The sequence below is a fragment of the Serinus canaria genome, chromosome 17 (assembly GCF_022539315.1).
Source record: "Serinus canaria isolate serCan28SL12 chromosome 17, serCan2020, whole genome shotgun sequence".
NCBI classification, from domain to species: Eukaryota; Metazoa; Chordata; class Aves; order Passeriformes; family Fringillidae; genus Serinus; species Serinus canaria.
The window spans coordinates 2,699,550-2,830,128 of NC_066330.1; the positions used below are offsets into that span (position 1 = coordinate 2,699,550).

Genomic DNA, 130,579 nt, shown 5'->3' on the forward strand with positions numbered 1-130,579 from the left:
TCCCCTGAGCCTGCGCAGGAGCTGCCGGCACGAGCTGGGGACACAGGGGACACCAGGTGCCACGTGGCTGGCCCTAAATCCACTAAATCCATGCCAGGCAGAACCCACAGGCTGCTGTGGGGGTCTGGAGATTAGAGAAATTATTGCCACTGCCACAGCCCCTGTGCTCCAAAACACCTCTGTTTTTAGTCTGGATGGAAGTTCCAAAATCCTGTTCCCAACTGAATTGTTGCTCCTTTGGCTGCCCAGAGCTGAGGTCCCACATACACCCACCCACACAGAGATTAAATTTGGAATGCAGTCAGTTTTGCACACGAATGGGCTTGAAATTTAGGGCATCAGGGCAGCTGTGTCCACACTTCTCTGCAGCCTGGCCCTGAAGAGAACAGGCCTGTCAGGTGATGTCCTGCAGGTTTGGTGGCCCAAGCCACGCACCTCTCTCTTTCCCAAGCCAGGCACAGTGTGGCAGGGTGACAATAACCCGAGCACAGCTTGTACCCCAGATTTCAGGGGGTCACAAATACCCCAGAAGGTGCTCCAATGGCAGTCAACACTGACATGGCCCCTCTTGAGGAGGTGGCCACCAACCCTGCCATGCTTGGCACAGGTCCCTGGTGCTGTGGGGGTCCCCTTGGAGGGAGAATGGGAGTGGGAGCTGCCAAAATGTGCCCTGGAGGGGTGGGGTGGGGTGGGATGGGTCCCACCCATCTCAGGCCTGGTGTGAGGCTCAGGAGGCAGCCTGGGCCAGCAGCCCTGTCCCTCCCCGTGTCCCCAGGGACTCGTGGCTGCCTCCCCTCCGTGGTGGGCTCGGCGTGGGGGTCCCGCCCCGTGCCCCTCTCCCCCTCGGGGCGGCCGTGTTTGTTCTCCTCGCGGCGCCGTTATCAGCTCACAACACACACAGGAAGTCCTGTCTGGGATTGTCCATCCCCGGCCTGATTTATACAGGAAGAAAAGCATAAAAAGCCGCCCTTCCACCTCAGCAGCCACCTCCTGCCTGTGCACAGCCAGCAGCTGGCCATGCTGGGGACACCGGGGACAGCAGGACGGGGCTGCTGGACCCAGGGTGGCCGGGCAGGGATGGCCACCAGGAGCCACCAGGAGCCACCGGGGGACAGGGGGGCACCCAAGGTACCAGAGAGCCACAGGGGGAATGGAGGGATGGGATGGCATGGGGTGGCATGGGGTGGCATGGGGAGCTGGCACTGCAGGCAGCAGGAGCCTGAGCTCCTTGGGAGCGTGTCCTTGTGAGCTCTGAGTGGGTTCTGGCCCTGCTCGTGATGCTGGGAGCCTTGGGGATGGTTGAACAGCCAGCACGGAGTGAGCAGGTGTGCAAAGCATCCCTTGGAGCACACAGGTGTGCAAAGCATCCCTTGGAGCACACGGGTGTGCAAAGCATCCCTTGGAGCACACGGGTGTGCAAAGCATCCCTTGGAGCACACGGGTGTGTGAGGCAGCCTCCACCTGCCCCTGGCGAGGCTGGATCTGCTGGCAGCCACGAGCTGAGCAGGGCTTTGCCCTGAGCACAGCCTCCAGCACTGTTGTTTTAAGTCACCCCACTGGCATTCAGGCTGTTTTCACAGGGTGGGGAAGCCAGTGGGGAAATCTTACCTGGTGTGCATGTAGAGGCTGCAAATACTTGCACAAATTCCTGAGAGATAGCTGGAAATTCTTAGCTAATCTCTTTTCTTTCTGTGACTCCCTCCCTTTTCCCTCTGCCTGCTCTCTGGATACCTCTGGTACATCCCCAGGCTGTCCATCCTCCCTGCTCTGCCCTCTGCTCTCCTCTGAGTGCTGCTGAATTCACCCCAGACCCGGGTGGGATGTGGGGCAGGCCAGGGATGTGGGCAGGACTGTCCTGGCTCTCCCACCAAGGCTTGTCCTGAGGAACAGCCGAGCCTGGATCATGCTGGGTGTGCCCACCAGGAGCTCAGCAAAGCCTCCCAGATTGATAACCAGGCAGCTGGGTGCTTTCCATGCTGTCTGCAGCTACCTGTGGGTCCTGCTGTCCCCACCTGTGCCATTGCACAGTGCAGGCAGGAGGCTTCCAGCGAGGCACCCAGGGGATTTTGGGATGAAGGAGCACCTGGGATACCCAGGCACTGTCTGGCTGTGCAGGAATACGGAGCAGAACCACGCCAGTGAAGGGCTCTTGGTAGAAATAACCCAGCCTATTCTTCCCCAGGGTCCAACATTCGTGGAACCAACTCCCTGAGCAGAGAACCAAACACAGAAAGAGACAACGGGGCTTTGCCAGCGATTCCATTAATTCCAAGCTGGATTGGGAAGGCCTGGCAGTGCTTGGGAGGCTGTGGAAAGCCGTTGTGGCTGGAGCTGGAGCATCCTCAAAACTCCTCCTGACCTCTGGGCAGCAGTGGGAGCACGGATCTGCCCCGGCAGATTCCCCCTGGATGTGCCGATGGAGCTGCCTCCTCTCTGCTGTTCCAGCTCTCCCAAGTTCCCCTGGAGGTAAGGACGAGAAATTGAATCCGGTCCGGAGGCTCGTTGAGCCTTTTCCCAGGCTCTGCTGCTGCAGATGGGGCTGGCCCCGGGGAGGCAGATTTACAAACTGCGACAAATTGGGGTAAAGGAGCCCGCCCCACTGCCCCAGCAGCAGGAGGGCTGGGAGAAACACCGGGAAAGAGGTCCCAGACCCGGCAGGGAAACAAAAATGTCTCTGCAAACAGAAGGGGGGATCAGATCTGTTCTCTCCTCTCTCCCAAAGTGAGCTCCAGGATCCCTGTCCTGCCTTTCTTCAGGTTCCTGCAGCTGGAAACTTTCTCCTGGAAGAGAAAGATAATCAGGGCAAGAATTTCTTGTGGGAAAGGCTCTCTGCTGAGCTGGGATGGTGAAGGGGCTGAGCCACCCTGCAGCTCCCAGCTATCCCACCACACATGTGCTGATTCACTGGGAAAGTGGGGCAGGAGATCACTGCCAGGTTTTGCCAGGGAAATCTTACAGAAAGCCGCAAAATTCAGTTTATTCTTGGGTGGGATGAATCATTTCCCAGTTTTTACACTGCAGACATCGCTGCCTCCTGTAAATGTAAATAAAAATTCAAGTGTGCATGTGAGGGAAAATAAAGCTGGCTATGGATGGTGCCCTGTTCCTGCATTTGTTTTTGCACAGCTCCAGCTCAGCTGCTGGTTGTCCCCATGGGCACCTTAAGTTATAACAATTGGTCCTGAGACAACTAATGCTTGTGAATCCTTCCTCAGGCCAAAAATAAATCTCTTTGTGGGGCTCAGGTCTCAGTTTTAATATGCAGAATCCTGAGCCACTGGTGACAAGAGTGGGAGTTATGGGTCAAGTCCTCTGCTTGGTTTGACCTGGTTTTATCCCACTGGACTCCCAGATTTCCACTGAGATAGCTGGAGTGCAGCTGACACAGCTGAGAACAAAATGGGCCAGAAGAGAATAGTGGGGGAGTCGTTTTCCTCACAAAGCCCTGCAGAACAGAGGCTGCTCCAAAGATTAAACCACAGGGTAAAGTTTACAAACAGCCTCATGAAGTCCTGGGCAGAAGAATTTGTCCTAGAACAGCAAAAGCCATTCCTCCTTTTTGAGAAGCACCAAAAATTCCCTTTTGCTTTAGCAAGTGCCTCCAGTTCTGTGCCAGACCCCCGTGGAGACCAGTGAGAGCTCATTGTGCACTGCAGGTATGGGGTCAGCCATGGCTTGTGGGGCTGAAAGGTTTTGCATCTGTATGTGTGTCACTCTCCTGCCCGTGTCCCCATCCATCTGTCACTCCAACTCTCCAGTCTGGGGAGAGCTCGTGTGCCTGGGCACGTCCCATCTTCTGTGAGGGGCTGGAAGTGCTCCTCTGCAAAGAGCAGGTTCCTGGTGTGGGACTGTAGTGCTGATCCATTAATTCTCCACTGTTAATCCTTCCTTCTCCATGCCCCAGATACCTCCCACCCTCCAAGCTCTCCTACCAAACAGGGAAGCGCTTCCAGCTCTCAGCTCCAGCCCTCAGTCCCCACGGATGCTCTCAGGGGGATGTTGGATGCCCAGGCAGGTGCAGAGGGCTTGGCAGGCTCTAAGAAATTGGGAGGTGGTGAAAATCTCAGCTGCACAGCCAGGCTGGTGCTCAGCCTGAGATCTGCTCAGCACTCGCCGTGCCTCCCAGCTGATGCTGGTGGTAAAACCAGTGGGAGACAAGGAGGTTTTGAATCCAAGAGGGAGGCTGGGCAGAAACATTTCTTGGCTGGCCTGGAGACAAGCATTAATATTAGATGTCGTGGGAGTACACTTCTGGTGTGCAGGGGAGAAAGCTGTGGGGGAAAAATGTAAAACATGGGGCAAGGGAGGACTTTGAATTCGGGCAGCCACGCAGGCAGGAGCCAAAATCTCCTGCTGCCTTTGTCAGGAGCTCATCACACTGACATTAACAGCGCCAACAGATCTGATCTTCCCCCACTCTGCACTGGCATAACTCCTCTGCTTCCAAGGGAGCTTTGCCAGGCCTTGTCCTGGGGGATTTCCCTCCCAGCATCATGAATATTAGCACAGAAGACACAGAGCCCTCCCTGAGAGCGGAGGATTAAATGCTTTTTTAATGGGCTGTGTTGCAGTTCTTTAGCAGCTGACACGGGCACTTTGCTTGAGCAAAGATTTGACCCAATAAATGGAACTGGAAAGGAAACTTTCTGCAGTTTAAATACTGGCAGAATTTTAAAATGCTCAGTGCACTTAGGAAGTGGCTGCCTGTGGCTGAGAAGGCTCCAGTGGGGTCCCTGGAAGGAGTGTGCTGGGTCCTGAGAGGAGCTGAAGGATGAGTCCATCCTCTTCCTTACCATCAAATTTACATTTGGAATCCCAGGGATTCATGCAAAGGTTTCCTGGGCACTGAGGGGTGCTTGTCCTTAAATGGGGGTAAATGGTAAAATAGAGTGTAATGGTAAAATAGAGTGTTGGGGAACAGCAGGTGGGATCACAAATCAGGGAGGTGAGCTGGGATACACCTGGGAGTGTGTGCCAGGAGCACTCCTGTTCTCCTGGGTCCTTGGAAAATCCCAGCCTTGAGCAGTGCAGGGGATGGATCCTGCTCAGCAAATCCCTTCTGCTCATCAGCCCCTGCTCATCCCCAGCCTGCTCAGCCCTCAAAGGTGCAAAGGCACCGTGGCTCTGCCTGGATTCCCACTGGGATCACAGCAAGGTGAGGGAGGATCAGGGCCATGGGATGCTCCTAAACTCTCCCTGTGGGATGGGGATGGATTTCCTCGTGCCCTGCCATGGGTGTGACAGTGCCTGTGCCTCTCTGGCACTCCAGCAGTGTGAGCTCAGTGCCACAGGGGCTCTGTGGCCACCACCCTGCAGGGGTTTTGGGAGTGTCCAGGGAACACCAGGTCCATGGTGGGTGAGGGCTGGGTCATTGCTCTCTGTCTGCCTGCCAAGGGGAGTGTAACACTGGGCTTTTTCTGTCCTCACAGAAAGAAACCAAGATGCTCCATAAACAAAGGATCCCTGCCCAGGACTCGTGATGGAGCACCGTGGGTGAGGTGAGTTGTCTCAGCTGCAAAATGAGATCCTGTGTTTTCAGCATGGCCACACAGAGAAGCTCTGGCTTCCACGTGCATTTTGCAATTATTAGACAATAATTCAGGCTCTGTTCATCTCCCCTGTACACCAGAAAAAAAACCAATAATGCTCTCTGTGTAACAAGATAATTACTGTGCTTCCAAAGCTCTTGGGAGAAGTTGCCTGTGCTGATGAAATTAAGGGAGCTGAAATCATTTCCCAGAGGTAGGATGTCTCCAGAGGGTGAACAAACCCATGTGAGATGCTTTACAACACAGAGCTGCACTTCTACCAGCACTTTCCCTGCTGCTGGGAGGGATCTCCATCTCCACCAGCACTTCCAGAGAGGATTCCCCTCTGTTCCCTTCCCAGGGAGGATCCCACCAAAGCTCCTTTGACATGGAGAGCCCCAAGCACCCATCAGCTTCCCCAGAGGGTGCAGCACAGCCCGAGGCAGCTCCAGTTCCACCAGCAGCCCCAGCATATCCCTAAGGAAACAGAGGGGATGGGCCAGTGATCCCAGTTGTTCTCTTGGAGCCATTCTTGTTGAACTGGTAAATATTTCCTTTAAATGCTTACATGCTTTTAAAAAATGTACAGGGCTTAATGGGAACAAATATTCCCAGGGGGCTGTATCCTGCCATTCATTTGCACATCAGATCCCTGCTATCTCTAAGAATGGTTCTGTGCATGGGCAGGCGCCTAAGTCATTTGAGAAACAATAACCCTCTGTGCTCTAATTTTCCAGGCAAAAATGTAGACAAAACAAGTGGCATTTTGGCACAAATCGAGCCTCTTTGATAAAAAACTGGGCGTTTAAGAGGAGAAGCCTGTAGGCAGCTGGGCTCGGGCTGTTCCGGGGCAGGTGTTGGGCAGCCGGGGCTGAGCCCTGGGTGTCACCCTGGAGCGTCCCTCTGCAGCTGGGGGGCTTCCGAGGAATTCCCTAAGCATCCTTTATGGTTTGCTGGAAACCTGGAGGTTCACCACCGGCTCCTCAGGACTTTGGGATGAGCTCAGGGGGATTAGCGGGCACGGCGGGAGGGTCTGGAGCAGGTCTCTAACCCAGGGAGAGGCGATGTCTCCTCTGAAAATCCTCTGTGCTCGTGGTGGCGAGTGCGGAGCAGGACAGTCATTTTTAGTAAAGAGAATTCAATTTGCCCTGGGCACTGCGCTGGTGATGGACCATCCCCCGGGGAGTCCGCGGGGCCGCGATCTCTCGCTGTTCATCCCCTGCCCACCCAGCCGGGCTGGGGGGGCTCAGGGACCGCGTGTCCCCGCAGCGTGGGGTTCATGGGGCCGGGCTGTGGGGCCGGGAGCTCCTCCTGCCCTGGGGTCACAGGTAAGGCTCCACATCCCCCCGGCGCAGGGGTCCCCGCAGTCCTGTCCCCATCAGCGACAGCATTTGGGACGCTACAGCAGCGTGTCCCCTCACCCCGGGCGGGGCTGCTGCGGGGTCCTTCCCTGTCCCCGCATGACTCCCCCGCGGGTCCCGGTGGCTCCGGCGGCGCTGCCGTGTCCCGGGGAACCGGGGGCAGGTGGCGGCCGGCGGGGCGGGGGCAGGCGGAGATCCCCGGGCCCCGGCGCTTCCCCCCGGCCGGGAGGCTCCGCTTTCCTCCCCGCCGGGAGCTCATTGGGCCGGGGCGGAGGGACCGGCTCGGGCCGGGGGAGGAAATGCGCGGGGGGCCGCGGCGCGGCGGCGACTCCGCGGCTCCGCCACGGGCACCGGTGAGTCCCGGCGGGCGCCGCCCGGGGCTCGGCACGGCCCAGGGGGCTCGGCACGGCCGCATGCCCGGCGGGGACGGGCGGGGGACGGGGGTGCCGGCGGAGCGGGGCTCGGGACGGCAGCGCGGGGGCGGCCGGGGGGGCCGGGGCCGGCGGGAGGGCTCAGGGCTCGGGCGACTGCGGCCGCGGGAGCATCCCCGGGACAGTCGCCTCCCCCCGGGACACCCGTGTCCCCGCAGCCCCCCGGGACACTCGTGTCCCTACGGCCCTCCGGGACACCCGTGTCCCCGCAGCCCCCCGGGACACCCGTGTCCCTACGGCTCCCCGGGACACCCGTGTCCCCGCAGCCCCCCGGGACACTCGTGTCCCTACGGCTCCCCGGGACACCCGTGTCCCCGCAGCCCCCGCGGTACCGGCTCCCTGCATGGTGACGCTGTCCCCGTGTCCCTGTGCCCCGCCGGACAGTGTCACAGCCCCCTCGGCGGTGTCACCATGCCCGTGTCCCGCTCCATCCCGCAGTGCCCCATCCCAGCCAGCGCAGGGAGCGGCCGGAGGGATCTGCGGGGGAGAATCCATCCCTGCGGCTGGCGCTGACCCTCCCCGGCAGGGTTCGGCTCTGAGGGCACAGGCCAGGGCTGGAGCCGCGGGTTCACCTGCAGAACCAGGCCGGGCTGTCTGCAAAAGTGCAGCTTCGGGTCCCGGGAGAGCCATCGCATCCTCGCCAGGGGCTGGATTTTCTCATCCCTCTGCAGCCAGGGCGCGATTCCTCCTGCTGCCCTCAGCTGGAGTTTTGGTCGTGGTTCCGTGGGCAGAGCTGGAGAAAGGGCTGCTCCCCTGCACCGTGGGTTGTGTGTCCCCTCGGTTGCTGTGGCAGGTGAGGCAAGAAAAGAATCCTGGGAATTTAGGAGAATTTTGGGATTGGTTCTGGCCGGTGGGACAGGGACCCCCCAGACTCGCAGGAGCACGTGGTCAGCCAAGGAGGGTTTGCTGACCCCAAGGCATAATTTCACTTGTCAGACCACAGGGCTTCACCTCTTCATTTGAGAGGCTTAAAAGGCAGAGACAAAAAAATGTATTTTTTCTTGAGCATAATTTGTTTCTTCCTCAAGTTCTGTGCTTTTAAAAAGCATGGAATAGATGGTGGCAACAGGTTGGAGGATCCTCAGCAGCTTTAAAGTGTTTGACTTTTGTAAACCCATAAAAAATACAAGTCTAGACTATCGTATTTTCTATTTTTACAGCTTTTCCTGGTACGAAGCAACCATAGTTTTATGACCCAGAGGGATCCTCGAGGAAGGGCAGTGCTGCTCCAGTTCAAAGTGAAAAAACAAACTCTGCATTTTAGGCTCGTGCCCTGTGTTTCCTGCCATCCCCACAAGGAAAAATCCCATGGCAGCCACGGGAATCCTGTGGGAGGATGGAGATGGTTGGCAGAGTTTGAGTTCCAGACTTCAGGATCTGGGATTGTAGGGAAGTTTTGTGTCCCAGGATAGCCCTGGGAAAGGCTGGCTGGGGGAGCAGAGGGGAGTTGGTGTGTGTCTGTGCACCAGTGTCCTTGGAATGCCTCCAGGAGGACTGGGGAGAGGGAAAGCTCTTTCACTATTTTTAACAAAAACTTTCCTGCAGGACAAGTGAGATTTGCTTTCCTGATGGTGGAGGTACCATAAATTCTTCATTAGGAAATTAAACTAATTGCTGTGTTTGAGGAAGAATGGAGGACTACAGGCTTTAAAGCACCAAAATCCTCCTTCCATCCTCAGGGCTGGGCTTGCATGGAAATCTGCTGGGATATTTGACATTTGACATTTGATATTAAGGGGCAGGAAGGCACCAGGCTGGTTTCTCTCCAGATGTGAATCTCCTTTTCTCCCTGCCTCAGATTCTTCTCCTGCACCAAGGAAAGGATGATCCTGAGTGCCTTGGAGAAGGGCTTGGAGACCTGCAGCTCTGCAGATTTGCCATGGTTATTTGTAACAACATGTCTCAGAGTTGGGATTTCCCAGTGGAGTTTGGGGATCAAACTGCAATTTTCCGGTCCAATCCTGCCCCACAGCATGTGGGGATTGTAGAAAGTTGATTTGCAGCTCGCCATATCTGCAATCTCAGAAGGAGGTTTCTTGTTGTGTAGTCTCCCCTTTCAGAAAGCTTAATCAAAAGATTTTTTCTTTAATTGGTGCATATTTAAGGTGGGTTTCTTTATTTCTTCCTCCTTCAGCTGCTGCCATCCGGAGGCCAAGTGGTTTGTTTAAATGAGATATTGTTTCAATTGGATATTTTTACCGACCCTCTTCAGCCTTGTTTTGTATTTGTCCTCTGCTAGAAAATCAAAACCTCTGGGTTTGTGCCTCAGAGCCGACTCTGCAGATGGTACATATGGCCCTTACAGCACTTTTCTCTGTCACGAATTTGTGTTTTAAAGAGAAGATCAGATTTCAGTGTTTTATGTGGTGGGAAAACACAGCTTTACAATGCTGTGTGCATTAAGAAATGAAAGGCCATTGTTTTGCCCTCGCTGCCTGGAACTGGCAGTGAGTTGGAGGCAAAACACATCCCTTCCCTGCCCCTCAGCACACAGCTGGGCAGCCCCTGGTGCCCTGAGGGCATCTCCAGGCATCCCCCGGGGTAAATCAAGGGTAATTCCTGAATTAATATTGTGCACAGTGATGAGATGGGCAGCACAGGGTGGGTTTGTGCCTGGAGCAGCTCCCACCCTGCCAGGGTTGGTCCCCAGGGCTCTGTTGGGTGTCACCAGCTGGGCAGGGACACCTCACAGAATCACAGAATGACCTAGGCTGGAAAAGACCTTTGAGATCCAGTCCTTTGACCTGACACCTCCTTATCATCTACACCACGGCACTGAGTGCCACGTCCAGCCTTTTTTTAAACACATCCAGGGATGGTGACTCCCCTGCCTCCCTGGGCAGCCCATCCCAGTGCCCAATCTCTCTTTCAGTGAAGAATTTTCTCCTGAAACGCCCTCCCACTCACAGTGGTGCCCTCCTGCCTGCAGGGATCCCCACTGAAGGACGAGCCATGCAGTAGGAGCCAGCACATCCCACGGAAGAGCAGGACCCAGGGCTGCAGGAGGGACGGGACATGTGGAGCCTCAGCTGCCTCCTCTGGGGACTCCTCCTCATCCTCAGCACCACCAGCACCGAGGGCTTTGCCCAGGCAGGGTAAGGCCCTGTTTTGTCTGCACCTCTCAGGTGTGTTCTCCACCCATCAGGGTGAGGCAGGTCCTGTCTGGGGGGAACAGCCCTGTGTGGCTCTCTGGGCTGGTGAGGAGGTGGAAAAAGCTCTCCCAGGGCTCAGCAGCCTGTTGCTGGTTGTTTGCTTTCTCACTGGAGCTAAAACATCTCTCAGAGGAAATGTCCCAGGCAGGGACACAAAGACACTCTGGGCTTTTTGTCCAGGAGAGTCAAAAGCTCATCAGGCCCTGAGCTGTTCAGGAATTATCACAGTCTCTTTCAAGCACTTATAAAAATACGTGTGAAATCCTGCCAGCACACAAATCGAGCCTTGTGAACAGGCTGTCACTGAAGGATGCAGCTCCCAGCTCTGATGGACACCCAGGGACACAGGTGTGGAAAACCCCAGGCTGGGCATTGTGCCCCCCAGGATGCCTCTGCCCAGCAGGGGCAGCTCCAGCAATTCCCCTTCCCTTTCTGGGAAATGGGTCTGGGAGAACTCCCTTGCTCCCAGGCACAGCTCAGCTCCTGCTGGGTCTGAGGAAGCCCAGAGCTCAGTGCCCCAGTTTCTTCCTGAGCTGAGAGGAGCTGGAGCCCAAAACCCTCCCCCAGACACAGCTCACATTTTCTACAAAGTTTGTTTTTACACTGAAATGCTCCTCCAGTGTCAAACCTTTCACATTCTGTCCAGGACTGAAACCACAGCTGAATTCCTCGCTCACACGCACAGGCTGCAGCTAAAACTTTGTTCTGAATTTCACAAAGCAAACAATTGCCATTTAAAAATTGCATTTTCTATAACATTAATCACGAGGCTGAGAGGAGTTTTCTGGAGTTAATGGAAACCATCTGATGTCCATGCTAATTCCCAGGCTTTTTATTTTAGTTTCTAATTGAACTGGGAGGCTGAGACAAGTAGATGGGTTCCTCAGTGGGACTGACCTGCTTGGGCTGGAAATTGTTGAAAAAAAGGATGTTTAACCAAGACCACTTTGGCTGTTAACCTTGGGAAAGTTTTTGCCTGGATATCACTTATCTTAGGAAGGCTGGGGAGTGCCTTTTATCCAACCTCTCATTTTTTTGCGGTGAGCCTGACCCTTCCTGTGAAATCATTAATTTCTTGGTGACCACAGGGGCATCCGTTTCAGGAATGCAAAAGTCTCAGAAAGGAAAACTCTGCCCAGAAAGTGAGTGATTTTAGGGGCAGGGAGACAATGAATGTAGTGAGTAAATCATTCCTAAATCTGGGTCCCAACTGCTCCCCTGGGAGGGGGTAGAGGAAGCGCCCGCGCCGCTCAGAGTTGTGTCACTGACCCCAAACAGCTTGAAGTGGCTTCCCAGGTCACTGAGGCAACCAGCCCACTATCCCAGTGCAGAGAGGGGAGCTGAGGCCGTGTCCTGGCTGTGGGACTGACCCAGCTCTCTGTGCCCAGGCGCAGGGTGTGCTCAGCCGCGGGGACAGCGAGCCGCCTGAGCGCCCACGCCGAGTCCCACGTGCAGCCCGTGTACCAGCCCTACCTCACCACCTGCCAGGGCCAGCGCCTCTGCAGCACCTACAGGTGAGCCCTCCTGCCTGTGCCACGGGCAGCGCAGATCCTGCTCCACCCACGGGCATGGGGATCCCAGATCTGGGAGCGCCCTGAGCCGCTGTGGGAGCAGGAGGGGGATTTGGGGCACCCTGCTCAGCCCAGCCTTGCCTTGCAGGACCATCTACAGGGTTGCCTACAGACAGAGGTACAGGCAGGTGCCCCAGCCCATGGCCTCGTGCTGTCCTGGATGGAGCAGGGCAAACGGCCACACGCTGGGCTGTAACAGAGGTAAGGAGCTGCTGGGTCACCCCGGTGCCACTGCCCGTCCCCAGACCCCTCGTGTCCCTGGAGGGGGCCCCAGGACCACATCTCTCATTTACCAACCCTCTGCCTGTCAGTAGATTCTCCCTGAATTAAATTTTCAGCATCACAGCCAAATGTGGTTCAATATCTGATTAATTCCCAGCTTTTCTCTGCTGCCTCTTGGGCCTTTTTCCTTTGGGATCACTTATTACCTTTATAGTTACCAGAGGATAAATAAAACAATTCCTTCCCATCTAAATCAGCAGAAATGGATGAGAAACGCTTTCAGGAGGCAACAAATACAAACCACAGCAGCAGCCAGTCTATCCCCAGTGGGCTGCTGCTGTCTGCTGCCCTCCTCCTTCCCACCTCTGCTGCCTGCAGAGCCTTCAGCTTCTTTCCAGCTCCTCTTCCTCCCACCCACCCTAAGTCCTGTTCCTGGGCAGCTCAACCCCGCTGGGTGCTGCTGGTGTGTTTTGGGGTGTGCACAGCTCCAGGGGGGAGGGATGGAGCTGGGGACCCCTGGAGCAGCTGGGTGATGCTGTGCTGTCTTCCCTCTCACAGCTGTGTGCTGGGAGCCGTGCCAGAATGGAGGGAGCTGTGCCTTCCCTGGGAGATGCTCCTGCCCCCCCGGCTGGACGGGGCGAGCCTGCCAGACAGGTACTGGCCATGTCCCCCTGTCCCTGCTCCTGTGTCACACCTGCCCTGCTGCTGGGAGAGCTTCTCCTGGGAGTGTGCCAGCTGCCACGGGGCTCTGGGTGTTCTTTGTCCCACATCAACCCCTCAGGGGGGACAGGGACCTTGTCACACCTTATCCCTTATCAGACCTTGGGCCATGTGTGATTCTGTCCCTCTGCACACACATGAACACTTGCACCAGGGAAGGGTGGGAAGTGTGGCTCCCAGGGGAGGTCTGGCCTCCCTTTGGCTGCCTCAGCTCTCCCTCCTGTGCAGCTCTGGCACCCCATTTTCTCTCCCTGATGGCTCAGTGTGAGCAGAGCTGTGAGCCTCTCTGCACACAGAGCCCTTGTGGGGCTGGTCTGAGATCGTGTGTTCATGATCATCCCTCCCAGGCTTTGTAAACTCTTGCTGTAAACTAAAATGCCCTTTTACTGCAGGGATTAAAAATCCATAAACCAAAAATATCTGGGGGTGGAGGAGAAGCCTGGTGATGTCCAGGCTCCTCTGCAGCACAGGAACATCCCCAGTATTCCTCACGTGGAGAAATCAGGCAGTGTGGTGCACACCACTGCTGCAAACCCTGGCCACGGCATTTCCCAGCTTTTCCCAGCTTTGCAGCCTCCTGTAAGGCAGAGGAGGAGCGTGTGGCATTGACCCATGCTGGGCCAGGCAAGGCTGAGCCCATTGCTGACAGCTCCTGCTCCGAGGGAAAGGATTTTCCCACTGCCTAAAACAGATTTGCCCGGGCGTGGGAAGAGCTTCAGCTCTTTCTGCTTTGTGGGAACAGCTTTAATAACTCCCCCGTGTGAGGAGAGGTTACTGGGTTCTGTACACACTTGAAAGGCTGATAGCTCCTCGCCACAGCTGGCTGGAACCAAAATCCCGGCCGTAAATCCGGGATGAGAGCCGAGGGCTGCCTGCGCCCGCCTGGCCAGAGCTGGGACATTTCTGACCACAGCTTCTCCTTCTGGCTGTGTTGTAGGGGGAGCAGGAGGAGGGGAGGAGGCCAGACCCCCTCTAGCTTAGCCCAGGTTTATTCAGGGCTGTCCCAGGCACTGGTGGTGCTGAGCACCCAGAGCTGTGCCCGGCCCAAACACCAGCTCACTTGGGAGGCACTCCCTGGGGTTCCATTGCAGCCCCCCTGTGCCTCAGCCACCTGTGCCTGAGCTGTTCCTCACTGAGCTGTTCCTGTGTTCCAGATGTGGATGAATGTGCCAGCCAGAGCCACGGGTGCAGCCAGCTCTGCATCAACACAGCCGGGAGCTTCCACTGCGCCTGCCGGGACGGCTTCAGCCTGGCTGCTGATGCCAAGGGCTGCCAGCCCCTGGTGCCAGCCCCTGGGACAGACACCTCCAGCCAAGCAGGTATCCTGTCCCCACATTGAGCCCCAGCTGCTGTGGGCCTGCAGTGACAGCTGAGGGAACACTCAGCATTGCAGGAGATGGGAGAGGGGACAACAGCAGAGCCCCTCAGCTTTATTCTCGCTGAGCCAGGAGTGCTTCTTCCACCTAACAACTTCCCCTGAGCACAAATCCATCTGTGAGGATGACAGGGCCTGGCTGTGGCTGGAGGTGTCTGGGATGTGTCTGTTCTCTCCCTCATCATCCTCGTTCCTGCAGGGCAGGTCTGGAGCCACGAGGAGCGGCGCTGGTGACGGCCCATTATTACTTTTGGTACGCGCTGTGACACTTCAAACTCGTACCGTGAGTAATAATGCGCTGTGGCCAGCACGGGCATCACGCAGCAAACATCTGGGACAGCCTGCACGTGCCCCACCTGCCTCTGCCCCTGTGCAGGGCCCTCAGCAGGGACAATCCCTTGTGCCCATCAAGCACAGGGCAGAGCTGGGTGCTTTGTGGCAACACGGGCACAAAAGGCCAGGATCCACCATATCTCTTGTCCTTTAAGCATCGCCCCACTGCCTGAAACCCTCCCCACTTTGTTGCAGGTGCTGCAGCAGCAGGAGCAGCCTGTGCCTTTAGCAGCTGCACTAGATGCCAGCAGGTCCAGCTGATGCTCTGGGGGATGATCCCAGCGGGGCAGACCCTGGGGTGGGAAGCAGCAGGGCTTGGCCAGAGCCCTGCAGCTGTGTCTTTCTCCCCAGCAGCTTCCACCTCACCTCGGCAGCGGGCTTTTACTCACTGACATTCCCTTGGTCACTTTTTCAGGTGCCTCCAGTGAAATGAAGGAAGAAATGAAGGACCTGAGGAGCAGAGTGGAAGCGCTGGAGCAGGCGAGTTGCAGCCCATCCCTCTGCCCTGTTCCCGCTTGGCCAGCTCCCACCCGGGGCTGTTTGCAGCCAGGGTTTCCCTCCTCCCCGGCTCTATTTTTAACATCCCAGCAGCAATCCCAGCTGTGCTCCCCGCAGCCGCCGGCAGCGCCCACACCACGGCTTTTCCAGCCCTTTGAACAAAACCGCAGCCCCCTGAGCCCTCCCTGGTGGGTGCTGCATCCCCCCGGGTGGTCCTGCTGGCCGGGGGGGATGCACTCACAGCTCCCCTTCTCCCTGCAGAAGCTCCAGCTAGTGCTGGCCCCCTTCCACAACCTGATGCCGCCAGAGGATGTCGGTGCAGACCCCATCAGCCGCCTGTCCCACTCCCTCCAGCAGCTGGACAGGATTGACTCCCTGAGCGAGCAGATCTCTTTCCTGGAGGAGAGGCTGGAGACCTGTAAGTGCCTGGAAAAAGCAGCAGGGGAAGATCCCCCTGCAGCCACGCTGGCCACGGGGAGCAGATGTGGGCCAGCGAGATCAGTAACACATATGCCACTGTTAATCTGGATCTGCCTCAAGCTCAGCAGCCTGTAATTAATAAAGGATGAACACAAACAGCCCATTAGCTTCATTTCAAAGCTGTTTCTATGGCTGCACCATCTGACTGCCCTTGTAGCAGCCAGAAGTTGTAGGATTGGCACATGGAAACGTGGCTGAGGGAGGCACTGGGAGCAGGGGGGTACCTGTGGCAGGCAGCACCTCACAACTGCTGTCCCTGATAACTCAGCCCTTAGGAAAGAACCCCCAACTCTTAGGAAATCAACAGTCCAAAAAGTCAATCAGGGAAGTTTAGGGAGCGTGCAGAAGTTGGCAGATTTATGAGCCTGGGAAGTTTTTAGGCATTTCTTTTGGAAGTTTACAGAGCAGTAAGGGCACCAGAGAGGGTCTCTGAGGCAGCAAACTGAGGAAGGGACCCCAGTGAGAGCTGTCGTGTGTGAAATGGCTGGAGGTGGGGGGTCCTGCCTCTGGTGTCCCCACCACGCAGAGGGACAGCAGCCCCTTGGGTCCCTGTGGGGCTCACCTGGACTCCAAGCAGAACACAACCATCTGAACTCTTTTATTTTGATAGGCAGCTCATTTTCCCATTAAATAATTCCAGAAACTAGGCATGGCTGGGGTGTGCAACAGCAGCTTGCTGAGTCTTGGAAAGACTCAGGAGAAACTGGTTCAGAGCATATTCAGTCCCAGTTCAGTGCTTGCAGTAATGGCTGAGAGAGAAAAAGAATTCAAAGAACTTGTCTGAAGACAAAGTAGCTGCAAATAGACACTTAAAAACCATCTCAGAAAGGGGTAATTACCAGAACCACTGAGTGTTCCAGCAGGCTGAGTTTTCTAGTAGTGCCCTGCACATATTATTAGTGACAGCACAGAGGAATGTGAGCAGTATCACAAGGTAACATGGATTCATTCCAAGGGATGACTCCAAAGTCCTGAAATTAATTTCTGCCAAGTCTGTTTCAGCAAGCAGAACCTGTTTTTGTCTCTTTTCATGGTCCCTGTAGGACACAAAGCTATCCTGTCATACCCCAGCAAGCTCTGGGGCTCACAGGGCATCCCATGGAGTTACTCAGCCATCCCTGTTCCATGCCTGGTGGAGCATTTCCCAACTAAATGCTACCCTACAACTGCACTCCCCAGTTTACTGCTCACTGGGGATATGTGCAATGACCAAAAAACCCATTTTCTCTTCTTTAAACCACCAGCAGAGGCACCAGGTCAGAGCTCTGTGAGCCATCAAGATTTTAGCCCCTGATCCAGCACAGGCTGTTACTGTCACTGGATTTGGGGACATTGTGCACAGGGCCCAGGCAAGGACTGTGACATGCCAGGGAGGTGAGAGCGACACTGCTGAGTGGGGGGGGATGAAGCCAGCCTGGGGTTGTTTGCCAAAAGGAAAGCAGCAAGTGTGGGTGACATTCCCAGAGGTTCAGGTCAGTCTCAGTCATTAGCCTGGCAGATTAAATTTATCTGGCTGAATTTGTTTTTTTTTTTTTCCCATCTTCCCAGGTTCCTGCAAGAATGAACTCTAGCAGAGTGCCTGGGGACCTGGAGCAAGCTGAGTGCATCCACAGCTCTGATCTCTTATGCCAGACTGGGGATGAAGCCACACCATCACAGGAAGGCACAGGGTGGCAGGAGAAGGCAGGAGAAGGCTGGGCTCCCATCAGCATCTCCATCATTCTCTCTTCCAGCTCACCCCACCAAAGGCCATGCAGTTCCTTCCAAACTGGACTCTGAGCCCTCTCCCTGCTGGAGAGGCAGCAAATAAATGCCTTACCTCGTGCCATGAGTGCCTGGCTGTGTGTCACCTGGGGGGTGTTTAGGTTTTTCCTCTGCATTATCCTGGGGTAACAGCTTCCAGGGCTGGCTGTGGAGCACAGAGCTGGCCCAGGCAGGGCAGCTGCCTCCCCACACTCCCTGTGCTCGCTGTCACAGGGAGAAGGTGGGGACAAGTCCCTGCAGCCCCAAACCAGGTGTCACAGCATGGGACAGGTGCCCCTGGTGCCTGCAAAGCCAGGTACAGGAGTGGGTGCCCATCCCTGCAGTTCCCATTGTGCTCTCCAGGAGCTCTGGAGGTGGGATGGTGCCTCACCAGTGAGGCTGGGTGAAGCACAGCCCTCCTGCCTGGGGGGCACAGGGTGGGAACAAGGATCCCCCCTGCCCCTCCACCACCAAATCCACCCCCTGCAAGAGCTCAGGGCTCAGCACCCCACATCCTCCTCCCTCAGCCCCTACACAAGACAAGGAGGCTCCTTTATTTAAATAACCAAAGGTGTAATTTCTTTTTTTCTTTTTTTTTTTGGTTGACTTTTTTTTTGTAAAGCAGATAACATTCTCAACCCAATTAAAAGTGAACAGCAGACAACTGCACATAGAGGCACTGCTCCCTCCTCCCAGGAGGAGTCAGACATGGTTCCCCTCCCCAGAGCCCTCCTGGGTTGTCCCTCCATGACAGCCCTTTATCTGCCACTCTCACAAAGTGCTGGTTTGGTTCCCATCCTCCCACCCCGACCTTTCCCATCCCCTGAGTCTGTACTGTAAGGCCCCTCCAATGAAGCCCCTGGCAGCACCAGCTTGGCCCAAGGGCTCCTTCCACGGAGCTCCCTGCCCGTCCCAGCTGAGGCCAGATAAACACAACTCCCCCAGCACAGGCTGCAGGAGCTGGGTGTGCTGGTTACCTGAGTAGCCCCAGCTGGCTCATCCCAAGGTCCCCTGTGTCATGAACAGGAGAGCTAAAGCTAAGGAACCATGGACCTGACCCAGCCCCCAAGGGCATCAACATTCCACAGCTCCCGGTGAGGTTTCCAGGAGCTATTGGTCCATCACCCCAAGGCACAGGGGAACCCCTTGTATCTGACTGGAAAAGCGGTTTGTATCCCCTACAGGGGGAGCTGAAGCCTTCGGAGCCTCCCCAGCCCCGTTCCCGCTGCAGCTCACCCACCCTGTGGCTCTGCAGGGGTTTTACAGGCCCTGGAGAGCAGCAGCTCCGCCCGCAGATCAGCAGAGACGCGGGACAGGCACCATCTTTCGGCCAGCGCTGCCCATGACAAGTGACAAACCGAGCGCGACAGAGCCCTTTGCCTCCATAAGGGGCATTGCAGGGATGTGACCAGGCTGAGCCACCACCACGGCAGGGAGCTGGCAGCAGTTCCCAACGTGATGCTGTTGTGACACAAGGGCATCTCAAGGGGACAGGCCTGTGCGTCCCACTGGTGGGTGGAAGTGCTCTGGGGTGTCCAGGGAGGACACCACACTCCTAGCACTGCTGAAAAGCCAAAATTGGGATTTTCACCCCAGTTCTCAGCCCTGTTTGAGCATCAAGGTTGTGCTGATACAAACTGCTGCCTGGTGGTTTCCACCTGGGACATCACAGGGCCACCTCACGAGCTGAGCCTGCAGGAACACAGGTGCAGGGAGTCACACGAGGCACGGCTCAGGCTCAGGCAGGCTTTTGCTGTCACCCCAAGCTAGCTGCAAGAGCTGGGGGAACTCACCTCTCTAGTCATTGAGCCCTTTGGTAGCACAAGTTTGATGCCTGAGAAATTCAGAAAAAGGAGATATATCAAAGTGAGAAAATGAACCCATAAGAGAAATCCACTCAGAGGGGAACCTTAGCGCTGGCTTGACACCCTGTGTGTGCCAGTCCATGGTGCTCCCAAGAGTTAGAAATCACTGCAGAGAAGAAGATCCTTCAGTATTTGGCAAGAACAGACAGGTCCCTTCAGCCACCACCACACGGTGACACCACTGGAGAAGGCTCTAGGATGAGTCCTTTGCCTCGCCTGGATGGCCTGACAGCCTGAAGAGAGTCTCCCTCATGGTGTTGAAGCATCTGTCAGAGAGGTCGGTGACATCGTCTGATGTCAGCCCTTTGGTCTCTATTGGAGGCAGAACCTCAACCTTGATTTTCCCTGGGGACAAGAGAGGAGCCTGTGAGAAACCCACACACCACAGGAGCTCTGTTCTCTGCCCTGTTTCCCACCCTGGACAGCCCCAGCACAGCCCTCAATCCCTCCCAGGGCTTCAGGCATCCACCCCTGGAGTACAGGCAGAGTTAGATCCCAGCTCCAACAGCTGTGCCACCCAGAATAATCCCCCTGTGCCCCAAACTGCCATGCCAGCCAGAGCCTGCCCAGAGCAGGAGGTGGCAACCAATTTTTAATGAAAACATCCCTCGGTGTATTTAATTACAGCCCTTCCTGAGTTAACCCAGCCCAGGCTCTGGTGCCAAGTGCTTTGAACTGCCTCCAAACATCTCCCAGTAGGGTTCCTCCGGTTCACCCCAGCTCTGCTTCCCTCCCACACCCTTGTGAGCCAGATCTCCACACAGGACAACAGCAACCCTGTCTCCAAGTGACTCTGTTACCTGATGTAAACAGTTTCGTCTTTGGGTTGTAGAAGGTGGTGAAGGAGGAATACACCACAGGTATCACTGGGACCTTGGGGAAGGGAAGAAAAAGAGGAGTTACTGGCACTTCAGCAGCTCAGGGCAGGCCAGAGACAGGCAGCAAATCCCACGCTGCAGAGCTGACCTGGCCTGGCTCTCAGACACACGAGGCACACACAGGCCCACAAGCAGCACCCACTTCCAAAGGGTAGAACAATTGGAATCAAAACCACTCCCCAAAGACTCAAGGCACAGGGACACTCAAGGAACCAGGGCCAAGTTCCAGCCCATCCTTAGCTCAGCAGAGGCTTTTAGGGCTCCTCATCCCAAGTGAGGCTCCAAACCCCAGGTCCTGCAATCAAACACTGCAGGCTGCCTGTTGTGACAGGCCTTGCCTGCTGTACAGGCACGTGTCTGGGGCAGGGTGGCTGCTCTGCTTTCAGTTTCTAAGAAAGGAGTCACCAGTTGTTATCAATTGCTCCCGGGGAAGCTTCAGACAGACACAGGGCCAGGAGGGCAGGCAGAGCTGTTGTTCCAGTGCTGGTAACAAAGCCAGGATCTACAGCTGGTGACTCAGGGGGGTGTAGCAGAGGCGGGGACCAGTTCCATGTCATCCTTTCCTCCAGCAGCTGCCAGGCTCTGCCTTGGCTGCATCACCCAGGCAGGAATGGGTACAACACAGGCTACACCCTGGGCTCGGCCAAACGAACCCAGTCAGAGAACTGGCATCTCTTCCCTTTCCCAAAATCCCTGCTGTAACACCTCTCCCAAGGAAACCAGCTTCCCCTGAGGCCTTGAGTCATCCCAGTCTCTGGCACACTGCCCCAGACTGTGCCCAGGCAAACACCCTGAGCTCCTGAGACAGCTCCGGCTGGCTGAAGCTGCTTGCCTGCTCCCCCACTAACTGCTCATGGATGCTGTCATTTGGGAGAGAAAAGACATATCAAGAGCTGCCATATGGCTGCCAGGGAGGCAGCAGCTATTTTCACACAAAGCAAGCCCAGATGTTGCACTAAAGCACAAGAATTAACAATCCTGAATCATCACTACACGATTGTGACCTGGGAGATTGAGAAATGAAGCTTCCCCAGGAAAGAACCCACTGGGCTCCCTGACAGGAGTGAGCTCTGGGCTGCAGCCATGCCGCCAGGAATCCCTGGGCACTGGCATTGCCCTGCCATGCTGCCAGGACAGCCTGGAGGTTGGGATCAAGTGTGCCTGTCCCTCACAGTCCTCCCTCCAGAGGGGACACCAGGACTGAGGCAGGCAGGAGAGAGGACAGGGCAATTCTCCACTGTCTACAGCCACTCATGCCCAGGGTCAGCTCCTTCCCAGAGGGGATAGAAAAGGCCCTTGGCTGCTGCAGGGCAGCACTTCTGACACCAGTGGTTTACCTGAGTAGGTGTTACCTGGGAGCACAGCTCATCTGAGAGCAAACGAACCACACACTGCATGACCAGTGTGCAGTGCCACTGCAAAAGCACTCAGGGTTCCCATGCAGGGCCAAAGCACTGTTACCTGTGCCTGGACAGCGAGGTGAAACGCTCCTTTCTTGAAGGGCAGCAAATCCCCAGTGCAGTTCCTCGTGCCCTCTGGATATACCCACACCTTCACCTGCACATGGAGAGACAAGGCTCTACTGCAGAAACCCACTTGCTGTGGTGGGAGACACCAGCCTGCTCTGCCAAGCTGAGCCAGGAGCAGGAATGCCACAATGAGCCCATGCCACCCCACCCAGCTCCACAGTGACACTCACATTCTCAGCCACCATAGTCTTGGCCACCTCTGACATCACCATCTTGGCACTGCTGGTGCTCTTCCTGTTGATGAAGATGACGCCACCGAGGTACATGATGAGCCCCACGCTGCCCATGTACATCAGCTCCTTCTTGCCCACCTGGACACAGTTGTCGGGCAGGACCTCCATCAGCCCTAATGGGATGGCAGAGGGCAAGACCCAGCAGTCACCCCTGGGACAAGGACAGGACAAGGACAGGGGTACCAGGGACAGGCTGGCGCCTTGCTTCTCTCCTGGCTTCTGAGAGCAGGAGGCTTGGCACACAGCAGAGTTAGTGGGGCAGGGTGGCTGCAGGTGACAGCAGGACACCCCTCAGAGGCAGCTGATTCCCCAGCTCCAGGGAGTCCAGCAGGGCCACTGGCACACGTGCTGGGCCAGCACCTCAAGGACAGCAGAACCTGGGGTGCTGCACAGGTGTGGGATTGCTCAGAGTGACAGGAGACCCTTCCCACAACCAGCACTGATGGGGAAGCTGCACCAGGGCCTGCTTATCCAGGAGGCACAAGCAGGACTTCTCCCAATGGTGAGAAGGAGAAATGTTCTCTTTGCTCCCACCAGCTCCTCACCCATCATGTCGAGGACGCTCTGATGGTTGGACACAACGACAGCAGGGCCCTCCACCTTGAAGTTCTCCAGTCCCTTCACTTCAAACCTCAGATTGAAGAAATACTTGAAGGTCTTGACAACAGCTTTGATGATTCTGCAGAAGGAAAAATAAAAAGCAGTCAGCAGCAGAGCAGAGAGGCCACGGCCTGCTATACCCAGTGAGGGTGGAAGGAGACAAGAAGAGATCTAAGACAGAGAACCTCCAGTCTTTATTTGTGCTGTGGTCCACCCAGGTGTCTGCCCTGCATGGTCCCACGTGCTGCTGGAGTGCTGCTCACTTGCCCTGTTCAGTGTCATGGTTCTGGGCTACCCTGGTGCTACCAGGCTCTTCTCCTGCAAGCAGCAGGGTCCCACAAGTTGTTCTAACAATTCTCCCAGGAGCTGCCACTCCCCAGCACACCCAACAGCCAAGGAAGGCTCTGCCAGGTCTGCTCCTTGCAGTGCTGGAAGATGGGGCTCAGTGATATAAACAAACCCGGGGTGCCCAAGGAAGGAGGGGAACGAAAGTGAGAAACACTTCCCTGCACAAGGCAAGGGTGCAGGCAGCAAACAGGATGCTCCCCACATGGCTTGGCAGAGGCTGGGTGCCCCCAAGCAAACACATGCTGAAGCTTTTGCCCTTCCCCAGTGGATCTACAGGTCTGACAGAGTTCCCAGCTTTTCCCAGCTGGGACACTCCAGCCATGCCAGCACTGGAGCACATTTCCTTGTCAGCCGACAAGAGCAGGGCCCATCTATGCCACCCCCTGACCGGGGGACTTGGGGACACTCCAGCTAGGCCAAAGGACACAGGCAGAAGCTGGCAGAACACAGGGGCTATTTTGAGCAAGGGAACAGCCATTTACCAGGACAGGTGGCAGAGGAGCCTGCACGTGAACAAGGCTCCCAAGAACAGCCACCAGCTTGGATCTGCTCTCCCCTAGAGCTGATTCAAGCTGACTTGACTTCCACCAAGCACCTGGATGTCCTGCCTCAGGGCCACCTTCTCCCTGGCACACAGGGGACAGAGCTTTCCTTCCTGCAGCAGGAGATTGAGGGACAGGCAGCTTTGTCCCCACCACAGAGTCCAGTTTGGGAACTGTGCAGCATCATCCTGCTGAGAAGCATCCTTGTCACTCAGGTGGGAGGTGAGCACCTGGACAACATCTCATGCTGGCTTGGCAGCAGCTCCCAGCATCTGTTCTCTGAAAGTCTCCCTAAACTCTTGAGCCACAGCACCTCCCCCAGCTTGCTCCTACCCAAAGCAGGGTTCACATTTCCGTGGGGTGTCCCCCCATGCAGACCACCCGAGCTGGCTGTGACACTGGAGTTCAGGCCAGGCCAATGCCCTGAGGTGACACACTGCTATCAGTCCTCATCTCAACATGTTGCAAAGAGCCACACCCAGGGAAAGGACACAGGGAGGAATGCAGAGCTCCCGAGCTCCTCAGCCCGCTCCAAGGTTACGGGGTGCAGTCTGCTCCAAGGTTACGGTGCAGTCCAGGTGAAGAGATGGGGTTACAGGTGAGATGAGGCAGGGTGACACGAACCAGAGAGGTCATGGGGGATGCCAGGCCACCAGGGTGACCTAAATCACACTTCTCCTCCCTTCTGACTGCCAACCAAAAAAGAGGTCACCGCTCTGGAAGTCACAGTGCTCAGTGGCTGCTGGGAGAGGCTGGTTACACATTACTCAAGAACAACCATCCAGCTTCCTCCTGCCAGCCTGGGGATAGACTTTCCTTGCACAAGATGTGGCGTGAGCCACTGAAAGAGGCAAAGGGGCAGAGCTCAGAGCAGGCAAAGAGCAGGGGTGACCTACCGGGCTGGCCACGTCACCCACAGGGTTAAAGGATGGATCTGAGTCTCCTACAACCCCACAAGTGACTCCTCTGCCAAAATCATGGACTCAGACATGGTGCAGCCACAGCTGCAGAGAGCTGTAAAACCAGGGCACTTATTGCCAGAGACAAGGAGCACAAAAATTACAGGGAATGGACTTTTCAGTGCATCCCTAACAGTCTGAGTATGAAAGCCAGCAGCCCCCAGATTCACGTGCTCTGCTCCACAGCCAGTCACAGAGGCTTGTTTAGGATACTCTGATTTTCAAGGACTGCTGAAATCTGCTTACCAGATTGGAAGCTCGTGCAAGATGTTTTACCACAGATAAACAGTTCTATCTCTATCAGACACCCTGGGTAACCTCTTCCAAGTCACACCAGCTTGACACTGGAGCCAGCAGCACAGCAAGAACGGGGTGTTCTGCGCCAGGCAACAACACCATTATCACTCTCTGTCCACCAGCACATGCTCTGCTCCAGCCCCCTTTCCCAAGCTGGAATAAGCAGCCTGGGATGTTGGAGAAATAAGGAACTCACTGGATCACCTCAGCTATGGACCTCCCAGGGGTTGAGACACATCACTGGGATCTTCAGCCAGTGCCACTACAAGGAAACAACAGGCTTAAGTAACTGGAAAAGGGTGGTTCTGGCCAAAATTCAGCCCTGGGTTTCAACACGAGGAGTTATCCAATGCAAGTTCTTGTTCCCAAATAATTTCTTGAAGTTTACAGAAAGTTTAGAGGGTTTATTTTTGGGGGAAAATAAAAGGATGCTGTCTCCATCATTGACATCATAAATTCTCCCAGCTGCAGAGCTAGCCGAGCATTGGAAAGCTGCTCCTGAGTGAGCCAAGGCAACCAAAGCTGGAGAGAGAGCCAGGCTGGAGCAGACTGCCTGGGGCCATGGCACCAGCTGGGACTGGCAGGGCACAGCCCTCAAGGCAGCACAGCAGCTCCCTCTGCCCTGAGTCCTACATGTGAAAGCCATGCTGCAAAGCAAAGTCCAGCTCCACCTGCTCAGATGCTGCCAACCTTTGATCCTAAAGGATGTTAAGGCTCTCCTTTCCGTTGCATCCACATGACATGCTCAGCAGAGGTAAAAAGCTGCCTAGGGGAGAGCAAAACCAGGAAATAAGCTGTCCTGTGCTGCCAGCAGAAGCGCCAGCTCTGCCTGTAGAATGTACCTTGGCATGGAGAGGAGGTGCTGGATGACAGCAGCCCCTTGGCCCTTGTCACAGGTGTCCTGTCAGGGGACACAGGGCCGGACAACAGCTGCAGGAGAGCTGTGCCCCTGCAGCACATGGCACACAGCCTGCCAGCCTCTGCTCCCGGGGGAGGAAACACCCCAAACACAACCACCCAACTGTTAGGATCAAAAGGAACCTTCTAGAGATCGGCTCCATCTGCCATGGCAGGGTCACCCAGTGACACAGGTGTGTTTGGAATGTCTCCAGACAGGTAAATTCCTCACACTCCCTGGACAGCCTGCTCCAGTGCTCTACCACTCTCCACAAACACTGCTCTCCTGCAGCTTTGCCTAAAAAAGCCACCACCACCACCTTCCAGGCACTTCATCCCCAGCGTGCCTTGCCGAGGGCTCTGCCACGGGCCAGGACAGCCACCCCAGAGCCTAGAGGGGACCCCCGGGGCTGCGCTGCCACCGACGGGACAGAGGCCGCCACCCCCGCAGGGGCTCCGGGCAGCGGCGGGGCGGTGACACCGCTGTCCCCAGCCCCCGTTCCCCTCTCACCTCATGTTCTTGACGGTGCGGCCGCCGTTCACCAGCAGGCAGGCTACGGCCGCCAGCGCCGAGGCCAGCAGGCATAGCACGCAGTAGAAGCCCATGCGCAGCGCGAAGTTGACGGTGGGGCTGAGCTCCATGAGGACGTGGAGCAACAGCAGCACGGCCGTACCCCATAGCAGCCACCCCATCTCCATGACGGCTCCACCCGGACCAGCCGCCACTGCTGCCGCCTCCTTCCCGGGCAGCCCGCGCTGAGCCCGCCTTATGTGGGCGGCCCTGCCCGCCCCGCCGCTCCCTCGGCAGGGCGGGACGGGCCAGGCGAGCCGGGAGCGTTCCCTGTGGAGCGGGCATTCCTCAGGCTGCTGGGCGGGCCGCGGTAGCCATGGCGAGGGGAGGAGGGCGGTTGGTTCCCTCACGGAGCGCTGTGGGGGTTTGGTCCTCGGAACTTCATGGAATGGAACCATGAGGAGTTTCGAGACACCCCCCCCTCCCCGCCATGGATTTCTGTGGGAGTTTTGTCTCCTCATGAAGCCCTGTGGGGGGTTTTGTCTCCTCATGAAGCCCTGTGGGGGGTTTTGCCTCCTGATGGAGCCCTGTGGGGGTTGGTCATGGGAGTCTTGGACCCTGATGGAATCATGTGGAGTTTTGGGACCCCCATAGAGCCCTGGGGATGTTTTGTTTCCTCATGAAACCCTGTGGAGGGTGTTTGGTCCCCTCAGGAAACCCTCATGGAGCCATGTGGGGGATTTTTACTGCCTGTGTGGTGCCATGGAAAGGCTTTGGGGTTCTCCGTGGTGTGAGGGAGTTTGTGTCCCTCAGGCCACTGTGTGAGATCCTTGCCCACCTTCTCTGCTGGTGCTTGATGCTGGTTTTCCAGCGGCACAAATGTGCTGGGCAGAATGGAGCTTTTCCTGCTGGCACTGGGGTTAGGATAGGATCAGGCCCTGAAGCTCTGTGGGTACAAAGCTGAGATGGGAGATGAAAGTGTCTGCTGGAACCGACACAAACCATTCATTGAGCTTGGCTGGTTTTGCAACACTTTTATAGCAAGTCTCTGCGGAGACTCCACTGGGGCAAGATGTGACGCTGTGGTTCTGAGCATCCCCTTGGCATTCACAGCTTTGCATCTTCTGGAAAAATCAAGGAAAAGTGTTAGCCCTGTTAAAATAGCCATTGTTCCCTCAGCTGTCCTTGGATTCACCAACAGAGGTTGCATGCTGTTCCCAAACGAGCTGTCACCAGAAAAAGGAGAGCTCTCTGCACTTTCCCTACCCCACAGCAGCTTTAGAGCTGGGAGCAGGAGACGGGCTGGAAGCTCCTTCTCTACAGAGAGCTCCTGGCTGGCACTCCCTACGGCTGCCAGGCAATGACATCTCAGAGCTGGTCTCATGATTCCAGCTAATGCCACAAAGAACCCTTATTGTATTAGCATCTCCACACAGCATGAGATTAATCCCCTCTGCCTGTGTTGTGTGGGCTGTTCAGGGAGTCTTGCTCCAGCGCTGTGCCAGCCAACATATGTCTGAGAAGTCACCGAGACCTTTGCAGCTGAGCACACGCTGGGCCCGGAGCAATTCTGTGTTATCCTCGTGACTTTTTTGCTTTTGATGACACAGGAAGAAAGTCCCTGGTGATCTGTCACTGGGGCTGATCCGTGGAGCTCATGAACGCTGGCTGATGTTGGGAATCTGAAATGCAAATTCTGGCAGGGCCGCGGTGCCGGTGGCAAGCGCAGTGAGCAGATCCGGCGTGGCGGGGTTGGTGCAACGCTCCACGTGTGGGCTCCTGGAGGAGCTTGGCTGCCATCCCCTTCTCCCCACGCTCTCCAGCACGTTATCTGGAGTAATGCAAATGAAACATTTAGTATTAGTCTGCAGCTCAAGGAAGGGGAGCGCTTTCTGATGCCAGATTAGAAGCCAGACACGGGCCTGCCTGCGAGCAAGCAGAGCTGTCACACTGAGTTATTTCATAAGGCAGGCGGTGGTGCTGCCAGATGACGACAGCCTGTGTGTTAACATTTTCAGAACAAGCTGCCTGATGGAGGAGGCCCGAGAGCCTCTGCCCGCTGTGCAACACAAGCATCACCCCATCACCCTGAAACATGGCCTTTCTGGGGCAGAGGCAAAGGTGACCCCATCCCTGTCCTCCCAAGCTGCAGCAGCCAGGATGAAGCAGTTCCAAATGCTGAAAAAACTCTGATTTTTAGATTGTGTAGTGTGTTTTGCATATTTAAACTACTGACAGGATTATTAAAACATGGTAGAAGGGTGGTAGGTTGTGTAGCTGAGCAGGGCCTGGAATCCTTGGCAGGAGCAAGAACACATCAAGTGCCAAGCAGAAGGGTCCATGCAGCATCACTACTGGTGGGATTTCTGTGCCATGAAGCTCAAAGCATTGCCCTTGTCTTACAATAATCTGGCTGTGTTCTTTATCTTTTATTTGCCTAAATTTATTGCTTCCCTGGCAACAGCATGTGACCTCCCTGTGGATGACTAGCTTCTGGCTGGAAAAGAAACAGAGCCAGGGAGAACGTCTCCCACATATGGAGAAGAGAAGAGAGGGAAAGCACTCAGAGGGGTAGGAAGGAGGGATGTGTCCATCTGAGCAGGTTGTAGAGCAGCAGGAGGCTTGAGGCTGGGTGGGTGCTCAGCAGGACCCTCTGGAGATGCCGGCTGTGCTGAAGGAAGGCTGGATTTGTGCAGAATCTCACTCGTGCTGCCTTGCCTTGCCTCTGCCCTTGGCTTCCCACAGCGTCTCTGGCAGCTCTACTCATCGGCCTGATTCCCTTTGCCTCCTGCCAAGGGCCGTGTGTTGAAAGCAGCAGCTGGGTTTGGTGACATTAAAGTGGGGGGAGGAGGCAGCAACCAGCCAAACATCCTCGTTTGTGGCCTTTTCGTGGCATGCATGTGTGAGGCTGGGGGCCCTCACAGGAAGGGCTGACAGCACAAAGCTGTGCAAACTCCTTGGCACCTCGTGCTGCACAGCAGCCTCCATTGTCAGGGGCTTGGGGACAGTGAGGTGATCCACACATCTGCTATAACTCCTTCCAGACCTCTGTCAGTCCATGCATCCATGCATCCATCCATCCATCCACTGATCTGTCCTCTTCCCTCTTCACCTGTCTGAATTAGCAGCTGGCTTTGGGAGATGTGTCAGGGCCTGGTGTCACTGTGTGTCACCTCTGTGTAGCTCAGGGTACACAGGACAGTCCAGCATCACAGCGCTGATGTGTTTACCCTATGTAACACTCTCAGACGGGCAGGGCTGCAGGCTGGGAACCTGGACCTTGTTTGCATCCATAAGCAAGGCTGCCCCAAGGGGTGACATCACTGGCTGGCATCAATTTTTCCGGAAGTGTTGCCCTGGCAAAGACAGAGAAGAGGTTTCCCCTGGTTGGGAACACCACAGTCTGCTTGGCGAGGGTGGTGCTAAGAGCAGTTTGTGCAAAGGATGTGGGTGAATCTCATTTCCCTGTCACCTAAAAGGGCACATGGGAGGTGAAATTTTCCTGCTGCTCCTGTGTGGGAGCTCACGGTGAGCCCACAGTCGCAGGGACAGAGCTTCAGCCTGACCCTCAGCCTCCACGCTGGCTCCTGCTGCTCCATGGCCACACTCCCTGTGCTTGCTGGGCTCCTCGGTAATCACACGTCAGCACTCTGGTGACAACAGAGTAAACACTGGGGAGGAACCGGCTGGTGACTCAGCGTGGCTTAACTGTGAGCGCTGCAGTTCCCTGCTCACCACAGAGCCTTGCACAAGAACCAGAAGCATGAGATTGCTAAACTGCCCGGCAGGCACAGCCTCCCCTGGCCTCTGGAAAGGCAAAGAGCCCAAAGGACTTTGACTCTGGTAACATGCAATTAAGAGAGAAACGTGTTTTAAAAGGCTATTAAATAATCAGAACCTTACTTCCTTCCTGTAACCTTTACTCACCTACGAGTAACTCTATTGGAAAAGTAAGACATCACCTGCTGGGATGTTCACACCAGGCAGGTATGGATTTGAATCCATGTGGGACACCAGGCAGGATGCTGATCCACAGAGGAACGCCCTACCAGCACGCCACAGAGTGCCAGGGCTGTCAGTGAGGCTGAAAATTGGAGTTTGAAGAGCCAGTGTGCATCAGGCAAGGATTGCAAGTCGGGTTAACACACCACCAAGCCCCTCAGCACTGACTTTAGTGTTTTTGCTCCTGGTAGACTTTGCCAAAAACAGGAGGTAGCAAAAGCATGAGACTACCAGATCTGACTGTTGCATTTACGTTTGAAACCACAGGCTGGAAATCCCCCTGCACCTCACAATCTCTGCACCATGCTCGTAAATGAGGGTGTGCCCAGTACAGGACATCTTGTCTGGCTGCAGCTCTTGAGCTCTTTCAGGCTCAAGGATGTAAAATTGGAATAACTTCTTTTTTTTTTTTCCAAGTTGCGATATGATTAAGCTTTTTCCCAAATGTCATGTGTAAATAAAGGAAATCAAATTGTTTCTGATGGATTTTATGCCAGTGGAAGGGACTGGGTGGTTGACCTGGAGACTGATGGACTGAGCAGGCAAGGCAGAGCTGTGAGCCAAGGGCTTCTCTTGGTGGACAGCCTGGGACTGGAGAGGGGTTTGTTGCTTCTCCCACATCAGGTGTTCTCAGCTCAAGGAGCCCCTGCTCATCACCAGCATCATGTGTCCCACCTGAGCTGGATTCCCATAACAAGGCACACCTGGTCTGGATTCCCATAAAAAAGGCACACCTGGTCTGGATTCAGTTGGTGGTGCTGAGCTCTGGGTGTGTCTCCAGAGTTGGACTGCCAGGTGTTTATGGGCTGTGTGTGCCCCACCTGTGCAACCTGAGCCAGCAATCTCATGCCCTCCTCTCCTGCAGCCCTGGATCCCTGTCCCGCGGATGTGTGGCTGTAATTACAGGAACAAGGGAGATCCTGTTTCCCAGGGGATCTGCAGTACTGACCACTGCAAAGTGGGACACTGGGGCTTGGGAAGTTGAGGCAAGGTGGGCCCAGAAAGGGACACTGATCTCCACTGGAATCTCCATCCCTGCTTCCCAAAGGACATTTCCATTACTCTGAAGCTTCCCATGGCATCTTCTGTGTGCCGGCCCTTTTGGCTGGGCCATGCTCTCTCCAGAGGCTGAGTGTGGCATTCCTGGGTTGCCAGACCTGCCAGCACTGTGCTGCAGGGTGTGCCAGCTCTGTGGCAGGGGCAGGACTCAGGGGCCTTTGGGTGAAGTCCAGGTGTGTCATTGGGGTGAGTCACGGGGCTGCTCCTGGAGCTGAGCTCAGCCATGGGCAGCACCAGCACCTCCCCAGCCCAGATCACCCCGAGGCCACTGGTTGCTCTGCTGGTGCCAGAACCACCACCTTTGAAGATGATCCCAACCTCCTGCTCCTGAGCAGGTTGCCTGCCCCTTTCTCTGCCTCCAGCACCTGCACAGGCACTTGCTGGGGCTGAGCACAGGAGCTGCTGGAGAAGAAAAAGGCGTGTTCCCATCATGGAGCAGTGGAAATGTACTGACACCGCTGGGCAGGGCGGGAGGGAGCGGAGCAGCCCGGGGTGCTTTCAGCACAAAGACCGTTTTTCTTGTGAACAGCTCCAGTCTTGCCACAGGAGTGAATTTGGGCTGAGGCTGAGCTCACACAGGGCTGGATCCTGGAACAGGCTGCTGGGATTGGCTACACCACGGCCAGGCAGCAGCTTTGATTAGTAGAAGCACAACTTGAAACCAGCACCCAGGTCTTTGGGTGTGTGAAATCAGTGCCCATCTCTTCCTGGGGTGCCTGCGTGGGAACAAAGGGGCTGGGCAATTGCTGGGTAGGAAATTAGGGTACCTGGAATTGGATGCCACAAGCTCCCTAGGTGCTGCCCTCTCATTGCACAGCTCTGCTGGAGCTGCCAGTGTGCTACAACTGGCTCAGGATCTCCTCCAAGTGCCAGAGTCCAGCACAAGGTGAATCCTTTTCCTGGCAGACCTCCCTGGAAATAAACCACGCACACCTCAGCGGGCTAAAATCCACACAGGGAATATGTCTGCATGAAACAAACAGTTGCTCTGTTTCCTCTGTTATTGATTAATGCCTCTTAATGACTCTGACCTCAAAAAATCTTGTAGTTGCCGCCTGTCACAGGAGATCAATGGAGCAGCATTAGCAGGAGATAGAGGCAAACTGTCCCAGGTGAGCTCTCTGCCGAGGCCAATCTGGGAGCAGCACAATCAATAGTTCAGCATGACCTCTCCCTCTTGCTTGCTTTTTTTCTCCTTGAGCTGGTTGGGCAATAAAGTCTGCTCTGAGCTTTCACCAGGACTAGATTATAACTATCCAAATTGATCTGATCTGTAAAGGATAAAAGGGCCTCTTAAGCCAGCTGTCTGCACTGGCAAAACTCAAGTGGCTGAGCAGACAGGGTCAGACCCTCATTAATTCCTGGATGCTTGGGACCCTGCTCATGCCATGCGTGAAGGCTGGACCACAGTGCTGGAGGGAGTCAATTAGTCATGACAAATCCAATCTGACTTCTCCCCCAGAGCTTTCCCAGTCACTTGGCTGTGCTGCTGGTGCCTTTTCATGAGTGCATCGTCATTGAAGCCACCATGCCCTGTCCCTCCTGTGCTCTTTTTGTGATACCTCCTTGTTTCTCTTATTATCCTTTCTCCAGGGAGAAATTGTGCTGAGGAGGGAGAGCCCTTTGTTGATTCACACACTGGGAGATGCTGCAGCGAGCAGATGTGTCCCAGGTGAAGTGTGAGGTCCCTGGGCAGAGGAGGGGAGGGGGAATTCTCCTTTGCTCACACAGCCACCGCCTTCTTGAAAACCTTCTGCACATCAACCCTCCAAACTGCAGCCTCTCTTCTCACTGAAACTGATACACGGGGAGTGCCTGGAAGATGAATGTTGACTTTAAACCGTGTCCAGAGCTGCTCATCCCACCTGTGCATCTCTGTCTCTTCTGAGGCCAGCTGAGCCCCGTGCCTGCTCCAAGGAATGTCTCCCTGGCCAAGCCTGACTTTGGGAGCCAAATGCCCGGGGTGAAAGCTGTGCCCTGGCTCTCATGTGGAGGGGCTGGGGGCTGGCAGGGGCTGTCCATGGGCACTGGTAAGGAAGGAATCCCTGGGCTCTGTCTCCCAGTGCATGACCTGATGATGAATATCTCAATAATCTAAGCCAGTGCAGGGATCTGCTTGCTCAGCCCCCTTCTCCGAGTTCCTTTGCAAACTCCCTTTCCTCCTTGGCTGGGAAGCGCCCACGGTTGGCACATGGTGGAAATCCCAATGAGAGAAGCTTCCCTTCCAGAGCCAGCTCCGCAGGGCTCCCAGCCACAGCCACCACCCTTTGCCTTTAACCCCAGCACTGCCTGCAGAGCCCTTGAGCTTCTTCTCTTCAGGGCCAGGGACATCCCTGGGGTGTCCCCAGCCCAAGGGGATGGTGGTGAATGAAGGGTGAGACTCCCAGCAAGCCGAGAGCACTGTGGGGGCTGCAATCCTGGCCCAAAGCATCCAGCGAGCCCCAGCACCCCCATTCAACCCCCCTTAACTTCGTAGTGCTTAATTACAAGTAGCAGGGATTCAGAGAGGAAGCAGAGGGGGCGAGCACAGGACAGATTGGAGGGAAGCTTGTGCTGGGGGTGGCAGGGCTGTCAAGCCAGCAACACAAGAGCTGATTAGCATTTCTAATTATAACCGCTGCGCTGAGCCCGGCAGGCCCGGCAGGCAGCAGAGGCAGCTGACGGGCTGTGCGGAGCCAGCTGTGGATGCCACGCAGGAAGCGCGGGCGATCAGCTCAAATCCTTCAAAGATGCACAGAAAAGAGCATTAAAGCCTGGATCCATCATCCCCGGAGCTGCGACGCTGCCTGGGAATGCCGGGTGCCATCGCAGCCTGCCCAGGGCAAAGATCCCTCTGGTTTGTGGTCACGGGGCTGATCCTGATGGCAGAGAGGGGGGAGAGCATGTGCCCTGAATTTGGGTTGGGTCCTGCACCCTCCTGCTGGCAGCAGCACTGCGGGTGATGGCTTTGGGCTGTCCCCAGCTGTCACCCAACTCTGACATCCCACCCAGAGGAAGCTGGGCGGCTCAAGGTGCTCTGGAGTGGACATGGAAATGGATGGCTTGGTGTCCCTGCTCTCGAGTCAGGGCTTGCCTACACTGCTGTTAGCTCTGGCTGGAGATCATTTACTCATTATCATTTAGTCAGGCAAACATTACGGGCCAGCAAATGACCGCTGCAGGGCTGTGCCTGCCCGCGAGCTGCCATGTCCCGAGGGCACGGTGCTCTTGGGGACGTGCCCGCAGAGCCACCGCCTGGCAGGGAAGTGATCAGAGGCCAGCGTGCGGCACGCTGCGGGCTTAGCTGGGATTAGCAGGGCTTTGACCAGGAGAAACTGAAGCGACTTAATCAAGGCAGCGAGCGGAAGAATTCGCAGGGAGGAGCTGAGCATTGGCTGATCCCGGCATCTTCTGGATGCTGACAGCGCCTGCGGGAGCATTTTCCCCACCTTCGAGCTACACAGCTCTGGGTGCCTGCCTGATGCTGGAGCCCATCCTGGCAGTGCCAGGGGAATTTTGGGGAGGGGAGAGATCCCTTGCACAGGGACAGCAGCACAGGTAGTGCATCCCTGGTGCCAGGTGCCTGGGATAGAACCCAGAGATGGGCACCATGGGGAGAGATCTCACTTCCCTTCTGTGTTGAATATAAGGTATCATCACACCTGCAAAATTTTTATTACTCTTTTGATTGGATTAATTAATCATTCAGTGATAACTGCTCATTAGGCATTCTAACAATCAATACTAATCACTTAATTACTTGGCGTATTGCAGCCTGGGATGGTCTGCTCATTCCTAATTAGATTCACTGGACAATCCACCCCTGAATTTTGCAGAGCCCCACAGCAGAATTCTGTGGATTTCAAGCCACCCTCAGCCCTGGCCCTGGTGTGTCATTTCCCATCTCCATCGAGGATCCTTCTCCCACTCTTGGCCTCTAAAATCAGGGTTCAAGTCAGAAGGAGCTGCAGGAGCAGGGTGAGCAGGGAGTGTGGAATGCATCCAGCAATGCACCTTCCTGTCCCTGCTGTTTCCCAAATTACCAACCCCACCATCAAAAATAAATCTCAGAGGCTCTTCTTTTTTCCTGTCTTAATTAACACTAAAAATAAGAACCTGCTGCAGAACCATCCTGGCTTCAGTGGGATGGTAAAGCCATCCTTGACAGGGGCTGTGGGTGGCCGAGGTGACGTTCACTGTCCTGTCCCTGTCGCCGCTGCGGGCAATGTCAGCCCAGCCCACACAGAGGTCAGGGCACAGCACTGGAGCAGCAGGGACCTCCTCAGGGTTAAAAGCAGGCAGCAAACACGCTGCAGGAGTTGGGAAGTTTCAGGCAGTTTTGTGTGATGCTCCTTATTCATCACCATTATTTGGATTAGTCCAGCAAAGGCTTTTGCTCATTAGACCCTGATTACTCGGTGCTTGGCACTCACACTGAGCAGGGATCTGGGCCCGCAGTGACCAGCTTGTTTTCAAAGGTCATTTTGAGCCAAATTCAAACGGAATGAGCAACCTGAGCCATGAAAAGGGGGCAAACGGATAATCTAAAGATTTGCTGATAGCAGGCAAGGAATTATCTTAGCAATGCCCTCGTGTCTGAGTCTCCCAGATCATTTCCCATCATTATCTGCTCTCTGTCACCTTTGCTCTAACTTGCCTGTGCACACAGGATCACCCTGGATGGGGCTGTCCCTGGTCTGTCGGACAGAAAGTCTTGCTGTAGGTTACCTGCTATGGGTAACAAGGAGGGAATCTGGCCCTCTGCCACCCAAAATGGTTTTGAATAAACCCGAAACTGCTGTGAGTGCTGGGGGCCAGGTGGGATCAGCATCTCCACAGACCCCTCCCTGCTCTGCTAAGGATCATCAGCCAGGGCTGGGAGAGCCCCTGTGTGGTGGGGTGAGCCTGGGGATGGGATCCCCGAGTGGGTGGAACCCCGGAATATGGGATGGGCGCGGGGATAAGACCCTCAAGTGGGACGCACGGGTGGATGGGGCATGCAACCCCCGGGTGGGATGTCCAGATGCGGAGCGCTGGATTGGGCTTGACCCGGGCGGTGCCGTGCCGGGCAGCAGCCCCCCGGCTCCCCGGGCTGCGGCGGAGCTGCGAGCGCCGCCCCCACCTCCCGCACCGCCCCGCGCCGGGCGGAGCCGCCGAGCCCCGCGGGCCGGGCCGGGCGCTGCGGCGGAGCGAGCGGGCGGGCGGCGCGGCTGGGCCCCCCTTCCCCGGGACCCCGGCCCCCCCCGGCCCCGGCTGCGGTGCGGGGGCCGCGGCCGCCCCGGCCATGCCCCCCGGAGCCTGAGGTCCGCGGCCGCGGGGCGCCCGCAGCATGCGGAGGATCCGGCGGCTGGTGCATCTGGTGCTGTTCTGCCCCTTCTCCAAGGGCCTGCAGGTACCGGCAGAGGGAGGATGCGCCGGGATGGAGGATGAGGGCTCGGGGATGCGCCGGGACGGGGGGATGCGCTGGGATGCGGGATGCGGGCTCGGGGATGCCCGTCTCCGCATGCTGGCACCGGCCGTGCACAAAGGGACGCTCCGCCTCGGTTCCCCCGACGCCGGTGCAAGGAGCTGGGGGCCGGCACCGGCACCGCGGGGGTCTGGAGCGGCACCGGGGGTCGGGAGCAACAGCCGGGGCCGCAGCGGTTGCATAACCCGCGCCGCGCTCCGCCGTGCCGGAGCCGGGGAGCACCGGGGCAGCCCAGGCGGCAGCCCACAGCGCTGGGTGAAGCCGCCCATGCAGAAAGGCAGGGATGGCTCCTTCCTTCTCTTTCTTTATTTTCCCTCCTCTTCCCATCCCTGAGCTTCCGAGGGCCGGGCACCTCCCTCCGATCTCCAGGGATGCTAGGGCCAGGGATGTCAGGGATGCTGGAATGGGGATTTTCTCTGCAGCCATGGGATGGAGAAGGCCTGACTGGCAAAGATCCTGGACCAGAGGGGTTATCCCGGAGGGGATACGGGAGGGGATACTGGGTGCTGGCAGGAGATGGGTGCAGAGCTGGGAGCGCTGTGAAACAACCCCCATGTTCCCAGGGGAGCCACAGGGATGGAGCAGGATTTTGTTGATGCTGCATCCATTTTGCCTTTGAAGTCAGCCCCAGCCCAAAGTCACTTTCATATCCTCCAGAGGCACTCCAAAACTAAACACAGCAACTCTCACAGGGTAACACCCTTCTGTGCAGGGAAGGCAATGGGGAGAGAAACCCCCGTGCCTTAAGACTGAGGCCCTCAAAATCCAAGCAAATCTCAGGGGAACCTCTCATTGAAATGCATCCCCCACTCCCATGTTTCTTTCCAGCATTTAGGCGATGATGAAGCCAGAGCTCCCCAGGCTCAGGCAGCAGTCCTGACTCCTGTTCTGCCACAGGAACATCATGGATTCTAAGTCAGAATAAGTAAAAAGTGACATTTTGGCAATTCCAGAGTTCTCCAAGACATATCCCTAGTGGGAAGTCCCTGGAAAAGCCCTTTGCTGAGGGCAGGGAGCCTCACACACCCACCCTGGGCAGTTTTGGGGGGCTGCTGTGCTGGGGGGTATCTCAGGGTCTCAGTGTGCCTGACTTCAAGGCCATGAGCTGGTTCTCAGCTTACAGGAGCAGCCACCTACACTTTGTCTTTGCCAAGTCCTGGCTGTGCTTGGCTTCTCTTTAATTTAATTTCATGTTAATTAGTGGTGCCATTGCTTCACAGGCAAGCTGGGCACCCTGGCCCTCTTCACACTTTAGGGTTTCCAATTAGTTGGAGACATGTCATGATCTCGAGGCAGACCTGCCTGCTCTCACCCTCACTGCCCCTTGTGGTGGCTCCCAGAGCCCTGACAGCTCCTGGAAAGGGGCTGAGAGGAGCATTTTGGAGGTGGGGAGTGGCTTTGGGCTACAAGACCCAAGTGAGGATCCCTGGCAGGTTTTATAGGTGCTGCACCCACTCAGATCCAGCCCTATCCCAGCAGCAGGATGTGAGTAGGGAGGAGGGTTTGGAGGTGGTCAAAGGCTGAGGGTTCTATAGAATTACCTATAGAAAAGGGATGGAAGGGTTTGTTTAGTGCAAAGATTCATTCCCTGCCCTTTGAAACTGCTGGGATCTGCTCTGTTACATGAGCCAGGTGAGCAGCCTCTCTTGCAGGAGGCCAGATGGCAGCAGTGCTGCTGTGCCAGGGTCAGGGGGGAGGAAACAGAGCCAAAAACCCAAAACCCTGCTGAGAGCCTCCGAGTTGTTTGCACAGAGCATCACCTGTGAGCTCCCAGGTTTGTTGCTCACCCACTCCCACATGGGAACTGCAGTTGGGAGCTTCCCCTGCCCGTGGGGCTTTGTAAGGGGGGGGGGTCTGCTGAGAGGGGTCCCCCCAAACAGGAGCAGAGCTCCTGCAGCCCCACTGGGATACCCCAGGCTTGCACAGGGCAGGAGAGTGGGAGGATGTGGCCACAGCTCCCAGGGATGCACAGCATCCAGCTCCTCGCAGCCCAGCCTGCTAATCCCCCTGCTTTTAGGGAATTTTAAGTGACCTACTTGCAGCAGGAGTTGCATAAGAGACTGATGAATATATATAAAAAAGGCTGAAGATTTCTCCAGCACTCAGGTCAGTTTGTGTGGCAGAAGCCATCCTTGGCCAGCTGCCGCTGCCCTGGGCAAAGCCCTGCCCTTCCAAAAGGGTTTCAACAGCATTTCCTTTCCCTTGCAGGGCCGCCTCCCGGGCATCAAGGTGAAGTACCTGCTGGTGGTGTGGCTGGGCATCTTCGTGGGCAGCTGGGTGGCCTACATGCACTACTCGTCCTACTCGGAGCTGTGCCGTGGCCACGTCTGCCGGATGATCATCGTGAGTGGCAGCACAGCCCCGTGGCTGCTCTTCGGGGGGCTGGGCTGGGTGGGGCTGTGGGAGCCCCAAGGATGGGAGGAGGAGCCCTCCTGGCAGCTGCTGCCCTGGTGCTGTCCCTGACCTGGCATGGAGCTCGGAGCAGGAGGGGTGACCTTACGCTGGCAGGGTGACGGTGAAACAATTCCATGAGACGGCAGAGGGAAGCAGCCAGGGCAGACGTGGGCAGATCCATGTCTGTGCAGATGAAGCTGGAATGTCAGGGCAGGGAGCAGCATCTGTGGGCAGGGACAGCATCACACCAGTGCCCTCTGGGCTCTGCAGAGCAGGAGGAAAAAGGCAGCACTCAGTCCATCGTACCTGTCTGTGACTGCTGCTGAGCCCTAAGGAAAGCAGCAGAGCTCTGCGTGGCTGCCTGGCTCTGTGTGTTTTGTCCTGCTTGGGGTTTGCAGTATGGTGCATGTTCCATGTTCCCCATGGGATGTTCCCAGGAGTGCTGTGTGTGCCCCTGGCATGGGAATGGGTCTCAGCCCAGCCTGGGTGAGGATGGGGAGCTGGGCTCTGTCAGAACAGGCCTCGTTGATCAATCCCTCAGCAGAGAAGGGAAGCAGGAATTGCCATAACAACAGCGACGATCGTTTAATTTGATTTTCTGCTTGACTCCGACCGTGGGGTCTTGGGCGCTAATTCCTGCTCGGAGCTGGGGCTTCCAGGCACCGTGTCTGGCTGTGTCCCCTGTGAGCAGGTCCAGGGGTTAATTCCCATCCACAGCAGAAAAAAAAGGGAAAAGATGCAGTGAATGTCTGCAGCTCCAGCTTCCAGCCCTGAGGCTGCTGTGCCCTCACTGAGGAGCTGCAGAGCTGCAGCCTCTCCTGCCCAGGGATGTCTCCAGCTCCAGCCTGGCCGCGGATCAGAGCCACTGTCTGTCCCTGTCTCTGCCCACCCCCTAGACTGGGGCCAGCCTGGTTTACAGCAGGGACTGCTGCTCTGCTGAGCAGCCTGAGCTTGTGCTTCCTCACCCAACTCCACGCTGCCCTCTCCTCCAGCCCAGGAAGTTCTCCCAAGCCCCTGGATTTGCAGCAGCAGCATCCAGCAGCACAGGGGTCCCTGCCAGCCCAGCCCCAACATGCCCAAGGCACTGAGCCATCCCTAAGGGCCAGTAGAAATCTGTCCCTGCTGAGCTCCTCTCTCTCTCCTTGCCCTACCCAGTGTGACCAGTACAAGAAAGGGATCATTTCTGGCTCCACGTGCAAGGACCTGTGTGAGGAGCGCGGCCTCCTGTTCCAGCACTGCCTCTCCTCCTCCCCCAGCCAGCAGGTAGGTCTGTGCCCCCCACCCATGCCAGGGCTGGGCACCAGCACCAAACCCTGCACATCTCCCCCTGTGCCCATCCCGAACCAGAACCCAGCTCCTTCCACCTGCTGTCCCCCTCCCTGTGCTCCAGGTTTACAGAGGGCTCTGGAGGGACAGGGAGGTGATCATCAAATGTGGCATCGGGGAAGCCCTGAGGGCCGACAGCCGCCCGGACTCTGTGCCCAGGAGGGACGTGGTGCTCTTCGACAAACCCACCCGGGGAACCTCCATGGACGAGTTCAAGGAAATGCTCCTCAACTTCCTGAAGGTCAGTGCAGGGCCCTGTGGGGTCGCACAGCCTGGCATGGCTCCTGTGAGTCAGAAACACCAACTGTGTTTTTCCTTCCCTTTGAACGAGAGCTCCTCCTTCCTGTGCCCCCTACCCACTGCTGGGTGCCAGTGCCATGCACTGATTAGTTGAGGAAATGAGTTCTTATCTGTGAGATTTCAGTAGCAGCATCCCTGGAGGTGGCTGTGCCACAGCTGTGGGTGGCATCTGTGCTGGGCAGAGCTGATCTGGTGGCCCTGGTAGTTACATCTGTTGGGGCTTCTGCAGCAGTGGTGGGGTAGCAGCTCTGGCAGGAGGCTTTAGAGCAGCCCTGAGGTTGGGAAAATTCTTCTGGAGTTGGATACCCACACATGCCCACACATGGTATGGCATTTTCTGGAGTGTCACCATTTCCTCCTCTCCCCAGCTCAGTTCTTTGCTCCCCCGGTTCTGTTTTGTGATGTGACACCCAAACATGGAGAGCTGTGAGGGTCTGATGCTACTTCCTGTGCTGTTTGCAGTCCAAGCTGGGGGATCAGCCATCTCTTCCTGCCTTGGTGAGCCGGATCATCACCATGGCAGACGTGAACCGTGACGGGAAGGTGTCCCTGGCAGAGGCCAAATCCATCTGGGCGCTGCTTCAGCTCAACGAGTTCCTCCTCATGTTCTCCTTGCACGAGAAGGAGCACACGGCCAAGCTGCTGGGGCACTGCGGGGACCTGTATGTCACCGAGAAGATTCCCCACACCTCCCTCTACGGGGTGGATGTCCCCCCTTTCCTGCAGTCCCTGCTGCCTTCCCTCGCCCACCAACTCATCCACCAGTGGTTTGCGCCGGCCTGGCCCCGGCGCGCCAAGATCGCCATCGGCCTCCTGGAGTTCGTGGAGGAAATCTTCCACGGGACCTACGGGAGCTTCTACATCTGCGAGAGCAGCCTCAGGAACGTGGGCTACAACGACAAGTACGACTTCAAAATGGTCAACCTGCACAAGGTGGCCACGGAGATGACAATCAGAGGCTTCCTCAAGGGCCGGCACTGTGAGCAGAACGGGGACTGCACCTACGGGCGGGACTGCACGGCCACGTGTGACAAGCTCCTGAAGCAGTGCAAGAGTGACGTGGTGCAGCCCAACCTGGCCAAGGTGTGTGGGCTGCTGCAGGACTATCTGCTCTATGGAGCACCCCTGGAGCTGAAGGAAGAGCTGCAGAAACAGCTCCGAACTTGCATGACCCTCAGCGGCCTGGCCAGCCAGATGGAAGTGCACCATTCCCTTGTGCTCAACAACCTCAAGACCTTGCTCTGGAAGAAGATTTCCAACACCAAATATTCCTAACTGGGGAAGCACGGCCCTGGAGTTTCCAATCTGTGAGCTTGGAGTGAGGTCCAAGGGCTGAAGGCCTGTTTCTCCATCCTCTCCTCCCCAGGAAAAACACGCCCTGCACAGGGAGTTCAGCAGAGCTGCAGCCCCTTCTCCTCCATGGAAAACCAAGCATCATGACTTGCACCATCCAGCAGGATCAGGGATGGGTCGGCAGGAGCGAAGCTGGGACACGGAGCTGGGCTGAGCAGGCTTGGGGGAGGAAGGAGACACGGAAAGGGATAAGGAAGCAGAGCCCAGCTGGATGCATCAAACTGTTCCTTGATGAGCAGGAAAGCAGAGCAAAGCGATGGGAATGAATCATTCATGCTGTGCTTGTCACATCTCCTTTTGAGGAACGGCTCTGATGTAAATAAACAGCTTTTACGTGAATCACACCCGTCCATCAATAGCCAAACAGCAGCCTGTTAAGTACCAGCTTGTTTGTGATCTAAAAAGGAGGAAAAGGTAGATTTGCCCTTTCAAAAGTCTCTCCTTAAGTGTCTGAGTCATCTGCCACCAGCTCCAGCTGTCACACAGGAAGCAGATCAGCTGTCTGTTGCACCGTGGAGAATCGTGGCAGTTCTTTGGTTCCGTTTTTAAGTGCCTGACCCTGACGGTGATGCCGTGGCTTGTGAGAGGCTCCCCCCAGCTGCTCCTGCCCCAGTCTGGAATTGGCAGCACAAGCCATTCCCTCACGTGTCCGCTCTGGAAGCGGCCGAGGCCAAGGATGGCTTAAAGGCAAAGGGCTAAACACGAACCGTTGTGACCCCTCCGTGTGCTCGGGTGTCACTGCCCACCACACTCAGAGCAGGGATAAGCCAACCCCTCCGTTTAATTCTCCAAAAACTAAGCTGGGCTTGCCCTGCAGAGGTTGAAGGTTAATACCAGAATAATCCAGTGCTTCTCTCATTATTAAAATGAATTTCCAGGCAAAGCTTTTAGCAGGTCTCCAGATATTTTTTTTGGCTGTGTCTGTGCTCCCAGGGCTCTAACTACGGCTGTTTCCTTGAAATGCTCAATTATAGCAATCTTACAGCTCTGGGCAGGGAGGAAGAGCTGGATCAACTCCCCCAAGGTTGCTCTGTTCCCAGCACAGCCATATTCCTGCTGCTGGAGCATGTGCTGCTTCTCCTGCCAACAATTCCTTAGGGAAGCGAGCGTGCAGCTGATGTGCAATCAGAAAATAAAAATACACCTGACACTGCAGCACCAGGGCTGCAAATTTAGGAGCCCTTTGGGAAGAAAGATCAGGATTTTCCTTCTGTTGGCTCTTCAGGCTCCTCGTCACCTCTCACTGGGCACGTTTTGGTGTCAGGAGTGCTCTGTATCCAGCAGAGCCACCAGAGCTCAGTCCCTGCTGAGGAGTGGCCTGTGAAATGTGATTTATCCATGAAGGTGAGCACTCCCAAGGATTCTGGGTTTGAAGGGCTCCTCGGCCTGGATTGGGTATGGGCACCACCAGGGTCCAGCCTGCAGGTGCAGGTTCAGCTGCAGGGGAGGGAAAGGCAGGGCTGGAATTCCCTGGAATTCAGTAAGGAGGCTCCAGGCTCCTCATCCCTTGTCCTGCATCCCCATGGCAACAGCTCCCCTGACAAATCCATCTCCTCCTGCCATTAGCAGAGGAATCCAAGCCCCTGCCAAAATCCCCTCCTCAGGGTGGCAGAAAAGCAATTTTCCATCCTTCCTTCCATTGTTTACTCCCACTAAATCCCTGCTGTTCCCTTCCCAAGCAGTGTTAAAGCACCTGGAGAAGCAGAGGAAAACAATTTCTCCAACATCAGAACCTCTCTCAATATTTATGAAGAGGTGGCTCCGTAGCTGAGAGACCGGGCCCTGTCAGTTTAATTGAAATAAAGACAGCAATTGTTCCATTAATGCATGCCCCCATGGCCCTGGACACTCCCAGGAATTCTGCTCATCACTAATAAAAAGCACAAAGTAAGTGCAGTTTACAAACCACTCTGGGATACAGGAGAAAAATGAGTCAAGGCAAGGCTGTTTTACACTTAAATTCCTCCAGATTCCCCACAAGAGATGGAAAAAAAGCCAGGACACTCCAAGACTCATAATCTGATCTCACTAGATCCGTTCTGTCACCATGGGGATGGAGGTAAAATTTAAAATTGCTTTAAAACAATCCTAAATTCTCATCCACAAAGTCTTACATCCTAGAATGGTTAAAAAATAGCATTACTTGGGGTGCTACAAACACACAGCATAATCCTTTCAGTCTTGTAGGTGGCATCTTTATTTAGGGTTTTTTTTATTTAAATCCTTCTTAACCATGTAGAGAAAACACAGATGATCAAGTTTTAGGAATCTCCAAGCCATCAGACATGGAAGCTGCCAACCAGTTCTCAGTTTGTCAGACGTTCTGAAGCTCAAGGCATAATCTGCAAATAAAAAAATAAGGCCCAGGACATCAGAAAAGTTGAAAAACAGGCAAGAAATGGGAGCAACAAAGTCAGTACTAATGAGCTAATTAACCCTTGCCATCCAGACTCTGCTGCCCTCATTGTCTTGGGATTGTCCCGAGGTTTTTCACATCTCAGAGGAAATAAAAATGAAATATAAAATGAAACCACATTTCAAGGCTCTGTTATCAGGGTTCACAAGGAAACTTTGACACAGGGATTCCCTTCAGTCCAGGAGGACATGGCACAAATTTAGGAGAAGCTCTTTGGCACGACATCAGAAAGGTTTTGGAAAATTATCTGGCTAGGGGAGATTAGGGAAGGGATAATTTAAGAGGAGGATAGCTGGAGCCTGCTCTGGGTTATTCCATCACTCCCTAAAAATCCAAGGTGAGTTTGCCAACCTTGGTGCAGAGCCAAGCTATTAATAGTGCAGGGGAAAAAAAAAATCTGAGCTTATTCCAGCCTTTAAAGCCATGACATAAACCAGTCCTTGATGATGAAGGGCTGTGCTATGTGCAGAGAGATTTTTAATTTCTCTCTAAACCACTTTCATGTAAAACATTCACGTTTTCCACAGCTGAGAGCCAGTTTTTCCTTCAGCAAAGCAACACCCATGGCCCAGGAGCGCTGCTTGGGGAAGGGCAGTTCCAGTAAATGCCATCAGGAAAAGGGTCATGGTTCTGCTGTGCCTCACACAGGAGTTCTAAAGAGACACTCATTAGCAATCAGTGCCCACGCAGGACCCCTGGAGTGAGGAAAGCCTGATGAAAAACCCTAAACACGGATTGCAGGGTTAAAAGAAGTCAAGAAATTTAAATAAAAGAGCCACATCCTCAAGCATAACCACATCCCCACAACCTCATCAACATTCTGTTCCAAAGCCAGTGACTTTGACCAATTAAAGGGCTCACTTGGCACCGCTGAGGCCCCTCTGGCCCTGTAATGGCCATTTAATGAGGTTTCCCATTTAGCAGTGCCAGAGTCACTCACTGAAAGCTCAGGGTCACAATCTCTGTGTGCCCAGAGCTGCTCTCACTCGGTTTCTGGTGTCCCTCAAGAAGGGACAGTGACACACAGCACCATTTGGGTACAGGGAGGGTTTGAGCAAGCTGGCATTGCAAAAGGTGTCCCTGATTAAGGGAAGAACCGAAGGACAGTGTCCACCCGCCACCATTCCCCATTAAAGGCAAGAGAGCAGGAAAGGAACGGGAAGTGTCAGGTTGTTGAGCAATCCTGAGAGCTCACAGGGCTCAGAGCACCAGGGAAGACCTCGCCTGTTGCTGTCTGCCACCGAATGACACAGCCGTGGCACTGCAGCCACGCCTGCAACACGAGCTGGGGCAGGGCTGGCACCTCCCAGCACTGCAGCTCACCTGGGCTGGGCTCCTCCGGGTCTGCCTCGGCTCAGGGCTGCCTCTGGAAAAGGGGGAAAGACATGGACAGCCTTTAGACACAGCCCAAAGCCTGCTTACACAGGTTTCACTCACAGCAGGAATTTAAAATGTATCAATAACAGCACAGGAATAATTTTATTTTCTGGTAGGATGAACTCCCAGTGTTGCCACGTGGTTTTACAGATCACTTCCACTTATTCTTCTGTAACACACGTGGCACCCACAGGATCAGACACCCATGTGCAGAACAGAACCTCCCCTCCTGGAACAGCCAGATCTCACATTCCAAGCAGATCAGAGCTGGCTTCCCCTGTCTCCCACGTGGCTGATCAAGGATGTCAGGCTATCAATCACTCTGAGTGCTCACGGGGTGCAGAACAACCGAGCGTAGAACATAGCCTGGGTCTCTCTTGCCACTCTTTGACACAAAGATGCCACAGCAGTCATCTCTGCAACGCCAGTGGCAGCCTGGGGGGAGCAAATAACCCAAACCCACTGAAAAATGTAATTATGGGTGGGTGTCCATCCCTGGAAGTGTTCAAGGCCTGGCTGGATGCAGCTCTGAGCAGCCTGGGAGTGGAAGGAGTCCCTTTCAATCCAAACCAATCCATCATTCTGTTATGTCTAAAAGATTTTATCACTATTTAAAAGCAGTGCTAGCAAGGTATTTGTTGCACGTGCAAATACCACATGTAACACTCCACTTACAGTTAGCAAGGTGGCTGAAGCTTCTTGGGCAGCTTTTTCCTGTGGAATCACCCTTCCTTTCTGAAGTCACACCATCCTGGTCACTTCATTTTTTTGTCCACTGCCAAGCTAAAGAAAGAAAAACAAAGGAAAAATGCTGTTAATAATCGTCTAACAGCCCTTTTTTGATGAAGCACACCATTTAACTGAAAACCAGAGAATTACAAAAGTTAAAAGAAAGATATCCTCCGAAGGTTCATGTTAGCTACTGAAATCGTTGAAAACCTGAAATCCCTAGATTTTTTTCCTTTTTTCAGTGGAGTATATTAAAAATTATACATCTCTGTATGCCTTATATTACAGATATAAACATCTTAAAATATATTCGGTTCACAACATAGGAACATAATATTAAAATAGCATTAAAATCGCATTAATAGATTAATTATATAGATATTGATACTTTGCTTCCAGCGCATTCCACGATTTGTAGGATTTGCAGAGCACGTGGCAGCTCCGGGAGCCCCCCGAGCCCCGGGGCCGCTCGGGGCCGGGCCGGGGGGCTGAGGGGGAAGGGCCGTTCCCAGCCTCACCTCGCTCCGGTTCTCCCGCCGCAGCCGCTCAGCGCCGGGGCCGGCGGAGAGCGCCACCGGCCCTGAGGGAGCCTCACCAGATCATGGCGGGGGAAGGCGCAGCTGTGGAGCGGCCTCCACCAGCACCGGTTTCCTGCCTGAGGGACACGGGGCCTCCCCATGGCCCCGCCAGGAGAGGCCGAGGCCGGTCGCTGTCCCGGTTCCGGTTCCCCTGAGGCACCACCATAGCTCCGCTCCAGCCGGCCCGCGCCCGCCAAAAGGCCAAAAGGGAGGCGGACTGCTCATCTCCCCCTTATATAGTGCAGGAACGGTCGCGCGTGCGCACTCGCTCTTCCGCCCGCGAGCGCCCCCTGCCGGGCAGGAGGACCCAGAGCCGGGAGAGGACGGGGCCGGGGACATGGGAAGGGACACGGGAGGGGACACGGAGCCCTGCCCAGGACGGCTCCAGGGCGTCCCACGGAGACATGAGGCTACTAAAAGATGGATATCCCTTTTCTTAGCTGCTCCTGGAGTCCCCCACCTCCCGTGGTGGCAAAGGTTGGGCTCCCAGCATGTCCTGGGATGAAGTGGGGACCCTCCAACCCCCACTGGGGACACTCTCACCCCACATCAGCCACCCTAAAATATCCCCAGCTTGGGGACATCCTTTCCCTCCCACTGCCTTGACTGCCCTGGCTAGACTCCCCATCCCATTCCACTAAGAAAAAAACCCAAAAAAGGATCACAGGGATAAATCCCTTTATTTACTAAGAACAGACACAAGATACAAGTGGTTTCAGGTGAGATCATGAGCTCAGGAAAACTGCAGGACAGCTGCACCTTCCTGCAACAGTGACAAACTCAAGGACAGGAGCCTGGTTCCATTTTTCCTTGCATTGCTCTGGACAATTTTTTGGAGCTGGAGGCCCTCTGTGGCTGTGCCCATTGTGGGATCACTGTGCACAGGGCTGGGGGTCCCTTCCCAGCCAGCTGTGCCAACAGCGGGTGCTGGATGTAGAGCCAGCCCCATGGAGCGGAGCAGAGGCATCGAGCCCATCCCTGGGGCTCTACTTGCCCTCGGCTTTGCTCCGCAGCTCCTCGACGGCCTCGCTCTGCCGCCTCTTGTCCTTGGCACGGATGATGGTCATCCTGAAGAGCTTGCAGTAGAGCTCCATGGCCGCGGGGCTGTCGTCATTCCCGGGAACGGGGTAGGTGATCAAACACGGGTTGCAGTTCGTGTCCACCACCCCGACGGTGGGGATGTTCATCTTGGCCGCGTCGCGGATGGCCACGTGCGGCTCGAAGACGTTGTTGAGGGTGCTGAGGAAGACGAGGAGGTCGGGCAGGCGGACGCCGGGGCCGAACTGGATGTGGGCGTTGGTGAGGAGCCCGCCCTGCCAGTAGCGGGTGTGCGCGTACTCCCCGCACGCCTGCGCCGTGCTCTCGACCAGGTGGCAGAACTGGCGCCGGCGGCTGACGAACAAGATGATGCCCCCTCGGTAGGCCACGTGGGCTGTGAAGTTGAGGGCCAGCTGCAGGTGCTGCATGGTCTGATCCAGGTCGATGATGTCCTGATCCAGGCGGCAGCCGAAGATGTAGGGCTCCATGAACCTGGAGGGTGGCACAGGGGTACATGGGGATGGGGTGTGCAGGCATGGAGTGTTTCTGGGTGTGGGGGAGGAACCATCCCATGCTCCTGCTCCTGGCTGATAGCACAGGTGTGCTCTGCTGAGAGCCCTGTGTCTGTCCCAGTGCCCACACTGGGGGGATCTCTGTACCCTGCCCTGTGTGGGCAGCTCCAGGCTCAGACCAATCCGGCAGATGTGGTCTGGGGAAGCATTCCTGATGTCAACAAGCACTGGATCACGAAAAGCATCACTGACCTGTGCCGACATCCCTTTTTGTGGCCCAGGTGCACCCGAGCATCAAAGAGATCTTTCAGGGTGAAGAGCTCCTTCACGCTGAAGAAGTCGGGGTGGCTGAGAGGCTCTGTCAGCAGCTTGTCATCGTCAGCTGAGAGGGGCAAAACAAATACTCACTGTGTTTGGGGGGACTGCAGAGAGAATGCACCGTGCCCGGCTGCTGCGCGGCGGTGACACCGCACGGGCATCGCTCCTGGGTCGGGGTGCCAGGGGAGCCCGGCAGCACTCACCGCGGGGCCGGCTGCCTGCCGGGGCCGGGACCGGGGCCGGGACCGGGACGGTGCTGTAGAGCCGCGGGGCTGCTGCGGGACAGAAACACGCGGGTCACACGGGGGTGGTCGGGGCGCTCCGGGCCGGGCCGGCCCCCGCAGCTCACCTGCCCGCAGGAGCCGCGGCACCGCCATGCTCCGAGCCCGCCACAGGGCACGGAGGAGGAGGAGGAGGAGGAGGAGAGGGGGGAAGGTCAGCGGCGCTTTCCGCTTCCTGCGGGGCGGGGCGGCGCGGGGCGGGCGCACCCTCGGGGCGGTTGCGGTCGCTCCCCGCCCTCCTCCTTTGGTTGCCGGGTAACGCTCCGTGCCCGCGGCCCGGCCCGGCCCGGCCCGGCCCGGCGGCTCCGCCATGGCCCAGCCCAGCCCGGGCGTGCCTCGGCGCTTCGAGGAGCTCACCTTCTACCGCGGCTACGGGTGAGCGCCGGCCCGGGCGGGCCCCGCTGCCGGCCGCTCCCCGCGCTAGCTGTGCTCTCCCCCCGCAGGCAGCCGCCGGCTCACCCCCGCTTCCGGACCGCCAACCAGACCTACGGCAGCAGGGCCCCCACGGTGCACGAGCTGCCGGTACGAGCACCCCCGATGGAGACCCTGCCCAAAGCCGCGTCCATCCCCGCCGGGCTTTGCAGGTGCTGTCCGTGTTGGCGTTTAAAACATCCCTACCCCACCTCCCCGTACCCTTTTTTTCGCCCCCCGCAGAGCTCCTTCCACGTCCTCCCGCACAAGTTTTCGGATCATCTGGGCAGGATTGGCATGTGCAGGAACGAGAGCCTGAACACGTCCCTGGAGAAGAGCCACTGCACCGGCCCCGACACCTTCATCACCGCCTACGAGCACCTGGATTTCCACCCCAGCTACAACCCCAGCGGCCCCTCGCACTGCCGGGACCAGCCGCTGTAGGCAGCTTTTGTCTGCCCTAAAAACGTCCGCAGCCGGCCTTGATCCCAAACGGACCCACCAGATGGCGGAGGGAGTGTTACTAGGAGTATTTAGTGACGATTTTATGTGGTTAAGTGTCAGTTAGGTAGCTCCATTGAAGCATTTTACCTAATTTATCAGCAGCATATAAATACTAGACAAGATAAATTCTGTTTTTATCCCCTTATCCTCTTCCCTGCCACTAATGATCCTTTACACTCTTGCCTTATGTACTACATATCATTAAAAATGAAGAGCTAAACTGCTTCTCTACTATTTAATGAATAGTCGATCTCTAAGTTTTCCAGAGTTATTCATTAACTCTTTGGATTTCTTGTAGAAAGTTCATGCTTCTTCCCTCTCCAAACTGACAAAGTTTTAAGAAATTATTCAAATAATGACAAGTAATCAAAAAGATTTTTTAAAAAGTTTTATTGGAACAACTGTAGGTACAGGCAAAGAAACTGCATCAGTTGGACAGTGAGTGCACTGAAAGAATAGGTCAACATTTTTCTCTTAAAAATGAGTTTTTAAGAGAAACTACTCTGCCTGTTTAGGGATGAAAACCAGTCCCACCTTACAGGTGTAACAGAACATTAAAAATGAGCATAATATTATTCAAACTGCTTGCTAAAAATATAAATAATGAGTGGAACATTATGTCCAAACTACTGCAATTTATACTCTTCACATGCCAGAAACATTCCCTGTTTGTGGCATGAGGTAAGAGCTGGGTAGATCCTCCAGCTGCAAACACACCAAAAATAATAAATTGGAACAGGTAAATAAACTGAGCAGAAATGGGCCTGAAAAGTTAACATTTCAAAGATTTAACATCTGAAAATAAATAAGCAACCCTCTTCCGTTTGCTGGGATCCTCGTATCAGACTCTAGACAATACCTGGAGCTTCTTTAGAACTTCCCTTTCTTCTCCTGAAATGAGAAAATAACAAAGTGCTGCATCAATAGAAATAGTTGTGACAATGTTACATGTGTTTTTATCCACAGATTTTTCTGCAGGTGGCATAATTTAGGGATAAGGCTGCCTCTTAAAAATATTAACAGAGTGGATTCTGTCACATATTTTCCCACTCCATCTGAAAACACCCACCTCTTCTTTCTTCCCTTTTAATTTTATTCTTGAAGAGTTGGGCAAGCAGTGTATCTGAGTGTTCAGAGATTAGACCAAATTTCTTTTTAAATAAGAAATACCTGTGCAAATTCAAAATACCATCCTAAAAATGACTCATTTTACCACACAGGATCTACCTGAAACCATGTCTTTCTAGATGGTTTCAGGATCCCTAAACCAACTTCTGAAAGGAAGTTTTTCACATTTGCAGATAAAATTATGAGGCTGAACTATCACCAACTGGATAAAAAACTGAAAAGCTTCTACATTAATAAAAGAAATGGGGGCAGGGATGTTCCTGCCTTGGATAAAGAGCAGCTCCATGTCAAAACACATGTTCCTAAAATAGTAGGAAAGAACTGGGAATAAAAAAATTAAGGGAGTCCTTGCTGTCCCTTGAGGATCCTTGAAGATTGATCCCAAAGCACCCAAGACCAGTCACTGGGGTAAAAAAATGAAACAATAAACCTCTTTTCATATTTATCTGACAGCTGTGGTACTGCAGCCAGAGCCAGAATAAAAAACACCAAGTGGTTTAAGCACTTAATATCTGAATTAACAAGTTTTGGGCTCTGACTTGGAAAGAAAAAATAGCATTGTGCATTTTTTAAAAATATGAACCAGCACTCATTAAAAAAAAGGTAATTTAATAAGCTTTAGAAGAGCTGGGTTTATGGCTCCATGTATCTACTGCAATAATTATAATGAATTGGTGTCTCAGGAGGGTGGGAGTAATGGGAAAAGGAGTTTTCTGGACACTCCCCAGAGCTGGCACTGGAGTGGCAGGGCTGTGCAATCTGTGCCCACTCTGTGCCCTCCCTGGGGCTCTCATGGGCACTATGAACAGGAAATGAAATCTCCTTTTGGAACTGCTTTTATGAAGATTCAGCCTTGAGAGATTTGTGCCGCAATCCCAACCTTGGTACCAGGTGTGGGAATTTATTGCCACTCAAGATAATCTTTTTTATTGCTCAGCCTTTAGTGATGTGTAAGAGGGATTTCTTATTGCTGCAAAGCACCAGGCTTCTCTTTTCTGAACAAGTGATGAGAGCTGGGCCAGGATGAGGACACTGCCACTGGAGCCTGGCTGTTCAGAGGTGCTCCTTGGCTCACATTTAATGACACAAGCAAAGATTTCACTCCTGGACCACAAACACCAGCCAAGGAAACTCTTGGGGTTCTGCTACAAGCACCATTCTCACCTCCCGAAAGCCACCCCGCTGTAGTTTGTAAATTCTCCTCCTTTGTTTTTTATTACAAAGCATTAATGACATCCTCAGTGAGGAGGGAAGAAGAGGGAACACAGAAATCATTACTCACTCAAGATGATGACACAAACCATTGGAACACTCCAGTTGCATGGTCCACGGGCAGAACCCCATTTATTAAACATTAGAAACTCAGCAATGTACACCAGTTCCTATATACAAATCAAGTTCATCAATTAAAATTAAAAAAGTGCTGTTTGAAATCAGGTTTTATTTAAAGCACAAGGTAACTGGAATTGCATTTTAACTGGGAGTGGATCAGGTCACGAGCGGTACTGAGGACACAGACACAGCAACAGGGGCACGAGACACCTTTGAAGTCTTAATGTGCATTTACTGAAAACTTTTGAGAAGAAACATTCAGCTTTTTATACAAACAGTACAGAGTGCTTCCAACATCTCTAGGAAAATTAAGTATACAGATTAATCCTTTTAAAGCAAGGTACTTGGAAAACTTCTAGTTTAAAATACCAGCCTATTGACCTATTCCAAACAAAAGGCTCAAATCCTGCAACGGAATCAAGGCAGAGCAAAAGATAAACCTGTGAAGAGGGAGTGCAGGCACTGAGCTAAGGAAAAACCACTTTTCCAAGGTATCCTACCACAAAATGGAGATGAGTTAACACACTGACCTTTAAACAACCCGGCCAACCAACCCCAGGGCTACAGAAAGGTGGCTGGACAGTCAGAAATGCCAAGTGAGCACTAGGAACATGTTTCAAACGTAGCTGCACGACAGCATGAACACACCAAGGATGTTTATTTCTCTACATGCCACAGTCACTACTCTATGCTACACTGTATTTTGCCCACATTCTGCATCACACCAGGGACACCACGGGATTCTGGATCCAGTCTTGGCTGCTTTTGCTCCGTTTTGCAAGTTTAAGGCCAGCCTGGAGGAAGACTCCTGAAGTGACTGAGAAACAAAGTGATGCTAAGTGGTGGTTTGGCTGAGAAGTTCTGCAGAAGAGCAGACAAAGAGAATATCAGATCAATTCACAGGGACAAGATGTGAGAACAAACTCCTCCAAGGACTTCACAACACAAAAATGAAAATGAAAGAGCCAACAGCTCCAATTTACACCTTTTGAATTTGCAGAGAAACCAGTGTGGGGGCACTTTTTTGTGTGTGTGATGTGAATGTGCTACTTCAATCCCGTTGAAAGTCAGTACAAATAAAAAGATAGTAGTGAAAAATTGCTTTATTCTGGCTGCTGGAAACGGAGGCAGAGAAAGAGCCTGAAGAAAGAACAGTGCTGAAAATATCCGTGGCTGAAAAAATCCGTTTGTGTTGTGACTTCCTACAGCAAACCCAGCTTTGCTTTATTGCACCAAAATTGTCAGTGAAAAGTTCACAGAAATGTAACATTTTAAAAATCACTTCTGAAAAAGGAAAGTTAAGGGCACTCAGTTCCAGAAAGTTCATTCAGGAAACCAAAAGCCATCTCTGGGTAACTGCAGGGCATCAAAAGGAGAGAGCTGAGAATAACAGGAATTGTTTGAGCCCTGCAGGTCCGACAGTACAGAAATCCAGAGAAATCCAGGGAAATCCAGGGAAATCATGTTGTCTGAACAGACACACTCCTTCACTTGTCTTGGACTGCAATTGTGCTTGGAATCATCTGCTAGCAGGAGGTTCTGGGTATGTAAAAGGACTTTGAGCAGCTGCTGAGATCACTTTGCACAGGAGGTACAGACAGAGCCGTCCACTTGATTTACCTGAATTTGCATTTGTGTCTTCCAGGCTGGATCTCCACACCCACAGCTGAGCTCTGCTCAGGGACCTCATCCCACAGTCCTCAGGGTGGGAAAACTGAGCTCCAGCAAACCCCACCCCACAGGATTGTCCTGAGGCAGCTGGGATGTGGCCAGTGTCACATCTGTATTGCTATCCAAGGCTGTGCTTTCCTTGGATCTCTGAACAGGTTCCCAAATAAATTCTGTGCGCAAACAGGTTTCCCTTTGAGAGACAATTAGAGGCCTCATAATTTAAAGTGTGATTAGCCAATATCTTATCTACAGAAACTACAGCATCCTGTAGGAATGCAAGCCCTAAAAATCATTATAAAAAATATTTCCTTAGAGCACTTTAAATAATTTACAAAATTCTACAAAAGCTACGAATGCCTATCTGTGATATCCCTGTTAAACAGAATTATTTTCACATTAATGTGTATGATATACAGGTATCAGCATCTTCCACTGCCTCTCCTTTCCTCTCTCAAGCTTTATCAAGGTAATTACAATCATAGTTATTTTATAAAAAGACTGCTGTTGTAAAAAAAAAAAAAAAAATACTTACATCTTTGAAACCTTTTTTTCCAAGAGGGAACCTGGGCAGTCCCCTGCAGGTAGGTCAGTAAATTTTGCACAGGTTTTGGTTAAAAACTCCTGCCCTTGGTGTACTTCACTAGCAGCTTCCCTGTTCTGCAGGACAGGTATTTTTCCTTCCATTTTGGAGCTGGATACCTGAATTTCTCCCTGCCTGTCAACTTTTTCTTCCTTAATGCACATCTGCACACTCTTATCTGCACATGCTCCTCCACTAATATGCACTGCTGCTGCTGTCACATTGAATTCGTGCCTTGGGCAAGCTAAACTTGGATCTGGCCTCTTGTCCAGCTGGTTATTCCCTCCCTTAGTGTCCACCTGAGCACTCTGCTGAGCTGGCTCTCTGCTGACTTTATCTGCTTTCCCCACACTGCACTCAGGGTGTGGGGGATCTGCAGTGGAATCAGCCCAGCTGCCTTGGTGGGTATCTCCTTCCTTGATCCACATCTGGGTGTTCTCAGCTCTGGAGGTTCCTCTGCAAACCTTATCAGCTTTTCCTGCTGCCACACTCCGTTCCTGTGAGGGAAGGATGGCGTGGGACTGATCCCCTGAAGCATCAGCCTTCCTGCAACCCTCAGCTGCTTCTTGGAGAAACCCAGCTCCTGCACAGGCTTCTGCTACATGGGGACTCACCCCTCCCACAATGAGATTCTGAGAAGAACTGGGTTCTTTTATTGCTGGTGTAATTTCCCCTTTTGGCAAGGGGTTAAGTACATCTGTGTCCTGGGAAGCTGTCTCCATTCCCAAGGCACTGCTCTGGCTGAGCACACACTCTGCTTTCTGCTTTTTGTTCAAAAGCATCAATTTCTTCCTGTCCCGGGCGTATTTCAGACCTGCAATAAATTTGCTTGAGATTTTTAGCTGGAAGGTATTCTTCCTTTTAGATCTGGGCTTTGCATTCATGACTTTTCTCACTTTACACCCTTCATTTCTGCTAGGTTTTGGGGGCTCAGTGTTACAGACATTCCTTTTACCTGTTGCATTCCCAGGTAACTCCTCAGCAGCACCACCTCTGACCCCCCCCAGTCCTTGCTTAGCTTTTGACTGACCAGTAGTAGGAACATTCTCTGCAGAGGAAGCACATTTTCCACTGCCAGCTAACATTGCACTTTTCCCTTCTGTTCTCTGAGAGCTCTTCACCTCCTCAGTTTGCTGAGCTACCTCAGTCTTTTTACTCTGACCCAGCACGAAGTCAATCTCATTTTCCACCGGCTGCTGCTTTGCTTTTCCTTTATTACCACTTTGTTTGGTCGCTCTAAGTAGGTCCAGACTTGCATCACCTTTTTGCATCTCTGAATTGCTTGCAGAGTCTTTGGCCTTTTCTGCCAAAAACCTCCTGATTTCCTGCTCGATGCTGTCATCACTGTCCACTGAGCTGCTGTCACTGGCATCTGACACAGCTGGGATAGCACATTTTCTATTTTTAGCCCCCCATTGGTTTGAAACTGGTTTAGGTTTATTGCCTTTTTTAAGCTGTAAGTTAGACTCCAGGTTTTTCATGGTTTCTGGCTTGTCATTGGGAAGTCTGATGTTGTCTGGAGGGTTCCTGACTGCATTCTCCCTCACAGCTTTCCTAGGTTTTGAGAGGCAGCTTTTTAGCAGTGAGGGATTTTTACATTTCCACTCGTTTTGTTGGAGGCTACTGAACTCATCCAGCAGCTGAGTTTCTGTCTCACTGAACCTGACTTTCTTCTTGCACTGAGATTTTTGGTCCTTGGATTTCTTCTTTAACTTCCTTTTAGACTGTAACAGGTCCTTGATGGCACTATCCAGGTCCTCATCACTGTCCAGAGAGCTGCTCTCATCACCTGACCCCTCCCTCTCTGGGGTCTGGATGGGGTTTTTTACAGGTTTTTTTGTGCTACTCTGAACCTGCAGGAAAGGGTTTACAGAGTCCAAGGGCACACATCTGCTGCCATCAGAGCCAGACAGTTTGGGAGACATCAGCTGCTGCTGCCTCAGGTCTTTATTACTCTGAGCATCCCGGAGTTCTGTGGGGTTGCTCAGGGCACGCTCCTCTTGGAGCGCTGGGAATTTGGAATAGTGACCTGGCTGGAAAAGTCCTGTCTCCAGCTGCTCAGGTAGTTTTGACCCCCCTTGTTTTGCTGTTCTGCCTTCCCTTTTAAGTCTCCTTTTCCGACTCAGGGATAATTTCAGTGTTTTAGGCAGAGCAGGCTCAAGGGTCCCGGTGAGGCTGTTTGGATCAGAAGGCGAAGGCATCTGGATGGAGCGTGACAGGCTGGGAGGTTTTGTTCCAAGGTTTTCTGACTGTGCTTTCAGAGCCAAAAAAGCCCTGATTTCTTGCTCTATGCTGTCATCACTGTCCACAAGGCTGCTGTCACTTTCACAACGGGAGGACGAGAGAAGCTGGGGAGAAAAGAAGGAGTCTGCAGTGAGGGATTTGTTGTCACTTCCCATTTGGGATGGCATGATTGTTTTGGAAATATCCAGGATAGCTTCTGCACACATGAGCTCTGCAGATGTGTCTGCTCTGCAAGAGGCCTGCAACGTGAGCTCACAAGCAGTAATCTTGTTTTCTGGAAGTGCAAAATGTCTGGCTTTTTTCAGTGGTTTAAACAGCTTATTAAAGTCATTGCTGGTGCTCTCTAATCCCGTTGACTTGGAATTAACTTCTTTTCTCTTGTTGCTTATAGGGTTTTTATGGATTTCTGGTGAGGCACTTTTTGTGGAGCTAATTGTCAGGCTGGCAGAAATGTCTGCCATACCCTTTGGATCAAATGGTTCTCTCTGCAAAGGGATGCAGTTTGCTGCATGACCTGCCTCTTTCCTGATTTTCTCCAGCTGGTAAAGCTGAATGGCTTCTTCGATGCCATCATCACTGCTTGAGTCAGATGTGTGCATGCTCTCCTTGATGAGTGCTTCCCTTGGCTCCCAGTAATGAGCTCCACTTCCCTCGTCCTGCTCCACGAGCCAGGGCTGGCTGGCAGTGGCCATTTCTAGATATGCTTGGTTCACCTGGCTGAAATCACTGGGCTCTGCTTGGATTTTTGACTGCAAACACTTGGACTGGGTGCTGGATTTCTGCAGCTTGGGATGGTGTCTCAGGAGCAGTGCATTACAACCTTCCTTTACAGCACCACAGTTTGTTCTGTTTGTTGCTTCTTTGTTGCATTTCAGGACAGATCTCACACGGGAATCTTTTTTATCCTCCTCGGTAACACATTTACTAATTTCTTGCTGCTTCTTCTCATTCAAGAACTGCACAATTTCAGCTTGTATGCTCTGTTCAAAGGAGTCATCGCTGCTGATGCTCTGAGGGGAAGCAGGCTGGAGCCTTTTCCCAATTGCCAGGTGGTCAGACAGGTACTCTTCGGAGAGCATCTCAGCTTTAAATTTCACAGGGAGGAGGTTACTAGTCACTTTGTTCTGGGAGAACTCTCTCTTAAACCTTTTGTCTCTGCTCACATTCTCAGAACGCTCTGCATTCCTTGGCAATGACTGGGCACTTTTGCTTTTTGTTTTCAAGTACTCTTGGATGGCTTCCTCTATACCTCGGTCCACAGAATCGTCGCTGTCAGAATCGAGCAGCAGAGTCCCAAACTCTACATTCCCTTCCACTTCGCTGCCATCAGAATCCTCAGGGCACCCACACGGGGTGTACTGAGGATGCTTCCGCAGCAGCGTGGTGCCGGATGTGACTCTGGAACTGGTGCCTTTTTCTCCCTTCTGTTTCTTCTGCACCACACAGCCACAGTCATTGTTCATACCCAGGGCAGGCTCTTGGCTTTGCAGGTTGTTTATGATCATCTGAACTTTGGCGCTCACGGAGGTTCTGGTGACGTTGCTGTCGGATTCAGGGAAGCAAACAGGGTATCTACAATTCCTTGCTGGCCCAAAGGACTCCCATTTTGTCTGAAGAGCTACCAGAGGAGGAGCATCCATAAGGAACATTCTAGCAGACCACAGCAAAGTCCACCATGGAACAGATTTTCACACCGGTCTCTCCTCCATCCTAAAAGAAATTAAAAAAGGAAAATATTTATTAAGCGTGTGCCTTCTAGAAATTCCATGTAATAATCCTGGTAACATAAACTGTAAATTATTAACACTCAGGACTACTGTGCCAGATAATCACAGGAATTACTCCTCAACATCACTCCAACAGGTAAATCAGTCACTACTGTCACTGGGGATAAGGCAGAGCACTCATCATTTCTGGTTTGCAGTATTTTCTGGCAAAATCATAACCCAGTTCAGGTAATTCACTTCTGAAACTCTTCCTGTGCTTTCCAAACAATGATACACTACCCAGACCCACCAAGACCCGCTGTGGTGGCATTCAGGGCACTGGTGGGTGCAATCCCCTTGCAATGAACACTTTTGCAGAAAACTTTGTGTCAGGAGAGAAAGAACAATTTTAAGGAATTCTTTCATAGTGGGAATGGAGAACTCAGCAAAATACTCTGCTCGTGGTTTCCTTTGGCATAACTGCCCTTTTTAAGGATCACGCAGCTCAGCTTTCCAGTTTTCCAATGAAAGCAGCACTGGCTGTGTCCACATGGTGCAGGATGGGGGGATGTGGAGAAACCTGGACCATCATCTGGGATGGTGGGACACAAACCAACCTCTCTCCTCCTCAGAGAGCAGAGGATCACACAATATCCCAAACCAGCTTTTACTAGATCTGACTTGGCATTAAACACACACTGCTGAGGGACTTGGGGCAGCTGAGAGAGAAGAAAAGGGAACTTATTTCTTCCTGAAACACACTCTACAGCAATAACCCCGAGACATCAGTCATCCGGCCTCACTGCAGGATAAAAGCTCTTGGCAAACACAGATCTTGGGGAGTGCACAAAAGCAGGATGAAGATTAGGAACTATTCTTTGTATTCCAGTAGGAACCGCAGACAGAATGAAGCTTTGGTTTGTGGAAGAGTGGAAAAAGCCACCCACAAAACTCCAGTTAACACCCCAAAGAGTGCACCACCTCCACATGGCCCCATGAGGGTCGAAGGCTTCACCTGCAGCATCATTTGGTGGGACTGAGGGTGACAGTAATTCCCAAAAACTACTGCAGTTGGGTGGCTCCACACAAACACACTGAGTCCCAACTGCATGGCACTGCACTCTGCCAACGTACAGGGACACAATTTTCCCTCTGAAACCTGCCTGACCTTGCACTGTCAATTATTCTCTAGTTCTGGTTTCAAATTAATCAGTGGTATTAAATATTTTAAAGGATTAATGACTCTAAACTCTTCAAAACTTGTATTTATTTACTGAGAGTAAGGTAACAGACAACTAGGGAAGACAATTCTTCATCTTCGCTTGGGCAAATATAAATTAAAAACATTTTTCCTTGTAATAAGCAGCTAAGGATCAAAAAGACAGAAATTAGGATACCTCATTACCTTGAAGCAACACAATTAACTCACTTTAGCTCCCGGCTTCATTAAAAAATAAAACCCCAACGTTTTTCCTATTAACCTATTTCCACAGTTTTCAGGGAAGGGGCAGGTGCTTTCACTACCCCACACCTGGACTGGGGGTCCTGCATGAATTACACGGGATTGGGGTCAATTTTTGTGTCCCAGCACCCACTCAGGGCACCCACGGAGACCGTGAGGGGACATCTGGGTGCTGCCTAAGGGGGACATGAGGGGACACTCACCCAGGGGATATTCACTGAGGGTGTGAGGGGACACACACTGAGAGTGTGAGGGGACATGAGGGGACACACACTGAGGGTGTGAGGGGACATGAGGGGACACCCACCCAGGGGATATTCACTGAGGGTGTGAGGGGACATGAGGGGACACCCAGCCAGACAGAATCTGAGGGGAAATGAGAGGACACACACTGAGGGTGTGAGGGGACACGAGGGGACACCCACTGAGGGTGTGAGGGGATACGAGGGGACACCCACCCCGAGAGGATCTGAGGGGAAATGAGGGGACACACACCCAGAAGGAGGGGGGTACCCTGTGTAACCCTGTGAAGGGAAATCAGGGGACACTAACTCAGGGGGTACCTACAGCGCGTGTGTGAGGGGACACCACCCGGGGAGCACCCACAGATGCTACATGAGGGGACATGAAGCGACACCACCCCAGCGCGCACTCATAGTGGCTCTGTGAGGGGACATGAAGCGACACCAACCCGGGGGGCACCCACACAGGCTCCGTGAGGGGACACGGCGGTACCCCCAGTTCGGTGGGCACCCCGGACGGGCTGTGACGGGCCCCCCCACCCTCGGGGGCCGCTCGCAGCCGCCGCCCGCGGGACCCCCGCGGGGCGCCGCGCCCACTGCCCGCGGCCGGCCGGGCCCTGCCCGCGCCGCCATGGCTCCCCCTTCCCGCCTTCCGCCGCCCCGGACCCGGGCCCGGGCCTCCCTCGGCCGCCGGCGCGGCGGGGCCCGGCCGCGCCCCCCGCCCGCCGCTCACCTGCCGAGAGGAGGCCGACAGGGGCGACGGGGGTCGGCGGCGCCCGGGCCGGGCTGTCGGCTCCGCCGGGCTCCGCTCCGCCGCTGCCCGCCGCGCTGGTGCAGGGGCGGGCGGCGCTTCCTTCCCTGCCCCCGGGGAGAGGGAGGCATGCGCCGCAGGGCTCCGGCGGGGAGGCGGGGAAGGACCGCACCGGGCCGGGGCACAAAGGCAGCGGCGGCCGCTGGCCCTGAGAGCCGGCGCGGAGCGGAGGGAGGGAGGGAAGGAGCCCGGTAACGATCGTAACGGAAGGGCCGCCGGGGGAAGGGGCACCGCGGCTTCCTGCAGCAGCCCCGCGGCCAGGGCCGGGCTCCAAACCGCGGTCCCGGCGCGGACGGGGAAAACAGCGCGGAAAGAACGAGATTGTGCTCGGCTCTTGTCTCAGAGCTATGCGCAGAGCGGGGAATGATCCATCCGCTGCCTTCGGGGTGCCAGACTGGGGGAAACTCAAAATACCGGCAGGATGCAACACTTGGCTGTCCCAGGTGCAAAGTTTGGGGTGCAGGATGAGAAGTGAGGTGCAGAGAGCCAAGGCCTCTGCTTTCAGCAGCTGAAGCGGTCGGTGCTGGGGCTCCTGGAGCTGTTGGGTTGTTGGAAGTTTCACATAGCGAAACAGCAAAGTTTTAGTGCTCTTATTCATCCCTGTTTTGTTTGCAAGCGGGTTTTCCCCGAGGATACACTGCCAGCCCTGTGCTATCATCTCTGTGCTTCCAGAGCAGAACCAAGCTGTGGATGCTCCCTTTCGGGACACCCTCTTCAACCTGCTCATTCCTAAAACACACAGAGTGAGTCACAGCTCTCAGTCTATAAATCTGCTCAAGCATTTCCATTCCTCGTCTCTGGCAAACAAAACCCCGGTGGCTCAACCCAAAAATGATGCCTGTTTTCACTTTGTCAGTGTGTTTTGTTTCCCCATGGGTCTGGAACACCTGTGATGCTGCAGAGGAAATCAGCATCTTTTGGCTGGGTGTCATCAAAATCACAGGGGAAAAGCTCAGGTTGGGTGATGGCAAGTGGGGAACAGCAGCTAAGGAGGATCCCAGGCTGGAAGTGGGATGGCTGAGAGTGTTGCACTCTTTTTTGTGCTCACTCTGTGGCAACACATCACAAGATATGGTGAGGAACAGATTTCCACTTTCTTTTATCCCAGAGATTCTTGTTTTGGGGAGCACATGGATTTCTGTGCCCTTTCCTCATCTCCAGCTTCACATTTTAATTTTTTTCCTTACCTCCAGGAATCCTCTCCTACCAGGTCTGACCCTGGGAATGTGGGGCAGGACCATGTTTCAAACCATCAGACACAGTTACAAACTCATATTAATTTATCTCTTGCTCTTACAACAGATAAAACAGAGCCGATAAGACATTTGCCTGTGTATTCTTGTCCCTGGGATATGTAACATGCTTTTATGTTCTGATCTGGCTCGCTTGAATGAGACTGCTGAAAACAGCACAGCCAGCATCTGTGTGCAGGAGGAAACAATGGACTTGCTTTTCCTTCACTGCAGAATTGCAGCCTGGAGGTGAGGAAACTTTGCTTCGCTCACCATATTCCTCCCTAATGCCTCGGCAGAGGGAAGAAAGGGCTCTTGTATTCATGTATCCTCCCGGGCCAAGTCAATTTACATGTGAATGCACTTTTAAAATAAAATTAAAGTCAAAGCTGTGGCCAGAAGCCTGATAAATGTTTTTGTGCACATGCAGTTGCTTGGGAGGGGGGAGGCTGCTGCTGCTGGAGAGCTCTGCTGTCCCCAGCTGAGGTGGCATTTGTGGCTCTGTGTGCCACTTTTACTTGAAAGAAGAGCAGAGGTGCCATGAGGGGTGATTTGCCTTCCTGATCCCTGATCTTGGCAGAAATGAGAGCAGTGGTCCCCGTCCCTGCTGGATGGATGACAAAATCAGGAGCACTAATTGGACCCCTCGTTAGAACGGCTGGAATGGCAGGGGAACGTTCACATTTCCAAAATGAAACATCTCCCCCGACCTCTGGATCTGCTGCTCCTGTTTGCAGGGATAGGTGCTCATTACAGGTACCTCAGAGCCTGAAATCAGAGCTCAGGCAATGGCTTTTGTTATGGTTTTTTTTCCCAGCAAGGGAAAGGACAAGATTAAAACCAAATTAGCAGGAATAGAAGGACTCACTGGGCAGATTTTGTTGTCGGGTAACCTGTGGCTTCAGGGCCAATTAATATTCCTGCATGGAGCTATGTTAAAACACCAGCCACGTCTCCTGTGCTGCTGTTTTTTGGGAATATGGGTCACAACTGATGCTGGCTGAGGGCACATCCATTTCCAGGACAGGAGGGAAGTCGATAACCTCGGATTCCACAAAACCTTTCCCCTGTTGGGGACAGTTTTGCATTCCCCAAGCACCTCTTTGGGTTTTGGGGCAAAACTGATTTACAGCAGCACAATCCTGCTGTGACCATTGAGGTTTTGGGGGAAAAAGCAGCAGAGAAAGGAGGTGGAATGGAGCCAAATCAGATTTTCCCTAACCCCCTCAGTGTTTAGGGTCTGTTTTTCACATGGCTGCACTGAACTTCAGGACGCTCAGTGCTGGCCCTGCTCCAATGTCTCCCTGCCCTGCTCAGCTCCTTCAGTCTGATCTCAGATGATTTATTAGATAGAGAACAACTGGATCATGTAGTAACATGGCAAATTGAAGACTTTAGTTGTTATTTAATAAATGCCAAGGAGACTCATGAGGCCTTGAAGTTATAATAGAAAGATCTAATTTAGGAAAGGAAAAAAAAAAAGGGGAAGAGAGATGCCTGTGAAAGCTGCCAGGAAGCAGTGCTGGGTATTGAACATTTCTATTTACCCTCTGAATGGAACAGAGATAGTCTGAGCTTCCTTTCAGCAGGGCTGGATGCTGCCCAGGGAAGCAGCACCTGAGGCAGGAGGAGGTTCAAGGGCAGTTTTTGGTGGAGCACAGTCCTGGAATCTGTGCTTTGTCTTGCCTTGGAAGACATCATTGCTGTAAATCACCTTTGGTTGACAGAATTTTTTAAGGAGAGAAACCAACAGACTCCATGAAGTGAATGAAAGTGTAATTACAGCACAGAGGCAGGTTACAGAATGCATTTAACTTTTTTGAGTCAAAACTGGTGGGCTTCCCATTCATCCCTGACCATTATACAAATGCAGCTGAAGGTCTCTGTGGGGCACAGCTCCTTGCTTTGGAAGATGTCCCTTTTCCTGGTTGATTCCAAGCTTATCTGGCATAAGAACACAAAGTGGAAAACACGACTTAGTGCCAAGAGTTTGAACTGTAACTCTGACCTTTCCTTGCTCCCATGTGGCAGAGACCTCTAAAATATCAAAGGAAATGACATCCCCTCTCTCATATTCTGTACCTGGAACCCTTTAATGGGTTTTGTATGACTCATTCCTATCTAGGTTAAATGATAAATATTTCATGTTTACAATCCTGGACATGGGCCGTGTGGGCTTTTAAGAGTTTTCTTTACACAAATCCCTCCTTTCTGTCCATCTCCGCGGGCTTTGCTGGGGGGCAATGCTGTCAGCATTCCCGCAAGGACACTTCCAGCTGGCTCCTGTGCTTGTCACAATTCTGCTTGTGCCCATTAGGTGTCAGACTCTTATCGGCTCAGTCTCCAGTTCCTGGGATTTCGAGAACACGAGAATATGAGAAGCCAGAGCTGGTGTGGCTTTTCTGGGATTCTCTCTTGCCTGTGGGTCCTACCCAAAAAGGGCAAACTGGGTGCTGTGGTGTTCACTGGGACACCAAACGGGGACTCTGTGCTGGTTTTGTCCCAGGTTTTACCAGCTGGGATCCCTCCAGAGCCATTGCTCATCCCTGGGCTGCAGAATGAGCATGCACAGGCAGCAGCCCCTGCCCCAAACCTGCCGGGTTTTGCAGCAGGTTTGTGCTTTAGGCCACCTCTCACTGCATTCCTGAGGGCAGCTCTTCCTATTGCAGCAGCTCCTCACACTGCTCTGGTGTCTGTGGGGTCACTGAGGCGCTGTCAGAGCAGTGACCAACCTCTGCCCACCCTGCCCATCATCTTTGGGATGAGCACTTGGAACTGAGTGCCGATGCCCAGTGCCAACCCCTGCCAGCACCCCAAGTGCTCGGGTATTTCCTGCACCTCAGGGCTTGGGAGCACAGCTGAACATGTGGGGATTCATTCAGGGACAGAAAGCCAGGCTTTTTTTTTTTTTTTACTTCTTAATGAACTCTGTGCAGTTTCCCACAGCAACACTTTGATTCCAGCCACCAGGCAGGATATAAACACGGGCATTTGGTGCCATGAGCCGAGGTGGCTGGTGATGAAAAGGGGTCTGTGAGCCTTAAAATGGTTTATTTAAAGGGCAGGATCAAAGATGTACCTTGGGATAGATACCTGCCCTGCTACATGAAGAAAAGCCAGAGATGCTGTGCTCACTTTATATTTCAAAAGGAAACTGCTTTGACTTTGTGCTGTGGCTGCTGAGAGCTTTAATGGGGCAGGGGGAGGGAAAGAAAACACAACATGCTCCAGCTGCCCTCATTACTGCTTCTCTGACTCTCTGCTGAGGAATCCCAGCACAGCCATGGACTTGTCCACCTGCAATTACCAGGTCCTGCATTTACAGAGTGCCTTTCCTGACCTGCTGCTCGCCCAGGAGCATCCCTGCAGCCCCCTCTGAGGCAAAGGCTGCTGGATTCCTTCTGTGGAGCAACTCCTGATTCCCAGCAGGGCCACCCTGAGCACTGTCCCAGCCCCCTTTAGCTCTAAACTGGCGTTTTTAAGAGGCATCTTCAGCTTTTCAGATCACCTTCAAGGAGTGCTCTATTTTTAGCATCCTTGGACTCTCTTGGCTGCAAACAAGTGAAACCTCTCTGCGGCGAATTCACAACAGGGCAGCTGGCAGGGGTTCAGACTCTCTGTCTGAAGTGCTGCACGATGGAAATGAGTTGTCCCCGAGGTCCCTGAGGAGCAGGCTGAGCCCACGGAGCCACCACAGGATGCTGCCTGTCCAGGCCCACCAGGGCCAGGGTGCACAGCCTCATCCAGAGACGCCTTTGCCATTGCCACGTGCTCTTTGCACAAGCGGCTTTGATCGAGGATTTGCAAACAGCTCTTGTTTGGTTCAGTGCTTAAAACGCTTCCTTAACTAAGTTTTGGATCAAGCCAGAGATCACTGCTGTTTTGAATTTTCATTGGGCCGAAAAAACACACTGAGCTGGGGCTTTGTGCAATGCTTTGACTTGGGTTCTTCTCCAGCAAAAGAGTGAATCTCCCTCAGCAGAGCAGCCATGCACAGCCAAAGCCTCCTGCTGCTCTGCAAGGTGAGGGGAACTCCCAGGAGCTGCTCCAGCCTGGTTGGAGCAGTGCTTGGAGAGCAGGCTGATAGTTATTTGAGGTATTTCTTTTCCCCCAGTCTTCATTCTGCTCTCCCAGTGCCCCAGCCCGGAGAGGTGCAGGGCAGGAGCACCCCAGCTTCGTACAAGGTGCAGCTGCTCACACCCCACATGTCCTCCTGCTGTTCCTGGGTGTTTTAGGGCCATGACATATGGCCAGTGCTGGGAATTTTGGGCTAAGTGCAGTGTCAGATTCACCCTCCAATCTTGCAGAGCTGTCAGTGATGGAGAACTGTTGACTGGGCACTGCAAATGCCTTGGGTACAACAGATCCATAACAGCTTTGGAGACAGAGCAGGGCATCAAATCCTGTCCGAGTAAGCATTAAGGAAAATGTGATGTGCTTTCTCCTGGATGGGGCTTGTGCTGCTGGCATTGATGGTCCTTTTAAAGTGTTTTTCATCCTCATCTTGAATCCCCTGGCAGTGGTCTGGGCTCCTTGGAGGATGACTCAAACCCCCTCTGATCCTTCCAGCACCCCTCGGGCCACTGAGATGCTGAGAAGACAGTGTGGGGCTACAAACCTTCACCCAAAATGTGTGTACCCACCTTCACCAACACACAAATCCTTGTCACTGCCCAGCTGGCCAGGAAGAATCAGAGAGGAAAAAAGCCCATTCCCATTATCTGAGGTGCTTTTGCATTTTGCCCTCTCCTGGCTGCATCCCACACTGGGCAAGGTGAGGGCTGGATCTGACCCTTAGCCAGGCTTCCCTGCTTGGCTGGGGCTCAGGAGAGCGGCGGGCAGGGAAGGGAAGGTGCGGGGGCAGCACCTCGGGCTGTGAGTGCCTGCGTGGGACGGGAAAGCCGGAGCAGCTTGAGCCCTACGTGCTGGGAGGAAGGAACCGGCTGCGAGGAGCTGGTGGGAGGAGGAGGAGGAGAAAACGGTGTCAGCAAACGAGGCAGATTGAGAGCTGAGACGTGTTAGTGGTTGTGTTTGGGATGTGATCAACGCTCCCTTGTGACTTGCACAGCCGGCAGGGGCCTGAGCGGTGCAAATAGAAAACGTGGAATCAGTGGGAATGGAGCTCCCACATCGCCTTGTGCTGCAGGGGAGGGTGAGGCTCTCACACGCCTTGCAAATCCAGGCACGGGCTCATCCAGCTGCCACAGGGCAGGAGGTGGGCGAGCTGGTGGGTGGCACGGGGCACTCCCCTGCTCCAGGGAGCTGGGCCATCCCTGACTGCTGGGTGCTGCCAGCATGGAGTGCAGCCTCCTTTTCCTTTGGATACCTGTGGGTTCGGCCCCGAGGGTTTGCTCCTCAAAATCTCTGGAGACATCCCCAGCACGAGGGATCAGAAATCTGCCACTTGTTTGGATGCTGGGCAGTGGCTTGGCCTCAGCACCGTGGGGAAGGGGGAGCTGGAACAGAGGATGGGAAGAGGGGGGGGCTTTTCCTCACCCCCTCGAATCTCTGTTGTGATAATTCATGAGTGTCACTGGCACATCTGTTCAGAGGAAGAGCAATAATACAGGTCCAGCTGAGCGATGAAATTGCTTTCAGGGCTGTTTGATTCCCAGCTTGGGGGTGTGTGGTCAGCCTGACTGCAGGCTGGGGATTTTTAATTTATTTTTTGCCCTCTCCTTTGCCCTGTTCCTTGCAGCCAGCAGAGATCCGTAGCATGTAAAGCAGGCAGAGGCAGGATCTGTGAATCCTATCCTCCCGTTCCCATTCTCTGGAATAGATGGGCCATATGGGCTCACTCGTGAGACCCTGAAATCACTCACACAGCGCCTCCATGAAGGATTTGCAGCTCACTCATGACCAGGCTGCCCTGGTTACCCTTTTCCTGCAGGCCTGTGCCTGCTGGGTGTGAGCTCTGCTCGGGGCCCGTTTCTCCTCTAGATGGTGCAGCTGCCTTTGGGCACCACCGTGTGCAGCCAGACCCCGACCCTGCGGCAGAACTGGGGGTGCAGCCAGCCCTGGGCTCTCCCCTGGCCCCTTCCCAGCGTCTTGGCAGGACGGGACAAAGCTGAGGGACACAGCTCGCCAGGTGTCACCTGCCCCAGGCTCTGCGCCAGCTACCTGTGGAGAGCAGCGCTGTGCCAGCCGTGGGCACCGTGGCACCGAGGGGATGAGAAATCCGTCTGCTATTCCTGGCCTCTCTGTCCTTGGCAGAGCACGTCCTGGCAGTGCCCGCGGGAGATGCTGGCAGAGCGCGGCGGAAGGCGGAGGAGAGGGGACAGATCCCGGGGGTGCCCCCGTGCCTTGCGGCAATCCGGCTGCTTCCGATCACACCGGGCCGGCCGGAGGAACCGAAATGCCACCGTTGTCTTGTGTTCGAGCCCCCGCCCGCCTGCCATGCCCTGACTCATCCCCAGGACGGGAGGGATGCGGCTGCCAGAGCCGCGGGGCTGGGCAGGACAGCGGCCAAGCTCGGGTACACGCAGAACTCGGCTCCCACCTGCGGCTCAGCCTCTCCGCCCACCCCACGGCAGCCAGGAGGGCACACGCTGGGATGTTCCTCTCCTCTCCTCCAGGACCCGCTCCCTCTCGGAGCCACCTCCTCGCTGCAGAGGGACATTTCTGGCCTGGGGACTGCGTCAGGGCAGAGCGAGCTCGGCCGGGTTTGGCAGCCCCCCTGAGCCAGGCAGGTTGGATTTGGGATCCTGCAGGCAGGGGAATCCTCTTAGGCAGCTCTGCCTGCAGTACTCCCCACTTGTTTAGCCTAAACCCAAATAAATACGAGCCTAATGATTTGAGTGAAACAATAGCAGCCATTCCAGCATAAAGAAAGCTTCCCTGCCATTAAGCTTTGCTGGCAAGCTTTAGAGCCTGTATTTTAAATAAATGTTATGGGTGCATTTAAAAACACACCATATGTTCTCCTGCAGATCTTTCTGGGAGCTGCCTTAGCGTGGCTCTCACTGCATCCCCTCCTCCCTGTGCCAGGGTGGGTTTTGCCATGTGCTGCCCATGGAAGTGGGACCAGAGCCCTGTGCCCTGACTCTTCCTCATAAAGAAACCACACAAGGGGCTCTCCACACCCCCCAACACGAGTTTCTGGAAGTCTCCACCGCAAGCATGAGCTCCAAAAGCAACTCTTATTTTTGTTAGAGAACTGATTATTTGCTGATGACCTGCCCTGCATCCCTACCACGGTTCCCACCACTCTGCCAGCTGCAGCACCAGGCTGGTTTTGGGCAAACAGCCCCAAACGCGAGGGCAGCAGGCTCTGGGATGGGCAGCAGGCTCTGGGATGGCTCAGTTCCCCCCGGCCGCTGTAGGTGGCACTCGGGCCCCGCCGCCCGCCCGGCTGCCAGCGCTGCGCTGGTGCTGGCACGGAGTCAGGGGATGAGCTCTAACTTTACAGCAGATTTTCCCTTCTGACAGATTACTGCTTCATTTGTAACAGAAGAACTTCTCATTAAGTACATTTCTGACAGTTTGTTGAGGGGTGGGGGGGAAAATTAAAATCCTCGTGTAGCCGAGCGTGCCGGAGCGTGAGCACGGCTCTGGCTTCACAGGGTTGGAAGCTGGGGTTGAGTTATTTTCTTTTTTGCTTTGGCTCCCAAGTCCCTTTTCATAATTATTCACTCTTGAGCACAATTTCTACAGCTGGGAGACGGGCACATTCCGAAGACAACCTGGCTGGAAAGCCAGGAGGGCTCGGAGGTGGCAGCTCCCTGTTCTGGCAGTGCTCGTGTTTCAGTGCTAATCCCATAAGGTTTGATTCGAGTTTGATTGATTTGATTTGAATCTAACGGTTCTTCTCCTTGCTCTGGGCACTGTGGGAGTGCCCAGGCATGCCAGGCTTTGGCTGTGCTCAGGGTTGGGCATCTCAAGGCATGAAGTCAGTCCTGGTTCTACCAGGGAGCTGTGGCTGCATTTTGGGGACCTGGGGACATCCCTGGGGGGACCCAGGTTGCCTTGGGCAAAGCTCTGCCCTCACCAGGTTCCTTTTGCAAAACACCCTAAAGGACAGAACAACAACACTAATTTTAGTGTTAATTATGCAAATCAGCCTTGATGAAAACTCGGGAGTGAGGTTATTATCACTCTCCTTTTTTCCACGGTGTGGAATAGCCCTTTTGGAAAATCCTTCTTCTTGCAGACCCACAAATGTTTTTTCCTCTTGGGTTTCTTTCAAGTGGAGAAAATGCTGAGCGAGGCTGTTGCCATAAGCTCCCAGGACATTTTCATTGATCCAAATCAAAGAGCAAGCATCAAAAAGCACTGTGTGACGTTAGGAGGGTATTTTAATTATGAAAAGTGTTGCAAGCAGCTTATAGAAAGCAAGTGCCTCACGAGAGAAAAAGCATTTCACTTCTTTTCCCTCAGAAAACACTTTTTCTCATTATCCAAGTGCTGAAACTGTTTGCTCCTCAGGGGCAAGGACCACACTGGCCTTTCCCAGCTCACACTGAGCACAACAGCATCAACAAAATTGTGTTGGAGTGCCCTGAGATTTTTCTCTCCTGCACTAATTGCCACTCCAGCCCTGGCTCCCCCCACCCCCTGTGCAAACACAGGTATAAACTGCCTTGCTGCTGCTGCTTTGCCACCCCAGCAATTCCCAGTGCTCCTGCAAGGATCCCTGCTCCTGTTCAAGTGGTTTCTTCACGAAACACTTTTGAATCAGCTTTGAAAAGCGTTTGGAAGCCTGGTTTTCCTTGGATGGATTCAGATGCCCTGTTCCTCTTGCTGCTCCCTCTCTGCCTTTGCAAACTGGGATAAACCTTTGGTTACTGCTGGTTCAGACCCTTCCCTGCCTCCTTGGGGACATGGCCTGGGAGGTGGCACGGGCTGGAGGAGCAGCCCAAGTGGCACCAGGCTCGGGGCTGGGATCCTCTGCAGGTGATCCAGCTCTCCCTGGCACTGCCTGGCTGAGGCTCCCCTGTCTCAGAGATTGGCTCTGGGCAGAGATCAGACCCGTGTCCCCTGGGCAGTGACACTCTCCTGCTGAGAAAATCAGATTACAGTGTCTTTTCTCCCTGAGGCTCCAAGTGCTGCCACTCCTTGTTTCAGGAAGGAATCTCCTACACAGAGACAATCCTATTGATGCTTTTCCCTGCCAGATGATCTTAGGGCTGAGGGCTCAAAACACCCATCAGGAGCTGCTTTAACCCCTGGTCACCCCCAGCACATCACTGCAGACACAGGGGGACAAAAAGGACCTGTTTGCCTCCCAGGGAGAGCCTGGGGAGACTCAAGGCTGGCTGTTCCACCCTGGGAGAGGCTGAGTGGGCCCAGGGAAGGGTGTCAGGGTTTCTCTGGCGAGGGAGGGATGCGCTCAGCTCCTGGCAGATGGTTCTCCCGTCTCCCTGCACTTGATGGGATGGTGGGAGAAGTTGTTATGAAAGACTGCCGTGACATTCACAGCACAGATCTGCCAACTGGTGTCTCGGGGAGATGGAGGGAGCGCCTTGCCGTGCTGCAGAAATTGGTGCAGAGATATAAATGGTGCTGTGCTTCGTGGCAGGGTGGGAAGGAGCCTTCTGCTCACAGGGGAATGGGGTGTCCAGCCAGACCCCTGCTCAGGGTTGGCACTGAGACCCACAGAGGCACTGGGTGTTCCTGTGGGTGCCTTCTTGTCGTGGGGATGTTCGTAATTTCTATAAACTGGTCCTTCTGTGGCAGTGTCTCAGAGTAATGCAGTGCTCCCAGTGTCCCCCAGTTTTCAGATGCCCCATCCCAGCTGTGGCTGAAGGTCCTGTGGAGCCACAAGGACTCTGCATCCTGCAGGAGCAAGGGCTGCCTGTCCCTCACCCCCTGCCCTGTAAGCTGGCTCAGAAGGGAGCTGTGCTCTGCGTCCTGGAGTTATCATTTCTGCTTTTTGGACAGAAAGCAAAACAACACTCAGACAATCCCAGCCCCAGCTGGGATTTAGGTGGGCTTCATTTCCCTGCTTTTTCCATCTCTTTGCTTTCAAGATCAGCTTCTCTCCACAGCTTGGACAGCAGAGCAGAAGCCCCACCACGATCCTCCTCTTTCATTTCTGCTGCTTGTTAATTATTTCATTATCTCCCTCTGCATCCTGACGGGGGCTTTAATTTGCCATGGCAACTGCATCCACAACACCTCCCCACTCAGGAACCCACGCTGGGGGTGCTGGGGGGCCCCAGGCAGCCAAATCCTCCATCCTACAAACAAAAGTGGGCACCAGCAAGTGGTGCCCTCGGGGGAACTTTTCCTACTGGCAGAGGGGGAGCAGAGGGATCCATCCCTGAGCTGCCTGTGCCTCGGTGGGCTCTGTGGGGCAGGGCTGCTCCCAGCTGGATGGGTGCCTTCCCTGTGGTGTCTCGGCAGCTGGGAAGCATCAGCCTGGGAGGAGGAACTCAGCCTGTTCACACAAACAGCCAACAAAAACGAACGCCCACCAGGACGAGTTTCATACCTACAAATTATCTCTGTCTGTGGAGCTGCAGTTAAACAAACCCTGCCACCAGCACAGCAGAGGAGCAGCAGGGAAACCTGAGCAGCTCCCAGCCCTCCTGTCCCTGTCCTTGTCCCTGGGCAGCTCTCCTGTACCCAAACTCTTTGTTCCCCCTCCAGGAGGGTGCTGCTGAGCCCTCCAAGCACAGCAAGGGGGGCTGTGCATGTTTTGGGGTGGGTTTCATTCTCCAGGGGGTTTTCTGAGGGTGGCTGGGAAGGAATTCATCCAGCAGGTTGTAATTCCCTAAATCTACAGAAAGGGCTTAATCCTGCCCTCACTGGCTTGAGGAAGGAGGCAAAGAAGAAAAATCTCAGCACCTGGGGCTGGGACTGATTTCTAACCCATTTTCCTATCCCAGCAGGAAAATCCTGGTTTCTGGCCATTCACTGGGATCTCCTTTGTGGTGGCACCCACTGTCCCCGGGTACCCAAAACAGCTCCCTGCTCCAAAACCCCCAAGGAGGAGATGGGCATGGGGCTCCCAGTGGAGCAGTGAGGGACAGGGGAGCTCGGGGCATCCTGGGCCTCTGTGGGGTGGGATGAGAGCCTGGCTCCCTTGGGCTGCCCAGTCTGGTGAGGCAGAACCCCTCAAACCTCCCCTCACCTTTTGATTAATCCTTTTATTCCTCCTCAAACAACTGCAGTGTTAGGAGAGCCCCAGACACCCTAAATCAGCTCAGTGGGGTTGGAGCAGAGGGAAACTCCGCCAGGGGCATTGAAGGGAAAGGGGGATTGGGGTCCAATCCCCCTGCAGGCTTTTAGGAGGGAATAATTAGCTCCCTGGTTTTCACCAGGAGCTTCTCCTCCTCCCTGTCCTCTTGTGCCAGGACAATGTGTCATCACCAGAAGATGCAGCATCATTTCCAGAACATGAAAAGATAAAATAGCTGCTATTCATCAGTGGGCTCTGTGCTAATTGCCCGTGCCCTTTAAAGTGGGAGCGTGGCCGGGGCTGTTCCCACTTCCAGCTTGTGGGATAAAGGATCTCTGTGCAATCCTATAATAATCTCTTTCATCTGATGCCCTCAAAGTGCTTTTGGACATAAATTAATTAGGCATCCCAACACCCTGGTGGGTTCAAGCTCATGCAAGGGTTTTCATCGTGTGTTCAAACAATTCCTCCCATCTTTGTGGGGCTGGGGTCACATCGAGCTGGGGCTGAGCAATTATTTCTGCCACGTGTGACCTGCTCCTGGCAGGGCTGGGCTGCCCTCAGGGTTAATCATGGATTCAAGGAAGGGTTTGGGTTGGAAGGGACCTTAAAATTAATCCCATTCCACCCCCTGCCATGGGCAGGGACACCTTCCACTGTCCCAGGTGGCTCCAAGCCTCTCCAAGCTGGGCTGGGACACTTCCAGGGATCCAGGGACAGCCACAGCCGTGCCAGGGCCTGCCCACCTCACAGGGAAGGATTTCTCCCCGTATCCCATCTAACCCTGCTCTGTTTCTGAGGGGCTGGGTGGGCCCTGTCAGGGTTTGGGCTGGGCAGGGATTTGTGTGTGCCTGCCAGAGGAGAGGGAGCAAGATCTGCCTGTGTGGACTTTGTGGTGCTGGGGGTGTGCAGTGGCTCATCAGTGGCCTCAGAGTCCTAATTATACCTCTTTAATGAGCACCCAGACCATTATCAGGGTCTAAGAGGTGACCCAGGCTCTTTTAATTACTCCTGACTCCTGATTTTCAGGTCTGTGCTAATCCTTGTAGCTCCCCTTCCTCTTCTGCCACAAAGGACTCATTCCCAGGAAACCCTTGCTCTTCCTCTCTGCTCCTTGCACAAGTTTTTTCCTTCTTTTTCCCCCCAGATCTCACAGAAAGAGAGAGAGCAGGGAGAACCTGCCCACCTGCAGTGCCCAAACCGGGGGGTTAGGTCTGGAGGGTTGAGCTTTCCAGAGGAAGCCCAGGAAGGAGTTTGGGATGGAGAGCCCATCTCCCACAGGGGCTGGAGCTGAGAGGGAGCCAAGGAGATTCAGGAGCACCAGGGGCACATTCCCTGCAGGCAGTGGCTGTGCTCACCCCTCTGCCAGCACAGGGGACAGTCACACCTCTCCCAGGATGTGGGAATTCCTTTGGGATGGTCCCTGAACCTTTGCTGCTCAGCATCCCCTGGAGGGAAGCAGTGAGAGCCACCCCAAATGTTCTTTTTTCCCCATCCCCTCCTCCGTGCAGGGACCGGCAGCTCTGCCTCACCACCACCAGCGTCTCGGAGTGGTTTTAATTCCATTTTTGGATTTTCCTGGCCAGGGAGGGGGCAGTGCTGGAGACATGAAAGGCCGGAGGCGCTTCAGAAGGAAGGAGGAGAGGAGGAGGCTGCGTGCTGGGAGAGGCAGCCCCGGCTCTTAGCGCTGCCCCGGCCGCCTTTGAGCGCGGCCAGCGGAGGCGTTTGATCTCCAGCCGAGCCCTCGGTGTTCCTGTGATCAGGGTGAGACCTCTCCTGCCCGGGGAGCCGCCTCTTGGGGAGCCCTTCCTCGGGAAAAGGCTTTAAACTCCTTCGCAGGGGGGTCCTGGGGAGGGGGAAAAGCATCTGGGGGCATTTTTCCTGCTGGACAGTGGATATCTCCCAACAGGAGGGGCTTGGGGCTCTGTGTGCCCCCAAACTTGGGCTGCTGCAGGTCCCTGCAGGGCACCCAGAGGGTCTGGACATGTCCCAGCAGGGCAGTGATGGTGCCATCCTAAAGGAAAGGGCATCCTAAAGAAAGGGACATCCTAAAGAAAAGGACATTCTAAAGAAAGGGACATCCTAAAGAAAGGACATTCTAAAGAAAGGGACATTCTAAAGAAAGGGACATTCTAAAGGAAAGGACATCCTAAAGAAAAGGGCATCCTAAAGAAAGGGACATCCTAAAGAAAAGGACATCCTAAAGAAAAGGACATCCTAAAGGAAAGGACATCCTAAAGGAAAGGAGGTCCTAAAGGAAAAGAGATTCTAAAGGAAAGGAGATCCTAAAGAAAAGGGACATCCTAAAGGAAAGGACATCCTAAAGAAAAGGTCATCCAAAAGGAAAGGAGATCCTAAAGAAAAGGACATCCTAAAGAAAGGGACATCCTAAAGGAAAGGACATCCTAAAGAAAGGACCAACCTAAATTAAAGGACCAAGCCAGCCCAGGGGCAGAGGGTTGGTTGGGGAAACTGAGGCACAGAGATGCTCTGAGCCTTGCGAAGTGCTTAAGCACAGATTAAACTGGAGCCTGGGCTTCCACACCTGAGCCATCCCCCTGTGTTTTCCACAGGTTTATTTTCCCCTTGACTGAAGCAAAAAAGGGTTTTCAAAAGCGGAACTCGGGCCTTGAAGTGACACATAATTGAAGGTGGTAATTAAAGGCACAGCTGAGTGCTGAGTGAAAAAAGGGAGAAATAAAGGAAAAGTGCCGGTTGCAATTTTACAATTTAATTAGGCTGGCTTGCTCGGGTGGTGGGGAGGTGGCAGGCAGACCCTGGGGGCACACGAGGCTTTCTGATGTTTCTGGGATCCAGCTTTCCCAAGGATAGCTGTGCACATTAAAAGGCACAGATTAGCAAAAGGACTATTTTGATATAATTTCCCCACCCCCCGAGAACGGGGGAGCTTCTTGAAGCAGAAACTTTCAATAATTAAAAAAAGCAAAAAAAAAGGGAAAAAAATTAATAAGTGTTGGTATGGAAAGTGTATGAAAATAGATCTCTGCTGACTTCCCTGCTCTGAGACATCATTGACTGGCAATATTTTCAGTTTCTCTAGCAGGAGAGATCCTGTTGGTGGCTTTGGCAGCACTGGCAGGTGGAAAACATGGATTTGAGGGCAGGATTGGGTGTCCCAAAATCCACCTGGGCAGTGGGTGGTGGCTGGGGGGTCACTGCCAGCATCCAGCAGGACTTTGGGGTGGCAGCTTGGCTTTTGTGGGGCACAGCCCAGCCTGGGGAGAGCTGCACTGGGGCATGGAAGCGTTCTCACTTGTAGAAATTATATAAATCATCCCCCTGCAAGAGGCAGTGTGCACATAAATATGTAGATTTAGGCTCCAGCCCTCATGACTTATTCACCAGCAGCATCAAATTGTTTCTAACTTTGGAGCAGTTCCTGGAAACTGTTCGTTCTTCAAATTAAAAAAAGATCTACGGGCGCTGCTGGTGCGTCCTGGCAGTGCTGCTGTGCCTGGGAGGGGCTGGGCAGCAGCAAGAGCACCCCGGGGGCCTGGATCCATCCAGGGGCTCACAGCCATCCCAGGAGCCTGGATCCACCCAGGGGCTCAGAGCCATCCCAGGAGCCTGGATCCATCCAGGGGCTCACAGCCATCCCAGGAGCCTGGATCCACCCAGGGGCTCACAGCCATCCCAGGATGGATGGATGGATGGATGGATGGATGGATGGATGGATGGATGGATGGATGGATGGATGGATGGATGGATGATGGATGGAGGGATGGATGAATAATGGATGGATGGATGGATGGATGGATGGATGGATGGATGGATGGATGGATGGATGGACGGACAGATGAGGGATGAATGGATGGAGGGATGGAGGGATGGATGGATAGATGGGAATCCTCTTGGCTGCTCCTGCTGCTCGGGACCATTGCCCAGGAAATGAGCATTCCCAGAAGGTTTAACAGCAGCAGTTGTGGCACATCCCAGAATATCCTGTTTAATAGACTCCGTCAAGTCAGTTTTGTCCTAAATGGTTCCGAGCAAGGGGCAGGGAGGCAGTAACAATGCAGACGTGCCATTTTCCAGGGAATTATGCCTGGCTGGGATTTATTGGAGAGCTCAAATTGCTGTTAATAAAACACAGTTTTGCTGGCGTGAGGGAAATTGGTTTTTGCAGAGGCTGGAGGCATCCAAGTAGAATATTCCGTGTGTCATCTCCAGTGCAGCAGGAAAATGAGCTCCCTGCTTTTGGCAGGGCCAGAAAGGTTGGATCCTTCACCCTCTTAGAAAGGAGATCTCCTGAAAGGGCTTCCCCTCCTGGATTGCTGCTTGTTCCCTCAATTCCTTCCCTTTTGCCAGCCATTAAAGCTGTGCTGTATCTTTTCAGTGTATTTTAAATTTCTTTCCCATTCCTAAAAGCTTCCTGAGAAGTTCTCTTGTCCACAGCCCCTTCCAAGTCTGCCTGGTTTCCTCCCAGATTTCTTTCCTCACAGCTCTGTGCTGCTTTCCTGAGCAGGGAGAGCCCAGCTCCATGTTTTAAAGCACAAATAAACACAAATAAATTCCCCATCTTGTAATTCCTCCACTGCGACTCTGTTCTTTCCCTTGCCTTGTGTATTCAAGAGAGAGGGTGCTTGGGAAAAATGCTGCAATTTAATTTGGGAATCATTCTGCTCGGAGAAATCACAGAAGAAGAGGAGGAGGGGGGGATCTGTGGCATCAATAAATCTCAGTGTGTTGGGAATTGACAGCTCTGCTGTGGCAGGGTGGGAGTGGGCATCCCTCAGCCCATCTGCAGCAGGACCTGGCACAGAGCTGGGAAATTTGGGGCATTCGTGTTTATCTGGTTTGTTTGTTGAAGAGGCAAAGATTTGCTGCTGTGGGATGTGAATTACTGGGGCAGAGCACTGGAATCCACTCCTCACCTGGCCAGGTCCCTGCTCTCATATCTCCTAATCCAATTCTGGAGCACAGCCCACAGCCAAGGAGCTGGATGGAGCTTTGGGAACCCACAATCCTGGAGGTTCCAGGCTCAGTTTCCAGCCCCAGCCCTTCTGTGGGACCTTCTGCTACCCTCAGCTCCAGCTGTGATCCCGGGAAGCCCAAGGCACTGAGCTTTCCTGGGATTTCCTGCTTCCCCCAAAGGAGGGACAGGGTGGGCTCAGGCAGGGATGGGGACCCCCAGGACCTGCTGCCACCTCCTCTCCTGAGGGTCTTAGAGCAGCAATCAGCTCGTGCGTGGATAATTTTCAAGCAGAAGAAAAAGCCCCATTTTCCCTGCCCTCCTGGAGATGAAACCGGAGATGGAGCCTCTCCGGAGAGCCCAGCCCTGCCGGCTGCCGTGGAATAACAATGGCTGAGAGAGATAATTAGCTGAGCTTCTCCACTCCTGACAATTAACTGAGCCCCTCCAACCTCGATAATTAACGTGAGCCCCTCCAACCTCGATAATTAACTGAGTTCCTCCTCCAACCCTGATCAATACCTGAGCCCCTCCAAGGCTGGTGTTCAGCCCAGCTCCTCCAACCCTGCTCAGGGCTGTGCTGCCCCATCCTCACCCAGAGAGGGTCCCAAGGAGCCACGGCCTGTTCCCATGTCCCTGCCCACCCCCTGCACCCTCCAGGGCTGAGCTCCTTCCCCATGGCCCCCAAACCATCCCAGGCCAGGAGATTTAGTGAAGTCCTGAGAGGATTGCAGGGAATTTTTCTCCATGATCATTCCTGTCTAACAAGAATTGGAAGCATTTTTACTTTCTGCTCTCCCAGGCTTTTCCAGAGGCTCTTCCCCCCTCGCCCAGCCAGGGTTTTCAGCAGGTTGCTCAGGTTTTATTGCTTTGATCCCATAAAGTGCAGTTATGCAATGAGACAAGCTCTTCCCGTCACTTCCCCGGCTCCAGCCAGGCCTTTTGCTGTAATAGGCACAGCTCTGCCTTGAAATATTAACGAGTTTTACCTTAATTACCTTTCAAGCTTCTCAGGGCTCTCTTCATTTCCCTTCTCACTCTCTTTTTAGTATCAGCCACGAGCAGAGGCAGATGCTGGGTGAGGGTGGGGGATTTTTTTCCCTCTCTTCTCCTTATCCTGTGCTTTGGATGCTGCCAGGGTGAAGGAGGGTCCCTGGGGGTGTGGGCAGCTCTGTGTGCACCGTGCAATGTGGGCATTTTTCATCTCATGACTCAACATTTCCCCTTGGAATTTTGGTTTCTAGAAGGAAGAGAGCACCTGACCCTTTCCCTGTGTTTCGGATAAATGGGATACCATGGGATGGCATGGCATAAATGGCATGTCCCCTGTGCCACCCAGGATCAGCCTCTCCACCCACTGTGGCACTGGGAGAGGCAGCAGCTTCCTGCAGCACCTCCCCAGCTGTCCCCACGCTGTCACTGCTGCTGGTGACATTAAATTCCTGCAAACATTTATTAGCTGAGTGCATTGGGGCAGCAGCAGAGCGCTGGCATCTCCCAGGCACTGCTGGAGCTAATTGCCTGCTCCATCCCAATTCCTCATCCAGAGGAGCCCTGGCCCTGCTGGGGCAGAGGGGGAAGGACAGGGGGGTGGGGATGGATTTTATTGAACACCTCAGCCCTGCAAACACAGCTCCTTTTTTAGGCCAGGCAGGGGGACTGCATGCTTCCTCATTTATTAATGTCCTTTTTGGTTTAGTAACACACATCCAGCCGTGGAATTCTGCATGGAGCAGGGGAAAGTAGGGCAAGGGAGACACTAATAGCTCCCAACAAGGAGGCTGATTCATGGCTCTCTGCTGCAAAAGACCCACTTAGCTCCCCAAAGCCTAATTTTGTGCTTGCTGTCATGTTCCATCAGCCCCACGGGAGGGGGCTGGCTGCTGGGCATGGTGGGATGGTGCAGGCACCTGCTGGGATGCAGGGACCTGTGGGATGTGGCACCCGGTGGGATGCTCTGCCTCTCTGCTGGCCTGTCCCCCACAGCTGATGTGTTTTATCGGGTTTTTAATCAGTTTTCCCACCCATCAGTGGGATCAGGGCTGGCAGGAGGGATGGCAGCAGTTCCAGGCACCACTGTGGGCTCAGAGCTGGGCAGAGCAGCAGCTCAGGTGTGTTGGTGTCCCCTGGCTGGTGACTTTGGTGGCAGTGACAAGAGGAGCCTTGGCTGACTCCCCAGGGGTTGTCACCCCCCAAAGCTGCTCCTGCAGCTCCCTGGGCCAAGTCTCCCGTGGGAACTGAGGCTGGGATTGTGTTATCAGCACCAAGGAGAGCTGTGACCCCAAACCAGCCTCTGTGGATGTTTTATTTCTTCCCCCACACAACCTGATCCTCTCCTCTGCTCAGCCCTCAGCTGCTCTGGTGAGCTGGCTCCTGTGGTGGGAGAGAAAGGGGGACAGGAGGGAAGGAGGGCTGATCCCACAGGGAATTTGATGCTGACAACTCCCAGCCCCATCTCCCAAAGCCCCACAACCTCCAGCTCCCCAGACCTTTGCACCTTTCTTGTTTTCCTGGGTGTTTCTCTCAGCAGCAAAGAGGCAGGAGGAGCTCCTTGTGTCCCATCAGTGCAATGAGCTGCCAGGACCTCGCCAAAAAAGGGACAAATCCTGCTCTGAGGAGTCACTTCCTGAACATTTCCTGCTACCACTTCTCCTTGACACTTAATTTTTGGAGTGTTTTGGGGCTTTGGAAGCTGCAGTGGCCCCCAGCTCTGCCCCTCTGCACAAGGGGGTGGCAGCAGTCCCTGCTGGATTTTTCCTGGCTCTCTCCTGGTTTGAGGCACCTCTCCCACCAGCAGATTTTGCTGTGGATAGATGGGCAGCCTGTGAGAGCACGCTGTGGTTCATTAATTACTCCTGTTATAGGGCTATTACAGCCAAGAAATTGCATTATTAAAAAGAAATCTTTGCAGATGCTTCAAATACGACGACCTATTCAATAGCTGACACTGGGTCATAATTAAAAGTAAAAAGTAGGGGCCAGAAGAGGACAAAAAATGGCAGATTCTCTGAATCTGGTTAATGAAAACATTATTAACATTAGGAAATTGCATAGGAGAAATCACTGGCTCCTGGCCCGGTTTAAATATGCAGCAGCTCCTGACATGTGCCTATGGTGATTAATAGCATTAACAGAAAAAAATATTAAATTAAAGCCACTGAGCTGCCTTTAATGGCTGTGTCTGGCTCCTTTGTTCCCTTCATTCCAGAAGGCAGGGTCAATCCCAGGATATTCCAGCCTCCAGGATGTGCAAGGCACCGCTGGCACCCAAGAATTCATCCAGCCAAACTGAGAACCCAGAGGAAAACCAGTGGATTTGCAGATCCTCCTCATGGACACAAACCTCTCCCAGATCCCTTCTGCATCCCAAAACCACCTTTGGGAGATGCTTTCACTCCATTTTTCTCAGCCCAAGCTCTCAGCTTTGCTTTGAGGGGTTTTTTTTTGCATTTTTCCATTTGTTCCTGGCGGATGTCGCTGTGAATCAATCTGGCTTGGGGCCCATTCGCCACCTAATATTTCTCAATAATTTATTATCAGCACTTTAATCCTCCTGGGAGCTCCCTCCACATTAAAGCCTCTTGTTCAGTCAGGTCATGTCGCAGACTGGAAGCACTTCCAGCCCTTTGATTTGTTTGTGTTTCATGTTTTTGTTGGGAGAGCAATAAAAGACATGAATTTTTCCCTCCTCTTGGAATGCATTTATCATCTCGGTTGTTTCCTTTATTCCCTCCAATTGAACCATCACTTTCTGGTGGCTCTCATCTCCCTCTCCGTGGGCCCTGTTCCATATGGATGCTGTGGGATGCAGTGGGATGGGAGTGCAGAGCAGGAATCAGCTGCCAGAGCATCCTCACCCCCTGCACGTGCTGCTCCCCCCTATCCCTGAGATATTCCATGGAGGAACCTCCTGCTCTGGTCGAGCTGATTGACATCCCTTATTCCAACCAAACCCCAAATTTGGGTTCAAAGAGTTTAAAAAGTGCCAGGCAGCTCAAAAGGTGGAGCAAGGTGGGATTTGGGGTGGGCTTGGAAAAGAAATTTATTTATTTATTTTCTGAGTATTGCAGATCTCGAAATTAGAAAGTCCCCAAATTTCAGCCTAAGAAAGGAGATGTCTCAGCCCCTCTGCTCCATCTCCACAGCAGCAGCAGCAGGGCCAGGCTCTGGGCTGGTTTTTAGGGCAGAAACCAGCTCATCCCAGCACCCCTGGACCTCTCCATCCCATTTCTCCTCCCAGAGTTTGGGTGGATTTAGGGCAGCTCATCCCTGGAAATGCAGCGCTGCTGCCAAGTGTTTCTGCTAGGCTGATTAAAGCCATTCATGGAGAATGATATTAATTGGATGGAGAATAATATTAATTAACACTCTTACCCTCTCCCTGGGAGGAATCAGGCTGGATGTGCTGCTCTGCCTTGTTCCTCAGAGCAGTTTTCAGTCCCCAAACCAGCCCAGGCAAGTGCCACTGGAGGTGCCACCAGAGCCCAGCTCGGTGTCCCCGCTGCCAGCCAGGCTGGGGCAGTCAGGATCAGGCTCTGGAAGCTCTGGGAGTGCAGAACTTTTGGCATCCCCCAAATCCCAGGTGTGGTTTCCCAAGCACAAAACAAATCCTTGCAGGAAATGACAAAACCTCGTCCTGCTCTGCACCTGCTCCAGGAAGGAATTCCTTTAATGAACAAAAGGCTCATTAACAGGTAAATCCCGGTGAATTCCAGGCAGGAACTCCTCATTCTCCAGGAAGGAATTCCTTTACCCAGGGACTCAGCAAAAGGGTCATTAACAGGTAAATCCCAGTGAATTCCAGGCAGGAACTCCTCATTCTCCAAGAAGGAATTCCTTTACCCAGGGACTCAAGGGTCATTACAGGTAAATCCCGGTGAATTCCAGGCTCATGGATGAACCACAGGCACATCCAGGGCTGGTGGCACTGGCAGGGGACACGGTGCCACCCCAGGTTTGTCACATGCTCTGCCACACTGCTGCATAGATGAGGCAGAGACTCAACAGCGTCCAGAAAAGTCGGGAAAGTTTTTTTTCGGGAAAAACTTTGGAGCAGCAGCAGCAGCAGCAGAGCTCTGCACCCACCCCGTCTTTGCACTCCAGAGAGCAGCAGCAGCTTGAGGCAGGGATAGGGACAGAGAGCTGGAGATTTCCATATGAAATATTGAAATCTGTGCTCGCTGGAGTGGAAGGCAGAGCCGCTGTGGCTCCTGAATAAATCATCGGAGCCGCCACGCGCTCGCCCGCGGTGACGTCTGCGAGGGGAGAGCGTGGGACAGGGGAGGGGGAAAATAAAACAAAATGTAGGAATATAGGGCACTTTTCACCCCCCCCCAAGAGCTTCATTAGCTGGTCTCAATCTCCTCTAGCATGGCAGCCGAAATCTGCTCCCTGTTTTGTGTCTCCTCAGCCCACCCACCGTGCCCTGCTCCTGCTCTGCCGAGCTGGAGGGTGGAAAAGGCAGAACTCTGTTAAAATTTCATGGTCTCTGCATATCCGGTGGCCTGTCGGGAGAAATGCTGGAGGCTGGGGAATGAGGAGCCTCCCCTGAACTGGAGGAATGCTGGAAGAGACGACATGCAGAGAACCTCGTGCCTTCAAAGCTTGACTCAAGAAATGCTCTAAAAACCTCGTTGGGGCCTTTTAGAATGTACAAAAAGCTGATTAAAAAAGATGGGGAGGGACTTCTTGCACAGGCAGGTGATGCCAGGACAAGTGGGGAAGCAGATCTGAGTACTGGAGGGTGATGTGAAGCTTGAGGAGTCCAAGGGAGGTTAATCCCAGGAAAAGGAGCTGTGCCCTTGTTAGGAATCAAATGTTTCCCAGGGTGTTCATTCTTGTCTAATTAAGAACTCCAGAGATCCACAGAGGGCTGGTTTCAGCTGGTTCTCAGCCCTCCCTAGAAATCCAACATTCCAACATCCCTAGCATCGTCCTCAGGAAGTGTCTCTGGAGTTCAATCCTCCAGACAGAAGGAGGTTTTTAAAAAATGCATCGTGAGCGCATCATTGGATGAGCAGGAAAGTAGGACAGGCACAGGGAGTGCCAGCCCTTCCCTCCTGCTGTCCCCGGGCACCTGGGGCTGTGGGGACACCCTGGACCCCCTGAGCCATCCCGTGCCATCCATGGCCCACCTCAAACCCAGCTCTGGGCAGGGATTCTTTCTCCCAAACCATTCTGGGATTATTGGGATCGTTTCATTTCCCCTGGAAGACGAGGGACTGGGGTTTGTGAGTTGAAGGGATGAAAAAGGGCTGCAGCAGGAGGGAGCAGTTCTCAGTGAGTGTCCCCAGCATTCCCAGGATTGATAAATGCCCATCCAAATCCCAAGGGAAGCCCAGGTTTTCACCTGCCTCATTATTTTGCCCGTGTTCCTCTCTCTAATGAATCCCGTGCTGGGATCTCCCTGTCGCTCCTGCTCTGCCACAGAACATCCCGGGATGCTCCTGAGGCATCCCAGGATTTATTCCTGGCATTCCGTGCTCAGGGCTCCTCTGATCGCCGGGATTAAGAGGCTCTGGATGGAGTGTTGTGACAGGAAGCAATTATATGCAAATAAGAAGCTGCGCAAGTGTGAGTAAACATTAGGGGTTGTTTTTTTTCCTGCTGAACCTCCGTGATTTAAAAGCCATTAAGGGCGCAGGCAGAACGCTTTGTCAGCGCTTTCCTGGTGCTCGGCAACTCTCACACCTTTCCTTTCCCTTCCTTTCCCTTCCTTTCCCTTCCTTTCCCTTCCTTTCCCTTCCTTTCCCTTCCTTTCCCTTCCTTTCCCTTCCTTTCCCTTCCTTTCCCTTCCTTTCCCTTCCCTTCCCTTCCCTTCCCTTCCCTTCCCTTCCCTTCCCTTCCCTTCCCTTCCCTTCCCTTCCCTTCCCTTCCCTCCTTCCCTTCCCTTCCCTTCCCTTCCCTTCCTTCCCTTCCCTTCCCTTCCCTTCCCTCCCTTCCCTTCCCTTCCCTTCCCTTCCCTTCCCTTCCCTTCCTCCTTCCCTTCCCTTCCCTCCTTCCCTTCCCTTCCCTTCCCTTCCCTTCCCTTCCCTTCCCTTCCCTTCCCTTCCCTCCCTTCCCTTCCCTTCCTTCCCTTCCCTTCCTCCCTTCCCTTCCCTTCCCTTCCCTTCCTCCCTTCCTCCCTTCCCTTCCCTTCCCTTCCCTTCCCTTCCCTTCCCTTCCCTCCCTTCCCTTCCTTCCCTTCCCTTCCCTTCCCTTCCCTTCCCTTCCCTTCCCTTCCCTTCCCTTCCCAGGAAGAAGCTCTGCTCTGGTTGAGTGCTGGGAGCTTTGGGAAGGCTCAGCTAAGAGGCTGATGAGTTCTGTGCCTGCCTGAGTGGTGGGATGGGGTCTGGGAACAGAGAGCAAAATACTCCCAGAAATGCCTGTGGCTGCAATCCCCAAAAGGAGAGAGGATTGTCCAGTGGGATTTTGGGGTGAGGTACAGCAGGAGAGGGAGAACTCTGCTCAGGGGCAGGGAATGGGCCATATTCCCCTGGGGAAATTCATCCCTGCACCTTCCAGTGCTGTGGAGGAGCAAATCCCCAGTCCCAAGGGCCAATCCTCACCCATGGGGTCTTTCAGAGAGGTTTATAATTATAATTCCTTCTCCCCTGCAGCCTCCCAGGGAGCAGGATCCAAGATTGATCCTCACATCCCGCCCTAAGCACTTGGTCAAACATTTGTCTCTGGCACCTGGGGACGTGTGTGAGTAAAGCTGCAATTTAGACCGAGGAAATCACAGAGAAAACAAATCCTGAGCCCCCATCCAGCCATTCCTAACACGTCACCCTCCTGACAGTGCTGCCAGAGAGCCAGAAAAAAAGCTCCAGCCTTGAAATTTTTCTAGTGGAAGACAAATGAGCGAGATTCACGTCTCTGTTGGTGCTACATTGTTTTGCTCAGCTGGCTGCAGAGCAAATAAGATGCGGTGTTGCATTGATTTGTAGCCCAGGAGCTGTCCCGGCAAATGGATGGGCTGGGAAAAACTTCATTTGGGGCTGAAATTGGAGAAAGCAGCAGGCAAAGGGTGCCCAGAGCCTCGGGATCCCACTGTGCCTCCTCCCTGGGCACGAGGGGCTCAATTCTTCCCTTTTTTTGGGATGCTTTTCCCTGTGGATCTGTGGGATCTTTGCTGACCCTGTGCTTGCTGCCCTGGTGTTTGGACACAAAGCCAAGAGGAATGGAAGCCAAACCCATTTCCAGTCATTCCCAGTGGGTTTGGGGAGGGGGAATGGGAATGGCTCCTTCTCAGGGAGGTGCCAAGAGAGGGGTGACAGCTCTTGGTGTCACCCACAGCATCCTCAGTGGACATAAATCCAGGGGAACCTGTGGATCCACCCCTGTGGGCTGTGCCCAGGGAGGGTCTGGAGGGAGCAGAGGGGTCCCTCACCCCACAGCAGGGGAAATGCTGCTCGTTAGCATTAATAAATGCGAAATACAGAAATAAAAACATAACAAAATAAATATGAGAATATCAAATTAACGGCCAGGAAAAATGCATCACAAGACTGGCAATGCCCCCAGGTCTCACTGCAAAGATTTGGAGTGTCCAAATGAGGCTCCTCCAAAGCCACCTCCATTCCAGAGCAGAGGGAGGATGAGGAGCACGAGGATGTTCATCACTGCTCCCTTCCCTCCCCGTCAGCCCTGATCCACGGGATGCATCCACTGCCTAAGAAAAATCCCCCACTGCTCCCTGCAGACAGGAGGCAATTTCCAAGTCCCAGCCATTCCCAAGAAAAGTGATGCTGGCTGTGGCCTAATGGAAAGGCAGCCAGTTTTATAGCAGAATGCAAATGAAAAGGTATAAATAAACAATCGCTCACCAAGAAGGGCTCGCCTTTAATGAATATTTCATGTACAAAAGGAGTCATTGACATTTTGCTGGATTGCTTCAATTAGCTCTTGAGCCTCATGTTCATGCAAATAATAAGCTTGCTTTTCATAATGCTTTGTTAATCTGCTTCATAGTGTGAATTTATACAGTAATAGATCACCCAGACCTCCTGCTGGAGCCTTTATTGGATATAAATGACTTAGTAATTGCTATTGATCATTAGAGGAGTGTGGTGTTATTTTGGAATTACAATGTGGGGGATCTTTGCAAGACTGAAGGATCTGGCTGCCTGGGCTGGTTTATATTCAGGGCAGTGACTAATGGGTCCTTGGGAGGAAAAGCCAAAGTGTGCCAAGATTGAGGCTGGGGAAAAGCACTGCTGGAGTCACTGCTGCCTTCCCGTCATGAAACGCTCCCGGCAACGCATTCGGAATAGATCTCAACGTGCTCCATTCCACCCATCCATCTCCTTCCCAGCTCCAACTTGCCTAAAATCAGCCAGGAAAATATTGTGGCTGCCTGGGGAATGCAGCAGCGGGCTGGGTCTGGAGTGAAAACACAGTCACACTGCTGTGACAGCCGTGGTGGCCCCGGGCAGGTCCCTGGGTGAGGTGACAAAGCCACCAGGGCCCTTCCCAAAGCCCCACAGCAGCCCTGGGAGGCTGCAGGTCTTCAATCTGGGCTGGCTGTGAGTAATTGAAGCCGTGTTTTCCAGCCACCCTGGCTGCAGGGCTGGGGTATTGATCCCAGTCCTGACCTCAGGGCAGCGGGAAGGGCTCCGTGTGCCCAGCAGGGAATTCAGCCTGAGCCTCCTCCTCTCCATCACTTGCTGGTTGTCTTCCAGCTCCCAGCATTAAAACCTCATCACTCCGAAGTGGAGAAGGTTGAGGTTGCACTTTAGATTTATGTTTTTCATTTAGGAAACACGTTTTTTTGTTGTTCCTTCACCTGGAAGAGCCATCCTTGGCTTGCTCAGCTCCATTCAGTGCTGACTCCTGCCTTGCTCAGAGAACAGCAGAGCTGGGAAATCTCTGCTTCTCCAGCACCCCAGGAAGGCTCTCCCTCCATGGGAGGGGTGATTTCAGCTGGCTCTGACATCCACATCCATCTGGAACTCGGTTGGGGGCATTGCCTCCTCTGTGCCCCCCAGGGCTGGGCTGGCACTCACTTCATGAACGTCCTGAAAGGGCTCTGAGCTCCCTCCCTGGCTCTGCTTTTATCAAAAGCCTCCCCGTGCATCCTTCCCTTCCCGATTCCCTGTGTTTCCCCCCTGGAATGTGCTTTGATTTTTCAGCGATTTCCAAGTCCTCAGGCTTTGCCTGGAAGGTAATTTATCCCCGTTTGTGTTTTTCTGTGTATGTACATGTGCTGCAGTGCCCTGGGAGGAAACAAAGAGCAATTGGCTGTGCAGGGGCTGCCTCTGATGGAGTGCTGCTGGAGGAGGTATTTCCAGGAGCTGGGACCTCGCTCTGATCCTGCTGGACAAACCCTAAATCCCATCAGCTCCAGAGGGAGCTGGGCTGGAATCAGCCTGGGGAAGGCTTCTCTGGATGCCCCCCCAGGCTGACAGGCCAGGAATGTCCACTTGGAGTGGTCACCAAAGCCTTGTGCAGCCCCAAAGGGCCAAGGCAGGTGGAATGTCCCCCCTTTGCTCCCTTTGGTGTGAGCCCCACGGCAAATCCTGCTGGCCCAGCTGGCACCCAGCAGCCTGGGCTCCCAGGAGAGGCTGTTCCCACTGCCATCAGCCCAGCTCTCCTGCCTCATCCCTGGGAGCACCAGAGCACGGTGCTGACCATGCTGAACCTTCCCCCGGTCACCCCTGGGCCCTTCCGATGTGAACTCCTGTCCCACCAAAGCCATTTGTTTCAGGGAATTTTATACATGCAAATCTCCAGTGCTTTGTCATGCCAGCCACATCTCCCGAGGCTGGGTTTAATCAAGGCTGGGAGCTGGGTTTAATCAAGGCTGGGAGCTGGGGGTCAGCAGGTCAGTGCTCCAGGGCTCGGGAGCTGCCTGCGATTTAATGCCACCACTGTCAATTGATGTCCCCTGGGAATGTGACCCCCAGCCCCTGGTGAATCGTCTAAAAATGCTCCTCGGAGCAACCTCGTCTCTTTTTCGTGTGATTTGGCCCCAGGATTGCTGTCGGATCCTCACTTGCTGCAATTCCAGCCCCTGGGATTTAACACTTCTTGCCCGGCCGTGCCACCTGGATTTTTCCTCTCCTGTTTGCCGTGAACTCTGCTCTGCAGCAGCTCAGGCAGGTGTGAGGAGCCAAGCACACCAGGGGATGATCCAGGGCCTTTATCTGCTCCTTCTCTGCCTTTTCTCTGCACCAGATCCTGCCCTGAAATGGGAAAAGCCAGGACAGGAAGAAGGAGGTGGAAATCCAAGTGTCACCTCGCCGAAACTGGAGGGGGTGCTGGGGCTGATCTGCATTTAAAAGAGGGGCAATCAGCAGAAGGAAGTGCAGAGGGGAGGGGAGATAAAAGGGACAGAGGCTGGCATTTGAATATTGTGTTTCCTTATGGCAATAATAATTTGAAAGCTGATTTGCTGCCAAGAGAAACAGAAAAGAGACCCCTTGGCACTGCCCCAAGCTCCTCATTGACTCTTTTAGAGCAAGGAACATTTATAAAAACTGAATAAAATATCTAACAAAGCTGGTTAGGCTTCTTTGAAAGATGTCTCCATCAAAGCACCGGGGTCAGGCTCTGGTGGAAGCAGGGCTGGGGGCTGATGGCAGGGAAAGGGATGGGGAGCAGTGCCTGTGGTCACCCCTGTGCCCCAGGGACACCCCGAGACTCCCCACCACTTGGTTTTGTGCTTTGCTGTAAATCTGGGAGTTGCTGCAGCAGGTATGGGTATGGAAACACTCCCCCCCAAAATAATCCAGCCTTAAATTTTCTATTTGTTGATGATTTGACTGTTTGTGAAGGATCCACACAAATATCCCTGCCCTGCCCCATCCCCCTCGCTCTCCAATGGGGAGAGGGGCTGAGCAGGGAGAGCACTTAACAGAGATAAATATTTCACAGTTTTTAATTAAATATGAGAGCCCTGCTGGGGCTGGGAGCAGGACCATCCTGGAATATGAATTATCAAGAGCCCTTCTACCCAGATGTCCATTCTTTCCAGCCCAGCCCCCAGAATTTCAGGCAAATAAAATGGAAAATAAACCCTGTGTCCCTCTGGAACAAATGGATGTTTCTCAGTGCAGCTAGCTCAGTTTCCCACGGGATGCCCATCCCAGATGTGTTTTTTGGGGCAGCTCGGCCCTGCCCCAGCTGGGCTGTGGCTCAGGCACTCAGAGAGGAGCCACTGCAGGAGGGGTTTCTGCTCCAGGGCTCTTGGGAAGAGGTTTGGAGTGGCCCTGGAGGAGGCAGGAGCTCTGCACATCGATTGAGTGGTGCTTCCTGAGAGAAGATTAGGTGGATACAATTGGCCAGGATTGACCTCGATGGATCTCTCTTGATTTATTCCAGCTGGGGAGCTGATCCAGCCAGGCTGGGGTGGGAGTTATGCAATTCCTTGTCCTCAGGAACCCAGGCCATGGCTCCCGTGCTGTTCCCGTGCCAGGCACACAGAGCAAGTGCTGCTCATGATAAGGGGAAAATTCAGCCTAGAAATCATTTCTGCCCCGTGCTCTCTGCTCTGAGGAGAGTGTGGGAGTCAAACTGATCTCTGCAACCAGCTCAGCTTCACCCTGGGTGTGAAGAACTCAGCCAAAGCTCTTGTTTGAGTTCTTACCATCCATCCTGCTGTTCCTGGAGCCCCCTCAGTGCTGCCTGGGCATGGAGGGCACAAAAGAGCAGAGCTGGCTGCTGCCAGCCTGGAGCTGGGGGCACATTTCCCCAGGAGGTGAAGGAATTTGGTGAAAGCTGCATTTAATCCAAACCAAGGCCGTCACAAAGTCAAAAAGCAAAAGCAGAGCTTTAAAGAAAGCCAAACCCCAGCTGTGGCTGAATGAACCCAGGAGGGGCTGGCTGTGCCACAAGCAGTGAGGAGCTCTCACCCCTCACTCTTTTGGAAGCCAATCAATCTCCTGCTGGTTGGGTCACACCAGACAAAGGATGGGCACCACTCCACCCCTGGATGCTGCAGGGATATCTGCAGCTTCTCCAGGAAAAATGTGGCACCTGCAGCAAGGAGCTGGAGTCTGGAGCACAGCAAGGTCCTGGCAGGGAGCAGCTGAGCCTGAGCCACCGTGGGATGTTCATAATTAGCCGGTGTGGCAGCCTCCCATCCATTATCAGCCTTTTCCCTAATAGACTTCCCTGAGAAGAGCACCCTGAAGTGACCTCTCTGAGCAGCCCTCTGCTTCCAGCTGGTTTTATAATTGTGATTGATCTGCCAGGCTCTGCTGCTCTGCTCTCCTCCTTCCACAGCTCCACTCCATCCAGGGCAGGTTTATTTCTTCCTCCAGCCCTGACTTCAGAGCTGAGATTTCCTTTGAGCACACCAATTAATGACACACCTCTGGCTCCAGAGCAGGACCCCTCAGCCTGAAGGGAGTGGGAATTCCCTGGGTGGCTCCAAGGCACATCCTGGTGGTTTTAGCTGGGCAAACAGGCAGCGGGATGGTCCCGGAGCACAGCCAGCCCTGCCTGGGTCAGAGCCATGGAGGCTTTGGGCACTGCTTTCATCTGCTCCTTCCTGGGCAGCTCTGAGCTTGTGCTGTGGTGATGATGGGACAAAGTTTGTTCCAGAATCATGGCTTGGGTTGTGTTATTTAATATTTTTATATTATAATTTTATTATTATATTTTAATATTATGATATTTTTTTATATTATGATATTTTTCTATTATGATACTATATAATATATATATATATAATCATATATAATAATATATAATTAATATTATAATATATAGTATTGTATTGTATTACATTATATTGTATGTATTACATTATATTACATTATATACATTATATTACATTATATTACATTATATTGTATTGTATTACATTATATTATATTATATTATATCATATTATATTACATTATATCATATTATTACATTATATCATATTATATTACATTATATCATATTATATTACATTATATCATATTATATTACATTATGATCATATTATATTGTATTGTATTGTATTGTATTGTATTGTATTATATTATATTATATTATATTATATTACATTACATTACATTATATTACATTATTGAAATTACATGCTAAAACCATACTAAAGAAAGAGAAAAGATACATCAGAAGGCGAAACAAGAATGATAATGAAAGCTCCTGACTGAGAGTCTGACCCAGCTGATGGAGATTGGTCATTAATTAAAAACAATTCACCTGGAACCAATCAAAGCTGCACCTGTTGGTGAATTATCTCCAGACCACATTCCCAAGCAATCACATAATTATTGTTTTCATCCTTTTCTGAGGCCTCTCAGCTCCCCAGGAGAAAATCCTGGGCAAGGAGGATTTTTCAGAAAATATCATGGTGACAGCAAAATATTCTGGAGCTCCCGACGCTTTCCTGTGTATCTGCTCTGTAAATCAAAGCATGGGTGGTTTTTTGTGGGATCAACAGAATTCCAGAAGTTTGGAAGATGCACCTGCCCCGTGGCAAAGTTTGAAAGGTCCCTCCAGATCCCTCCCTGGAAGGAATCAGGGAATGAGAAAGAAAAATCTCCTTGGCTGCTGCGGGCGTCCTGGAGCATTACCACAGCTCATTGCCTGCACAGCACCTCACAGTTAAAAAATTACTGTCTTTTCCAGGGAAATCTGTGCTGGCTGCTGCAAAATAATCCCAGATGAAGCATCTCCAGCCAGCACATTGTTATTAGCTCAGATGATTGGGCTTGCTCTCTTGCTTTCTGGTTTTTTATTCATGCTGGCGGCAAGCGAACCCATCCAGCTCCATTATGTATAATTTATTCTGGATTAGATCAAAGGAACAGTTTACAGGGCTGGTTTGGGCATTATTATGATTTTTTTTTTTTTAGCTTTTTCCATATTTTATAAATATATATTTATTCTCCCTCCCCTTCCCCACGCTCCCCATTGCCTTTGCTCGTAAGCAAATTATAAATTATTCACCAGCCCGAACAAGACAAGCGTTCCTTGGGCCTGGAAATCAAACCAGCCCCAGCAGCGACGTGGGATGGGAGCCCTGTGCTTGTGGGGAGTTTGTGGGATGCAGCTGGGACCAAGAAATCCCTTTGAAAAGTGTTGAGGGATTTTTGGGGAGCCAGGGCAGGCTGCAGAGGTGATGTCAGCTCAGCAATGCCACCTCTATGGGGTGACATCAATCCTACACCAATCCTACACCTTTAAACCATACAAGCAGTGGGGTTTTTGTTGTTGTTTTTTGTCATGCTGTAGTTTTGGGGGTGTGTGTGTGAGTACAGGAGCACATCCCAGGGCTGGAGGAGCTTTGGCTGTGAACTGCAAGGTGGGAATGGAGCAGAGCTGATCCCAGGCAGAGACCCCATGCCCGGCCGTGCATTTTGGGGCCATTTTGAGTCATTTTGGTTCACCTTGGGTTCATTTTGGGACCATTTTGGGTCATCTTGGGCTCATCTTGGGGCCATTTTGGGTCATCTTGGGCTCATCTTGGGGCCATTTTTGGGTCACCTTGGGTTCATTTTGGGACCATTTTGGGTCACCTTGGGTTCATTTTGGGGCCATTTTGGGTCATGTTGGTTTACCTTGGGTTCATTTTGGGGCCATTTTGGGTCATCCTGGGTTCATTTTGGGGCCATTTGGGTCACTTGGGTTCATTTGGGGCCATTTTGGGTCATCTTGGGTTCATTTTGGGACCATTTTGGGGCCATTTTGGGTCTCTTGGGTCATTTTGGGTCACCTTGGGTTCATTTTGGGACCATTTTGGGTCACCTTGGGTTCATTTTGGGGCCATTTTGGGTCATCTTGGGTTCATTTTGGGGCCATTTTGGGTCATCTTGGGTTCATTTTGGGACCATTTTGGGGTCATTTTGGTTTACCTTGTGTTCATTTTGGGGCCATTTTGGGTCATCTTGGGCTCATTTTGGGGGGTCCATTTTGGGTCATTTTGGTTCACCTTGGGTTCATTTTGGGGCCATTTTGGGTCATCTTGGGTTCATTTTGGGGCCATTTTGGGTCACCTTGGGTTCATTTTGGGTCATCTTGGGTGCAGCCCTGGCTGGGCTCTGGTGCTGCCCAAGGTGCATCCATGGAGGAGATCCTCGGAATCAATCCCTGCTTTATTCTGTAGCTCTGCCCAGCCTTCCCAAGGCATCCCCTGAATCCAGCCCCACTTTCCAGGAAGTTCTGCTCCCAGCAGCTCTGTAATTGCAGATCATTTCTGTAATGCTCTCCCTGCAAATGCTACTTAAGATGTCATCAGTGATTGATACATTTGCTAATTGAGACTTCCACTCGGGCTGACGGCCACGCTGCTCTGCTCCTTGCGTTATTTTGGGTGATTTTATGACTGACATATTGGCAGCAGCACTTCTTTAATCTTCATTAAGCAAATCCTGAGGGAGACGTGGTGGCTGCTGGGGCAGGGTGGGATGGGCTGGAGCCTCTGCTTTCCACAGGAGGGGGAACAGATGGGAAGGGGCTGCTCTGTGGTGTCATTCACAAGAGGGGAAGGTCCAGCCTGTGCCTCAGTTTCCCTGCTGGCAAAGGACAGCTCAGCTATTCCATGCAGAAGGGGGCTGGGAGTGAATTCTGCAGGACTGTGGAAGAAATCAAACTGGGAGTTTACAAACCTAGAAGCCAAACTGGGAGTTTGATTACAAACCTAGAAGCCAAACTGGGAGTTTACAAGCCTAGAAGCCAAACTGGGAGTTTACAAGCCTAGAAGCCAAACTGGGAGTTTACAAACCTAGAAGCCAAACTGGGAGTTTACAAGCCTAGAAGCCAAACTGTGAGTTTCCAGCTGTGGGCTGATTTATCCAGAGGTGCTGAGGCCTGATGGAAGCAGCAGCTCCAGGAGAAGGTGTTGCCCCACCTGGGCATTACTGAGGAGTTTAACTGGCGAGATGTTGGACCAGACAGCTCCCAGGAGAAAAGGATGAAATATTTCTCTCCTCAGGGCTGCCCTTTGTGAGGTTTTCCACAGTTCTGGGGTGGCCTGTGGAACCCCAGCTCATTTTGGGGTTTTTTCCCAACAGCTCTGTTACAGACCCTGTGCCAGGAGGCCCCGAGGCTCTGCCCTCACTTACCCCAGCCATGGAAGAGCTGTGATCCCTGCATGGCTCCAGAGCTGCTTTCCCCACCCTTGGAGGGGCACCAAGAGCCAGCTGCAGCATCTGTGGCCCTGCCCAGGAGGGCTCATCCCCCACAGCTGCAGCACAGGCAGCCCCTGTGCCAGGGCACGCCTGGCAGCTCAGGTCCCTGAGAGAGGATGGGGGTCCAGCTCCATCAGCCCCAAATCCTGGGCTCGAGGTGGGCACCTGGCTGTGGGCACAGCAGGGGCCAGCTGGTGCCACTCTGCAGAGAGGGGAATGGCTTTGCAGATGATGGGGGTGGGATACAAATGGAGAAATAAATGGAGGAACAAATGGAGGAATAAATGGAGGAATAAATGGAGGAATAAAGTGCTGCTGCCTGAGCTATAAAACAAAAGCAATTTTCTCTCTGCTCAGGCCCATCTGCCGAGCTCCCAGAGCAACATCTCCTCCTGTGGGCATGAGAGATGGGTCAAGGTGGTGGCAGTGCCCCAGTGAGTGACCCCTAGTGAGGGTCTGCAGGAGGGGGAAGCCTCTGAGGGTGAAGATCCTCTGGGATCTCTCATCCTTTGGGATCCACTGGGATGAGCCAGCCCCGCTGCTGCTCCCAGGCTGGGATGTTGTGGAGCAATCCAGCATCCCGCTGCTCTGCCAGAGGGCACAGCCAACTCCTTTTCACCTCTGGCTGCTTTTCCCAGCACAGCAGGGCCAGTGATGAGCACTAAATGAGACAAAATGAGGGCTGGATGCCCTCAGGAGAGCCCGTTCCTGCAGCAGCCCTGCCTGCCCTGTCCCCTCTGCTGGAGCTGAAGGGCACAGGGACAGCAGTGGGGCAGCCCCTGCCCCACACAGCTCCTGATGAGCCTCAGAAGCCCCTGCTGTGCTGGCTAGGAGGTTTTGCAGGGTTTTGGGATCATCCTGCACCTCCAGCCCCAGGCTGAGGGAGGGGTGGGAAGGACAAACAGCCCATGGAGCTGGAGAGCTCTGTCCTTGGACAAGAGGGGGGTGATGAGGAGCATGGCAAGGGGGAAGGGGCAGAAAACAAAACCTTTCTGCTGCAGCACCCACTGGGGAGGAGAACTGGGGCCAAAGGGGCACAGCCCAGCTGGCACAGGGCTTGGCTGGGCACTCCCTGCCCCAGGAATGGTCCTGCTGCCCCAAAGCCCCTGCAGGGTCCTGGAGAGACCCAGTCCAGCCCTCCTGAGGGAGGAAGCACAAAACCAACCTGCTCTGAAGCACAGCTCCATCTGACACGGCACAGAGTGATGCCAGCTGCCAGCCCTGCCTGATCCAATCCAAGGGAAAAGTGGGGAGTGGGAATTTCAGGGTTTGCAGCTCCAGGATAGAGTAGGTTGCCATGGTGATGCCAGGGATTGTTTTTTTATTTTTCCCCCCTGTTTTGGTGGTTTTTTTTTTTTTTTTTTTTTTTTTTTTTTACTCCTCCCTTGCTCCTCTGAAAATTGCTGCCACTCTTTGGGGCTGAGCAGAAGGAGCTGGCAGGCTGCTGGGAGGATTTGTGAGCTCCAAAATAGGACAGGGTTCAGGGAAAGGGGAGGAATGCTGCAGTGGTCAGCAGCACGAGCCTGGCCCTGCTCCAGGCTCTGTGCTCCCAGGGAAGGTGTAAATCAGGGCTGGGCAAACACCAGGGCAGTGCCAGAGCTCGCTGGCCTTGCCTCCTCCTCACAGGGGATCTGTGGAAAACTCCTCGAGGATTTCCTGCCACTGCTGATGAATTGGGAATGATAAAAGGAGGGGAAGAGCAGAACAGGAAATTCAGAGCCACTTGTACAGCCCTGGGCTGGGCAGGGCTCAGCAGAGCTGGGCACCAGCTTGGTGCCAGCCCAGAGCTCTTCCTGGGGTCATTCCTGTCAGGACCTGGCTGGGGTTTGGTGGAGCCTGGCTGGTGTCACCCTCCTGGGGACCAGGAGCCCGGTGAGAGGCAGACCCTGTGAAGCTGAGCAGATGCTGGGAGCTGGATCAGGTTTGCCTCATCCCTGCTCCCACCCCAGGCTCTGTGCCCTGCCAGCCCCGCCCGCAGTGCCACCACCTCCTTGGCCACTCCGTTTGCTTTTTTCCAAGCTGGTGCACTTGGAATAACCAGCCTGAGCAGCCTGAGGAAAGGAAACAAGAAATCCTTGAGGGACAGTTAGCCTGGAAGCCATGGGAAGGTGGCAGCTCCTGACCCAGCCCTGGCAGCCCCCAGCCCCTGCCCTGTGGGATTTCCTCCTCTCCAAGCTCAAACCTGGCTTGTCCATGCCAATCCTGCCCTTTCCATGGGGCATGGAATCCATGGGTCTGGCAGCCTCTCCTCTGCTGTTCCCAGTGCTGGGAAGGGAAATCTCTGATGGTGAAAGAGCAAAATGAGGAAGAGGAGGAGAGAGGATGAAGAAGAGAGGGTTTCTAGAGAGGAACCTGGAGGATCCACAGCCCTGAGCCAGCGCAGACACACGAGGCACCTTCCACCACCTCTGAGCCCCCTCCTGCTCACAGCCAGGGAATATTTTGGGTTTGGCTCCCCAGCCTGGGCTCCCTTCTGCTCCTTGGCCACAGCTCCACGGGTTTGCAGTGCAGAGGTCATTCTGAGCTGCTTGAAGGGAAACCAGGGACTCCTGGAGCAGCAGGAGGAAGGACTGGCTGGCCCTGGGGGCTCTGGGGTGTTGTCTGTGGCCACCAGAGGCAGCACCAGCCCTGCAGGTGCTGGGCACGAGGGTCAGGGTCCATCCTGCCTGATGCTGATGCTGATTGTGCAGCTTTTTCCCTGCCCTGACTCCCATATTTTCCCTGTCTGCATCTGCTGCTGAGGATTTCAGCCCATCTGCTGCAGAGAGCACTCCCCCAGCCCTGGTCTTTCAGTACCCACCCTCTCCACCCCCAGGCATTTATAGGTCAGCTTATCTGCAGGGCTCAGCTCCTGCTTCACACCACCATTCTTTTTTCCTCCCCCCAGCTCTTTTTGTTGCCACCTTTGCATCTCAGGCTCTGTGAGCATCCCGAGGTGGGTGATTCCTGCCTGGCAGGGCAGGGAGCAGGGCTGTGGGGCCGTGGCATCTGGCAGGCTGCAGGACAGAGTGGTGCAGAGCTGGCACTGCCCTGCCCAGCCAGCCCTGCCTGGGTGGGAGCATCATTAACATCCCAGCAATTAGTGGAGCTGGGCTGATTTGCATCGAGCTCAGAGCATAAAGAATTCCAGGCCAGATGGTAAATTGTGTGTGTGTGTGTGTGTTCCTGAAAATGACAGGAATATTCCGGGTTTGGATGGGGCTGGGGTGGTGTGGGGGGGTCTTTGGGATGACCCTGCCTGCCTGGCCTTGGGAACAAAGCCATGAGGTTCTGGATCTGCCTCTGGCTGTGGAGGGGGAGCAGCCCCCCAGGAGTGTCCATCCAGCACGGATCAATCCCCTGACCCAGCTGTATTTTGTGTCCTTGAGTAAATGACTGCCCTTCTGTGTCCCACCACCGTGCCCAGTGTGGAACAGACCCGCAGCAGGGCAGCCAGGATTTGGGATCCAGCTTCCCTGAGCCCTTGGCAGGGAAGTCCTGCACCTCCAGACACCTCCTGTGTGTCCTGGAGCAGCTCTGCCTGTCCCCAGTGCCCTGCCACGGTGAAGTGCTGTGCCAGAGGCTCACACGTGCCTCCCTCCACCACGGAGCTTCTCCAGACCCTGCTCCAAATGTGCTGCCTTGGAACCACCACAAATATCTGCAGCTCTGCCCTGAAATGCAGATGGAGCTGAGGAAAAGATCCAAGAGCTTGCAGCAGAGTTTCTCCAGTTAAAAGTGACACCACTCCAAAGGAGGGGAGCAGCAGGTGCCTGACCCAGAGGGGATCCATCCCTCCTCCTTCCCCACAGCATTCCTGCTAAACCCATCCTCTCCTGGCATGGCAAGGGGGATGGCCCAGCCTGGTGTTGGCTGAAATGTTCCTTCAGTTGTGTGGAGCACCAGAGCTCACCCTGGTCTGGTGTGGACTTTTTTATCCAATTACACAAAACCACCCTAACCCATGAAGAAGAAGGTGAAAAATCCTCTGCCCTAAAACCCCCATCTTGTTTTATCTATATTACAATATTCTAAAACTTTAAACTTTAAGATTTTATCCCTGTGATATCCCCCACTTCTATTCCAACCCCACACCCACAATCCCAGTGATATCATTCCGTTCTGGAAGCTTCTCCACGGCCTCAGTGCAGTGTTCTCCCGGGGGTCAGTGCCTGGCAGCACAGAAATCTGAAATTCACAGTACCAGGGTTCCCACAGTCTGGGATCCTCCCCATCCCTGGAAAAACTTTATCACTTTGCCAGCCTCTGGGCTCTGTTGGCCCCAGCCCTAGAGAGAAGCCAGAGTCCTTCCCACAGGTCAGATTTGGGGGATGCAGGGGATGGAGGGACCCCGTGGCTGGAACTGGGAGAGCCCAGAGTAGCCAGGGATGCCCTGGGAATCAGGGAACCCCCAGGGAACTCCCAGACACCCACTGCACCCCCACAAACCCCCCAATTCCAGCTGTGGATCCTCCTCTGGCAATCAGGGAACCCCCAGACACCCACTGCACCCACACAAACACCCCAATTCCAGCTGTGGATCCTCCTCTGGCAATCAGGGAACTCCCAGACACCCACTGCACCCCCACAAACACCCCAGTTCCAGCTGTGGATCCTCCTCTGGCAATCAGGGAACCCCCAGACACCCACTGCACCCACACACACACCCCAATTCCAGCTGTGGATCCTCCTCTGGCAATCAGGGAACTCCCAGGCACCCACTGCACCCCCACAAACACCCCAATTCCAGCTGTGGATCCTCCTCTGGCACTCAGGGAACCCCCAGACACCCACTGCACCCACACAAACACCCCAATTCCAGCTGTGGATCCTCCTCTGGCAATCAGGGAACCCCCAGGCACCCACTGCACCCACACAAACCCCCCAATTCCAGCCTCTCTGTGCCAAACTCCCCTTGTCCCAGCCCCTGGCTTTCGAGGGAAGGCAGGAGGGCTGGTGGCAAACGGGGACACGAACAAACAGCCAGGCTGGAGGATTCCTGGTGGCTCTCTCTGATTGTCCCTTTGCTGGAGGCAGACAAAGTCACCTCTCCTTCCTGCTCCGCCCCGTGTTGTCTCTGCTTTGTTTTTTATTTGTTTCTCTCCTCCTAAAACTCATGTGAATAGGCCAGATGTGGTTGCCATAGCAACCTCCTCTCCACGAGCAGCAGATGCTGGAAGAGGGTTTTTGCAGTTTAATCCTCCTGGAAATCTCCCCATCAGGGGCTGCTGGTGGAAGATGATACCAAGAGATGCTCAGCAACAGTGCCTGGTGTATTTGAAGTCCCACGTGCTTCTTTTTGCATGAAGGAGCTGCCCTTTCCCCCTCTGGAAATGGCACCTGGCCCAGAGGGAGCAGCACATGGAGCCTGAACGCCTCAGCTTGGACTGAGAGAGGCTTTCCCTGCACAGCTCCCAGGGCATTCCATGGGGATGCAGAGAGTGCAGCTCCTGTGTGCCTGGGCTTGCTGAGTGGGGCCATCACACCTCCCCCATCCCAGTGGATGGCTTGGGGGGTATAAATGAGTCTTTCACTGGAGGAAAAAAGAGAAAAAAAGCTAATTTGAGCTTCCCATTCTACATCTATGGATGTCACCTGGTCACTCAGAGAAGGCATTTTGGGGACCAAAAGTGCCCGGCTCTGGTTGGGCAGTGACACACATTCTGTGGGAAAGTGGGGATTCCACTGCTGATCCATGCAGGATTCCTGCCTCCCCTCCCACCCCCCTGCTGCCCCACTCCATCCCTCTCCCTGGGCTGGTGCAGTTCCACCCCTCGAGCTCCTGAAGAGGATGGATGGGGAAGGCAGGGTTTCAGCCTGGCTTGTTTAACAAAGATAGATCCCTTGGAAATAAAAAGCTTAGGAGCAGCAGCCGGAATTTAACTGCTGCAGGATGAGCTGTTCTGCCTCTCTCAAAAAAAGAAAATCCCCTAGAACTTGACAGAAAGTAATAGCCATTGTATTTTTGCTTTTTGCATGGAACAGATTTTGTGTAGGCATGGCAGGAAACTTTGCGCCGATGGATTTTAACTCCGTTTAATTAAAGCAGCTGAAACGGAGTCAATTCCCTGCTTTGCAGCCCAGAAATGCACAGGAAAGCCAAGTGCTGCTTCTTCAAGACAAACCCCGTCAGGGATGCATCTTCTGATCTTGTGTCAGGTGCTCTGAGCCTCCTTGACCCCGGGTCCAACCCCTGGTGGAGATTCCTCCAGGAAAAATGTGTCATGTTTCGTGTTTTACCACATCAGGGCACAGAGCCATCCCCAAAGGGGCAGGCAGGGATTTATCCCAGAGCCAAACCACTGGTGACCCACAGGCTGGGGCAGCTTGCTTCAAAACAAGCCAGGATGGGATTTTTGGGGGTGTTCTGTGCACGGACTCGAACCTGGTGGGTCCCTTCCAGCTCAGGATATTTTGTGGTTCTCTGTCAGTGCCACAGTGGGATGTCCCAGATTAATTCTGGGTTCTGGAGCTGGTTTGGGGCTGCAGGGGAATCCCAGGGTCAAGGGACCCTTCTGGACAGGCCCAGCAGCGATGGAGAGAGGCCAGGGGGTGCAGCCCCTCCCTGCCCAGCTGCCCTTCCCCTTGGAGAAAACCCAGCTGGTTGCTCCAGGTTTGGAAATCCGTGGACAGGAGCAGCTCCCGACCCTGTGGCTGCAGCTCAGGGCTCTCTCTAAGTGAGAGAAATTACTCAGCTGCTCTGAGCTGTGCCCTGCTGGCTCCTGTGGGCTTTTCTCCTGGCAGAGGTGGGGGCAGAGCACGGGAAATGGGCCCATTTCTCAGTGTCAGTCAGCCCTGGCAGAGGCTGCAGGGACAGCAGATCCCAGCCCCGGCCAAGGCTGGACTTCCACAGCTCTGCAGAAATCCCTTTTAAGCAAACACAGAGTTTTAATCACCTGGTTTGGGATCCTGCACAGCTCCTGGGGCATTGCCAGAGGTTGGGCACAGGGCACCGTCTGTGCCTTCATTTGCAAGTGGTCATTAGGAGTGATTAATTAAAGTTATGCTTTTTAACCCTTTACGGGCATCTCTGAGCACCTGGGGCTGCACAGCCAGGGCTGAGCTCTCTGAACTGTGGGGAGAACTGGAACTCTGAACTTTTGCCATCAAAATAACACAAAGTTCATTGGTTGGAACAAATCCCAGGGTCTGGATCCTCTGGGCTGTGCTTTCACCCACAGCTTGGAGCAAGGACTGAAGGATGGCACTCCCAGCAGCCTTGCAGAGCGAGCTGCAACTTCCAGCCACTGCAAAAACTACTCATCCCATCAAACTGAGCTCCTTAATCCACATTACTCCTCAAAAAAATTAAAAAAAAAAAAAAAAAAGCAAACCTCTTTTAGGGGCAGGCTGCAGCTGAGGCATTTAGCAAGCTCTGACTTAGAATTATTTCTCACCCAGGATCCCCAGGCTGGGCTGTGATGCATAATTCATGTTTCCTGAGAACCCAGCCCAGTCTGGCACCTCCCAGCTCTCAGGAAAAAGCGATTTTGGGCATCTGGGTGAGCAGGGAGTGTGGCCCCCTGGCTGTGACAGTCTGGCGAGGGCTGGGCTAAGTTTATCCCTGGTCCTCCCCGCACATCCCCCTCGCTGCAGCCTTGCCTTGGGAACCTCCCGTGCAGAGCCAGCTCCCAGCAGCTCAGCCAGGAGCCAAGAGGTTGGAAAAATGACAAAAAAGGAGATGAGTGCTCGTTCAAGGCTCTGTCCCTCTGCTCCATGGCTGGCTGGGCCCAGGTTTGGGGTTTGGGGTGATCCAGTGCATCCATAGAGGGGAGAAAGGAGACAGGGAAGAGGAGGCAGCAGCCTTTTATTGTGGGATTTGCTTGGAAACCCCCTCTGAAAGGCTGATAAATAATGAACAGTGTTGTAAGCATGTGCAGACACGGGGAGCTCCTGCTGCACCTGGCCACAAGTGGCTGGAGGCCTCACATCCACCTGGGGCTAGTGAAACCCACCTGTGGCTAGTTAAATCCACCTGGGGCTTGTAAACCCACCTGAGGGTAGTTAAAGTCACCTGGGGCTAGTTAAACCCACCTGAGGGTAGTTAAAGTCACCTGGAGCCAGTTAAATCCACCTGAGGGTAGTTAAAGTCACCTGGGTCTTGTTAAATCCACCTGTGGCTAGTTAAATCCACCTGGGGCTTGTAAACCCACCTGTGGCTCATTAAACCAACCTGTGGCTTATTAAATCCACCTGGGGCTCATTAAACCAACCTGTGGCTTATTAAACCCACCTGGGGCTTGTTAAACCCACCTGAGGGTAGTTAAACCCACCTGAGGCCAGTTAAACCCACCTGTGGCTAGTTAAATCCACCTGGGGCTTGTTAAACCCACCTGTGGCTAGTTAAACCCACCTGAGGCCAGTTAAACCCACCTGAAGCTTGTTAAGGTCACAATTCCATCTATTCATTAACCCCTCATGGATAAGGAGCAGGAGTTAATACAAAAAAGGAAAGAGCTGAGCTTTGTTTTCACACTCAGGGTTATGTCCTGAGAGGGAGCAGAGGGACGGACGGACAGATGGATGGAGGGATGGAGGGATGATGGATGGATGGATGGATGGATGGATGGATGGATGGATGGATGGATGGATGGATGGATGGATGGATGGAGGGATGGATGGATGGATGGATGGATGGATGGATGGATGGATGTGGATGGATGGATGGTTGGATGATGGATGGATGGATGGATGGATGGATGGATGGATGGATGGATGGACTGGATGCTGGATGGATGGAGGGATGGATGGATGGATGATGGATGGATGGACTGGATGGATGGATGGATGGATGGATGGATGGATGATGGAGGATGGATGGATAGATGATGGATGGATGGATGGATGGATGGATGGATGGATGGATGGATGGATGGAGGGATGGAGGGATGGATGGATGGATGGATGGATGGATGGATGGATGGATGGATGGATGGATGGATGGATGGATGGATGGATGGATGGATGGATGGATGATGGATGGATGGACGGACGGATGGACGGATGGAGGGGTTTGGACAAACTGCTCCAAACTCTGTCTCCAAGCCGGGATCTGGAGCCCCCAATTCCCTCTCAGGCACCGTGGGCAGCCAGCTAAAGCCGGGATATCTTTCCCAATTCAATTCTCCTTCCCTTAACTTTGTCTCCAGGGCTGGGATCTCCTTCTGTCATTAGCAATGACACATCCTCTGCTGGGTGCTTTCCAGAGCTCGGGGAAGGAGGGGTCTGCCCTGCCCCTCTGTACACTGATTTTCCACTCACCATCCCTGGGAGGGATTCCACAGTTCCAGGGGATGCTCCTTGCTGGGAAAGGAGAGCTCAGGGCAGCTCTTCCCAGAGAGCAGGATGACATTGATGATTTATTTCACTCTCTCTCTGAGGTAATTATGGACCTAGACAGTCTTAAAATGTGTATTTCTTTTCTCCAGCAGACCAGAACAGCTTCTTTGGTTCCAGTCTAGCAAATAAATATGTATTTACACACTTTGTTTAGACGGGTATTACTTTCCCACAAGACTGGCATAACTCTGCGCTGGTGTTTTATGGAACCCTGTATTTGTGCATTAGTTTGGAGGATTTATGACGAGTCAGATGGAACACAGCAGCCTTGGCCATGGCTGCAGCTCCAGGAGCAGCGTGTGGAGACACGTGGGGGGGTGAGGGTGGAGGTGGAACACGTGGATTCCTTGGGATGTGCATCCAGAGGAGGAGGAGGAGATGTCCTTGCTGTGCTTTCAGCTGTTCTCAAGCATTAAAAAAAACCAACCAGCATTAAAATGTCAGGCCAGCTCCAAAGCTGAGGTGAAACTTCATGGAGAGGCCACCAGATGTGTCACCGGTGTGTCGGGTTTGGCATTTGAGTGTTCTGGCTCAGTGGGATCATCCCCCTCCATCCTCCAGGCTGCTCAGACCCTCTCCATCCCTGCTTCCAGCAGGGTTTCACTCCTGGATGTGCCACATCCAGTCCCCGTGGTGGCTCGTGGCAGAAAGGGAGCAGTGGCCAGGGTTCCTGCCTCCTGCTGCTTTCTCCTGGAAAGGAGGCAGAGACACCAGCCCAGCCCTGAGCTCCAGCAGGCAGGATGGAGAGGAGGGAGCTCTCCTGTCCCCCGGGGCTCTGGGAGGAGGGAAAATGACAAAATCACATTTCCCTGCTGTTTCACAGAGCAATGCTGGGGCTGGATTAACCCGGGCAAGCAGCAGTCTGTAATACATTAATTCTTGTAGAATTTCCTAAAGCTGCTTAACTCAGCACCTCCGTGCCTTTAACACACATTAGGAGGTAATAGCAATTAATCTGGAAAATCAGCAGCAGCCCAGGCCAGGGCTGTGGTGGGCTGGGGGTGCCAGTTCCAGCCCAGGGTCTGACCTGAGCCCTGGCCCTGCCTCCCTGATCCCAGCTCAGCAGAACATTCCATGTGTGCCTGACATGAAGCTCCTGCTGGCTTTAAGGGAACTATCTAATCTCCTTTAAATTAAGCATATGATTGGGTTTTGGCTAGATTGGGTCCTTAGACCTTAATCTCTTTATGCCCCACTTTCTCAATCTGTAAAATAGTAATTATCTCCTTCACGGGGCTAAATTAATTTCCCATATTTCACTGATGCTCATTTTGGCAACGTGCAGGTTGCCATCCTCCCAGAAATTGCAATTTGCGTGCTGCTCAGCAAGTTCTGGATTATTTATCCATACACACATCACATACACAAATCCAAGCCTCAGGGAAAAAAAATAAACCAAAACAAAAAACAAACCCTAAATGCCACGATGGCCCAGACAGGATGTAAGCAATATCAGCAAGGATAACAAAAATGCAATTCAGGGATTCAAAGGATTTAGTGAATGGAGAATAGGCTGAGTTGCATTAAAAAAAAAAAAAATACAAGAAACTCAGCTGATTTAAGAAGTAATGAAAAGAATAATGAGTATCAAACAGAATGGAAGAGCTTAATTAAGAGTTAATGTTTTTTCAGAAAAGATTGGGAGAGCTGGTGGTGGTCAGTGCGGAGGAAAGAAACTGAGACATGGCTTTGAATCCCTTCATGAATGTCAGGAGAAAAGGAAAAGAAATTTGTGGGGGAAAAAAAATCTGTCATGGCCAAGTCTCTGCTGTGCAGCACCTGCAGGAGTTGGGGAGAAGCTGAAAAATGTCACAGGGGGGAAACCTGAAATGGAGAAAAGGAAACTCCTAAAAATACCCCCGGGGTTTCCTCTAAATTTCAGAATAACCCAGGGAGCAGCAGCAGGGTAGGAGCAGGAGGAGATTTTGCTGCTGCCCCTGCCACTTGCACATTCCTGGCTTGTGCCAGGCTGCAAACAAGCCGAGATTCCATCAGGGATGAGGCAGAATTGTTGGGCTGATGAAATCCATTAAACCTTGTTTGGCTGTGTCTCTTTAGCGAGGTCTCGGGCACTGATAAGGTTTGAAAGGCTCCGAGCAGGATCAGTGATGTTCATTAGGATAAAATCAAAGACCCTTTGTTTTCCAGGAGGACTCCTTCCTTGCAAAGGTAAATAAAGCCCCAAATCTTTCTGGTAAATTCTCCTGGGAAGCCACGGGGCTTTGACATCGCGGTTTTCATTTTCTCCTGCCACAGCGTGAGGAGAAAAAGGGAAAGAAGGCAACAAGTGATGGAGCTGCACCCGCCTGGCTGAGCCTGATTCCCATGCACGGGCTCTGCTCAGCTCCCTGGGGAGTGAAGGGATGAAAGGAAAGGAGGGAAAAGGGAAAAAAAAATCCAGGTAATTGAAAGGAGTAATTCAATTTGGGAAGAATTATTCTCCTAATGATTTATGCCTTCATTAATGACTGATTGAACAAATGGTTGGGTTTTTTTTTTTCTTTCTCAGCAGGAATTGAGGCGCTGCTGGGGGGTTATTGCGTGTCACAGGCACAGAAAGTCATTTGTCTGCAGTTAAACCCTTCCTGCTGCCTCTCCTCCTGCCCTCGGATCGATGGGAGCAGTTTTTATGGCAAACTTCCATGGCTTCACAAAAATGGGACCAGGAGCTCCAAGGAATGAATGGAGCCACCAGACAGGGCAGGGAGGGCACAGACACTGCAAAGCGACCTCCCAGTGCCCTGTGCCACCCCTGGAAGTGCTCCAGACCACGTTGGACAGGGCTTGGAATAACCTGGCATAGAGGAAAATATCCCTGCCCATGGCAGAGGGTGGAACGAGACGAGCTTTAAGCTCCCAACCCAAATAATTCTCTGATTGTTTGTTAATTCTTTGCTGCGTGTCTTTTCCTCGTTGATATTAGAAACAAACCCCACCAATGCAGGCTCGGGCAGGTTCACAGGGGTCACATCCACAGGAAAACTTCCCGATTGCAGCAGCTCTGGGGGCAGGAGGCTCCTGGGTTAGCAAATCCCTTAAAATTCATGATCCGTGCTCAGCTCTGCCTGCAGGCTGGAGCCAGGCGTGTGTCCTTCAAGTGCCTTCAATTAAACACCCTCGGAAAGTTCACGCGCTGCTAATTGGGCTCAGAACTGCTCCCTGCCCTAATTGGGGCTGTTCTGCTGGCAGAGGGGTGACCCAGCTCCGGAGGGCACCAAAATCACTTTGGGCCATGCAAGCTGAGGCTGCAGGAGCAGGATGGGGGACAAAACCATTCCCTGCAGCCTGAGAAGCATTTTCAGCTGTTAAATTGAGCCTGGAGGGTGCTGTGGTCAGCTCTGGGAGGTGGAGGCTGCAGCAGGTCCTGCTGTTGGGGTTTGGGATCACTGCAGGGATGAAGGTCAGAGCTGCTCTGCTCCCCTCAGCTCAGCAGTGATTGCTGACCCTGCTGCTGCTCCTGGGTCCCAGCTCCATGCAGATGATGCGCAAACATATTTAAGTGGGTTTTTTTTGTTGTTGTTGTTGTCTATTTGCAGGAGCAATATCAATTTGCAAAGATGAGCTCAATTAACATAACTCATTACTCTTCCACGTGGAGCTGAGGAAACCAAAGGCTCTGTGTTACACCAACACCTCCTTTGGAGGGACCATGCAGGGGAATTGCTGGGCCTGTGTGTTTATGTCTGGCTGCTGGGGTGATTTAACAGCAGAGAGCTTTTCTTTCCTCCTGTAAAATAGGAAAATTCCCTTTTGCTGAGCAGGGAAGGAGCTTGTGTGGGAGCAGAATAAAAATGTCTTTGACAAACATATTTTTTTTTTTTTGCCATAGACACAGGCTGGGGAACATCACTGCAGTCTGCACCTCATGGAAAACACCACCTGCTTTTTTAGATATTTTTTTAGAAATTTTTTTACTGCTGAGGAAAAGTTGAAGGTTTTTAACTCAAACTTTTAGTTTTTCAGGTTAAGCCCTTCTTTGTTGGAAAATGAGAGATCCTGGGTTCATTTATTGGTAACACAGAATCCCAGAAAGGGTAGGGTTGGAAGGGCAGTGGGGTCCTCTGGTCACACCCCACTGCTCCAACACCAATAATTAAAATTAATTGGTTAAACAGATGAAAGAGGAGAGATAAGGGCTGGTGTGGGATCAGGAGCAGGGTTGCCTCCTCTGAGCCCTCCTGTGCATCCCAGGAACCCCACGAGATCTCTCTGTGTCCTATCTGTTGTCCCCAAAGATTTCTGGGGTCTGGGATATCACAGTCACCCTGGAGCTCAGGGCTCTCTGGTTTCAGAACGCTAATCCTGCTGTTAACACCCGAGGGTTCTGATGGCAATTTTAGTTGAATCCATTCCCCCTCCCTCTTCTCCTTCTTTCCAAATGCCCTGGAAATGTTTCTGCACTTATCTCCATGTTCAATTATGGTCTGGCCGCCTGGGGAAGCAGCCCTTCCTGGAGTCCTGACTTTTCCAGGCAGGAAAGTTGGAGAGGCAGGAATTATCCAAGGCAGACATCATGGTCAGGTTTCTTTTTGTTTGTGCCCAGGCTGGAGCAAGGCTGTGGGGCACCACAAAGTGTCCCCTGAGTGGTGGCACTGCCACCGTCCTGCTTTTGCTGTGCTTTTCTGCCAGCACCAGTGAGAAGGAACGCCAGTGATTTGTGTCTTTGGGGATGAAGTTTCAGATTTTGATGCACGAGCCAAATTAAAAGATTATTTTTCCTCTCCACAAACAAATCCCCTCTTCCCCTTGCTGCCAGCACAGACATCTGCTCCTCTGCAAAGAGCTCGTGCCACGGAGAGATCCCCTGCCTCGTGTCCCACTGTCCCCTCCCTGCTCTGATCTGCATATTTTGTATTTTCTTTGCATTCAGCTCCTCAGATGTGCCTGCAGTGCCAGGGGGGTTTGTTTTCTGAAATGCTGTTAACCTCTCGCTGTTATTTGTCTTAGCCCTCCTCACGTGCTGCTCTTGTCATTGGATTGGGAATCCTGCAGGAGCTCTGTCAGCCAGGAGTGGGGTGGAGGCACAATTCAGGGCTCTGCAGTGGTGGTGAGCAGCTCTGAGGGGTTTTAGATCCATGCCCGGAGCTTTTCCATCAGGGAAGAGCAGGAATGTGGGGAGGGCTGGGTTTGATGGACAACCAAGAGACCAGGGCCTCGAGGGGCAGCCTGGAAAGGGACAAACTCAGGGATTGCTGTGGGTTTTCCATCCTCAGAAAGTGAAATCCCAGCTGTGTGCAAGTGTAATTCCTCCCTGACCATCTGCACTGCTTTGTTCTGGTGTTTGGAGCCCCATCTCAGCACCTACTCACCCAACCCAACAACAGCTCTAGGAGCCCCAGGGCTGGTCCAGACCTGACAGCTTTTGGGGCTTTTTTAACCACCTATTTACCCTCTGGAACTGCAAAATGGACTTGATTGTGCCCTGCTGGTTCCCCTGTGGGGCTGCTGTCCCCTGCAGAATGGTGCCTGTCTGGGTGGCCCTGTGCCAGTGTCCCTGTCCTTTCTGGGGACTGGCCCCCCTCAGGGCTGGGCTGCATTTTGGGGTCCCCAGGGTCTGTCTGATGGGGACAAGAGCATTTAACTCCAGCTGGCTGCTCCTTCCTGGCCACACCAAGGAGCAGAACCTTGGCTTAGCTGAAAACTTCACATTTCTGTCAAAGGAGGTGGTTCTGACCAGTGGGAAACGCAGCTTTATTTCAGTCCAGGTTTTCCAGCTCCTCCTCAAGCCCTCAAAAAATCCCATAATTACTCATTCTCCCTTCTTGGAGTCTCTTTCCTCTTCCCAGAGAAGAAAACCAAGAGAAACCCTCCCAAGTGGGTGAGGACCCATCGCTTTTGGGGGAGCATTCAGTTGGTTCAGAGCAGGATTTCCCAACCAGAGCCTCGTGCCCTCTCGCTGCCTCTCCTTCCCTTCCTGGGCAGATGGGAGGCAGCAGCTTTTTAATTATTAAAATTAGTGCATCCTTGAGATCACATAGCCTGCTTTTGGCTCTGCAAATCACTGCTTTCGTGAGAGAGGAGCAGTAATAAAATTAACTGACAGAGAGGAATAAACAAGTGGCACAGATGTAAATATTATATAATCTGCATTTCCTAAAATATCCCTGGCTTGCATCAGGAGTGGGATTCAGCAGAGAACCAAAGCAAGGATGCTGATGGAAAACAAACAATAATAGCAGGCAAATAGTAATTAATCATTCTTGGGATGGGGATTAATGTTTGCAGGCAAACCTCCTGCCAAACACTCGAGGTGTTTTATGTCCCCCTGGACCTCCCTTGGTGCTGCTCAGGTGATGGTGGGAGAAGTGGGGAAACTGAGGCAGGTGGGAAGCCACCAGTTCTGGGCTCTGGTGAAGGTGTTATTTCCAAAGTGAGCCCTTCCAGGTTTGTATTCCAGGCTGGAGCAGATTTTTAGGTACTCCCAAGTGACCTGAGGCATTTTAAACCAGGAGAGTGGAGTCGAGCTCTGCCTGCTCCTGGGGAATCCCTCTGCCACACAGCTGCTGGAAAATATCCCACCCTGCTTTCCCTTTCTGCCTTGCACTGTAGGGATCTGAAGATTCCCTTTGGGAATCTCATGTTTTAATGGACAAATTAGTGCCAGGTCAGCTGCCCTGTGTGTGTCTGGTGGTGACTGCAGAGCACCAGCCCAGCCTGGAGGGGCTGCTCCAGCCCTGGCACTGCTGTGCCCATTAATCAGCACATTTATTACGTTTATCAGCACATTTATTGCAGTTATCCAGTGGCTGCTGCTCCCTGGCATTGCTTCTGGCCTGGGGAAGGGGCAGTGCTGGGTGTTGGCATCGTGAGCATCCCAGAAAACACCTCCAGGAGCGGCACTCCGGGCACCACCCCCCATCCAGGCTGAGCAAAAGGAATCCCGCAGCTTCTGGGGACACTACAAGTGACCCACAGAGACCTGGCAGGAGTCACTGCAGGGTCACGGCTGGGTGACACGGTGACACCCGCAGCTTTTACGGCACCTTGGCTTTGCTCCCGTGCCTGGGAGGTGCTGGCTGCGAGGTGCCAATGGCTCTGTAAGGTCGCGCGTCTGAAGTCCCATCGGAGGGACACGTCCCGTGTCGCGTCTGGTGAGTCACAGGCTGCTGTTGTCACTCGGTACCTGCAGGGAGGGATGAGTAACCCACGCCGTGACACAGCACAGCCCAGCGTAAACATCGCCTTGGAGTTTGTGCCTCCCCGAGCCCTCAGGACATTCATTTCCTCTCCTTTGGAAACGCTCCCAGCCTGCTGTTCCCTGCCAGAGCAGCTGGGGCAGGTGCTGATGGGGACATGCTGCACTTCCCCCACCTCCTCCCACCCTGTCCCTGCTGGAGAGATTGGAATTACACCTGGCTGTGATGCTCCCCCTTGGAAAAACTGAAATTACACCTGGCTGTGATGCTGTCCCCTTGGAAAAGCTGGAATTACACCTGTGGTACACCCCACGTGGAGAAATTGGAATAACACCTGCCTGTGATGCTTATAAAATCTGGAATTACACCTGTGGTGCTCCTCCCTTGGAAAAGCTGGAATTCCACCTGTGATGCTACCCCCAATTAAAATCTAGAATTCCACCTGGCTGTGATGTTCACTCCTATAAAACTGGAATTCCACCTGGCTGTGATGTTGCCCCTATAAAAGCTGGAATTCCACCTGGCTGTGATGTTCCCCCCTACAAAAGCTGGAATTCCACCTGGCTGTGATGTTCCCCCTATAAAAGCTGGAATTCCACCTGGCTGTGATGTTACCCCCTATAAAAGCTGGAATTCCACCTGGCTGTGATGTTCCCCCTACAAAATCTAGAATTCCACCAGGCTGTGATGTTACCCCTATAAAAGCTGGAATTCCACCTGGCTGTGATGTTCACCCTATAAAAGCTGGAATTCCACCTGGCTGTGATGTTCACCCCTATAAAAGCTGGAATTCCACCTGGCTGTGATGTTCACCCCTATAAAAGCTGGAATTCCACCTGGCTGTGATGTTCACCCCTATAAAAGCTGGAATTCCACCCGGCTGTGATGTTCACCCCTATAAAAGCTGGAATTCCCTCTGCCTCGCTGCTCAGCCGCTCGCTCCCCTCTCCACAGGCGGTGCCTGCGGGCAGGACAGGGATCAATATCCCGGGAGAGCAGCCCTGGCCCTGCTGCGTGAGAGGGATTCGCAACACCTCGCATCAAAAGCCCTCCTTTAATCCGGGAGACAGCGGTCGATGGGAAATTAACTGAGCTTTGGGCGCGATTGCTCCGGCAGGCAGGGGCTGCGGGGGGATGAACTCATCCCTGCTCTGCGGTGGAATCAAAAGGAGCCGCTCCCAGCTGCCTCCAGCCCGTTTGATATTTGGCTTTTTTCTGCTTTTCCATCAGCTTGCAGACAGCTCCTGCTCCGAGGGAGTTTATGCTCCATCAGCACCAGGGGCATGGGGCAGGGAGGGAGGTGGAAAAAGGTGATGTGACACTGGGATGTGGCTCCAGTCCCTTCCCAGAGCTCTTTTTGCCTCACTCTCATCATTTAAAAGTAAATTCTCGGATGCCAGGGCTCCTGGTGGCACTGGTGGTGCCCAGGACTGGCTCACCCAGGTGACACTCGTCGGTGTGGGACACCAGGAGTGACCCCACAGCAGAGGGGCAGAGTTCCCAAAGTCCATCCCACACTCTGGGCATCCCTCCCACCCCTATCCCAACCCAGAAGTGAAGCCAGGCACGTGTGGGAAGGATTTAAATGCGGTTCCAATCCCGTGTGAGACAATCTCTGCACATGAAACAGGTAAAGGGGCGCGTTCCCCCAAGGCACCCCGAGCATCAGAGTGAGGGCAAATCAAAAGAATAAGGTACATGATTATAGACAGCAGAAAATCCTTTGCAAAATTGTTCCAATTGCCTTTGAAACTGCTGCCAGAGATGCTATTTCCTTTTGTGTTATTACTGTTTTGAAGGAGGGAGGGGGGGATTAAAAAATAAAAGAAATCTGTTTTCTCCCCAAAGCAGGTTGCTGCTGTACTTTTTGTAAATGCCTGCCACCTCATCAGCACCACATTAAACCAACATTTCGAATTCAAACCAACGCTGCTCGCGGATAAATGGAGCAGTAATGGCAGGAATTAGCAAGCAGGGCACAGGAGTGAGGCAGCGATGATTTACGAGGCTCAGGAAGGAACAATCAGAGGCATCAGATCACTTCTTTGCTGCCCTGCGTGCATCTATTTGCATTTTATCCCTGACAGCTGGATTTTAAAGGGAACTTCTCGCCCGACTGGCGAAGAGATGCTGCTCCTTTTTTTGCTTCTCAGCTGAAGAAAATCGTTAGGAACTGGGCGAGGAGACTGGAATTTCTCCCTGCAGCTGGTGGGGTGCTGTGCCCGGTTTTCTTCCCCAGGAGCAGCAGCGCCAGTGATGGGTTTGGGGCCGCTCCTCTCAAGGGGAAAGGGCTGGAGATGCCCCCAGGCTCTCAAGGTGATGCAGTGGGAAGGAGCTGCTGGAAAAAAGTCTCTTCCTGAATCCCAGGGGATTCCTCTGAGTTATCCTGGGCTTGTTTCTGGGGCAGCACACACGGAGCTGGGAAAGGAGAAAAGCAGCAATGTGCCGGACTTTAACTCCCCTAAAATGCTGCTGGGTGTAAATCAGGTGAAGATCATCGGGGTTTTATGGCAGGGAGCTGCTGGGTGTAAATCCTTCTCGATGGACTTTGTGGGAAGATCCTAAACGGGGCCGTGTGACCCCTGTGGCCTCGTGGTGGTGGCTTCGATGACAAGGAGAGTTTCCTGCTGAAACTCTGCTGAAAAGGGGATGTGGGATGGGGGAGATGCTCAGGGAGGGGAAGGATGGGAATTCTGGGGGTAAAAGCTGAGCCCCAGGGGCTGGAGGCTGCTCCCTGCCATGGGAGGCACAAGGAAAGGAAAGGAAAAAGAAAATTATCTGGTTTGTGTTCTGCAGGAGATGGAAACAGCAGCAGGCACAGGGAAGCTTCTGGAAAGTTCCCTCCTGGCTGTCGCACATGGGAGCAGGAGCCAGGAGGGACCTTGAGCACCAAAGCACAACTTGAGGTGGGTTCTGGAGGAATTTCCCTGGAGGAATGAGGGTGGAGGGGCTGCAGTGGCAGCCTGTGTGTCTAATAAAGGCAGATTTATTCTGGAGGCTCCTGCAAAGTCAGACCATGACAATATCAACCTCAGCTGGTGGCTTCTGATCCGAACCTCTGAGTGAAAGGAGAAAAAATTGCAGCTCCTCCTCCCAGTGTGGAAACAAATGGAACTGGGAGAAAACTGGGTCAGGAGAGTGGGGGGGGCACTGCTGGATGGACCCGATGGGGCCACGATCCCGTGGGATCGTGGAGTGGTTTGGGGTGGAAGGGGCTTAGAACTCACCCCATCCCACCCCTGCCATGGCAGGGACACCTTCCCCATCCCAGGCTGCTCCAGCCCCATCCAGCCCAGCCTTGGGCACTGCCAGGGATCCAGGGCAGCCACAGCTGCTCTGGGCACCCTCCCAGGGAAGGATTTCTCCCCAAAATCCAATCTAACCCTGCACTGGGATGACCTAGAACTGAAAGGATGGAGGGACACAGGGCACTGCCCAGGCTGCCACATCCCTGACCCTGCAAAGTCTTATTTAGGATTTTTTTTTTTGTTTCCCCCCTTTTTCTGACACAACAGGGCAGCCTGGTTCATTGGTGAGGGAGCAGCAGGCAAATTTGTACTGTGCTGCTTCTCTGGGTATTTTAATACCATTTAAAATCGATTTTTATTGCTGCTCAAGTGCCAAACTCCTTTCAGGTAAGTGCAGAGCTGGCTGGGTTTGCTGTTCCTGGGCTGTGCCACTCCCAGGTGAGGGAGTGGCTGTGCCAGGAGCACCTTGTGGCTCCCCCAGCACCAACACTGGTCCCACACCTCAATTTGGGTGAAAGAAAACCAAACTTTGGCTTTTCCCAGAAAACAGAAGGGAAACACAGAGCAGGCAGCTCCTCAGAACCCCAAATGTTTCATCAATTCTTGCTTAACTCAGCAAACCTTCCTCAGACAGAAAGTTTGCAATTATTACCTGGATCAAGACAGCTTAATTAAGCAATTAGGGTGTGAAGCTGGGAGCCCTGGCAGAGCGAGCTGCAGTGCTTTGCTTCCAGGCTGCTGGTGCGTGCAGCAGAGCGATGCTTTGGGAAAAGGCAACTTTTATTTTCCTCTCCCTTCCCTCCAAACAGCAGCACCGTCAAATTAATGAGATGGGGCACATCCACAGGCACTGGTGGGAGTTTTGCCTGGCTCAGGCTGCAGTAAATCACTGAACAAAGCCCCGTCACCAGCCCTGCTCCAGCTGGAGCCAGTGGCTCCTTGGAGAGCCCTCTGAAGGCAGGACGGCTCCTGAAAGTCCCTCCTGTGGCTTCCACACGAGTAAACAAAGCAGGGTGGTGGCTCCAGGGAGGGATGTGCTGGACCAGCTCCAAAATCTCTGGAATCAGAGCTGCAGCTTTCCAGTGATTCTCAGCCAGCTCCAAACGGGGTCAGGATGGGGAGTCAGGAGGCACAGGACACAGCTCCTGGACATCACTCTGGGCTCTCTCTGGAAGCATTTTGGTATTTGAGCTCTGCCCATCTGCCTGGGGACATTTTGGCAGCAGAAACACCCCTTTGGCACGGGGGCTGCTGGTGGGGAAGGAATGGCACAGGGAAATTCTCCCCAGCTCCTTGGTGAGCTCTGTGACCAGCAGTTCCACAGGGCACGGCTCTGGGAAAAACCTGAATTTCGAACGGAAAAAAAACCCAACTCTGCCAGGTCTGTGGGCTCCTTAACCTCCCTCTCTGGTGACCTGGAAACAGCAGAGCTCCCTGGTGTCCCACGTGCTGCCATCCTCCCCTGGCCACGGGTGGCTCTGACAGCTCCTGGGGCTCGGGCAGAGCCTGGGGCTGAGCTCAGCAGTGGAGCAGGGGAAGGACAGAGCTGAGGGATTTCTGACTCGGGCCATAAAATCTTGATGGGAAGGGAGGAGAACCCCTGGAGGTTTGAGATTGTGCAGTTCTGGTTGCAGGCTGCTGGGGCTGGAAATGAAATTCCCATTCTGCAGCCCCAGGGGTGCCAGAGTAGGGGGGGTACCAGAGAAATCCCACCAGGAGCACTGGGAGGGGACAGCAGGGCCCTGCTTGCGTCACCTGGGAGCAAACATCAAGGAAATGATGGGTTGGGAGCCCACAAGAAAAAAAATATCATTATATTATTAATATATTATTACAAAATGATTGTGCACACTCTGAGAAATTCTGCATTATTTTCATTTAGCAGCACAAACTCTCCAACACATCCATGGAATGTGGAGGCTCCAGGTGAGACCTTGCCCAATCCTGGTGGTGTTTTCATTGCCTGGATGGGTTTTGAGTTTTCTTTTGGGGTCTGCTGCGATGGGAATCCTACTAAAGACAATTCCAAGCACAGCAGATGAAGAGGAGGATGGGAAAGGAAGGAGGTTTCCATCCCAGAGTGCTGATTTAAACTGCTCCCTTTGGGGCTGTCCCTTTAAAGAAGCCTAAAATCATAATTAAAGACTGCAGGCACCAACCACAGCTTCTCCTTAATATCTTTTGGTAATTAAAATTTGTCAGTGGGGGAGGATTAGCACAGGTTTTACACAGGATTTCAATTTAAACTTCTTCTGATCCCTCAAAGTTTCTGCCTATCAATTTTTCCAGCAAACTTTAATCTGACAAACTCTAATAGAGCTGCAAATGAGACCCAGGGAGGTCGGGCTCACGTGTTGGATTTGGGAGCCTGATGGAACAACCTGGGCTGGCTGGGCTGAGGATGCAGCCAGAAACAGAGAAATGGGAGAAAGCTGATCCTGGCTGGAAGGAAAGCCCTGGAGACAAGGCTGGATTAGCTGGGGGGGGTTCAAGCCAAGGTGTCCAGACCAGGCTCCATCACCAGCCCATGCTCAGTGCCTGCTCCAGACCCAAAGCAGGGCTCTGGAAGGCAGGGAAGCAGCTGGACCATCAGAAAGCTGATGGATTTGGACAGGAGGAAGGTTTTAAGCAGCAAAAAAACCCAACCCTTTATAAAGAGGTTTTAAGTAGAAAAGTCAGGATTTGATTTCCATCTCACTTGGGAAAAAAACCCACAGACCTTGTGCAGGGAAATTTGAGATAAAACACTTGGGTACTCATTGGAGACACAACAGCACAAACATTTATTTATCACTGAGCATTCCAGCTGGAAATAAAACACCGGCTGTAATTTGTCCTGCTGAAAACACAGCAGTGGGGTTTTTTTTGGTTTTATTATTATTTTTTTTTGTCATTCCCCGCTCCCCACTCTTTCCACCCAGCCACAAAAGTGGGTGGAAGTCAAAACTGCTGAGCCAAAAAATGTAATGGATGTACAGAAGGAGAGGAAGGCAACGCCTGGGATTCCAATTTACTGCAGAGCCCGTGGGTGGGGGCTGTGATTGCCCACAAGGAAATTGCCAGGGATGCAGATATTCTGCAGAGCTCCTTATTTACCTTCCCCTTTACTTTGCAAGTAAATAAGAGATTCAATAAGACTTGGCAATTTTCTCACCCACAGCCTCCGAGCAGCTCTCTATTTTTGATGATGAGTAGTAATTCCAACGTTTCCCCTCAAAAAAAGCCCCGGCACTCACACAAACCCTCCCACCCTTCCACACTTTATATTTTCCTAATGGAAAGGGTTTACTTTAGCAAGAAATTACCCTTCATTTATGGAAAAAAACATTTGATTACTTGGGGAAAAAAAAAAATCCTTACTGAGCCATAGTGACGGGTGGTTTTGAGTTGCTGAAATAATCCAGGTTTTTTGGGGGGTCTTTTTTGATATAAAATATAAAATTCAGATGGCATCAGTGGGTTGGGAAGCTGTGGAATATCCATCCCATTGGCATCTGCCTTCCTGACTGGGAATATCAGATGGAATTTCCTGCAGAGGTGGCTCAGGGTGACAGTTTGGAGGGAGGGAAGGTGAGGAGATGGAGGAGAAGGGAACCCAGCCCAGGGGATTGTCCCCAGGAGAGGCTTGGGAAGTGCAGGTGGCATTTCCATGGGATCAAAACCATTTGGAAAATCGGATTTCCAGCAGGTTTGGGAGTATCAGCAATGGATGTGGATGGTGCTGGGCATCCCATCCCTGACTGGAGGATTTATCCTCAGCAGCAGCAGCAGCAGCAGCAGCACATTTTGTGGAAAACTGCAGGGAAATCATGGAAATCCCAGTGGCTCCATGGGGGCAAGGTGGGAGGGAAGGGCTGGGAGCTGGGATTGGTGTTCCCAGCCAAACCTTGCTTTAACCAGCCCCTGCTAAATCCAGCCTGGGCTCCAGGCTTCCAGCAGCAAAATGTCTGCATTTGGAGGAGCTGCTGAGGGCTGCAGAGCCCATCCATGGCCAGGGAGAGCCACAGAATTCCAGGCTGCTTTGGGTTGGAAGGGACAGTGAGGATCAGTTCAGGGACACCTTCCACTATCCCACACTGTCCAGCCTGGCCTTGACCATTCCAGGGATGAGTTTTCCAGGAGTTTCCTGCCCTCTCTCCCACCCCAGGTGCAATATTTGGGGATCACTTCTCATCTGGCCCAGACAGAAAATGACTCTCCTCGAACCCAGGGGTGTTGGCAATGAGCAGGTGAAGGTTGGAGGCAGCCTGGGCCATGCAGAGTGTGGGAACCCAGCCCATCCCTCCTGACGTCCAGAGCTACCAAGAGAACCCTTGGGGGGCTCGGGGGTCTTGGAATGTTGCCAAAAGCACTTGGTGGATGGATTTTGATCCATCTAGGGATGTGCCACCGATGTGTGAGGAGATGGAACCTGTGGGAATTACCCGGGTGTGAATGGTGAAGGAAAAACGTAGTTATAGGGTAAATTACAGATTTTGGGGTTTTGTACAGGGGGGTTATGGAGACAAGATGGAGGAAACAAGGCAGGTGACAAGACTCTTCCTCCTTCTTCTTGTCGTCCATCTTCTGCTGTGGTGTTGGCACTTGGGGATTGGGCTGGGGTGAGGGTGCACTGGGTGACGAGGGTGACAGGTATTGGGGATAAAAGGTAAATCTGATATCCGTAGTTTTTGTTATAAAAGATGTGCCCGCCTTGGGGGTGGTCAGAGTGCCTTTGGCTGCCCTGCTGGTCAGATCCCAGTCGGGCAGAGAAGGGACTTTGTAGATAAGAAATAATAAACAATTCTGAAGACCGAAAAACCCTGGAGTCCAGACTCATCTTTTGAGACACAGCCTGCCAGAACCATCCTAGGGTGGGTGGGGACAGAGACGAACAGCCGGACCCCACAGCAGAGGTGGCTCCGTGCCAAACTCATGGAAAACTCCTGGGAAGGTGCCTCTCATCCCCTGAATTAGCTCCCTGCAGCTTCAAAAAAAGGCCCTGAATAATGCAGACAGGAAAATGAGCACAGGACAATCTGGCTGTCACCCAGCTTATCCAAATATTGCTATTTTTGGGCTCTGTTTGAGTTTCTCTGCTCCTCAGAGGCACATCCCAAGATCCTGGTGCTTTTGATCTGGGACGCACTGAATAATTCCTTTTAAATAATAATAAAAGAGGATTTTTTTTTCCCCACGCTGCCGCCATAGCAACCACTGATGTCATAAATGTGGGGACATGACTTCATGGCAGCACCTGAGCTCAGGAGGAACCTCTTCTCCAGAGCAAATATCCTGCAGGAGAGAGGGAAATATGGAAAACTGAGGGAACAGCAGAGCTTTGCTTTCCATAAATTCCTTTTCTCTCTGCTGAGGGTGAAAATCCCTTTCCAAAGCATCCAAGGGGTTGGTGGGAGGAGAAGGGATTTGGAGAAGTGGTTTGGCAGGTTCTGACCCATTCCCAGCCCTCTCTTGGGAAGCTGCAGAGCTGCACAAATGATTGTAAATTGTCACAATTATTTAGAGATTGTAAATAGTTCCAAAGGGATAAAGGATTTTTTAAAGATTTTGGTGACGGCGCTGGGTGGGAATCCAAGGGTTGGAGCTCAGCTCCTGCTCCCCAGGAGAGGGGAAAAGCTGTCCTGTTGTATCAGGAGCCTGTGAGAGGAAATGAGAATTAAAGGGGGGAATTTGAGCCATCTGAGGGAATCCAAGCCACCACTGATGGAAAATCTCAGCGGGAAGAGCTCCCTGCTCATCCCTGGGATTGCTCTGGGATGGCTGAGCCGAGCTCTTGGGAGGCATCCTGGACAAAAATAAAATGTACTGAGGCATTTCCAATTCAGCCTGGAGGCAATCTCTGTCTGCAGCCCGTGGTTCGCTTCACCATCTGGCAGGAGGAGCTGGAAGCCATTTCCATCAGAGGCTTTGCCAGGAGGAGGAATAAAGGCAAGGTGGGAGCTGGTTTTTCCTTCAGGCTCCTGCTGCCTGGGCAAGCAGGAGGTTTTCCTTGAGGGTTGTCATTGCCTAAATCTGCAGCAAAAAGCAAACCCAGAGGGGTCTTTGTCTCCCCACAGGCTGGGGGATTTTATTGCAGTTATTCCCAGCCTGGCTGCTCAAAGAGTCCTTTCTTCTGGTGTGTAATTCTAAAAAATGGCTCTGTGGGGTTCACTCTCATCAGTAACGGGGATCTGAGGGTGAGGAGCAAATCCCAGCATCCCAGTGCAGATCCAGCACCTGGGAAAGGGAGAAACCAGGGCCACCCTGGGTGTTGAGGGTGAATTTCAGCCCCCAGGAAGGCAGATCAGATGAGGGCTGCTCTCCAAAGCTGCTCCACGTCCACACTGCATTCTGCAGAACAGAGAGGGCTCTGTCTGCTGGGAGCCTGATTTTCCTGCTCCTGCTGCTGCCTGCCAATAACAAATAGATCCATTTACAAAATCTCTGTCATTGTCACCAGGCAAGCTCCTGCAGGGCCACCGAGACGTGGGCCTCGGGCCAAGTTTTATTGCTCCCTTCATCATCCTCCCCCTCCCCAGGCTGGGGTTGCCTGCACTGAATTTTCAAAGCCTGTTATTCACATCAGTTCCAGGGAACAGGATTCTAATAGTTTACAAAAATCATATTTGGAACAAAAAGCCATTCCCCCCTCTGCAGAAAAAATAAAGGGATGTGTGTTGGAGGCTTCAGCAGGTTCCTGCTGAGAGGCTGAGGAGGGATTTGGCTGCTCTGTGGCTTTTCCATGTGGCAGTGACAGGCAGAAGAACCAGGGGAGATCCTGCAGGTGCTCTGGTGGTGCCAACTGGGATTGTGAAAAGGGCTGAGAGGCTAAAAAATGCCCAAAAAGAGCCTGCACGGGGCCTAAAAATGCCTCTGAAACAGCCCAGAGGCTGCCCTGCAGCTATAAATATCCAAGAACAAGGCTGTGGTTTGTTCTAAAGCCACAACTTCCCCTGGCTGGGACAGGGATGGCTCCTGGTGGAGATGCCCTGCGGAGAAGGAAGGGAGAGGGACTGAGCATCCTCTTGCTCCTTCCTCCCTGCCACAGCCAGATTGATGGGCCAGAGAGCTCCAGGGCACAGCTCAGAGCGTGGTTTGTTCAGGGAATGCACCAGAACTGCCTCAATTCCCTCATTTCCCCCCAATTTCTCATCCCCTGCTGCACACGGGAGGGGCTGGGCCCTCTCCAGCTCCTCTCCCTGCTGGAAGTTTCCCTTCTCAGCAGCTTTTCCATGCCCTGCCCCAGCCTTCCTCCTCCCCTCTGGCCATCACAGCATTTCAGCCAAACCAAAGTGGGACAAAGCACGATTTAATATTTCCTTGTTGTCCTTGAGATTAAATATTCTTAAATAATAACACCAAAAAGGCTTAGAGCAACGGAGGGAATCCTCCAGAGGTCCCATTAATTCAGCACAGCCAAGAGACACAGGATTACAGGGTGGGTCAGGCTCTGCCCACTGCAAGGTGCAGGATTTATTTGTCCCAAAACAACGGGGTTTTTCTGAGCTGGTTTCACGTGGAAGCTTAAAATCAGGAGGATGTTAATCTGCTTTCCCAGTCCCTGCCTTTAATCAAAGCCTGTTGTAATTAATGTGCACGCTAATAGCTGTGGAAATGCAGGGCAGGTTTAATGGGAAGAGTCTGCACAAATGGAATTTCAACCAGGAAATGCAGTTTGGGGTGGTTTGGGGCTTTCTGAAGAGCCACCAGGCTGCTGCTCCAGGGAACGAGCTGCTCTCCCCTCACACCACAAGGGACCAGTTAAACTCTTCCCAGGCAAAATCCCACCTGATTTGGTGAGTGAGGAGTGCCAGAAAAAGGCAGGAGGGGAAAAGGAGCCTGGGTGGGTGTTTTACCCCTCCACAGCCCCTTGGGAGCTGCCAGTGTGGAGAAGATGGAAAATCAACCTGGAACAGGCTGGAAAGCAAAGCTGACATCAGGAGAGTGCCAGCAGGAGATGGAGAGAGCCACAGCCCTGCCCTGCCACTGAATATTCCCTGGGGGGAAAAAATAAAAAGTCTGGCTGGAGAGAAATGCAGAAACTTGTTGAATTAACCCAGAGATTTAATGTCCAGCTGTTGTGGGGTTTAGAGGAATAAAAGATTACTGAGCTCCGAGGTCCTCTGCCACAGGGACCAACAATTTCTGCTGCAACGGGGCTATCAAGAATTGGGATTGTGTTTTATGGGGCTGATATATGGCCCCATAAAGGAGAGACAAGGTCTCTTTCTTCCCTCTTTGAGTAGCCAGCGAGTCACGCTACAAAGACACAATAAACTCAGCTGGAACGCTCAGGATTCCAAAGCAGCTCTGCCAAAGTCTCCATATTATTACTATTAATTATTCCTATTATGACATTAATTTCTAAGCCATCAATCTCCACACTATTTGGGTACTGTGACTTAAATTTAGCTCAAAATTAGCATACATTAGCTAAATTAATGTAACATACCATATGTGGCAAAAACTAACGCAACATAATGTGGAATAAATTACAATAATTTAACATTGACTCTCAGGACTTGATGAGACTGTAAATCTTCTTTAAGAACCAGAGATTAAAGCCAGAAACATTCCAAAGTAAATTCGTTTTACGCAGGAACAGCCTTTGCAAAGGCCGTGGTTTGAAACCCAGTTCATTTAGGGAAAGGTTTCATCCAATTTGCCACTTAATGGATTTGCTTTGCAATTACAACGTTCCCTTCCACCCAGAGCACCTGCAGCACTTCCCCAAGGATAAATCATTTGCTGTGAGCCCTGCAAAGCCCAGGAGCACCAGCATCCCTGGCTCGCACAGGAGTGGGAATGAGCTGGGGGATGAGCTGGGGAATGAGCTGGGGAATGAGCTGAAGAGCCCAGGCTGGGCCAGGCCTTGGAGATCCTGACTGCTGGATAAAATCATCAGCAATCATCCATAAATCATCCATAAAATCATCATAAATCATCCATAAATCATCCACAAAATCATCCATAAAATCATCCAAAAAACATCCATAAATCATCCATAAAATCATCCCTAAATCATCCACAAAATCATGATAAAACATCCATAAATCATCCACAAAATCATCCATAAATCACCCATAAATCATACACAAAATCACCCATAAAATCATCAATAAATCATCCACAAAATCATCCATAAATCATCCACAAAATCACCCATAAATCATGCACAAAATCACCCATAAAATCATCAATAAATTATCCATAAAATCATCCATAAATCATCCACAAAATCATCCATAAATCATCCACAAAATCACCCATAAATCATCCCCAAAATCATCCATAAAATCATCCACAGATCATCCATAAAATCTTCCACAAAATCATCCATAAATCAACTACAAAATCATCCATAAAATCATCTATAAATGATCCATAAATCATCCACAAAATCATCCAAAAAATCATCCAAAAAATCATCCACAAAATCATCCATAAATCATCCACAAAATCATCATAAATAATCCATAAATCATCCATAAATCATCCATAAAATCATCCACAAAATCATCCATAAATCACCCATAAATCATGCACAAAATCATCCAAAAAATAATCAAAAAATCATCCACAAAATCATCCCTAAATCATCCACAAAACCACCCCCAAATCCCGGCTGCTGCTGGGGCCGGCCCTGGGCCCTCCTCCCTCAGGCCCTGCTGGGGCAGCAGGCTCCATTCCAGCCAGATCCCCGTGGGATGGAGCTGCTGGCAATTCCCGCTCTGAGGAGGACGCCAAAGCTTCTCCTTTTTGTTGGAGGAGGTGCCCAGCTTTGCCAGAGCCATGTTTTCACTGCAAGAACCACTCTGAGCTCCTGCTGGAACCCTCCCCCCTGCCCGCTGCTGAGGCGGCTCTTCCCGTCCACATCCAGGGATCCCCGCAGGGAAACTGCTCCCCACATCCCCTTCTCCCTCAGGAAAACACAAGGAGCACAGGGAAACTGCTCCCCACATTCCCTTATTCCTCAGGAAAACACAAGGAGCACAGGGAAACTCTTCCCCATTCCCTTGTCCCTCAGGAAAACACGAGGAGCTCAGGGAAACCCTTCCCCCATTCCTTTGTCTCTCAGGACACAAGGGAATCTCCTCTCCATTTTCTTCTCCCTCAGAGGGACACAGGGAAACTCTTCCCCATTCCCTTGTCCCTCAGGAAAACACAAGGAGCTCAGGGAAACTCTTCCCCCATTCCTTTGTCTCTCAGGACACAAGGGAATCTCCTCTCCATTTTCTTCTCCCTCAGAAGGACACAAGGGAAACTCTTCCCCATTTTCTTGTCCCTCAGAAAAACATGAGGAACACAGGGAAATTCTTCCCCATTTTCTTGTCCCTCAGAGGGACACAGGGGAAACTCTTCCCCCATTCCCTTGTCCCTCAGGAAAACACAAGGGAATCTCCTCTCAATTTTCTTCTCCCTCGGAGGGACACAGGGAAATTCTTCCCCATTTTCTTCTCCCTCAGAGGGACACAGGGAAACTCTTCCCTATTTTCTTGTCCCTCAGGAAAACACAGGGAAACTCCTCCCCATTCCTTGTCCCTCAGGAAAACACAGGGAAACTCCTCCCCCATTCTTGTCCCTCAGGAAAACACAAGGGAAACTCCTCCCCATTTTCTTGTCCCTCAGGAAAACACAAGGGAAACTCCTCCCCATTTTCTTGTCCCTCAGAAGGACACGGGGAACACAGGGAAACTCTCCCCACATTCCCTGATCCCTCAGGACTTTGCTGCAATTCCTGCACTCCGGGATCATCCCAACCACATCTCCCTCTCCAGGGGAAGCTCTCTCTCCCTGGAGAGCCTCCCGGGAGGGACAGGGGAGACATTGTCCTTGGAAAATGCAGGAGCAGGTCTATTAGCCAGAGAAATCCATTACTCAGGATGATGGATGCCCTTTCCTGCTGTGCTCTGGAATTCAGGCCCGGATCTGTGTTGCAGCTTGCTGAGGACACATTTACATGACAAGTACACAGATTCCAGCCCCCTGGATTTCTGCTGGATTGCAGGGCTGCTCTGGCCCTTGCAGAGTTGCCCCTTTCTTTAGGAATTCCACCCAAACACCCCAAATCCCCCATGGCACTGAGGGAGCACAAGCAATGCTTCCCCCAAGGAATTTGGGTGAGTTTGGAGGAGCCCAGGGGGTGTCTGAGGGGATTTTGTCATCAGGAACAGCTCAGGGGTGTCCTGAGATCCTAAGGAATGCTTGTGGGGAAGATGAGAGGCCTTGTGTTTCCTCCTCCATGGATTGGGAGCCAGAATTCCTGAGCCCCAAACACACCCCAGAGCCACCAGCAGCCAATTCCTGCAGGATGGGGGCAGATCCTCACCTAAAAAACCTTTGAGCCCAAACCAAGGGGCAAAACAAATAGGAAAGCTGGCTCCAAGTGCACTGGGATAGGAGGAAAGAGATGAGGAAGGTGAAATTCCTGGCCATGAGCTGCCTGCCCTGCATCCCTGCATCCCTCCCTCCTGTGTGCTGCAGCCCTCTGGGGTCCTGCTGAGGAGCTCCCACTGCAGGAATAAATCCCTACAAATCAGCATCCGTGGCATGGAACAGCATTCCCATGGAAATTGTAATTTTCCTACACTCCAAAAAAGGGAGAAGAGGGTTTTAAGCCAGGCAGAGGGATGATGAAAGCCTTGAGGTCCTGGGCATCACCCTCAGCAGGAAGGTGCTGATGGAGGGAAATATTATTTTTCAATATTAAACCAATCTTGAAGTGACTCAGAATCCGGTGACAGTGGGGTAATTGAATCAACCAGCTCCAAATCATTTCACCTTTGCAGTAAGAAAATGCACAAGCGGGGAAAATCGCAAATGAAATGTTCCAGGGCACCTGAAATCTGCTTTTGGGGTATTTTTACATCCCATCCACCGAGATGTTATGACACAATGGCAAAATGTGAAAATACAGGGATTTTCTGAGCGATAAAAAAATTGAAATTTCGCTCACTCCTCGGCAGGCGTGAGCCCAATGTTATGAAGGAGGTTTTAAAGCTGTGGAGAAGGTGATGAAAGAATATTAATGATATTCTTAGATGAGCAGTAAAATACACTGATGCTGCTAATAAATTGTAGCTGCTTCCGCGGCCCTTGGGATTCGGGATGGATACAAGCTGATCTGAGAGATAATTTTGGTTGTGCTTTGCTGGAGCGGGGTGGAGGAGTAAGGTTAAATCTGGGGACAGTGGCTGTGCTGGGGGGACACCAGGAAACCTGGGGAGATTCATCACCTGAGAACAAAGCAGCCCAGACTGAAGGGACCATTAGAACCGCAGCTAAAACCTCCAAATTATTCATCAGTCCCCAAGCCCGGCCTGCTTTTTATCTTGCAAATAAGATGTCAGATCTCAGGAGCCTTAATTCAGTCCCTGCTTCCCCAATCTGGTGGCCCATCCATAACGATTTGCTGTTAAATACCCCGCATTCACCAATTCCTCCCTTTATTGGCTTCATTTGAAACCATCCTGGCCATCTTCTTCTGTCTTCAGGAGATATGACAGAGCCCTTCCACGCAGAGAATTGACTATAAAAGGTGCTAACAAAGAAATCAATCTAACATTATAGCACATATTTAGAATTAATTCTACCTATTCTCCCCCCACCCCCCCCTTGAGCAGCACCTAATAACAGCAGGAATTATCTGGAAAGGTGCAGCCCTTGATTTAAAAACTGATGTGTGGCAAGGTAATGGGATTAAAAATGAATTGCCATTCCTAATGGTTTCCCACAGCATCCATCTCTCTGTCAGGGCTTCCCAAACAACACAGCCTGAAATTAGTCTGGCTTGTTTTAAGACTCTTCCTAATGATCCTCGGAATGAATCTCTGTGACTTGGCAACGTCATTTTGGAGTTAAATATCAGCTCATTTAATTAATTAATTAATTAATTTATTTATTTATTTATTTATTTATTTATTGTGTTGGTGGCACACGAACAGTTCTTCACTTAGCAGTGGATAAAATAAAGTGAATTACTGGAGGAGGATCAGATGTTTTGTTGCTCTGCCACCCTGAGCACCCCAGGTTGGTGGGGTCTTGCTGGAAATTAGCCTTAATTTGGGACATTGATCTTTTCTTCCTCTTGCTGAGCTTTGGGATAGGTGCAGGGCTGGTTCCTCAGCAGGCTGTGCCATTCCCAAATGGATATTCCCGGGTTTTGCAGCCTGCAGTGCACCTTGACAATCCTGTCCCTATTTAATGACAATCCTGGCCCTATTTAAGTGACAATCCTGTCCCTATTTAATTGACAATCCCAGCCCTATTTAATTGACAATCCTAGCCCTATTTAATTGACAATCCCGGCCCTATTTAATTGACAATCCTGGCCCTATTTAATTGACAATCCTGTCCCTATTTAAGTGACAATCCCGGCCCTATTTAAGTGACAATCCTGGCCCTATTTAAGTGACAATCCCGGCCCTATTTAAGTGACAATCCCTATTTAAGTGCAGCCCTGACCCCACTCTGTTCCTTTGGAGTACAAACCTCACCGGGCTGAGGCATTAAAGCATTATTTTCCTTTTTTCTACCATTTTCTCAAGCCCTAAAGTTTTCCCCATCCCAAGGGAAATAAAAATACGAGGAGGCTTTGATGTTCCCTGGCACATCTCCTGCAGAGCTCCCTGGGATCCTTCGGGTGCCACCAGCAGCCCTGGCACGGGGGCAGAGGCGCCTCCAAAGAGGTGTGGAAGGAGAGACACCAAAAATAAACTCAGGGCTTTCCCTTTTTCCCCGTGCAGGGCAGATCCTACAGGCTCAGGCTGAGGCAGGTTTGTTCCCAGCCCATACAGGTGTCCCAACCTCCCTGTGTCCCCATCTCCCCGCACAGGTGACACAAATCAGATGCTGACCCAGTCCAGCTCCAGCATTCCCAGTTCTGGGGGCAGCCTGGGAGCTGGGATTCCTCTAATTTCAAGCACCATCCCTCTGGGTAGCCAAGACATTAAAGGAGCTGCTTTCAATTTCCATCTTCTGAGGGGTTTATTAATAAACGCTGTGGGTAAATATCCTCCATCCAATTATGACAAACACCTTGAAGGTACTGTGTCCTTTTAAACAAACATTAGATGCCTTATTAAATCCAAATTAAATGCTCACTGAGGGCCATTCATTGACAAAAAGCTGTTTCCCAGAGTAACGAGCAGGTCACCTCAGCGGGGTTTTTGTGCCCGACCTTGGCTCCTGAGGGACAGCCCTGCAGAATGCACCAAAGGCTTGGCTGATGAATGGCTCTGGCAAAATGCTCTTGACCTTAGGAGACACTCCAAAGTGATGAGCACTTCATGATGAAAGGCTTCAGTGAGAGGTTTGTTTTAATTTCTGGCCAGAATGTGCAATTTTCAGGCCTTTGCTTGGCGGGGGAGGGTAGGGATGGAGAGAGGAGGGTAAATTTCAGGATTTGACCAAAGTGGTTTAACAGCATTGCTGAAGGGCACTGAAGGGGCTGTGGGGGTCGTGCAGGGCTGCCCTCAGCCCCTCTAAATTCAGGACAGATGGAACCACTGGGCTTTTCGTTGGGGTCTTTGGGGGTGCCACCCCAACACCCCCCACCCTCCTGGGCTCACAGCAGCCTCAGAGATTTTTGCTCTCCCAGCCCTTCACATCCAAGGGGACACCAGCTAAAACCCCGTCATCACCTCGTCCCTCTGAGTTCTGTGATCCCTTCTTCCCAAATTCCAGCATGCTGAGGTGCCAGGGAGAGCCCAACACCTCCTGAAGCCTTTGCTCTCCTCCCTTCTGAAGGCAACAAAGTCATGGGAGGAACGATGGTGCCATCTGCTCCAGTGCTTGTCACCTGCTCTGACAAGGCTATTTGTTTGTGTGACTGTCACACACATTCCCTGGGCACCCAGCAATCCCAGGGCCTTTTCCCTGGTGCTCCCAGAAAAGTGGGAAAAGAAACATCAAGGTTCATCCTTCACTTGGAGGGGCACAGGAAGGGATGGAGAGGTCACAAGCCCTGGGTCAGAACAGCTCCAGGGCTTGGAGCCAGGCTGAGAGCAGCCAGGGACCCCAAAAACCTGTCAGTGTGGTGACAATAATGACATCACTGCAGGGGCCAGGAAAAGATGTGGAGATTTCACCATCCAAAATGGAAGGATGAACAAAACAGAAGTGAACAAGGAAGGGAGAGGAGGACTCCAGTCTCTCTGAGGGTTGGCTGGGAAAGCAGTAGAGGAGGTTAAAAAAGGGAAAAAAAATAAAGATTTAGCTGGAAAATCCACTTGGAATCACGAACCAAAG

At 52.9% G+C, this 130,579-nt stretch overlaps 6 protein-coding genes, 1 long non-coding RNA gene and 2 other non-coding genes across 14 annotated transcripts; 3 read left to right on the top strand and 6 right to left on the bottom strand.

Annotated features, from left to right (window-relative positions):
- The first annotated feature begins 981 nt into the window (after positions 1-981).
- Positions 982-17,499, top strand: EGFL7 (EGF like domain multiple 7). Of its 4 annotated transcripts, XM_050980986.1 has the most exons (12): positions 982-1,128; positions 2,183-2,466; positions 5,430-5,498; positions 5,890-6,071; positions 10,250-10,415; positions 11,861-11,986; positions 12,132-12,244; positions 12,824-12,919; positions 14,140-14,304; positions 15,109-15,173; positions 15,453-15,609; positions 17,220-17,499. In XM_050980986.1, the coding sequence occupies exons 5-12, from the start codon at positions 10,336-10,338 to the stop codon at positions 17,240-17,242; spliced, it is 825 nt and encodes a 274-aa protein (XP_050836943.1). In that variant the 5' UTR covers positions 982-1,128; positions 2,183-2,466; positions 5,430-5,498; positions 5,890-6,071; positions 10,250-10,335; the 3' UTR covers positions 17,243-17,499. The 4 variants fall into 4 exon arrangements, with proteins under 4 accessions (XP_050836943.1, XP_018773177.3, XP_050836945.1 ...); XM_018917632.3 differs by lacking the exon at positions 5,890-6,071; XM_050980988.1 differs by lacking the exons at positions 982-1,128; positions 2,183-2,466; positions 5,430-5,498; positions 5,890-6,071 and adding an exon at positions 7,152-7,242.
- Positions 17,500-17,966: 467 nt separating this feature from the next.
- AGPAT2 (1-acylglycerol-3-phosphate O-acyltransferase 2) lies at positions 17,967-26,343 on the bottom strand. The gene is made up of 6 exons (XM_009093363.4): positions 26,074-26,343; positions 22,465-22,598; positions 21,857-22,032; positions 21,619-21,714; positions 20,080-20,152; positions 17,967-19,624 (listed from the first exon to the last, which is right to left on the bottom strand). Exons 1-6 carry the CDS (start codon positions 26,259-26,261, stop codon positions 19,473-19,475), a joined length of 819 nt encoding a protein of 272 aa, XP_009091611.1. The 5' UTR covers positions 26,262-26,343; the 3' UTR covers positions 17,967-19,472.
- A 10,028-nt stretch (positions 26,344-36,371) lies between these two features.
- Positions 36,372-42,843, top strand: DIPK1B (divergent protein kinase domain 1B). Its single transcript, XM_050981047.1, has 5 exons — positions 36,372-36,505; positions 38,789-38,923; positions 40,130-40,237; positions 40,365-40,541; positions 41,063-42,843. Exons 1-5 carry the CDS (start codon positions 36,443-36,445, stop codon positions 41,873-41,875), a joined length of 1,296 nt encoding a protein of 431 aa, XP_050837004.1. The 5' UTR covers positions 36,372-36,442; the 3' UTR covers positions 41,876-42,843.
- A 1,289-nt stretch (positions 42,844-44,132) lies between these two features.
- On the bottom strand, positions 44,133-47,280 carry LOC103818955 (uncharacterized). Its single transcript, XR_624938.3, has 4 exons — positions 46,994-47,280; positions 46,422-46,529; positions 45,693-45,735; positions 44,133-44,295 (listed from the first exon to the last, which is right to left on the bottom strand). It is a non-coding gene; the product is annotated as an uncharacterized LOC103818955 (long non-coding RNA).
- LOC115484726 (small nucleolar RNA SNORA17) lies at positions 45,531-45,664 on the bottom strand. Its single transcript, XR_003945434.1, has one exon. It is a non-coding gene; the product is annotated as a small nucleolar RNA SNORA17 (small nucleolar RNA).
- LOC115484725 (small nucleolar RNA SNORA17) lies at positions 46,048-46,181 on the bottom strand. The gene has a single exon (XR_003945433.1). It is a non-coding gene; the product is annotated as a small nucleolar RNA SNORA17 (small nucleolar RNA).
- Positions 47,281-47,714: 434 nt separating the features above from the next.
- On the bottom strand, positions 47,715-49,363 carry MRPS2 (mitochondrial ribosomal protein S2). 2 transcript variants are annotated; one of them, XM_009093589.4, is made up of 4 exons: positions 49,271-49,363; positions 49,125-49,196; positions 48,856-48,985; positions 47,715-48,583 (listed from the first exon to the last, which is right to left on the bottom strand). In XM_009093589.4, exons 1-4 carry the CDS (start codon positions 49,296-49,298, stop codon positions 48,040-48,042), a joined length of 774 nt encoding a protein of 257 aa, XP_009091837.4. In that variant the 5' UTR covers positions 49,299-49,363; the 3' UTR covers positions 47,715-48,039. The 2 variants fall into 2 exon arrangements, with proteins under 2 accessions (XP_009091837.4, XP_050836950.1); XM_050980993.1 differs by having other exon boundaries at positions 49,125-49,193; positions 49,271-49,313.
- A 45-nt stretch (positions 49,364-49,408) lies between these two features.
- Positions 49,409-50,351, top strand: PIERCE1 (piercer of microtubule wall 1). Its single transcript, XM_050980994.1, has 3 exons — positions 49,409-49,577; positions 49,646-49,724; positions 49,857-50,351. The coding sequence occupies exons 1-3, from the start codon at positions 49,513-49,515 to the stop codon at positions 50,055-50,057; spliced, it is 345 nt and encodes a 114-aa protein (XP_050836951.1). The 5' UTR covers positions 49,409-49,512; the 3' UTR covers positions 50,058-50,351.
- A 558-nt stretch (positions 50,352-50,909) lies between these two features.
- Positions 50,910-61,341, bottom strand: PPP1R26 (protein phosphatase 1 regulatory subunit 26). 2 transcript variants are annotated; one of them, XM_050980992.1, is made up of 4 exons: positions 61,216-61,341; positions 54,781-58,782; positions 54,748-54,749; positions 53,240-54,155 (listed from the first exon to the last, which is right to left on the bottom strand). In XM_050980992.1, exons 2-4 carry the CDS (start codon positions 58,719-58,721, stop codon positions 54,097-54,099), a joined length of 4,002 nt encoding a protein of 1,333 aa, XP_050836949.1. In that variant the 5' UTR covers positions 58,722-58,782; positions 61,216-61,341; the 3' UTR covers positions 53,240-54,096. The 2 variants fall into 2 exon arrangements, 1 of the variants encoding a protein (XP_050836949.1); XR_007778971.1 differs by adding an exon at positions 50,910-51,008 and having other exon boundaries at positions 52,528-58,782.
- Between the last annotated feature and the right edge of the window lie 69,238 nt (positions 61,342-130,579).

Bases quoted from the DNA above. Each gene is read 5' to 3' on its own strand.
- AGPAT2 (XM_009093363.4), bottom strand. From the start codon at position 26,261: ATGGAGATGGGGTGGCTGCTATGGGGTACGGCCGTGCTGCTGTTGCTC. The intron at 22,033-22,464 runs GTGAGGAGCTGG...CCATCCCATTAG, and splicing joins GAGCGTCCTCGACATGATGG to GGCTGATGGAGGTCCTGCCC. The intron at 19,625-20,079 runs GTAACAGAGTCA...TCTTGTCCCCAG, and splicing joins GACGAAACTGTTTACATCAG to GGAAAATCAAGGTTGAGGTT.
- PIERCE1 (XM_050980994.1), top strand. From the start codon at position 49,513: ATGGCCCAGCCCAGCCCGGGCGTGCCTCGGCGCTTCGAGGAGCTCACC. The intron at 49,578-49,645 runs GTGAGCGCCGGC...CTCCCCCCGCAG, and splicing joins ACCTTCTACCGCGGCTACGG to GCAGCCGCCGGCTCACCCCC. The intron at 49,725-49,856 runs GTACGAGCACCC...CGCCCCCCGCAG, and splicing joins CCACGGTGCACGAGCTGCCG to AGCTCCTTCCACGTCCTCCC.
- EGFL7 (XM_050980986.1), top strand. From the start codon at position 10,336: ATGTGGAGCCTCAGCTGCCTCCTCTGGGGACTCCTCCTCATCCTCAGC. The intron at 12,920-14,139 runs GTACTGGCCATG...CCTGTGTTCCAG, and splicing joins GGGGCGAGCCTGCCAGACAG to ATGTGGATGAATGTGCCAGC. The intron at 14,305-15,108 runs GTATCCTGTCCC...TCACTTTTTCAG, and splicing joins AGACACCTCCAGCCAAGCAG to GTGCCTCCAGTGAAATGAAG.
- MRPS2 (XM_009093589.4), bottom strand. From the start codon at position 49,298: ATGGCGGTGCCGCGGCTCCTGCGGGCAG. The intron at 48,986-49,124 runs GTGAGTGCTGCC...TGCCCCTCTCAG, and splicing joins GGCAGGCAGCCGGCCCCGCG to CTGACGATGACAAGCTGCTG. The intron at 48,584-48,855 runs GTCAGTGATGCT...GCCACCCTCCAG, and splicing joins AAAAAGGGATGTCGGCACAG to GTTCATGGAGCCCTACATCT.
- DIPK1B (XM_050981047.1), top strand. From the start codon at position 36,443: ATGCGGAGGATCCGGCGGCTGGTGCATCTGGTGCTGTTCTGCCCCTTC. The intron at 36,506-38,788 runs GTACCGGCAGAG...TTTCCCTTGCAG, and splicing joins CCTTCTCCAAGGGCCTGCAG to GGCCGCCTCCCGGGCATCAA. The intron at 40,542-41,062 runs GTCAGTGCAGGG...TGCTGTTTGCAG, and splicing joins TGCTCCTCAACTTCCTGAAG to TCCAAGCTGGGGGATCAGCC.
- PPP1R26 (XM_050980992.1), bottom strand. From the start codon at position 58,721: ATGTTCCTTATGGATGCTCCTCCTCTGGTAGCTCTTCAGACAAAATGG.